Source organism: Atractosteus spatula, chromosome 2 (genome assembly GCF_055471065.1).
Source record: "Atractosteus spatula isolate fAtrSpa1 chromosome 2, fAtrSpa1.hap1, whole genome shotgun sequence".
NCBI classification, from domain to species: domain Eukaryota; kingdom Metazoa; phylum Chordata; class Actinopteri; order Semionotiformes; family Lepisosteidae; genus Atractosteus; species Atractosteus spatula.
Genome location: NC_142707.1, coordinates 40,983,136 through 41,127,314, shown reverse-complemented (window position 1 = coordinate 41,127,314; position 144,179 = coordinate 40,983,136). Strand labels below are relative to the sequence as shown.

The following is a 144,179-nucleotide window of genomic DNA, read 5'->3' as shown; positions in this document are numbered from 1 at the left end:
TGAGGTACTCAAAGTTATTTAGACAGAAAAGAGCTTGTGTTTACACAGTGAAGCATTTAATGAATGAAAAAGGCCATATATTTTCCTAGCCTATGTGGACTTACTGATGAGCAATGTTGCTAATGTTCTAGGAGTAAGCATGCTGTTCAGGTAAAAGAAAAGCAATGCCATGCAAGAATGTATTTCAAATGAAAGTTTTGTATCTGACAAATCTATAGCAACTGTAGACATTTATTGTTTTGATTGTTGTTTTTTGTCCAAAGTTTTCTATGACATAAATCATAAGGTGACCTTACACACAGATATATTTGTCATTCTTTAAGTTGTAATCCACATTTATGCTCAGTGGTATTGAAATGCCCTACATTTTTTCCCTCTAACCCTGAAAGAACTAGTCATCAAATCACTAAACCCTTAGTTGAATCAGGTGTGCAAGAGCTGGGTTAGAGGAAAAATGTGCAGGACAGTGTGGCCCAATGAATGAATGAATGAATGAATTAAATATCACTGCTTTAAATTCCACAAATTGTTGTAGCAGTTGTAAGGCCAACTTATTAATGAAAGTGTAGAAATATAGTCATGGAAATTTGGTTAGAAGTTATGGAAAAGTCATGGAAAAGCCTAGGAATTTTGTTGGTAAAAATGAGTGGGAATCCTGCTACTACCTGCTTTCTATAGAGGTCCTCTAGTTAGGTTATAATAATTGTTTCCATAAAGTAAGATGAGGCACTTAGTGATTTATGACAATTTGGTTCAGTATTGTCACCCTTTTTATGAATGGTCTAATTTTTCCATAGGTGCAATGCCTGTCGTTGCTGAATACCATCTTGTTTCCTTCAAAAGGTTACAAATGATTGAAGGCTATTCAGCTCACCTGGATACCACTGGGTCCCAGAGATCTACTCATCTTGAGTGCTTCTAATACGCAAAACACTTCTGCCTCTTCTATGATAACACTTTTTGATACAAAACATTGTCCTTCTACTGCCTGAGACATCTTGTAGATTTTTTTTATTTCGTAAACTCCTGCATGAAATACTTGTTTAAGTAATTTCTATTTCCAATTCCTAATTTCCAATTTCCACTTAAACTTTTTAAAGTAATTTCCAAATATTAGTCATTTCCTATTTCATTGCTTACAAACTTTACATTTTACTTTATCCTTTGCTGTTGTCATGCTGAAAGAATCTTTCATTAATTTTAGCTATTACAATATTCCTTTTTGTCTCTCTTGGCATTCCAAATATCCCCCTTTACCTGTCCTTACAATTCATCATTTTAGTTTTTACTGCATCTTGTTTGTGAAATCATTTTCTGAAGTTGTTTCTTTATTTTTTTTCTGAACTTGTTTTTTATACTGTATGGCTCACAGCTTTTTAGCCTGTGATTTACTTACTCATGGGACATATGTTCTGTCCTTCAAGTAGAATATCTTTCCACTGTCCATCCATCTGTACCAATTCCATGTCTATCCTCTTCCATTCGACTTACGGATAGCACTGTACACTGTACACTGTACTGTGCAGTGTATAATATGGTTCTTTATATTAACAGACACCTTTCTTTAATTTCAATTTATTCTGTCTTAGTATTCTTTCCACCTCTCAATTTGAATGTGTGTTTTTTCATTTCTAGTTCATCTCAATTTTTCCGAACAATGTGTGTGTGTGTGTTAATTAGAATGAAATATAAAGTGGCTTCATTAACAATTTCTGTCATTTCTTTGAATTATTGATAGCAAACAAAATGGTTTTAAGGGTAAATGCCAAAAAAAAAACAGGGTCTTTAAACAGCCGCTACTCATCATACATTAATGTTTAATGTTCGGAAATAACTAATAAATGATAATTGTTCAACACATAAAAATGAATTCAAGTAGGTACAGTAGTTGCGTCAGCATGCATAGGCTGCAAAGGAACAAGTAAAAGTTTATTCCATGCTGAAAGAGAGAAGAAAAGTAACACAACATTTCGGCTGTGGAGCCTTCTTCGGGTGTGAAGACTCCAGAAGAAGGCTCCATAGCCGTAGTCCATAGTTTCTTTTATTCACATTAGAATTAATTTGAACAAAGCAGGACCTTGCCTAGGTACCTCTTTCTCATCCATAGGCCCACAGTAATCTCTCTTCTCTTATGGACATTCAGGCCAAAGGACATCCTCAGGGAGCTTCTGGAGCAAAGACAGCAGCTCTTTTGTCCAATGAGCGACAACCTCCCTTGTGGACCCATGTTTCTTCAAAAAGGGCTTGTCCTCCTCTGTTTTATTAAAGTTTAACAAGCTCATGATTTGTCTTGACAATTTTCCTCTCCTGGACCAACTGCTGTTGGGAAGCTTCAGGTCTACTACCATCTAATATAAAACCTTAACTGGCTGAGCTGCTTCTCTGTCACCAAGCCTCAGCAATCTATCATATAGAGATCTATCAAGTCAGCTCTTCTCTCTGCTGCCTTGCTTGGCCACTTCTAGCTGGATCTGAAAGTCGTTCATTTCAACATTCCACACATGCTTCTCTTAGGAGTCTTCTTGAAGGTCTTTCAGGAAACAGTGAAATGTATTTCCAGCCATAAGTCTTTTGTACTGTTCGCACTCTGCTTTTAAGGTTTTCTGAGTCTCTTCTGCCTCTTTTAGCTTCTCTATCAGGTCCAAGGTCTGTGTGGCTGAGGATATTCTTGGCTTTCTGTTTGGATTCACAGACTGGGCAGAAAATACTTCCCTTCACATATTTCTTTAGCAGACCCCATTGCTTTGATCATCACACTAAAATCAAGGGGTCTTATCTTTTCTTGTTCAATTTAATCTTTCAACTGGAGAATCCCATATGGTTCCCCCTTTCTTTTTTCTTCCCTCAGGGTGTCCTTTAGCACAATCTCTATGGAGATAATCCTCAAACTGTTTCTTCTCAGCCATAGTCAATCTGAGCTGGGACTGAAGACTCTTCACCTGTGTCTTCTGTCCTTCATTTCCTCCTCTGAATTGGACACTGTGGACTAGAAGTTTGTGAGAAAAGTCTTCTCCTGCCTGGCCTTTTCCAGCTTTGTGCAGAGGTTGTCATCATTGCTCTGGGATTTCTTCAACTCTTCACCCATTTTGTTTAGATACCTCTGCAGTGTGTGTAAATTGACTGTTCTTTGTCTTATAGACAGCTGTTTAATTTCTAGACTTTGCATCTGCTTCTCTTCTGGCCACAAGGCCTTACTATTCTTTTTTTTTAGCAAATTAGTCCATTTTGATGCACTTTCTTGAAATTAGCCTTTTGCCGGCTCTCAGTCTGGCTGGTGGCCCTATCAATGGCCTTTGAATCTTTGTCTCTTTCCTCCTCTCTTTCCTCTGCACTTTTTCAAACACAGTGACTCATTTCCATTTGTCTTTTCCTCTGGTAGCTCTGGGAATATCATTTCCCCTGTCCTCATCTTGGATGAAAGAACTTTTTCTCCTCTTCCTCATTCTCTAAACTGGAGGCTAAATTAATCTCCTCAGTAACCTCAGATTGATTTTGCTCTTTGTACTTCCTCTTAACTTTTTTTTAGTAACTCGGGAGTTGACATTCCTGTTTTACAGGTCTCCTGTTCCAGACTGCATCTCCTCTGTGCTCTCTTCCTCATAAGGCCAGGCTTGTGCTTTGTGGCCATACACCATAAAGAACAAACTTAATCTTTTCTGGACCACATCTGCCACGGGCTCTCATCTGACAGGGGAGACGGTTACTTTAAAACTTCCACCTGAAGCTCTGCATCCACTTTCATGAGATCCAGCATAATTTTTACTGAGCCTCAGGAAAGATGTTTCCTGCTTTTTCTCTTCAGCCATAATGAAGTTCTAGGACCACCAATCCATTTCCAAGGCCATCATTTTATTCTATTTGTTTTTTTGTCTAAAAAAATCCTGTGTGCTTTTATCAAACCATCATGAGAGTACATTATTCCCCAGACCTGTGTCAAATCCTCCACCATATGTGACACCCTGGGGTCAGGCATGCCATAATGGGATTTTTAAAATAGACGAGCCCCGGAAAACAGACGCACAAACACAGCCACAAAGTACAAACTACTACAGCTTTATCTATTATATGGGAAAATACAAGAAAAACAAACAAATTTTGAGCTGCTATATAGAAGTTTTGAAATCCCAAACGAACATACTGAGCAGGTAAACAGAGACTTCACAAAACTCAGTTTCTTGGCTCCTTGGTTCCTTGGTCAGTAATTTTCTTCTCACTTTGACTACAGCACACAGCGAATCTGCCCTATGTCCCCAGACAGCAGATAGACTGACCCTAGAAGTCTTTCCTTCTTGATTTTTACACTGTCACCTCACTGTCTTTTACTACCTTATAAGGTGGCCCTCTTTACTTTTCGTTGCTTTTATGAACCTGATGTACTACATCCTCACATTGTACTATCTGTAAGATCAGTTAAGTACTCTGAAGAGTTTGTTAGTTTTTAGCTTTTGAATGCTTTATTTCTTGTCTTATAGGGGAAACAGAAACGTATCACAGAAACACATTACTTATTCCTTGCATGAAGACAGTGTGTTTTTGATAAATCTGTCAGTTGGTGACCATAAAGTAATCTTGCATCTGTAGTTTATAAATTTAGCGTTTTAAATTATGTATCATTATGTATGACTGTTGTTATGCAATGTACTTAATCATGTGATACTAATATTTACAAAGGTCTCTTGGAAAGTACTTATGTGCAGCCCCTGAAAAAATAATTCTAAATGAAAACTTAATGATGGGTCACTCTTGGCTTGTTTTGATTTAATCAAAACCCAGACTTAAACATAAGTTAAAGGTAAAAAATAATTCAAGAGACACTTTTGGTGTTGACTCAGATGTAGTGTAGTTGCTAATGAGTAAAAGCCTATAGAATCACAAACCAGACTGAAAGGTGTGTAATACATTGACATTTTTTTAAAAAGTCATCAGATCTTGTAGTTTCTGTTTTAATATCCTTATATGTGTTTTGCAAAAAACATGAGAAAACAGTCAAAGCACAAACAACAAAAAATGTAGAAAGAATGGGGGAATTTCTGTGGATATGTGACTCTTGTATATCCATGGAGTGGTATGAGGGCTTCTAAGAACTACCACTGAAGAGGTGAAAGCAGCCAGTTACTATGTTAGTTATTTGCATCTAAGAGACATCTTAGTCTATTTAGTTTACTAGGCTTGTCAATATACAAAATAGAATGTTGTGTTTTGTATTGTAACAGTATTTTTTTAGTCAAATTCAATGAGAAATGGAATAAGTCCATAAACATACTACCAGACAATTTATGTGTGGTGTATTTTTCTTCATATAATAAAGAAAACATGCATACATAATAAATTAAAAATTAAAAAATAAAACATGCATACCTTTATATAACTAATTCAATTATTTATGCTGGAAGAGGCTTACAGGATAAACAGCATGTTAAGGTTATTGTAACGCAACAAAACACATGCCAAATGACTGCCATTGGAAAGTTGTGAATTCATTTTATGACTCATAACTGTAGGAGATTCAGCACCCTGTTGTGTGGGATAATTGAATTCTCTTTAAAACTGAGTGTAAACACTATAGTTTGATGGTTAAGGATGAGATAATGCAGGTGAAAGAATGTTCGTTTCTAGTTACCCACGCACATTTTAAAGAAAAGGCAACCTGAATAATCATCCAACAGTAATCTGAATTAAGCATATTTAATTTGTTTGTGTAGCAGGGTTCAAATGTATTTCATGGCTGAGAGACAGAATGCTTTAGGAGCAATCATAAACAGTACATACCCTGCTGCAGATGCTACTGCAAAACATTTATTATAAATTACAAAACCATTGTTACAATTTTCTGGTTGTTGGACTATTTATCCACCCATTTCCTCTTCATTAACAGATGACCAAGAGAATATATGAAAGTCACTTGTTTCCACAGTATGATGTAATGTTGGTACATAGGCTTTAATTTTTTAAAGATCAGTTATCTTTATTGCCTGGTATTTCCCATTAACTGGAAGCCCTGGATTACAGTACATGCTGTTGGTTCTCTCCCCATGGGGTGTTAATTCAGGTTTGTCAGTTCTCCCATGACATTATATACAGTTTACAGAGGGTGTATACAGCTTTTAGGACAGAAAGCCAGCTTCCTGCAAATAACACAGATAGGGATTGCGCCTTGCCTGGAAAAAATAGCAGCCTGTTTTGCAAAAAATAGTGAGCAAAAGTAGAACTGTTGTAGATTTATTTTAAAATGTTCCACATGATCTTCCACTTTGTTCATTCCTTGGTGTTCATGTAATATTTATTATTTTGTTTAATTTTTTGTATGCTTTTGTTGTGGTATTTAATTGTGATGTCAGTTTTCTAATTGCATCCTCAAAATGAGTTACCTTTAATGATAGGACAAAAGAAATATCGAGGTTATTTTACTGACCTTAAAATAGGTTGTTTGAAAAGACATACAGGGGTATGTATTATTTAATGTACTTGGTGTTCATTGTGAAATAACTGCAAGATAAACTGTGATATTCTGAAAGAAAGTCTTCAGTATTTCTTCCATGGGACAGGATTTGGCAGGCAGCCAATAAACTGAGTTTACTGCATTGCACTATTCCTCTGCAGTCAGTTCATCAACATCGCTATAAAACCAGCATACTGCAGAGTGCTCCGAGGTAGGAGATGTCATGCAGTCCTGGAAAGTCTTACAAACACATGATGCAATCCATATCCAATAGATAGTTTTTATTTATTGTGCTGCATTGAAATGGTCAAAATAATAATTATAAGGTTCTTTTACTTACCTTTCAGTAGGTTTGCTGAAACGTTATATGTAATAACTGATGTACTTAGTGCTTGGACACAGTTTGGTCATAAAGTACATTCTCAAGCAACAGTGAAAGTTCTTTGGTCCAGTGTTAAAAAACAATATACAAGATGTCTTGTTTCACTAGAACTAGAGTAAACTGGGTAAATTGCACTTTGTACAACCACCTTAGGAAGAGGCGATGTTTGGTGATCCCTGATATAAGGTAGTATGAGTAAGAAGTTCACATAAATAGTTGCATCAGCATGCGTAGACTGCATTTAAACATTTAATTGCCCACCAAGACACCACAATATGTAGAGTTCAAATGTATAATACTACCTTATGAGGAACAAGGAAAGGTTTATTCCATTCTGAAAAGAGACACGACATTTTGACTGTGGAGTCTTCTACATGTATGTGAAGAAGGTTCTTGAGGAAGAAGAAGGTCTGAAAGACTCGAAGAAGGCTCCACAGCCAAAACATGTCTATTTTCTTTTTAGCATGGAATAAACCTTTAGTTGTTCCTCATAAGGTAGTATTATACATTTGAAGTCTATATATTGTGGTGTCTTTGTGGGTAATTAAATGTTTAAATCTGCCATTTGAAAAAGATTGTGCATTGAAGAGTGTTTGTGTAAACTGTTCCCTTATCAGATCATTGTGGAAGTTACAATGGCCAATGATTCAGGTAACCAAAACGTAATAACAATTTGAACTCCGGCTAAACCAGTTCTTAATTAAATTATTAAGTCTGCTCTCTGGCAGTACATTGAAAGAAAATAGAGGAAAATAGAGGATAAAAAACACACATTGGAGAAGAGTGGAAATGTATAAAAGTTGTTTAATCAGGCCCACAAATCGTTCATTAATTGCTGCAAGTGCTATTATCCATTATAATGTTTCAATGTAATTAATGTCTGTACTGTGCAATGACAATGCTTGTCCATTAGATGACATTCTGAGACATGTAGGCCACTGTTAATTTATCAGTATTAATATGGAATGCAGTGATCTCACAGAGTGTTTGAAACCATGACACAAGTGCAAAAAAATGGATTATTAACATAGCTAATGTAGAAGAGACAGACATTTTATTGTAAATAGGAAAATAACAGCAGTAAATGATCCTAGTTGACAGTGAATCTGACCAATTCCAAAATAAGTGGGCCCTTGATTATTTTTTCATGAGCTAAAGTAAATTGCCACATTTGATCTACAAAGTTGCCGTTTTTAAAGCTCACAGTACTAAACAGTAATAGACAACAAAACATGCAGAACAATATGATAAGTCTCAAAATCGAAAAACAAATCAAGCTGCAATAGCTGTCTCAGAAAGTAAAACATGAATCAGTGTCAGAAGTTTTTTTTAGTTATGTCGATAGCTATTTACCTAGAGAGGCTTTATTAAACAATACATGTAGTAGGTTGCAAAGTTCATACTGTATGTCCCAATAAGAAAGATGTTTTAAGTAATATCAGTCTATCTCTCAATACAATTGCAGACTATTCCTGTCCTCTCTGTAGTTATCGATGACAGTACCTATTTGACAGGGAATGTGTAATATACTACAATATGTACTATATATAGTATACTAAAGTTGATTAAAAAATAGCTTGGTGGCACTTGAACAATAAAAGATTAATAAAATGCTGGTCAACGAGTACCTTTACAATACGTTATACATCAGTACACATTGTACAGTAAATCTCTAAAAACTGACAATCATGTCAGTTGTTGTGACATGTGTAAATCAAATTTACATGAGAGGGCAATGTTGATGTTAATAAGATATTACAGTTCCCGGTTGTCTGCACTGGAGTATAAATATTGCCATTCTAAAAGTAAAGCTAGAAAGATTCTTGTTTATCATACAGAGAACATTAAGTGCTTCTTCGAACAACAGGATCAGATGTAGGTGCTCCAGTTCAAACATGTTAGTGTGTAGAATCCATTGTATGAAGTAAATTTCACAAGTTTATTAAGATTTTCATGATATTCTTTTCTCAGAAGGCTTATCATTTATCACACATTTACGTCATGAGAGTATTATCACAGTGTGTTCTTTAGACCTTATGTAGATGTGGTTGCCAGTTATTTTAATGACATCTGGTCACAAGGACTATATTAACAATGCTAGATCAGTGCATTTCATTTTTACAGGAGGTGGATTGCTGTCATGTACTATCTGCCTTTTATCCATTTTCTGTTTCCATTTCCATCTCCATTGTCTGTACTGTGCAATGAAAATACTTGTCCATTAGATGACATTCTGAGACATGTAGGCCACTGTTAATTTATCCGTATTAATATGGAATGCAGTGGTGCACCTTCAAACATATCAAATGATCTCACAGAGTGTTTGAAACCATGACACAAGTGCCAAAAAAGGGATTATTAACATAGCTAATGTAGAAGAGACTGACATTTGATTGTAAATAGGAAAATAACAGCAGTAAATGATCCTAGTTGACAGTGAATCTGACCAATTCCAAAATAAGTGGGCCCTTGATTATTTTTTCATTAACTAAAGTAAATTGCCACATTTGATCTACAAAGTTGCCATTTTAAAAGCTTACAGTACTAAACAGTAATAGACAACAAAACATGCAGAGCAATATGATAAGTCTCACAATTGAAAATCAAATCAAGCTGCAATAGCTGTCTCAGAAAGTAAAACATGAATCAGTGTCAGAAGTTTTTTTTAGTTATGTCAACAGCTATTTACCTAGAGAGGCTTTATTAAACAATACATGTAGAAGGTTGCAAAGTTCATACTGTATGTCCCAATAAGAAAGGTGTTTTAAGTAATATCAGTCAATCTCTCAATACAATTGCAGACTATTCCTGTCCTCTCTTTAGTTATCGATGACAGTACCTATTTGACAGGCAGTGTGTAATATACTTCAAATGTACTATATATAATATACTAAAGTTGATTAAAAAATAGCTTGGTGGCACTTGAACAATAAAAGATTAATAAAATGCTGGTCAACAAGTACCTTTACAATATGTTATACATACAATCATGTCAGTTGTTGTGACATGTGTAAATCAAATTTACATGAGAGGGCAATGTTGATGTTAATAAGATATTACAGTTCCCGGTTGTCTGCACTGGAGTATAAATATTGCCATTCTAAAAGTAAAGCTAGAAAGATTCTTGTTTATCATACAGAGAACATTAAGTGCTTCTTCGAACAACAGGATCAGATACAGGAGCTCCAGTTCAAACATGTTAGTGTGTACAATCCATTGTATGAAGTAAATTTCACAAGTTTATTAAGATTTTCATGATATTCTTTTCTCAGAAGGCTTATCATTTATCACACATTTACGTCATGAGAGTATTATCACAGTGTGTTCTTTAGACCTTATGTAGATGTGGTTGCCAGTTATTTTAATGACATCTGGTCACAAGGACTATATTAACAATGCTAGATCAGTGCATTTCATTTTTACAGGAGGTGGATTGCTGTCATGTGCTATCTGCCTTTTATCCATTTTCTGTTTCCCTATTTACTTCTATTACATATCCTGTTTTACATTTGGTTAGTCTTGTAAAGTTTTCCCTTGAATTAAATCCCACAATGCTTTGCTCAAATAATTGAAAAGGCAGGGAAAACGTTTCAAATGTAAAAGACAAACTGATTTTATTTGTTTATTAGACTAAGATTGTCTTTGGCTCATCTAACCTGACATTTAGGAAATGGAATAGTTATTCTTCTGTGTCGCTAAAAGTATGTTCGAAAGATGAAGGTCAACAGCTGCTGCTAGCAGCAGGTGGCAGTGACTTTGGCTTATGAATCAAAGCTGCTGTGCTGCTCCCTCACAATTAATAACAATATCTTTAAACTTTGCTTGAGTGTGAGCACTTTTTGCAAATATATATTTCTAAAATTTTTTTTAGTGTTTTGCAGATTTCAAGGTCATTCAAAGGTTATTGCTACAAATTTAGACTTTGATGCTAAGATGTAAATTCACAATTTTACGTTAAAGCAGTGTTTTTTATTTATTTTTCACAGAGTATTCAAAAGCCTTGAGAATTTAACAGAACAATTCCAAATGAGTAAATAATCTGAAGAGTTTCATTGATTACCTTGATAATATCTTGATTAATAGACTGGAAAGATACAAGAAAATGCCAAAGTAGGTGTAATCACACACAGATGAATGGCTTTCACATTAGATTTTAATATTTCTGTTAGAATTATGCCTTTGTCTTTTGTGTTCAGAAATCAAGATCAACATTTTATAATAACAGTAAGAAGCTTAAAGTTGTTGTTTCATAGTGCCATTTTCATTTTCCTTTGTAATTTAATCTGAGTTAATGTTTGGAAGAAAATTATTACTGTATATAATAACAAAACAAGTTGAATATTTAATTGCAGGACCAAACAAAATGTAAAGAAATTCAACTTGTTCCATGTTATTTGATCACAGTATTGAAACCCTTTACTATCTTGGTATATTTTGTTTTATTGTATTGCTATTCACGGCAATCACATTGATTCTTTTTTATATTAAATCTGTAATTGAAGAACATATGCACTTCTGACAAAGTTAAATATGACATTTCCAGGATTGGTATGTCCTTGGAAATACTGTATGAGCACTTCTAGTCATTTATTACTTTTGCTAGAGAGTGAGGTATTTGGATTTTATATACTTTTATAATATTATGATTTCACGTGCTGCATGTGTGGATCTGCAAAATAAAATATTTAGGTCAACATCATATCTGGAGGTTCTGTGAAGAGAATAAACCTCTAGTGATAAAACATCCAAAAACTGAAATGTTTTTCTATGATCTTCTATGTTTCTATAATTCTATAATGTTTTTCTTAATTTTTTCTATATTTTTTCTTGTCTAGAAAATAAACTAGACTAATGAGTCTAGAATGTTTTTCTAAATTGATCTATTCTAGTTGAGTTCCTTTAAATGAAGCCCACAGACCAAGATAGATGCGTTACATGAGGTCTCTGTCTGGGGAAAGCGTTTCTTTTCCATCCTGTGTTTCATACTTTCACTTTGGTAAATCAGAGTTTACAGTTAGATGTCTGGATGGGTTTGATGTGTATATGGTTGTTACGATCCCTGCCTCCCGGCAACGGAAGAGGCAGAAGAAGGCGTAGCCTTACTCCATCAGTTTACCTATCAGTTTTCTTATTCACCACCACACCCCCGTCTCATCCTGTACTTAACCACCTGTCTTTTCCTACCTCCTCGCTCAGTATTGGTTTTCCTTTCGAGCTTCCTAGTTGCGCTACTCCTTCTTCTGCTTTGTGTCATTCTTGGTTTTCGGATTACGGTTTTTCCCCCTTTGACAACGGTTTTTCGGGTCACGGCTTGGCTTCGGTACTCACACTCTGTTTTGGATCTCTGGCTTCCCCTGGACTCTCGGATTGCTCTATTGTCTATCGTTTCGGATTACGCTTTGGCTTCGGTAACTCGTTCCCTATTTGGATCTCTGGCTTCCCCTGGACTCTCGGCTCGTTTCTTCGACTACGGCTTTCTTTGGATCACGGCTAGGCTTTATCAGCTCCTGCAAGTGGGTTTATTCACTGGTTTCAGTTTCTCTTACCGAATCCTTAACAGAATACTGAGCCACTTAACATGGACCCAGCGGAGCAAGAGGAGATTCGCTCGGTTTTGGATCAGCACTGGCAAGCCTTACTCCAGTTGCAGGCTTCCGTCCAACAGATTTCCACGCACCTGTCGGCAATGCCGCCCATTGGCAATCGAGAAAGCAACGCTGGAGCTGCTGCTTCGGCTCCGCCCCCACCAGCTCCTACACCTGCCCCTCGACCTCTTCCACTTACTCCACCTGATAGGTTTGAAGGCAACCCTACAAAATGTTGGGGCTTCTTAGCACAGTGTGCGCTGGTTTTCAGGCTCCATCCGGAAACCTTTTTTTCTCCTCAGGACAAGATTGCCTTCATAGTATCACTATTAACCGGCCGTGCTTTGGAATGGGCTACTGCCCTGCTAGATCGTGGAGCCCCCGGAGTTCAGGATTATGATCTCTTTTTAGGAAAATTTAAGGGGTTTTTTTGTCGTCCCTTAGTTGGTCAAGACTCCGCCTTCCGCCTCTCCTCCATCCACCAGGGCCACAGGTCTGCACAAGATTATGCCATAGATTTTCGAGTAGCAGCAGCGGAGACTCACTGGGATGATGAGGTCCTTATTTTTCTTTTTTGTCAAGGATTTAGTGAAGAAATAAAGGACCACCTGGTAAATATGCCGCAATTGGGCAGAACCTTGGAGGAAGTAATTTCCCAGGTGTTGGAATTAGAGCTTAGAATTCGTCAGAGGAGTACAGAAAGATCTCGGACACCAATACTAGAGGCTCCTCGGCCATCACCTACCAGAACTTTAGACTCAGAACAACCTTTGGAAATAGCCCGCACCCGGTTAACCCCTGAAGAAAGAGAGAGACGCCAACGAGAGGGTCGCTGCATGTACTGTGGAAAATTAGGACACTTTAAAGCTGACTGCCCTGCTTCATACTCATCCTTGAGGCGCCACCCAGCTTCTCAAGATCCTAAGGTGAGTGAGATAACTCAATCCCCTCAGTTTTCCTCAGGATTTTCTATTCTATCTACACTATTCTGGGGTAATAAACGGATGCCTCTTCTTGCTTTTATTGACTCAGGGGCGGCAGGAAACTTTATAGACACCTCCATCGCTCGAACTTGGAACTTACCCTTGACCCTGGTGACTCCACCTCTTCGTGTTCAATCTATTGATGGTTCCCCAGTATCTCCAGGACTTATTAGGTGGCAAACTGAAATTATAAACGTGCAGATTGGCGCAACCCATGTGGAAGACATCTGGTTTTATCTCCTTGAGACCCCAACACATCCCCTTGTACTAGGCTTTCCTTGGCTACAACAGCATGACCCTAACATTTCATGGTCCCGTAAAGAAATTTTAACTTGGGGACCCAGATGTATTAGGAATTGCTGTCATCTACCCGTAAGAATTGCACTCACGGCGACGTCCCCTTCTGGTGTTCTTACCATACCCCCTCAATATTCTGATCTACAGGAAGCATTTAATGAGCAGGAGGCCTTGGCCCTCCCACCTCATCGACCATATGATTGTGCCATTGACCTTTTGCCAGGTACTATCCCTCCTAAAGGTCGTATATTTCCGCTCTCCAATTCTGAATCTGAGGCCCTGAAAGTTTACATACAAGATTCTCTGAAGGCTGGACTTATACGTCCATCCACTTCACCTGCATGTGCCAGTTTTTTTTGTGGAAAAGAAGGATGGAGGGCTCCGTCCCTGGATTGATTATCATGGCCTCAACGAGATCACAATCAAGAATCGGTACCCTTTGCCTCTGATTCCAGCAGCACTTGAGTGCCAAGATCTTCACCAAACTGGATTTACGAGGGGCCTATAATCTAATCCGCGTTTGGGAAGGGGATGAGTGGAAGACGGCATTCATGACAACCCATGGACATTACGAATATTTGGTGTAATGTTTCATAGCCGTTCAGGGACGCCAAATATGTAATCATAGCCATAGCCAAAATGTAATGTAGTGGCTCTCTGAAGGCACCAGTTCTGTAGGGTTTGGGCATTTACTGTGACAATTATTAATTGTAGCAGTAAATCACAAAGTTGATTCTTTTGATGGCTTTAGAATCCAACCATGCGACATAACTCAAACAACGCACACACACAGGTACTAATACACGAGGATACATTTATTAATGCATAGAATATGCATATAAACCTAACAGATCTTATCGAGAGGGTTATCAGAATACAAAAGATATATATTCATTCAGTTACGAAGAGTTACACATATCAAGAGGACATACATTCAGTATATCATTCATTTAGACCGTTTCATAAATGAACTTGGTTATAACTTCTACATTAGATACTCAAAACAAGTACATAACTCTTAGGAATTAAATTGATATCAACTGGTTGGGATAACGATTGAATTCTCGAGCTGTAATGCATTGAAGTTGAATACTCATCCAATTTCTGGGGATTCATATCTCCTGCGGGCACAAAGAAACAGTTGCAGGCTGTTGCTGTCCAATCCGCGCTCTCTGGCTGTGTGCCAGGCTGTGCTGTGCGGCTTGCGACGGTGCGCTGCAGATGCTCACTGACCGGCTAGTTAGTGTTGGCTTTAACTAGCAAAGTTTGTGCACAGGAGAAAAGATGACTGTGGATCCCAGCAAGTCAGGAAGAGGACCGGTTCGTTCCTGATGAAGAGCTAGTTCTGAATAGTGATTCAGCTGTCCACAGTTCTGACCTGTTCACGAGGCCTGCTGCTGGTGCTAACCTCGGGTGGATCCTCTGGTTATTCTCTGGCAACCTCCGCTCTAGACTCTTAGAACAAAGGAAAGTTCTGGCACTCGGACACACTGGCCGTTCCGTGGTTGTCCGGGCTGAGTCTCAGGATGGTCAGGAGGCGCGCTGCGAGAATGTCCTGCCCTTGGGAGCCTTCTGCTCCTGGGCCGTCCTGCCCTGGAATTCTCCTTTAGAATTCCCTTTAGAATTGTCTCAGAAGTCCACTGAATCTCCTGAATCTCTGTGTTGCCTGTTTTTACCTGGAGGAACTTCAGCTCGTTGATTGGCTGAAAGTTCCATGGGCATCAGAGTCCCACGTGGGTTACTCAGCCCTACCAGTCCCTGATTGGTTGATCAAGGTGAGATATGAGTCACTTACTCCTGACACCTAGGAATGCAGTCCAGATGTCCATCTGGCACTCCCTAGACAGATAGGCGCCAATGGATGACCATTGATCATGATAGCCAGGCTTAGCTAAGTGCATCCCCCTTTGGGAGCTGTCCTAGGAAACCTTATCAGCTTGCATGAATAGTTTCTCTGTGGCTGCACCACAGAGATGAACAGAGAAATGGGGCCTCATTTGGGAAGGCTCAGAACACTTAATTCTTTCTTATTATTAAGCCTCGCCGCTACATTGGTCATGCCTTTTGGTTTGGTTAATGCCCCAGCAGTGTTTCAGTCTTTTATTAATGACATTTTTCGTGATCTGCTACAAAGATTTGTCTTGGTTTATTTGGATGACATTCTAATTTTTTCTAATTCCTTCCAGGATCATGTTCTCCATGTCAGAGAAGTACTCTCCCGGCTCATTAGGAATAAACTTTATGTCAAACTGGAGAAGTGCACCTTCCATGCTTCTAAGATTCATTTTTTAGGTTACATCATCTCTCCAGAGGGGGTGGAAATAGATTCGAATAAAGTCTCCGCCATCACTGATTGGCCCACACCCAAGAATCTCAAACACATACAACGATTTCTCGGCTTTGCTAACTTTTACAGGAGGTTTATTCGAAACTTCAGCTCGGTGGTCGCTCCAATAACCTCTTTAACTCGGAAAGGACCAAGACAAGGTAAATGGACCCCTCAAGCAGAAGAGGCATTTTAGCACCTGAAACACCTATTCACAACACCCAAAGCCACCCTTCTTCGCACCGCAGCTCAGCAGAAGAAGGTGACTGATCGGCGCCGTCGAATCCCACCCAGATTTTGACATGGTCAATTTGTTTGGTTGTCTACCCGTAACCTTCCTCTAAAGCAACCTTCTGGCAAGCTTGCTCCCAGGTACATTGGTCCTTTTCGTGTCCTCACCCAGATTACCCCAGTAACTTATCGGCTGGCCTTGCCTCCTACCCTTCGGATCCACCCTACTTTCCATGTTTCCCTCCTTAAGCCCTTTCACAGATCCACCCTTGTCTAAACCACAACAAAAACCCCCACCGCCTCGAGTAATTAATGGACTCCCTGCTTACACTGTCAATAAGATCCTGGATTCCCAATGGTCTCGTGGGTCCCTGCAATATCTAGTTGATTGGGAAGGCTACGGTCCAGAGGAGCGTTCGTGGGTTCCGGAGAAGGATATTCTGGATCCCAACCTCATCCAGGACTTCCACCTCAACTTCCCTGATTGTCCCGCTAGGGCGTCAGGAGCCGCCCGTAGGGGGGGGGTAATGTTACGATCCCTGCCTCCCGGCAACGGAAGAGGCAGAAGAAGGCGTAGCCTTACTCCATCAGTTTACCTATCAGTTTTCTTATTCACCACCACACCCCTGTCTCATCCTGTACTTAAACACCTGTCTTTTCCTACCTCCTCGCTCAGTATTGGTTTTCCTTTCGAGCTTCGTAGTTGCGCTACTTCTTCTGCTTTGTGTCATTCTTGGTTTTCGGATTACGGTTTTTCCCCCTTTGACGACAGTTTTTCGGATCACGGCTTGGCTTCGGTACTCACGCTCTGTTTTGGATCTCTGGCTTCCCCTGGACTCTCGGATTGCTCTATAGTCTACGGTTTCGGATCACGCTTTGGCTTCGGTAACTCATTCCCTATTTGGATCTCTGGCTTCCCCTGGACTCTCGGCTCGTTTCTTCGACTACGGCTTTCTTTGGATCACGGCTAGGCTTTATCAGCTCCTGCAAGTGGGTTCATTCACTGGTTTGGGTTTCTCTTACCGAATCCGTAACAATGGTGAGCATTACATGCGTGCAGCCCAGTGTCTCCATAGTAAGACTTTCACTTTTTCAGTGTTGTTTATACTTTCTATTGCGAAATTTTTACCTCTATGTAGCAGAGCTACAGTAGTTTGGACACAGTGACGTCATCGCCCTCCCTGCGCAGAATCGCGACGGTCACATTTAGCAATTGATGTCTAACGTTTTCCTCATTCATGATTCAGAGCTCTCCACTGGTAGTTTTGGTTTGCAAACAGTATTGCACAGAACCAATCCACTGAGACTTCTGGACTAAGTAAGGAACATAGCCAGTAAGGCTAATCTGGTATGTCTCAAATTCAAGAAGCTTAAGAAGTGGGGAGCACCCACTTACACATCTCTCTTTGTACCCCATGATGACCTTTGCCGCAGCTCCCTGGCTCATTCCAAAATGAGCAGGTTCTGCCAGCCTCATCCTTATGGCTAGGTTGAGGTTCGCTCAGATGGGAGAATTATACCAAACAACAAATCAGTACTGTATTCTGACTATAACACTAATGAAACATATAAATGACCAGATTTCATTAATTAAACTTCCATTTATGAAACTGCAAATTGTAAGATCTATACAATTCCTTGGTACAAACAATGCATCAGTAACTTACATATTGCTCATGTGAACAGAAATGTCTGTATTTAAAAAAAACTGCCTATATTGTGCCCAGTCCACACTTGTTGAACAGCTCCAAAGTGTGCTTCACTGTACACTACAGTGCTCCTATGCACAGTCAGAAGAACTCTCTGTGGAGAAGAGTTCTTGAGGCAAGTAGCCCTGCAAGACAAAATCAATACTGTACTTGTAAAAGACACATGGAATTTTAGTTTCACAGCCATTGAAGATAACATAAAAGAACAGACATGTTTGTGGGTCATAATTAATTTAAAAATTATATATTTTTTATTTGATTGCCAATATAATATCTATTCCCCCATTGCACCTGAGCTCGTAACTACATAATCTTTATTCTTTATTAAAGACAATGTTCTAATAGTGTTAATAAGCAAAATACCTAGGTTTATGATTCATACTTAAACAGGAAAGGCTATTAACATTTACATTCATTATTTTCACAACAGGAGTTTACTTTTTTTTGCTTGCACACTATAAGATATGCAGAACTGGAGAGTTTCAATTGACATAATGCTTAAGCTGATAGAAAGACAGGGACTTTGTCAGCTTATTTTTATCACTCCCCAGACTACATGGTATATTCTGTTTCTCAAACAATATTTTGGGCATATTCATTTGTTGGTTAGGAACGATATATGCATTTGAGCAATGAAGTAAGAAGCAGACAGGCTGTGATATTGAACAATTTGTTTAGCTACTTTGTTCTTGCAACATACAGTACTTGTAGAGAATACAAATGCCAGAAATTCATTGCATGTCTTATTTTTAATAACTCTATTCAGTCTTCAGTCAACAGTTATAAATTCTATTATCAATTAGGTTTAAATATATGTCATGAAATGATATATTAAATGTTCCTAAGTAATTTAAACATATACGGATTTGTTATTGTAATGCATATGACTCATCATTCCCATTATAATAAGAATAAATGCATTGTACTGTATGTCCCAAAAAGCATATATTTAATGTGTTAAAGTGTCAAGTCAGAGAGCGAATACTGCCTAAGTTAGCTGTTGAACTGCATGCTGTTACTTCAATATGTTTGATGAGATGAAAACCCAGGCAGAACTGAAGATCAAGTTCTTCTGTTTGTGAATATGCCATATATGAAAGAGTAATTTGTTTAATTTCTTTCTGTAAACTCCCACTGGAGACTATATTAAGGGACGGTACACGTATATTCACCTGCTGTATCCAGGAAATCGGTTTCCTGGTAAACCTCAGCTTACCCTGGAGATTTTTTTCCGTTATATTCTTATATCCCTTTTTATATCCTTAGATTTTGGGGTCACTCTCTGTGCTTCCTCGGCTGGTTGCAGATCTCTGATATTTCGTCCGCAGGTGACCACATTGTCAGTGGTCCTCAAAACTGAAAGATCTTTTTCTCTCATGCACAAGTCCATTCTTTTTTCATTATTGGTCTGTTCAGGACCTCCTCTTTCTTCTTCCCCAGATGTTTGCATCAGAGCTAAATATGTTCATTATTCCATTAATGGCTACAAAACATTACATTTTTTCTTTACTCTTTATCAAGAGTACTTGAATAAATTGCGATAGCATTTTTTGATGTTCTTAATGTTTATCGGTGTGCTCTGCCATTAAAACTCTGTCTCCTTTAGACACCTGACTGTTAAAAAGCTCCCTAGAGTGTACAACTGGTGAAGTGAACCATCCAGAAGAAATGAAATCCGTGATTTGAGTGGAAGCAGGAAGCATAAATAATGATTAGAAGCAAATAAAATTTTGATTGAAGAGAAAAAAACATCAAATCTAAATTTAGTGTTGGAGATTATGCAACTAGGGAAGACATAATAAGTGGTCCACTGAAACTAAATTTGAAATTAGCATGTACAAAAAAGCAGGAAAAGGCCTTTAATGGTATATTAGTGAGGCAGTGCACAATTCACAAAAGCAGCTTCGTGAATCTGTAGTAGCTCGCTATTCTTTTGGCCACACCTAGTTTGTTAAATAGTGTCGAATAAGTCTAGATATCACAATTTAAATAATTTACACAGCAGTAGCCAGCACCATATAATGCAATGTATACAATTATGAACTTGGCAACACCAGACTGATTTCAGTTCCTGAAAAAGATGGATTTTTGTTTTAATTAAAAACAGGTAAACCTCACTAAGGTCATCCCACTGCTTGGTCCTTATGTTTTTTTTTCTGCAGGTTCAGGATTTCACTCTTAATATTAATTATAGTTGGTTCTTTTTTCCTTCACTTTGCCTGCAGCTTGCTGTAGATTTTTGGGCCCACTGTGTTATTTGTAGCCATTGGCTGACAGAATTTGACCTTGTTTCTGAGCTCTGACATGCACTGCAGTGATGGGGAAAAATGAACTATACTGTATTTCATGACGCCTCATGAGTCAAGCGAAGCGAAATGATCAGAGGCAGTGAGGTAGAATTATCTTGAGTTCTTTAAGTCACATGACCAGTCTACTTTAAAGTCAGTGAACTAGAGTAAGTAGCTATATTTAAAGTGAAGTCTACACACTCATATACAAAAGAATACAACCCTTTCATTCTGTATCTGGACAGCAACTCAAGATTCTGATAAACATGGATCAAACTGTAAAGAAGGAGATTAGAAATAATTGAAAAATGTTTAAACTTCACCTCAACCAGTGTCTGTCTCTCATAGCATTGTTCATTGCATGCCTGAGGACATTATTTTTAACTCTGTAAGTGGATGCAAATGTTTTCTTTGATGACAGTTTTCCTTAAACATTATGTGAGAAGTGTAATCTGTTTTATTCTTAAGGTTCATATAGATTTAAGTGACCTATTGCATAAAAAACAGTAAATTATGTTTTTAAAATTGTATAGTTTTCACAGTATTCCCTGACGAGTGTGACGTGCACCAAAAAAGCAAATATAAACATAAAGCATATGTTTATCTTAAACATGACATAAGGTTTTGGTATAAGGTTCTATATGTGTACTTCAAATACAGATTAGTCTGTAATCTCCTTCTCTAATCTGCTATGTCTCATCCCTGTGCCATTTTGTTTTGGGTTTGGGGGTTGTGGTGTACTGTACCACCACTAAACACACACCGCATCTTTCGCTTGTTTATCCCACATCATAGTCTGTTTGCATTGACAAATTCACTGCAGGTAACTTTAGAATGCCATGATTAATCTACACTAATGGCATAAATAAATCAGAAGTTGTTTCAAACATTGCTTTTTCAAGAAGTAACATACTGTATATTGTTGTTTTGAGGTGTTGAAAGGTCTGGAACTGAGTAGGGAGGGACAGGTTTTGCATCTCATTTAGAGGTCAGGCTTGGTTTAGGTTAGGAAAATAGCTGAAAGCAAGAACTTGTCAATTACTTGTCTATTTGCATAATCTGAGTCAGAGTCATAATCATAGTATTATTTTAATTGTTCTACGGGTCTGCATTTGACTGGCAAAGCTGCAAGAGCAGAATGATATGGATTAAGATATTGGCTTTTCAAATTGTTTTAAATGGCTTAAGACTGTCTATACTGTACGGTATGGAGCATGAAAACATCAAACTTCTGAATAGGTATTTAAGACCAAATCTGTATTTTACAGTAAAATGCCATGTATTTCAAATATGATGTCCTTTCAGGTTAAAAAAGTGGTTAATAATAAAATTCTTAACAAAATACAAAACTATATATTTATATGTGCATATAGAAATATATATATATTACAATTCTTAAACTTTTAAATGTTTACCTCATGGGAAACAGTGTTCAAGTGTATTTTGTGCTAAAACAATGTACAAAAAGATGTTACAGTATAATTTTAAAACTGAGTGACATTTTACAAGTTGCATTTTAAATTTGTTAATATATTAATAAACCAATAAGTAAATATCAAGATTGTTGTAAAATTTGTAGTGTCTTACTTCTTTTAATTGCATTAGTACTAATTTCTACCTGTACAGAATACACATTTGAAATTGGGTATTTTAGATAAAATACAAAATTATATAATAGAATCCATTAATTCGATTATCATTTGATAGGTAATAATTGTGAAACCATTTCAAAAGTTCATAGAAACTAAATTTATATTTAGGCAACAAGTAGTAGTAGTTTTTAGTTCATTTGTTGTGCAATATGTTATGTATATGTAATATGAAACAACAAAAAGTTTTTAAAACTTGAGATTTTAAAGGTTTTCTTTTCACAGCATCTAGCCCCCGAATTAAAACATAATAGTGTGATTATTCTATTTTAGAGCTGAGGAAGATTGTTTTTCTATATTAAATTTAATTCCATTACCATGCAACTGCTCTATGTCAAGCTGAAAATCTGTTAATTCATCAGAGGCTGGTCAAACGCAGTGCCAGTACGTCACTTTAGAGCGGTTTTTTATTTAATCTTTATTAAGTGAAACTAAATTTTAAATATTTAGTGCCATTACCTGTGGTTATAATTCTCTGAACTAACTCTTTGCGTTTTGTACTCTGTGAGCATGTCTGCTACACATTCGAAAGCTAATTTAAAATCAGCAAATAAATAAAATGAAAGGCCTCATAATTTGCTGACCTTATGTCCACTACTTCAACCAATATCCTTTTTACTTCAAGGAACAAAGAAAGATGCATGAGATGTTTAAAATCTGACAACATATTTTAGCTGCTTATTCAGATATTGAGATATGTCACTAATGCCAATGTTGAAACAGGGCCTGAATTCTCTCCTTCTTTGTCATTTCCCCCACCCTGGTAATAATGAGCTTTGATATGGACAGCTTCAGCTCTCTTAACAGTGACTTTCTGCATGTAATAAATTAAGACCTAAGAGAAATCTCTCACTCTGTTTGTTTCTCATTGCTTCTTTAGTGCTTTGTGAATCAAATGCCTGAGGGTCCGTCCCATTCTGGGAATGGCAACACTTGACATAGACTGAATGTGATGAAGTGGAAGTGCCAGGATACTACAGGCTGCATCTCAGAAACCTGCACCTCCACAACATGTGCGCGCGCACGCACACACAAGTGCATAGTATCAGATTGCTAGTTCCACAGTCATTTTCCAGAATAGCCTTCTGTCTTAGAGAGCTCTTGCGGAAGAGTGTTGAATGCCATACAGTCCAGCTTTCTTTGACTTCAGAAAAATGTAGCACTTGCAAACTGTTTGGTATGCTGTGAGTCTTAGGTCAAGTAACTTACTGAAGGAATGCTTAAAATTATTATAACTTTTATGTTATAAATATATTGGACATTTGATTTTGGTAATTGACTTTGAATGGTTGTTTTTTATTCTGTATTTTCCACCTTGGACAATTTTCTACAGACATTTTGTTGTCTGCATTGTGTTACTGATATGGACTGTATATACAGTAATATACATCAATAAAAATAATTTTTACTGTTGACTTACAGGACCTGACTACCTGGAATGGAATATGAAATTTTATCTTGTTTTCCACCTTCAATCAATCCAGTTGTATTCACATTGTAATCATGTTTCACCTGGTGGCTAAGAGGGAAATACTGAGTTAGGTCTCAGACTTTTAATAGTATAATCGAATATATGTGGGAAGATATACAGTAGCTTTACCTGGAAAGCCTCAGATATGTTCCTGGAATTTGTATAAGATGCAAAACGAACATAAAGGGAAAATCTCTCAGTAGGATTATGCCTTGGTAACACAGGAAAGTAAATTGTCATGGCTATACATACCAATTTTAGTCCATAGTTTTGTGAAGACATGGGACGTAAAATAATCCATAACCACTTTCAAACTATGTCTAAAGATGGTGTATAGCTTTTAAAATAAAAAACTGAAATGCAGTCTTTGTGGTTTCTTAGGCAATGTAACAGTCGCTTATTTTTATTTGTTTCTCTTTGCTACATTAAAAAAAAAACATGATTGTTATTTTAGGACTTTTTGTACTATTACATGCATCCTATGATATGCTACAAACTATATAAATGTAATTTTAACTATGAGATAAGGCATATTCTATATTACAAGGAACATGCAGTGTACATTCTCTAACATTAGGGCTTTTATGACTTAAAATAGGTTTTCAATTTAGAAAGTTTTTCAATTATGAGGATCTCTTACATATCCTTCACACTTTCATTTTATACTGTATGTCAGGATGTTCTTGCAGTTCAATAAAAAATCAGAGCTTCAGAAAACAGCCCATAGATGTTTTATTTTAAACCACAACACAAAGAATAGTGCAGCCATGTCATTTAGGGGCACAACACATGCTACAAAAATCTTTACATTTTAAATAGTTCTTGCTTGTTTGAATTTGGTATTTGATGATAATACACTTTAATATTCAATACAAACACTTATTGGGCAAATATATTATTGTAAAGTTTGAGTTAAACCAATAGGGATTCATTTCTCTTCAAAGCAAGGAAGCTAATGATTTTGTTTGTCTTAATTATGCAGTATCCCGAAACAAAGACTAACAAATGTCTCAATGATTATTCTCATCAGTATACATCTTGCCACATGAAAAAAGCTTAATGCTGTTTCATTACAGAAATGTAGTTTCTTAATTATAGGAGTGTGGTAATAACTTTATTATTGCAGTTTCATTAACAATTCTTCTTTACAATTATTTGCAGTTTACATCTCAGTTGCACAGCCTCGGTCTTGTCCTGTATGCAGAATACTGCAACATTAAAAACATTGGGATTATATACAGTTTGCATGTTGAAGGGAGGAACAGGGGAATAAAAAAGTCCTACAAAAAGTTAATAACAATGCAGTACACTGGTATACCAAACACATGACTAAAAGGGTTTCTTCTCATGGTAGCTGACTAAAGAACTGCATTTGTAAAGTTGTTTTGCTTGTTGTACTTTACACTCATTTGAAACTGAAAGAGACAGAGAGAGAGAAAACATTTTGCACCTTACAGAATGTTGCATTGCTCAGCCCCAAGGGATTTTATGTCAATATGCTCCCTATTCGTAGGCAGGTGGAATGACTTTCTTTAAAAAAAATGCAATGCCAAGCTTTTCACTATAAATATTCTTTTTTGCACAAAATAAAATCTCATTGTTGATTTTTTAATTGTTTGTCTTGGAGGGCTTCACATTTAGCTGGGAATTCAATACAAATTTTGATGCACTTTTTGGGTATTTTTTAAAAGTATGCTTGGCCACAGACTGCTGGCGTTACAATGTTAAATATACTCAAATAGTGATTATTTCTTCCTCTTCAAGGTCTTCAAGGCTTGCAAGTAAGCAGATCTAAATAGATAGGTGCTATAAGAATTTCAGCAACACAGATACTATTACTTATAAGGAAACATGCTCCCACAGTTACTCAAATAATGGCTCAACGAATCACAAATATACATCCCATACACAATACTGTACGTTATTGAAGGATCTATGGCAATAGGATATTTGTTCCTATGTGCTTTTACTGCATTTATTCCATAAGGCTTTGACTTGTTTTGATTCATAGGATGCAAATGAGGACTTATTTTAAGGCAGAACCTAAAGGCATGCACATAAACTACATTTATATTCACCAACAGTACAAGCACATGTGAGAGAAGCAGCCTGATGAATACTAGAATCCATCTCTTTGTCCGTCCAGTTTCTGATTTATAGATGGATACATAATTTATTAGGAACAGTTACATTACCATGGGAATTTGGTTTTATTAATTTGATATATGAAACACACAGCTAGCATCAGTAAACATGTACAATAAATAGTAGCTTAATTCAACGCATCACATTACTGATGCACAAGCTCCAGTGGGATGAGACTGTATGGAAATTGCACACTTCACATTTGGCAGTTTAGTTTTTAAATAATATATTTTTATATTTCATATATTATATATACTGTATATATATTTAAAATTGTTTTAGCAAATGACATTCTCATGCACACAAGTGTTTCAAACACAAGAAGCGAGTCCATTGAAAGGTAGTCCAAGCATTTTTTTTTCGGTGGAAATAGCTGCAAACTGAATGGAACATTTAACTTTTGTGCAGTCCATAATGCTTTGACACCACCTCATTTCTGAATGTCACATTGAAGGAGTAATACAATGGATGGATCACTCTTTGCAGCTTCTTTGAACTCATCCAGTGTGATCTGATCATCGTTGTTCTTATCCATCTTGCTGAAAATCTTGTCTACTCGCTGTTCAGGTGTGAGCCCATCCTCATTCATTTTCATCATAATGACGGTGCCTACCATTTTGTAAATAGCCTTTTTTGAAACAAAAAAGAGAACACATCAGATATAATTTCCATGTTATCACAGATTTGGAAAATGCAGTGGTTCTGAGCAGTGCATTACTCCCCCTCCAAGGACAAATCTGTAAATTTCTCTCTGGTATTATCATTTTGGTTCAAGGTTATTATACTTTCCTGCTGCTGCTTGAGAAATGCATTTTTCTTTTATTGTGCCTGAGCTCTTAAATTCGTAATCAGAGCCTTAATCAAACTAATTATATATTCAAACAGCACTTTTTAAGTGTTTTCAAGAGAAATATATAGGAATTGTCAAAAACTCTGATTTACCAAATAATGGCTTAAATTCTGTAAGTGACACAAGAGTCATAAATGTCCTCTATGACCAGTGTTTGAACCTTCTGATTTCAGCTCTGGTCATAAAACCTGATATGCTCTGTCTCGTGAACAGAATGTTTGTCTAAAAATCTAATATAAGAAACTGTGGAAAAGAATATCCCATTAATAACCCCTGATTGTCATTGCTGGAAATGTGCAACTTTAATTATAAAAGGAAAAAATCTGAATTGAAAAAGTTTATCGAACGTTATAAATACAGAATAATTTCCTCTATCCATTAGAAAGCTTTTTTGTAAGTCAGTGCTAATGTCTGATGCAATATTTTTTCTCACAAATATTTTAAAAATCTTATTACATCGCATTTAGTTGCTTGGGGAAAAGGCAAAAATTGTTAAAGAATCAAGGCTGACATGCCAACAGAATGCTATATTCATTTTTCCATAATAAATAATAAGTGAAATAGCCATCTTAAATATAAGTTCAGGTGGGTAGCTGCGTCAGCATGCGTAGGCTGCAATGGAACAAGTAATAGGTTTATTCCATGCTGAAAAAAAGAAGAAAGAGAACACAACGTTTCGGCCATGGAGCCTTCTTCAGGTGTGACACCTGAAGAAGGCTCCACGGCCAAAACGTTGTGTTCTCTTTCTTCTTTTTTTCAGCATGGAATAAACCTATTACTTGTTCCTTTCCATCTTAAATATAAGATTATTATGCATAATGCTTCATCAAGCAGTGTACAACTATTCTGCCATTGTGAATCACAAGAAGATGAGCACAGTTATCCATGATGATTTCTTCCTGTAGCCTTATGCCACTATCAGGAAGTTCAGAGACCTACAGTCATGTGAAAAATAAAGTACACTCTCTTTCAATTCAATGGTTTTACATATCAGGGCATAAATAACAATCGTCTGGTCCACACTAACTTCTATAATTAGACAAATGTAGCCTCAGATGACAGACAACAGATAACACATTTTACTGTGTCATTATTTATTGAACAAAAAGTAATCCAAAATACAGAAACCATGTGGGAGAAATTAAGTACACCCTTACTGGTATAAGGGTAAGGTAAGCCAGGTGCTGCTAACCAAATGCACTTGATTAGTTGATCATCAGGAAGTGTGACCACCTCTATAAAAGCAGAACGTTTGGCAGTTTGGTGGTCTGGAGCATTCAGGTGTGTGTTAACACCATGTCAAGGAGAAAAGACATCAGCAATGAACTCAGAGAAGCAATTGTTGCTGCTCATCAATCTGGAAAGGGTTATAAGGCCATTTCCAAACAATTTGAAATGCATCATTCTACAGTAAGAAGGATTATTTACAAATGGAGAACATTCAAGACAGTTGCCAATCTTCCCAGGAGTGGGTGTCCCAGCAAATAAATCCCAAGGTCAGAACGTATAATGCTCAGAGAAATCGCAAAGAACCCAAGAGCTACATCTAGGGATCTACAGGCCTCGGTTAAAGTTCATGACAGTATGATCAGAAAAAGACTGAACAAGTATGGCTTTCATGGAAGGTTAGACAGGAGAATGCTCCTTCTCTCCAAAAAGAACATGACAGCATGGCTTAGGTTTGCAAAGTTGCATCTGAACAAACCACAAGATTTCTGGAACATACTTGGACTTTGGATAGATGAGACCAAAGTGGAGATGTTTGGTCATTATGCACAACGCCATGTTTGGCAAAAAACAAACACAGTGTATCACCACAAACACCTCATACCAACCGTCAAGCACGATGGTGGAGGGGTGATGATTTGGGCTTGTTTTGCAGCCACAGGACCTGGGCACCTTGCAGTCATCGGGTCCAACATTAACTCTTCTTTTATACAAAACTATTCTAGAGACAAATGGGAGGCCATCTGTCTGACAGCTAAAGCTTGGCCGAAATTGGGTCATGCAACAGGACAATGATCCCAAGCACACCAGCAAATCTAAAAACTGAATGGCAAAAAAAGAAAAGAATCAAGGTGTTGGAATGGCCAAGTCAAAGTCCAGACCTCAACCCCATTGAGATGCTGTGGCAGGACCTTAACAGAGCTGTGCATAAATGAAAGCCCTCAAACATCAATGAACTGAAGCAATGTTGTAAAGAAGAGTGGGCCAAAATTCCTCCAAAACGATGTGAAAGACTGATAAACTCATACAGAAAGCGATTACATCAAGTTATTGCTGCTAAAGGTGGTTCTACAAGCTACTGAATCATGGGGTGTACTTAGTTTTTCACACATGGCTTCTGCATGTTGGCTTATTTTCTGTTAAATAATGACATAGTGGACATAGTTGTGTGTTGTTTGTCACCTGAGGTTAGATTTACCTAATTTTAGGATCTGGTAAGGACCAGATGATTTTTTGTTATGTCCTGATATATAAAACGATAGAATTGAAAGAGGGTGTACTTTCTTTTTCACATGACTGTAACTACTACTCTATAATGTGTTTGTAGGCTTGGCTTTCCATAAGCTATATTATAAACAGTATTAAGGCTTGTTTGCAAACCTGGTTATAATTGTTAAATTAAGACAACAACATCCCACTGATAAAGAGCAAAAGGTGCATAGTACTCACTATACAGTACCATTCCTAAAATATTCTCTGATGTTGATGAATCATGGAATCAATATATATCAAGGTTTAAGCATAGTTGTACATTTGGCCCTAGGCATCTACCAACATCTCCAGTCTTGTGGAAGGGCTTCTGCAGTCATAGGCTGCACATATCAACTCATGTTTAAAAAAAGGCATGTCTTCAACGTATCAATTTCTTTGTAGCACACAGACATCCTATTTCTGACATGATGATCGCAATTTGATTTTAAAAATCTTTCTTCTGTAGCAGTGAGACTGTACACTTCCCTCGCACTGCACATTTATTCAAAATGACAAAATGGAGAAATGTTACCGTGGTCACATACAGTACTACACACTAAAAATTGTTTGCTGCAAAACCTGTTAAGGTGCTTGTTATATAAAAATGTAATATGCTTCCAAAATAGATGTCTAAAGCTTTGAGCTACATTTACTACAGCAATAGGATGATGGAAAATATTTGGTCCTAACTATACACCATTATAAATAATCACATTAAGGGTTCAGTCATTTTAATTCACACAATAAATCAGGCAGATTCCACCTTGAATCCATGAGACCATATTTCAATTTTGCTAGATTCCGCTGTTAATCCTCTAATACACAGACCTAGTGAGGCAACCATATATGGGTATATACAAACCCATAAAACAATTATGGGACACAGGTTGATTAATACCCCAATGTGGCATTGTTTTCTAATGAAAGTGTGATGTTTACCAGGTGTAACAACAGAGCATGTAATGTTAACACCTGTATTTTATTTCTTTACCTCACAACCTTTTTCAACATGCTGTAAAATGGTAACTTAAACCTGGGATGTAGCATCATTTGATAAGTAACAATCATCTATAACATACCAATGCACTCTGCAACTTCAGTGTCATGTGAACACAACAGGAAGAGCTAAAGTCTTATTCCTTCAAATTAACTCCCATTTTTTTCTCAGTTTCTTACCTCTATAATCTCCAACATCTCCACTCGTGTGATTTTGCCATCGCCATCCAAATCATACATGTTGAACGCCCAGTTCAACTTCTGCTCAAAGCTTCCCCGCGATGTGATAGACAGTGCACAGATGAACTCTCTGAAGTCGATGGTCCCATCACCATTCTTATCAAAGGTTCTAAAGGCATGCTGGGCAAACTTTGAGGCATCGCCATATGGGAAAAACTGAAAAAATCAAGAGTAATATTTGATTAACAAATTTACTAGTAGGCCTTTCAATTTTAATTATTTCATTTAAAAATAGAACAATGACATTCATCATCCTTATCATAGAAATCCATTTTGTTGGGCTTTTCACAGAACCCAATGAAACAGTAGTAAAACTACATTAAATGCTAAACTTTTGACAGAAAATAAAAGTTTTAAGTGAGTTTAAAAAATGTTGATAGTTGGAGCCTCTCCATTGATTTTAGCCTATGAGGCTAAAGGTCCTTTTACTGCAGAAGAGAAATCTGTCAGCCATTATGTGAAGCATGGTTTTCAGTAGAGTAAGAAGGCCTGAATGAGCAGATCTCAGATTAACGGTTCTACTATATGCATGCAACATATACACTATATCATATGTCCTATGTGTATCTAATACTGCTGTTGCTTGTTCAAAGAACCCTAACACGTTGGTTAGACAAGAAGTACCTTTTATAAATTTATGTTGAGTATTTCCTAGAATATTATTTCCATATATTGGGTCCTCTAGTTTAGTCCTAATAGTTGTTTCTATAAGTCAGACATATTTGTCCATAATTACGTGGCTCAGTTTTCTCACCCTTTTTATATATGAACAGGAGTTCCTCAAGGTCCACTCTAAATTTCAGAGGGTGCAAGGATCTTAACTGACCAATGCCAAGTAGATAGAAAAATTCACCCTTTGTGATGTTTTTAACATGAGCTTCCAATGACAACCCAAGGTTAAAGGTAAAATCAAGGTTTCCAACTGGAGTCAAGGGCTTAATTGTCACAGACTCTGAAGTCACTAACTATGCAAAGCTAATGTTGTAATCCTATGAGCTTAACCTCAGTCTTTGCACAGTTTTACATAAGAATGTTTTGTCACTATCTAAATATTAAACAGGCACCATAGAAAGGCTGAAATCACAGAGATCAAGTTTGGCCTGCAAACTAACATAAGTGAATATTATGTTATCATAGCCAAGTCCACTGTGGTAAAAAATATGACCAAGAAACAAGAAGTAAATACCCAACAGTAAAGGTCCCAGCACAAAGCCCTGTGGAACAGTCTATGTAAGCAGGACAACATCAGATTTAAAACAGTGAACTTGAACTTGAACTTTATTGCCATATGTAACCGGTACTGGTACAATGGAATTCTTACTTACAGAAAGTCTCTCGATTGTAAAACAAGTGTAAAAAACAAAACAAAGTGCAAACAGTGCATCGAGACAATATACAAACAAACAGTAGACAATGTGCAAGTAAACATGTAGACAGTTTGAATGTAAACAATACAGACGGGTAAACAATGACTGGAGATGTGCAATAGATAAGAAATCATAAAGAGGTAGATGGTGATGGTGTAGGTGTGGGTGTGGTCCGAGGGGGATGGCTAAATGTGTTCGCCAATCTCACTGCTTGTGGATAGAAGCTATTGAAGAATCTAGTGGTAAGTGTCCGTATGCTCTTATATCTCTTGCCTGAGGGCAGTGGGGTGAAGAGCTCATGCCCGGGGTGGTGACTGTCCTCTGTGATGGCCAGAATTCTACCACGGCAGCGGTCCTCATAGAGCTGTTTAATCTCGGTGAGACCACAGCCGATGATCTTCTGGGCCATATTGACCATTCTCTGCAGTGCCTTTCTTCCTCGCGAAGAGGTGTTGCCATACCACACGGTGATCCCGTTGTGAGGATGCTCTCGATGGTGCAGCGGTAGAAGTTCACCAACACATGTACTGGCATCCCCCATCGCTTGAGGCACCTCAAGAAATAAAGGCGCTGCCGAGCCTTCTTCATGATAGAGTCAGTGTTCACAGTCCAGGTTAGATCTTTAGAGATGTGAATTCCCAAAAACCTAAAGCTGGTGACTGTTTCCACTTCTGTTCCATCAATAGTGTGTGGCCTGTGTCTCCGAAAGTCCACTATTAGCTCTTTTGTTTTCTTTACGTTCAAGTCCAGGTTATTGCTATGACACCACCTAAGCAGCTGTACGACTTCATCCCTGTAAGTGGACTCGTCATCATCACTGATCAGTCCTATTATAGTGGTGTCATCTGCAAACTTAATGATGCGGTTGTTGCTGTGTCTTGCTGTGCAGTCGTGAGTGAACAGGGAGTACAACCTTGGACTACTGGTATAGTGTATAGTGTATAGTGTATACGTTACACTAGTGTATAGTGTAACAGTGTATATTAACCTAACCACGAAGGGAAGTGCCAGTTTTCGTTTAAATAATTTTGTGCTCCATGTGCTCCAGTAGGACATTGTGTTTGACAATATTAAATGCATTTAAGACCAGAAGGAGGAGAATATTAATTTGCCCGGAAGCAGACGTAATTTGCAACATTAACTTAAATCACTTTTTTATTTTCTTTGTTCAAACCCCAACTAGAAAGGGTTATCAATCTCATTGAACTGCCACTGCCCATTCCCGAATTTCTGCTACAAAAGGTAAATTGGTTGCAGGACTTTAGTTGTAAAGCAATTGAGAGTTCAGGCCAGTTATTTTTAACACAGGATTGATAGCAATAAAGATCATTGACGGAAAATATGAAACGTGTGTCTCAATCATTGGTTAAGAAATTACACATAACATGCCATAAAATAACAACAAAAATAAAGTTATACCTGTACATAGCAAAAAGGTGCATCTATGGTACCGGGAACACATCTGATGCTCAAAAAAATTTTTCTCCAGCCTTCAGCCTCGGCAAGCAAAATCCATTATTGAGTGGTCTGCATTGCGGATTTGTATTTTGTCTGACTGAATGCAGCTGAAATGATCCTTGCAGAGGAAATCTCATTGACTTTAACTTGTTCTGGCTCTAAACGCAGGCTTTACTGCAGACCTTTTTTTCCCATTTGCAAAAAACAATGCTTTTTACAGGCAGAAACTGCTTCCAATTTCACACACATTTAAATGTGTAAAAAATACAACATACCAACCTCTTTTAGGCAAACTTTGAACTTCATTAACAGCCATCTGAAGTAAAATACTGAACCCTGCTGCTTGCCTGCAGTGCTGGCTGTTTCATATATTGGTGGCAAGCTGCATTTACTTTAGTTTTGGATATTCTAGGAAAATGCAAGAATTCAAGCCAAAAATGACCACACAACCTTCAAACTAAAGCTCCCATTCCTTTGTTTCATTTTTGGTCACTTGTGTCAGCATTTAACTTTGCATTTAAAATGTTTATTAGTTCAAAACTGGTATGTACAAGCACCTAAGAAATATAGAAATAATTCATGTACATTTGTCAACTCAATAATAATTGTTCATACCTGTCATACTATACGTTTGTATCCACTATGCATTAAAGTATACAGATGATATAAAAAAGTATTTTGAATCATGTGAACATTTTAAATTATGATTTATTTAATACAAAAAGTCTTTATTTTCTGTGCTAAACTGTCTGAAGAGCAATGATATTATGTTTGGAAATGACAGAAGTGCTCAAATAAATCCTTACTTAACAAATAAATTATTTGACTCTTTAATTAATGAGACCTAATTAACATGTTAAATATATAAAAACATCAACCAAACAAATAACTAGTTATAAGAGTCCCACCCAAAAAAAGAGCCTTCTATGTCAAGTGTTGTCAATATTGTTTCTGGAGAACAATTTTGTCTCTTCGTTTCTAGGTCAGGTTTTAATGATCTGCATCAGCTCGTTATTATCTTAATTAGACCAGGACCATGTCTTCAGGAGGTGGGGCTTTAAGAAGCCTAGAAAATCGGAATCACACTTCAGGACCAGAATAAAAGATTACAGCTTTAAAGCATTACATGAAACTGAGGTTCTAATACACAAAAAATAGTTGGTAAGAAAGACTGTAAGATTCCTGTGCAATAGCATGGAAAGCAGACCGATGTGGATGACAGTAATTAATGTTAACAGTGCTCTGACAACACCAAAGCCAGAGGAGGCCCAAATCCCTGAAACCAACCACAATGACTCCAAGGTCAATGCCATTTTGGAATATAAGTATTCCTATTGAAGGAGCACTCACATGGCAGTTTCGGACAAGCTACAGCAGATGCAGAATCAGCCGTGCAATAAGAGACCATATGCCTCCTAATCTCTAGCTTGTGTCAGAGTGACACAATAACCCCAGCAACATTCTGAACATTGCTTGATGCTTCAACATTGCAACGCATTTTACATCAGACAACTTGAAAAATCCCTAAGAAGTCAAGAAACACATTAATGAGGTGCTATGCTTTCAATACAGCAGCTTTTGTAGTTTGTACTGAAGAGAACTCAGACCTTTGATCAACAGGATTAAAGTTTAATTTTAATTATCCTTGAAGCTCTAGGAGTTTTTTTTCTACCAGCTACCTTCACATCAAAGTCTTCTAGCATTCTGAACAATCTTTAGGATTACTGTATGAAACCATCTTACATCTTGATGAAGACATCAGCTAGTATAACTTTCAGAGTGAAAAACTTTTCCCTAATTTGTTATATCAGTAAAAACAGTATAAAGATGCATTGACAAGTAATTATGTGCCAAAAAGCAATTGATGTTTGATGCTGAACTAATTAGAGTGATTATATGCTTCAAAACAGCTGGTGTGTCAAGAGGGTATGTAGGGCAATGATTGTGGACCTGCAGCCTAAAAAATATGAAAACATATTTTTCTTATTTTTTTTTATTCAAGTGATTTTTACATATCAATGTGTGAAATAAAAAAACAAGTTTTGTTTGAAGAGCTTACAAAATAATTATTTTCCCAATGTACATGTAGGAGGTATTTATTTGAGTTTTCTTAATAAAATATTCTTGACTTGGAGTGGGCACCCTGCCTATTTTTCCCAGAGGAAAAAAAAGGATATGAAATTAACCAGTTAACCAATCAGTAACTGATATGCAAATATTGTCCATCACAACTTCCTCCATGATGAGGACATAATATATCATTCCATTATATACAGGGAATATATTATTCCCTGTAAGACAGGGTGTTTTATTAGCCCTAATGAATCATGAAAGAAATGTAAACAATTAAAAGTCAGGTGAACTTCCACTTTGAATTCCCTTTTCAGTGAAGCAGAAGAGCCAAGTTATTTTAGCTCCATGTGCTCATTTCTCCATTCAGGATTAATGGACAAACCAGATGGGCTGTTTTCTCATCTGGAAAACAAGGCTGTTTCAAAACTGATTACTGCAACCATCCTAGCTGAAAAACAGTGTTGACAGGTTTACTGCAAAGAGTTCCTTACTTAGGTTTAATAGTTTTTCTTAGCTTTTCATGTATACTCCCTTACAAAACAAACACACACAGTATAACAAAAGTAAGAAGAAAGGTGAATCCAGTAACATGAACATGACACAATTAGGAACTAGGGAACATGGCACCTTTTAGAATAAAGTGCTCAGGCCCTTTTTTAATCTTCCAACATTCCTTTCCCTTTAAGATGCAGATGATAAAGAGAGAAATGAAGCAATAGTTTGTTTTGTTGGCCGTCATATCCTGAGTCTGAAAGGTTTACTTCAAAAATGAATATTTTTTATCCATTAACATGGGACCTTTGATAATCTTAAAGCTGTGAGGAGAAGGCTGTAGCCTACTGAAGTAATCCAAAGGGTCAAAGCATCACAATATGAACAATTCCAAGGAGTCTGTCATGAAAAAAGGTTTGCATATAAGATAGCACATTGCTCAGTCATCTTATAATTACTGGAGTGCATTATGAGGAAATTACATGGAAGATACTGCACAAGAAGAAACACCAGAGTGAAGACTTGAAATAAAGAACAAAATGTACATGCAATTCAATGTGTAAAGTCAGGTCAGAGACAGGACATCACCTTAAGAAGAGACAGTGGGGGGACGCACAGGAAACATGCTGGAAAGATGTGAACATGGAGGAACCCTGGGATGCTATTATAGCAGTGCAAAATTGAATTTTAGTCAAAGTTTGGAGTTGGTCTAAATGTAGTGATTAAGAACACCGAAGCAAGAAAGAAAAGCATGCACCAAAATGACAGTCTTACTTGTCACTGCTCCACTGGGACATGAAAACAAATGTGAAGCCGCAAAAACACACTGGGTGACTCTTAATTAAAAAAAAAACATGATTGTCCCAGCCAAACAGCAAAGTGTTCCCTTGATTTACCCAACAGCACAGCAGGACAAACGTGCTCACTCTTGCATCAGATACTCAGAATTCAAAATGCACTGGTAGCCAAAACCAAAGAAAACTGAAACTGGAGAATGCATGCTGGTTTCAGAACATAAAAGGAGAGTAATCAACTGGTAATTGGGTACAGGACCTTTAAAACTACAGCTGCCAATGTCAAACTGATGTATTAGCAGTGAAGGGAGAGTATACAAGCTCTTCATTTTTGAAGAGGCCAAATTATCATGCTTAACAGACATTAAATGCGATCAAATAGGAACTGCCTGTGTGTAAATGCTTTTAAATACACAAATGAAAACTGACTTTCTTAAGGAAGTAGCCATATGCCCCATATGGTCATACAGACCAATTTATTTGAGGCAAAGGAAGTATAATTAATCAAGTAGTACTGCTGTTGAGAGTTAGGCTCCAAATGTTTCTCAGGGTACATCTGTGCTCTTATAAAACACTTCACATAAAATAAAAAATCTAGGTCAACATCACTTTTAAAGATTGAAGAATAAGATATTCTGAAGTTCTTCTGCAATTGTGCATTTCATTAAAATATTTGATATTTGATAGTACACTCATAAAATTAACCTTTATGTTTGTGTCGTAAATAGTATTTTTGGTACATCAGGTAAAATCTCAGATTTTACTGAGCTATTGCCAATCTAGAATTTTTTTTTTAAGATTTGGAAATCAACTTAATCTATGCTTATTAACATTACATGCTAAATACTGTAAATTACAAAGTTCAAACAGGATAGAAAATGCAGACTTCAATCAAATGTGGAGGCATCATGGTTTTCAAATAACTGAATTTCTTTCAGAAAATGTTACTTTTCAGTTCAGTTAAACAGTCTAACTTTCTGTAAAGTAGCGAAGAATTGGATTGAGATGGATTTATTGGTACCGATATATCACTGAGTTCATTTATTTTGTTTTTCTTGTCTCTCCTACACTGCCAGCCAGCCAGCTTTGCTGTTTTGAGCCCCTTTGGAACCTTATATGGTTCCCTTTCTGGGAAAGAGTGCACTCCTTCCACTTCAAGTCTTACCTGTTATCTCCTCTCATATATTACTCTTGATACTGAATTGATACTTAGATTACAAAATATGTATATTAGTATTTATTACCTAACTTATTTTTCTAATAAAAGAAAAATAAACAAGAACATAATGGATAAACTGTAGGGCAATCAGACATAGGCCCTAGTAAAAAGTTTAAGTTTAAATTTGAGTTTTGAGATTAAATTTGAATAGTATCAAAGAGTTTGTCTCTCGAAGAGATGGAGAAAGGGCATCCCATAACAATGGAGCAGCGACAGAAAAAGTATGGCATATTCACAATGACTCTGCTATCTTTCATCTTATATTCTTTCTCTTCATTAATCACCAAATCTTGCTCCTCACTCTCACTTCTCTTAATCTTAAACTGTTCCTCATTTTCTCGCTTCTCTAACTCTCTCAGCTTATCCTGTTTGGCCAGGGTGTTTCTCCATAATAAACTCTAGTTTTCCTTGACACCGCAGACATGTGTTATTATTCTTTCCTTCTCTTTCAGAGATCATCCATCCGTTCATCCATATCCAACTCTTAAGACATGGGGTGTACTTGTTAATCAACCCGTGCTATCTAGATTTCTACTCTCTTGTTTATAGTAAGAAGATGCCGCCTTGTCAGATATGGACATCTCTTTATGTGCCATTGGAGAACAAGAAAGATTGTGAACTAATAAATTGCAAAAAAATGATCTTTCATCTTTACAATACTGTAAAGAACTTCATGCTGCCTTATACAGTGCCACAACTAAACTCATATTGAGCAATTTCAGGGTGCAGAACATAGGAGCTGCACTTTGTATATCTTAATGAGACACATGCTAAACTATCTTTCTGTAGCTACAGCACTCTTATCAATACATATGGCATTACCATAGTTTTCACTTTTTGTTACTTAAAAGCTTGCAGTCATGACACTTTGAAGTAGCAATTAACATCTGTGATAAACACCACCTACTCTAGACAAAGTAAGAAAAATAGATAATGAATATGAAAGAACAACAGAAAAGTCATGTTTGCATAACTATGCCAACCCTTTGCTGTGGTAAACCTAAATTAATTTATGTACCTCGTGTATTGAATCTGTGTGGGTGCATTGCTGATCGATTGATTTTCCAATAACCATAATGAATCACCTAGTGATTACTGCTACAATTAATAAATTGTCCCAGTAAATTCACAAAACTCCTACACTATGTAATTGTTAGACAAAATACAATACACAATTTATTTAACACCGGCAATTTATGGGTAAATAGTAAAACTGGGCTTTGCTGCAATGATCTACAATAAAAAAAATCATCCGACCAGGCTTGAGAATGTACTCAGTACAGATGGGAAAAACTAATCAGTGGCTGTAAGGTGGTGAGTGATGCATGAAGCACATCCAAGGACCCTCCAGTCACAACTAAATTCACCTTATTTTAAGTGGAGCATGAAAGCCTTCACAATCAGTGCACAAGCTGCCACTTCACCCCTTCCTTCACTTGAGACTGAGACATTTTTGCTGTGTGCACATTTTCTACAGTCACAGTTTTAATGGAAGTCATTTAACATAGTCAGTGCCATAATGACAGAAAAGTCCAGACGTTTTACCAGATTTTCTGTAGTACCACACAGCAGGTAGAAAAAGATATAACTAAATAACAAATTTGCTAAAGTAACTGTATTTTGTCTTCACTGATTGGCTCTTTATATGGAATTAAAAAAAAATAATAATTTGCTTATGCCGCTGAAAACAATCCTATCGGTCAAAATTTGATGGTCCGCTGTAGCTGAAATGTTGATTTGGCAAGTGTTTCAGGAGAGACAAAAGATATGAAGATCAATGCATTTAATTTAGTTTTATACATTAGTTATCTGAGACTTTATGTATTTAGACAGGGTACACCGTGGTGCATTGGTTAGCATTGCTGCCTAGCAGTGCCGTGGTCCTGGATTTAATTCCTGAGGTATTTTCTGCATGGTGTTTGTATGTTCTCCCAGTGTTTGCATGGGTTTCCTCTGGGTGGTCCGGTTTCCTCCCACAGTTCAAAGACATACTGGTGGGTTAATTGGCTTCTGGGAAAATTGGCCCTGGTGTGAGTACATGCATGTGTCTGCATCCCTGCCATGGACTGGCATCACATCTAGGGTGTATCCTGCCTTGCACACATTGTTAGCTGGGATATGCACCATCTTCCCTGCAACACTGAATTACATTAAGTGGTTAGAAAATATATACTGTATATGGATGAAGTAGTGCAGGTGGGTAGCTGCGTCAGCATGCGTAGGCTGCAAAGGAACAAGTAATAGGTTTATTCCATGCTGAAAATAGAAGGAAGAAAGGAAACACAACATTTCGACTGTGGAGCCTTCTTCGGGTGTAAGCTTACACAGCCGAAAAGTTGTGTTTTCTTTCTTCCTTCTCTTTTCAGTATGGAATAAATCTATTACTTGTTCCTTTACATATATGGATGTGTATTATTTATAAATATTATAGTAATAGTTACAAGTTTAAATATTATCAATAAATAATTTTATAATATGAAAACATAAATACAATAAGGGTATAGAGATCCAGGGTGCATCCTGTTTTGCACCCGTTGCTTTCTGGGATAGCTTTCCCATGAACCTGTATTGAATAAAGCAGTAAGAAAATGGATGTATCTATTTAGACACCTCAAAAAAATGGTAGAATAATTAGCTGCTAATTATTATGTGACTGGGTCTTGTTGCACTTTAAACTTGCTATTTCCTGGGATACATATTGAAGATATCACAAACAGAATAAGTTTGTGATCAAAATATTTTCAGAAGTGATTTGAAACTGTTCACTAACATACACAATTTTCTTGGAAAAAGGATTTATGCAGTCAGCAGCATAGCAACTGAATTTAGCAAACTCAGTACCTTTCACAGTTGAGCCCTGGGCTCTATCTGTAACCCTTGATCACAGGAGTGCTGGAAACAGGAAGTAATATAAGGTAACTGTAAATGGACAATGGTAAATGAGCATACAAGGCTTTATAGCTTAAAGCAATTTATGCCACTTAAACTACTGTATATATAAAATATGAATTACAAAATCTGAATAATTATTGCAAAAAATAAAAGTTAATTTTCCTCAGTTTCAATTTGGATAAGTGGCACTTTAAATAAAAGAAGGGAGTGGACTCATTACTCAGGTGGAACACAAAGTAACACTTCATTTGAATTTTGCTGCATAATGGCTTAAGAAGTTATCCTAGTTATGAAGTGATTATGAAGCCATTATACAGCACCATTCAAGTAAAGCATTACCAAATTGAATGGCACACAATGCTTGACATAGGATAACCAACGGAGAAGAGTATTTGGTATTCAAAAGGTAATGTAGCACCCATCTGTTAATTACAAATTATAAAGTATTTCATATTTAATTATTTTTTTATTCCTGAATTTCCAGCAAAGTCTGGTTCTGTTAAGTGTGATCCGCATGTCCAGTGAAGCTTTCATTTAATATAATTTCTGTTATATGTGGATCTCTGAACTTTCATTTTTAAAAAGATTTCTCAGACTGAAATTTAGCTGAAGCGATTTTTAAGATTAGAGCTAGATTAGATATTAAATGATGTAATATCACATCCTGGTAACTGCCTAATATCAATGGTAAGACAACAAAAGTGAAATCAAAAGTAACGTTTCTTTTTCATCACATTCTATAATCAAATTGATACACATGCACCTCCATGATTCAAAACTTCAAAGCCAGTGGCTACAGAAGCCAAATGCATGATCGAAATGCATAACGATTCATTTTAGTAACATGTCAAATGGGAAAAATGGCATTCTTTATTGTCAACATTAGATTGAAATACTAGAAGTATTTTCCATTTTGTGGACAGTGACAATTACAGTACTTATAGTGAAACATACATTTAAAAAAAATTGAAAAAAAATGCACTATTTTATAACCAAAAAGAAAGCTCATCAGAGCAAATTATGTATGTCTGACAATCTCCAATCCTTAACTTTTAATATTTGTCACAGGAAGCTTACAAATATGAATTCTAACAATTTTTCCTTGTTGGTATTGTTATCATGGAAACTTCCTTATGTGACTGTGTACATGAATATTGTTACTGTCACGCCTAGAGCTTTGTGAATTAACAACAGGACTCAAATGGAAAGAACTCTCACAACAATGCCAAGCCCTTCAGCTACAATGTTTATAGAACTAGAACATAATGCCTTTGCTGGACAGTTGCCACACCCGATTCATCTTATGCAATGTTTTTTTTTTCTCACATCTCTTCACATAGTCCTACAAATATTGCAGCCTGTACTTAACAGGGCAAAACAAGCTGTTAATCCTAAAGTTAACATCTTCTGAACAAGTGCCTTATTTTTTCACAAACTGCCTGTCAAGCCCACTTAACAAATCGTTAAGTAAACAAACACAAAGTTTTCTTGTTGTTTCATGGCCATTGTGATTTTTAAATCATAGGGGTTTGGGCCTTACACAGAAATAATAAATCATATTGTAAATGCACATGAATAAACCTCATTCTATGTTTACATAATGTATCAATTTCATATAATTATAGCACAAACATATGACGAGAAGAGGAAAAAACACATGAATGTGTTAAGCTAAATCAAATTTAATCAGTGAAAATCAAAATACAGAACTATAAGTAAAATAAAACTCCATTTTAATTGATGTATTTAAATATGGTATATTTTCAAGTACCAGTATTTAATGTTGTAACTTCCCATGCATACAGACACATTCCATATTGCATGTTATTACAATATGCTATATGGAATTCCAGTAAGCCTTTTATGTATGTTACTTTTGCCAGAAACATTACATTAAATGTACAAATACTTTGTAATTGCAAGAACAGAGATATCAGTTAAAAATGTAACATTGCAAACAATTAAATACAAAAGTAACTTATGTGTTACAACTGCAACAAACACACAAAGCTATAATCAGAAAAAATATTTAAATCTTTTTAGTAGAATATACACATAAATACCATTGAACAGATATGATCAAGCTAATTAAATTATGCTAATTAATATTTACTATCAAAAGGGCTAAAAAATCGATATACTGTGAAAACGATACAAGCTATAAATCTGCACTAAATGCAACAAGTTGCAGATTCTGTTGTCTTAGACTCTGTCCCATTCATCTAGAATCTGGACAAGTACAGTATGTGCCTGTTCACAGATCTCTGAATTCTAAATGCCACACCTATTCAATTGGGTTCATGTCTGATAAGTAGGATAACAGCCATTTTTATATAAGAAGCACAAGGACATACAGTACAATGTCCTGCTGGAATGTTGTCACATTAGGACAAGTCCATAGGAAAGGCAACAAGTGAAGTCCCAGGATGGCTGTGCAGTCAGGTTGCCATCAGTCACGATAAGTTCGGTAATGACTGGATGCTCCTGTCCAGACCATCGCACTTGGACCTTCCTTTCTGTCAATTAACATCTTTCTACACTCACTTGCATCCATCAGTGTGGTCTAAACAAAACCTGATTGATGCTAACTTGAGTCTACTGTTGACATCCAACTGTGGAGAAAATATCATTGGCATGAAAGCATTGTCTTCTTGATACGCAGGGAATATTTGCTTGATATTCTACAGGCCATTCACTTAGTGTTTGTGCAACCATCAAAGTCTCCGACAGTCAAGAACAATCAATTAGTCCAAAATATGTCAAAAACATTAATCAATGTCTTAAATATCTTTATACTTTATTTATCTAAAAAACATACATGCCTAGAAAGATATGTTTCTGTTTATACCCATTATATATCTCAATTGTTCTAAAGTAAACTACTGTAGAATCTAATTTCTTTATTAACTTGGTAATATTTTATACTTAACATCTAAGGCTTAATTTTTTTATTCTTTGCAAAATGCACTTCTGCTTTTTCAGTCTAGACAAAAAAAGCACTAAGAACAACAAATCTAAATCAAGGAAAATATTTTATCCATTGACTTTAATTTTATAACACACATAGCTGTTTATTCTGCAACAGAAAACAGATAACATTACCCTCTTGAGGAAATACACTTTGTGTAATAATCTTGTTTGTTTTTTCAATACAAACAACATTTAGTATTACAATTCTAGGAATGTAAACAAGATAACAGGATCTACTGTGTAGCTCTTGGACTACAGAAACAATAGGTCATTATTCCTTTAATTAAAAAAGAGCCAAACTAGCATGAGGGACAGAATTCAAATTATAGCTGTAGCAGGCAAGCCAAGAGTGGTTTACCTGTTAGTAGCAAATAGTACAAGCAAATTCAACTAATGTTTAATTTGAACTGCACCTGATGTTTTGGTCTCAGAAATTCATTAGCCAGTTTTAGAAGTTTGTTCCACTTAAACCCCTTAAACCACTTAAAATATAAATATATTTTTAATTGCAGCAAAATAATTGCTTTTATGTGTTTTGTAGAGGAAAGTGGAAGTAAAATTTGCATACAATATTGATAATTAATTTTAATTTTAGAATATTTTAATCTGTCAGATGTGTTGGAAAACGTTATTTTAAAACAGACAGAAAGATGGTTGTAAACTGGCAGAACTACAATATCGGGTATTCAAGGGAAATAGATGTTAGATCTGAAGCACAGTGGAGTTAACTGAATAGTCTGGAAGAGATTTGAAGCAATTAATTTTGATCAGGATTCACATATCTTCTTTTTCTTTCATAAAATGAGCATCTTAAGTTTTTTTTCTACAAATTGCCTCAAAATGCGGCAAACATTTCAGAAGAACTACATTGCTCCAGTATTATGAACATTAACATACAATACATATACTTCTTCATAATCAGAAGAGGGTTAATTTTAGATTGTCTAAATAGAGAGTAAGATTTTTCCTAAAGTGAATGGATTGGGAATGAAGTGAACAACATGTTGATTCAACTCTAAAATGAACATCATACTGATTTAAAGTATCAACAGTCTTAATTAATTAAACATTTCTACTTCCACAATATTGTGTCGCCACCAACTAATTAAAATACAAATGGTATTCAGTAAATTTGATATTCCTCCAAAATCATCTATAACGTTACACTCACACTTAACTAAAAATCAGGTTGCTTTCAAGTTTTATTTTACATTATGCTAATTGGTGAATACTCACAAGGTTTCAAGAAAAACAATCCTTTGGCTTAATTTAAATACTTTTCAATACTTTCTACACAAGTCAAACCCTTCAATAACACATTCTATTTTACATTTAGTTTTCCAGCCTTCTATGACTAAAAAATGTTTTGAACTGAACAACAGCAATAATGACAGTGAATGCAATGCCACAAAAATGTCTTGAACATAAACAACAAAACACATTTTCTGTCTGTTGCATAAATAATTCATGTTTAGTGAAAAAAACCTAAAAAAAGTAATTTGTTGCAAGCTGAAAACTGAACCTGCAGCTCAGATTACAAATAAAAGCAAGAAGTCCAGCATTTCACTGCATAAATTCTGAGAATACAGTACTTTATTACAGAGCTATGTATCTATGAAACAGATACACTCATCGGTATATTACATAACCCTTCGTGCACAAAAATAAACAGATAAATAGAAGAAAATATTATTACATTATACTGTATGACTGCATGATTATGTAAACCATTAGTACAGGATTATTCAGTTCATTAGAACTTTTTTGGCATGAACTGTCATCGTGTCAAGTAGCAGAGTAATGTATACTGTGAAGCATCAAAAACACAATGATCTTGGTTTTTAGGGAAATCACTCAATAAATCCTGGGGCCACTTTTACATAAATATAAAATAATAAATAATTAGTGAATGTTGAGTTAAAGGATTTTGTCAGTGTTGTTTGTAAATCAGTGACAGCCATGCAACATGCACAATACTGTACTATTTCATGAAATATCATTCAGTGTTAGAATGACTTACTGCACATGTCCTGTACATATCCCAGCCCTATAAAAACAATGGATTATGTAGGTCTATAATAATTATTATAATAATAATTGCTTACACTTCTGGACACTCCACTCAAAGCACTTTACAGGTAATGGGGACTCCCTTCCACCACCACCAATGTGCAGCATCCACCTGGATGATGCAACGGCAGCCATAGTGTGCCAGAATGCTCCTCACACATCAGCTATCAGTGAGGAGGAGAGCAGAGTAATTAAGCCAATTCATAGATGGGGATAATTAGGAGGCCACGTTTAGTAAAGGTCAATGGGAAATTTGGCCAGGATGCCAGGGTAACACCCCTACTCTTTTTGAGAAAGGAAACTGGGATTTTTAATGACCACAGAGAGTAGGGACCTCAGTTTTACACCTCATCTGAAGGATGGCGCCTTTTTACAGTATAGTGTCCCCTCACTACATTGGGGCATTAGGATCCACACAGATCGCAAGGTGAGCGCCCCCTACTGGCCCCACTAACACCTCTTCCAGCAGCAACCTTAGATTTTCCCAGGAGGTCTGCCAGTCATCTGGCAACAACATCAACAAGATCCAGGCACGTAGGATGGTTTTAATGTCCATCCAGCAAATACTGGATCATCTGCTATACCATACAATATATGTTACACTGCACCACCTGCCTGGAAGGTGGGGGCCAGCCAGGAGCTGTTATGGACCCAAGTATAAGAGTGTTTCAGTTCAAGGGGAGTGGCTGATACACTGCAGTGTGGACTCCGCTTCACACGGGAAAGATTCAAGCAGGAAAGGTAGAAGCAGAGTGCAGGGGTTATACCCTGGCAGTAGGCAGGCTGGTACACTACAGCGCTAACAGTCTGGGACTGCTTCGTTCCCAGCAGCCGGGCTCGTAGGAGTGAGGCTGCCCAGGATATCAAGCAGACAGACAGGCTGGCCGAGATACAGGCAGATGAGCTGGAGATGTAATGAAGGGATAACAGGTGCAGGAGTGTAGAATGGGAAGGAGGGTCTGCATCTGAAGCTGTACTGGTCAGGGAGCACGTCACCGGGGCGGTCAATCCAGACGTGTGAAAGATAGCAGGCTTAGCAAAGTGCAAGCTCTTCAGGTGGGGTCTCATCCAGAGACTGAACTGTGTTATCAGGGCAGACTAGGTAGGCACACCAAGGACTGGGCTAAGCAGTAGATGGAAACCAGCACAGTCTTTTAGGTGAGAAAGGAGTGAACCACCTGTGCTTTTCTTTCAAAATGCTCTGCAGGGCTGAGGGGACCAACACTGTGGCCAGACAAGGCAAATGTCGTCAGGGCAGGAAGCCTGAAGTGTGCCAGGAATCGGGCTGAGCAGCAAGCCCACTGAGCGACTGAATTGGTGAAGGGCCCTGGACACACTGCCACACTCAGCAGTCTGGAGTGGCTCTGGAAGGTACAGAGACAGTCAGCGTCTCTAGAAGGAGTCCGGGCATGTAGGGATACGGGAAAACAGGAACCGAAAGGAATCTGCTGGGAAACACCGGGTGGTGGTTTAGAGGTGAAATAATGCCAGATCACTGAGGAGAACCTGAACAGGGTTTAAATGTCCTGCAGCAAACTAAGCTGTAAGCTTTCTCATTACAGCCAGGCGTAAGTATCTTTTCTCTTTGACAATCAGTGCAGGGTAAGCAGGAGGGTGGAGATATGGCCCACAGCCAGTATAGCTGCAACATGCCCTAGAATGACTTGGAGTGTTGGTGACCCTCCTCATCCTGGTGTCCCACTTACCAGAACGGAAAGACAGCACCTTTGCAATTGGTTTCAATTTACCAGAGCTACTGTACAGAAAATGCCATAATATGAACTCAAAACATGCCTATAATCCAACAGATCAAAGATGTCTAGTAAGCTATAGTTTCTGGATCTGTTCAGTCTAGTCAGAGTGATGGTGTGCTCCAAAACTATGAGGATAACATCTTGTGACGAAACCTCCCAGCAAGTGAAGCTGGAGGACATTTTTCAACATGAAAATGTGCATTTTTATTTTCTCCCTCACAGCCAAAATTACACAGGCATTTATTTATGTACACAACGTTCAAGTTCTGAATTGACCTCTGTGATTGCCTGATATGAACCTAATTGAACACTTGTGGGACAGGTTGTGTTAACAACATCCCCAATCACAGGATTGATCACACTCACTGCAAAGCTGTTGCAGAGCTTACTGCATCATTGGACATTTTTGTCAGTCAATGCCTTGTAGACTATAGGCATGTATCAGAGCACAAAATGGTTATACCTGTTATTAGGCATCACTGACCCCTAAATCTATTCATGATATCTCTCATGTCACAGTCAATCAATATCACTGTGGGCTGTGGTTGTTCCCTTTGCTTATTAAATATAAATGACAACAATAACTTTTTATTAAGCATTTATAGAATATGAAGCATTTATAGAGTATGATTTACAACCCCTGTGTTTTATGGTTCTTATATCATAATTTTTTACACCTGTGTTGCTCCTGCAAATTTCCTCCCCCCTTCCATGAGTTCCGCCTGTCGATCTAATCTCTTCTTTTGGGATCCGGTTCGGAATTTTCTTTACTCCACACTTATCTATTTTTCTGGCTTGAAATGTCTACACGTTTATTTAGATTATTTATGTTTACTCATTTGCTCTTTTATATACTAATTTCTATGTCTGGTCCATGCTGTTGTTGTAAAACATTTCCACATTGCCTGTAGTTTTTGAAATATTCTTGCAGTCAGCATTAAGGTTTGTGAGGAAAGGGAGAACACACTAATCAATAAAGGACTTTCTTCTTGATACATAAAGGTAGTTGTTTTCTTTTTCATGTTTGCATCTTAGTCTTCTAGAATTTCTTTTACCCCATTTAAACTGCTGTTTTTTTCCCCACAATGAAATATATAATTAATTCATTATGTGTAAAGCAGAATCTTAAAAGAGATGTTATAGGAAATGTAGACTTTCTGTTCACTTATCATGCTTTGAATTTATATATAAAAGTATGAGAATACAATACCTCATTCCCAGAAGCCCAAAGACCTTCTGTAATATAAGTATTTGACGTTTATCCTGCAATTCCATGCTTGCAGAAAAAAAAGTAAACACATTAAATCTTTCCAGTATTTCCTTCACCTTAAATATGTTTCTGTTTATCTTGGATGATTATAATAAATCCATCAGTATCTGTCCTTTTTCCTCTTTAAAATAGATGTCAAACACAACTGGACAGCTTTTGAAGTTGAAGCCAGATCTTATGTTTGAGTCATCGTCTTCATAAACAAGTGCAAACTTCTCACTACTAATGAAGGAGAAAAAAAAAACTACATACAACAGAAATAATGCAATCTTCTCATACTCTCAGGTTATGACTCTGTAGGGATATTGACTACATTATTGCCACTGAATGCATGTAATATGTAGTCAATGTTATGGATAAAACTATTTTAAAATATTTTTATATACAGTATAATCTTTTGATTTCATAACATCCTGCACAAACTGAACACTTGTAATGGTGCTATTGATTGTTACTGTTGGTGCAATCATAAAGCCTAAAAATGAAGCAGACATCTGTGACATACTGGGGCTGATAGCTGCAGCTAATAGACACATAAAGAACAATATATGGATAAGATTTTTTAAAAGAAACAGGGGTTTTTAGCTTTCTGCGGATTATATAATGTATGATCAGCACTACATAATTTGTCATTTGAGATTAGTTCAACCAATCAATGGCACAAAATAATAATACATTCAGATTTTGTCATTTATATTCATCATTTCATATGCTACAGTATATGGACAGCGGGCACGTGTTCTAAATTTATCACTTTCCTTTGATATTGTTTTATGCCTGCAGCTATAAGGTCACTGTACTATACAACAAATAAGTCAACCATGTTTATGGTTTCCATTTCTGTTTGTGTTTTTAGTCACCTATATAAAAAATTCAAATACATTTGATCTTTTTACACTTTTACACTTGTCAAGTTATTGTTATTATACTCATATACAGGTATATGGTATAACGAAATGCTATTTAGCTAGCTCTCAGATGGTAAGTAGTACAAAAAAACAACAATACAACTGTATAATAAAAGAAAGACAGAGGCAATGTGCAAAACAACAACAGGTAACAGGTACTGTGGAAAACAACATCAGTTGTGCAAACATATGTCAACAGAATGAAATAAAGGATACAAAATTATGTTGAGTGAACATCTTGACATGTGAGGTAGAAGTTGATTTCAATGTGTGTTTGAGTTTTGATGAAGAGAGGAGGCACTGTACGGGTTCAGATCATAGGTGAGAGAGGCTGGGAGTTTAATAGTTTGATAGTGTGGGGGTAAAAACTGTCTCTGAATCTAGAAGTCCAGGCCCGAATGCTCCAGTACCATTTTCCGATGGTAGAGGGTCATACAGTCTGTAGCTGGGGCGTGTGGGATGTTTGATGATGATTAGAGCTTTCCTCAAGCACCATCTGTCATAAAAGTCCTGGATGGTTGGGAGAGCAACCCCAGTGATGGACTGGGCAGTTTTCACCACCCGCTGTAGGACTTTGCAGTCAGCAATACTGCAGCTGCCATACCACACTGTGATGCAACCTGTCAGTATGCTTTCTGTAGTGCATCTGTAAAAGTTAGTGAGAATCTGAGAAGATATCTTATATCTTATCTTCAACCATCTTAGGAAATACAGGCGCTGTTGCGCTTTCTTAATCAGACAAGTGGCGTTGAGAGACCATTTGAGGTCCTCGGTGATATGGGTGCCAAGGAATTTGAAGTTACTGACCCTTTCCGCTTCGGTCCCATTCATGTGGATAGGTGCATGACCGTTTTGCAGTTTTCTGAAATCAGCTCCTTGGTTTTGCTGACGTTGAGGGTGAGGTTGTTGTCTTCACACTACATTGTAAGGAGATTGACCTCCTCCCTGTAGGCCCTCTCATCATTGTCTGTGTTCAGACCAACTACTGTGGTGTCATCAGCAAATGTGATGATGGAGTTGGTGTTGTGTTTAGCCTTACAGTCGTGGGTGTAGAGGAAGTAAAGCATTGGACTAAGCACACAACCCTGAGGGACCCCAGTGTTCAGAGTTAGTGTGGTGGAGGTGTGGTTTCCAAGCCTGACAGCCTGGAGTCTGCCTGTCAGGAAGTCCAGAATCCAGTTGCAGAGGATGATGTCTTGATTAGTTTCTCTGGAATGATGGTGTTAAAAGCTGAGCTGAAGTCGAAGAATAATAGTCTTGCATACTGTATGTGTTCTTTATATCCAGATGGGATAGGGCAGTGTGTATGGCAATTGAGATTGCATCATCTATGGATTTGTTAGGCCGGTAGGCAAATTGGTACGGGTCCAGTGTGTTTGGAATGGTGTCCTTAATGTGCCCCATGACCAGTCTCTCGAAGCAAATCATGATAACAGGGGTTAGTTCCACCAGGCGGTAATCATTAAGGCATGTCACTGTGGTTTTCTTCGGTATTGGGATGATGATGGTTGTCTTGAAGCAGGTGGGGACTACATCTTGGGTCAGGGACATGTTGAAAATGTCTGTGAATACACTTGCCAGTTGATTGGCGCAGGCTCTGAGGTGACTGGGTATGCTGTCAGGTCCTGCAGCCTTGCGTGTGTTCACTTTTAGCAGAGATCTCCTCACCTCATCTGCAGACAGTGAGAGCACCTGGTCAGCTGTGGAGGGTGCAGCTCTGTTGACTGGTTCTATGTTGCTGGCTTCAAACCGATAATAAAAGGTGTTGAGCTCGTTAGGCAGGGAGGCATCATGGGTAGATACACAGACGTTCTTCCTCTTGTAGTCTGTGAGGGCCTGTATACCTTGCCACATGCGCCGTGGGTCATTAGTGATGAAGTGTTCCTCTAATCCCTGTTTGAGTTTGTTTTTTGCATGTTTAATACCATTCTTTAGGTTGATCCCTGCTGACTTTAGCTCTGATTTACTGCCTGATTTGAATGCTGCGTAAATGGGGAGCAGAATTTCTAGGGGGCAATTACTGCAACAGAGTGATAACCTGTCCAGAGGGGCAGTCATGTGTTCTTTCATCCGCTTAACGCCATGGAAACAAAGACAAGCTCTGGCCTGATGTGGCTCAGATACGGAATCACCTTTATATTCCTTTTAGCAACAAATGTATCAAACAAATAAGACAGTGTAATGTATAAATGTATAAACAAATAAGACTTCATTGTAAGAAGATAACACTGAATTCTTCATTTTACTGTTGATTACAAATCATACAAGAATGCCATTTCATGAAATGCTCTTTTAACATTCACCATCAATTAATTACCTACTCATGTTATTCGAGATTTTGTTTAAGTTCAAGCTTCCAGAAATGGTTTATTTAAATATGTAGTATTTCACCAATTCGTATAATGTGGGAAGGTAATATTATCATTCCTATGTGTGTCATTATCCAGTTTAAAATCTATTTAATGTCTGAAATAAAAATGTTTGAAACCAAAAAATGTTAACACAAGCATATTAAGGGGAAATTTCACGTATAAATAGAATGTCAAAAATATCATATTAAATGATTCTTCCTTATAATTAATTGCATTGTTAACTTTAAGAAGACGTTTGTTATTAAAATAATTTAGTGTTCCCTTCACTGTTCACCACTTTGCACTTATATAGTATAATTTGCACCCTCTGAATTATTTCCAAAAATACAGCAATTGTTGTTATCATACTGTATATCTTTTTAGACAAATATTTAAAACAATAATCATTCATATACCTTTATAATTTTGCATTCTTATCATAGCATGAAACATTTTAATGTTGTTACTGGTTAATGTTCCATTTTTATGATTAAAACACAAAAATATTTTTATGATTTTAAAAATCAGAAGGTGCATTGATACAATATCTTCCAGCAGATGGCGATACTCTAGTCCAGGGGTCCTCCTGTCTGATGCAAACATTTCTACAGCTAGCTAGAATCTGACTCGGCACCTCATGGTCTGACAAAATTGACTGGACCTGTCTGTAGATTCTGCTGCTCTCAATATTAATGTAATAAATTTTATCTCTATCTATATAATTAATTTTATGATGATACATAAAACAATAATAGATAAATATATTGCCTCTGCACAAAATGTTATTTTTAAACTGATTTTGTTATGCTTTACATAACAACATTTCTGGGTTTGTTTCCATGTTAATGCAGTTGTGTCAGGCAGTTTGTATTCCTTTTTTATTCCTATTTTATTATTATTTTTAGTTAAGGTCCGTATTACTGCTCTAACTCCCATTTCCCTAGATATATTACGTGACTAGTACTTTTTTTTAAAAACTGCACAAAGCAGACTTTTCACGAATAATTTCTAACTTTCTCCAAACATAACGATTCCTCATATTATCTAAAACATTGTCATTGCCATCACCATAATACCTAATAAGACCATAAATGACAGAATTTCAGTATATGTCATAATATTGTCCCTCGATACATTCGTTTTTCTTCATAAGTTTATGAGTCACTATATTCTGACACATTATTGTTCCTCATAAGATTATTAGTCACTATATTCTGCTGCATATTAAAAATATATATTTGATTCTTGAAACATATAAATTTGATCTTTTTTTAAACATTAACTTTCTCTACCTGCCCCATTCCCTCAAGAATGGCATTTTTGCATTAGAATACAAGAAAGGTTTGAAATAACAGGAGGACATTCAGCCCACCCACTTCGTGTTGTTGCTAAAAGCTACTGTAGATCTGGAGCTGATCTGGAGATTTTGTCAACCTTTTTCATTAGACAGAAGTCAGGATCGTATTCCAACCATGCTCATAGGCAACTTGTTCTACACTCCCATAATATACTAATTTTCACTTGTGTCCTCTGGTTCATGTTTCACTGTTTATTCAATGTCTTGAAGAGGACTGGCGAGAGCACAAGATGCAAGAAGAATCTAAAGGCCAGCTACAGAATCCTGGGATTGTCTTACAGTATTATTATACAGTATGTTATCCTGGAAGGAAAAATAATTGTATAAAAATTTGTCTCTCCAAGTTGAAATCTTAGCTTATAAGTAAATTTTGCTCACATTTTTTTTAAAAGGGTGTATCTTCTCAAACATGACTGAAATAAAGTTATGTAACGCTCCGGGGTTCACATGGGTATGCGCCCTTGCCGCGGCCACCTCAGGTCAGCCCCCCACCGTCGGGGACTCAAACCTGGGCCTCTGGCGTCACTCAACAGGGATCCAGCCTCTTGAGCTAAAGGGAAATCTCCCGTCAGCCCGGCGGCTGCGGTCCCTGCTATTCACAGGGAAGGACGGTGACGTCACCGTGCTGGTAAGCCGGCTCTCACAACCAATGGTGGCTGTATGCGTTACAGTTACATCTATTACTAATTATACAGTTTCTGTTATTTAAACAGAATCTGTTTATTGCTCTGAAAACTGACAGAACGCTCACTACACAGACAAGGACTTTGCTTTTCTTTAATGATACCGGCATTCGCATACAGCTTAAAAATTATTTTAGTTAAGAGGTGGTTTTTCCTTTTTTAAACTTACATCTTGTATAACTGGTTACATTACTTGACTGTAAAAATAATGACATATCTACAGCAGGTAGCTGGCCCGCAGGTGAATTACAAATTACAATTACAGAGAAACATCTAAAGTGCAGTCATTCTCCCTTTATAAATGCTGCTCCCTCGTTTATCAAATGTGATTCTGGAAACATTGGCAAATGAACTTCATTAGGAAAATACAATGTAAAACCAAGGTGTATTTTTTTCTGTCAAGTCTTCAACAGAATCTAATTTGCCAGCTTTCAGGAACCTGTTCCTTCATGACCTTTCTGAGTCAGCAAGAGATCACAGCTCCTTGGTACAGCAGCAGGAGGCCTTGAAGTGATATTGAATGGTACACAAAAGGGCTTGTGTTGTCTGCAGGATAATCATAAAGATGATCAAGGCGTCTTCAACAGCCTCAGCCCAAGGGAAAGGGTACACTTCAAAGGCCATCACCTCAACACACATGGTCTGTGTGTGGTCTTTATGGTGTATTTGATAATAAAGGCAGTGCTGGTATATAAATAACATAGTAAACTATGTTTCTCTGTATTTTTATTAACATTAACTGTCTACAAGTTAATTATATTTTGTTATGATGTTGTTAAAATAACCAAGTGCTATTGGAAATATACCTTTGCTAAGGAATTTGAAATCTGATGTAATATTTAAGATATATCTATTTTCTAACTGCTTTATCCAATACAGTGTGACAGGGGAGCCAAAGCCTAACTGTCACGCCCTGTACACCTAGAGGGTGCTATACTTCTGTCCTGTTCCTAGTTCCCTGTGATTTTCCAGTGTTTCTTGTTGTGTAGCCTATTTACTTCCTGTGTCTGCTCTGCTCCTGGCTCAGCATTGAGGGTACGGATGTCGTCAGACTCGCCTAGCACCAGATCACCCCACGTCTGTGGCCTAAGGGCTTAGGTTTCTATACCGACATCGTCCGACCCCCTGAGCCTGGGCTAACCTCTGTGTTGCCCCTTTTGCCATTAAGCATAGGGTCTTTATTGCTCTCCTGGCCATTCCACGGCTTGCCCTTCCGACATCCGTGACACTAACCTGGCAAGCAACAGGCACAAGGCAGGATACACGCTGGACAGGATGCCAGTCCATCACAGGGCACACACAGACACAAACGCAAGATGCAGGAAGAATCTAAAGCCTAGCTACAGAAACCTGGGATTGTCTTACAGTATTACTATATGTTATCTTCCCAAGCCCAATTTTTCCAGAAGCCAAATAACATACCAGTATGTATTTTAATTGTGGGAGGAAACCAGAGCCTTAGGAAGAAACCCACGCAAATACACAAACTCCACACAGATACACCCCAGGTCCAGAATTGAACCCAGGGCCCCACTACTGCAAGGCTGCAATACTAACCGCTGCACCACTGTGCCACCCTGCAATAGGATCATATAACCATTAACCAGCAGAGACCCCGAGATCCCAACTCCCATTCTTCCTACCTCCAGCAAAATGGAAGCTCACCCTATAATCAGATGTACACTAAACCGAAAGCATGAAAACAGAGGTTCAGATCTGGTCAAACCAAACCTCCATTAGAATGACTTGTATGTGTTCTATAATGTAACACTTTATATGCAGTGAACTGAATGTTAGCAGCATCAGGGCTTACTTAAAAAGCTACTTAAAAGTTTATTTAATCAGTTCTTTCAAATACTTTTTGGGATATTCTGATACTGTTTTTACCATTTAGTATGCTCTTGTAAAATACTCGCTTCTCATTAAAAAATCACAGTTCATTCAATATGTGACTGTAACCATTTCTAAATTGTTCAGAAGCCAAATAGACACCCAGTATGTCTTTGGTCTGCAGGTGGAAACTGAAGCACCTAGAGGAAAGCCACTTGAACACTGGGAGAACATACAAAAACTCAATGCAGATATCACCCCAGGAATTTTACCCAGGCCCCCCAACAGTGTAAAACAGCAATGTTAACCACTGTGCCATATTGCCACCCTATTAAAGATACACATGTGAATTAATTTGGGAAACAAAGACTGATATGGATGCCTTTTCAAAAAGTGCAATTTATTTCCTCAGGGATGGTAAATGGACTACAAGTCTATGTTTTATTATATTTCTTAGTGAAACTAGCCAGTCTTCTAGAAGGACTCTCAAAAAACACTTAATTGCAGTTGTCCCAAGAGAGTTAAATAATCAACTACTGCTAGATAAGAATTATTTGGGCTCCTAGTGATTGTAGTACAGCTATTTATTTCATTCAGAAAGACAATTTTGTATGACATTGGTTTGTTCTTTTGTAGTCAAACATACTGCAATCATTTAACAAAAAAGTACTTAAATTAACTTGGGATATTGGGGCACTAATATCTGTGCACACTTGAACAGTCAAGGCGCTCTGCAATTTGCTTCACCAAAGTGTTTTTTCTTATGTACAGTACTTCTAAGGTATGACTTTTAATCAGTTTCACTCAATCTCCACTACATCTTTCTCTTTCTGTCTCACATATTCTACAGAAAAAAGAAGGCAACCAATTATAAGCTTTTGTGGATACAAAACATGCATTCCTTTCTTGTTTAACGTTGAATTTCCTCTCTTATACCTCAGTGGATTGTATGATTATTATCACTCAAGTGAGTTTCAATTTTTTTTTTCTTTTGTAGATAAAAGGAATTTTTACTGCAAATTGCTTTTAGAAATGTTCCTGTTCTGAATATTTGCCAGTTTGGAAATAATTTTCATAATCAGCTTGGTCTTGCATAACTCCATTACACCACAACAATGTTCAAATCTGAAGTTTCGATTAACTATAAAATATGAAGAAGTTCAAGTAGGTAGGTGATAGGTGACACCTGAAGTAGACTCCACAGACGAAACATTGTTTTTTTTCTTTTCCTTTCAGCATATAATAAATCGTTACCTGTTCCTTATAAAATACTGTATGTATACCACACACATTTTCAAGTAACTTCAGCACTTACTATATTCAAAAGACAAATTTAAGAAGTAAAACAAATACTGTACGTGTATTTTACAGTCAACTAAGTGGTACAGATATTTTTAAATAAAACATACATTTTTAGGGTAGGTCTAGATTGTATTGGGTCATGTTACAGAATGAGTGCAACAAAACAACTCAAGCAGAGAAGACATCAAATTGCAAATATTAAGTGGGATGTTGAATTGACTTTGGCTTTGTATTTATGCCTTGCCATACACTAAGGGCATGCAGAAATGTAAAAGACTGAACATTCTGTTGCTTGCCGTTGCTTAAATACTGTATGTAATGCCCATTCTCCTCTTATTTTTTCCTAGAGACAGATGAGTCTTTCCTTCATTCAGGGAGGGCATTTCGAGCTTAGGAAGCCTTAGCTAAAGTCAAAGGCTAGATGTTCCTATTCCCTTGCTCATATTATCAGTGTTCCACTGCAGTCTCTTTGCAGTTCCAGATGTCAAACATGTTACCTTCAGGGAGAGACTCTTTTAGTTGTATTGCTCCATGGCCGCAGAATGGTCTTCCCCTTGACAAGGGGCAATGTCACTCTGCAATTGTTTTGAGTGGAGGTTGAAGAGTTGATGCCTTGGTAACGTGGCTTTTCTATGCATCACGATTCCATTTGTGGAAGTGTTGTTTAATGTAATTTACCTCTATTTAAAGTGGGGAATATTGAATTGCTTTTACTTGAAAGGCACTAAATAAAAAACTATAGTATTATGACTCTCATCATTGTTACTGTTCTTTTTTTAATTGTTTCAAATGGAACAGTGCACTACCCTTAATATTTTTTTAAATATTTTAATATTACACTACCCTCAACATACCAAATGATTAATTAATTTTACTTATTATGCAGACTTCTTGCAATACAGTATTACGTTGGGGTTGAATTTGTTGTTGGATTGACTTTGTAGTGTGCTGGTGCAGTGACTGGGAAAGCACAAAAGACCTGCAGCACAACAAGATGACTTTGGTCTTTTCTGTTACGAAGGAATGGCATACACTGTGCATGGTGCACATATTGTTCAGTTTTCCAAGTCATTTTTAAAATTATAATATGCTTCTGTAAATGTGCACCAGCCAAAGCACATGGTTCACTTCAAGCTGTCATACCTTTTTTATTAAAAATCAAACTTTGTCTTGGATATACAGTACACAGTGCAAGATGAGAGTACAAAGAGTGAACATGCCAGCACCATTCAAAAGGCACCCCAGCTCAGAATTGGTTCTATTTGGTTAACAATCGGCTAACTAAAATAGTGAAGAACACCTGAAGAAGGCTTCACAGCCGAAAATGTTGTGTTTTCTCTCTTCTCTTTTCAGCATGGAATAAACCTATTACTTGTTCCTTTGCAGACTACACATGCTGACGCAGCTATCCACCTGAACTAACTAAAACAATGCCTCATTTTCACTTGCTGGCCATTTCTGTTATGAGTCAATGAGTTAGATGAATATATTGAAGGCAATATGCGATTTGCTCAAATGTATATGCATGAGGCAGATTTCTATTATCTTCCCTGGCCAGAGCAAATTCCACATTTCAATTTTCTATTTTAAAATTGTCTGAACTTGCAAAATATGCAATTTAATCCCACACAATATCACCTCACTTCATCACAGCCTAAACAGAAGGTGATACTGCAGAGAAAGCAGAATGTGATGGGGCTGGCAATATTTATAAACCTCATTGAAACCATGTCCTGTACAAACTCTGTTTGAAGCTTATAGAGGCATGACACATTTTTCAGTAGGGATTCTTTATATCTTGACCAATGAATGAATTTACACAACAATTGTTTCTGTGATGTGTTCCCCTAGATTTGTTTTTGGAATTAAGTCGTTTCTCATCGCATTCTTTATTATACAACTTTTAGCAAGTGTAGAAACATTTCCCTGAGACAGTGTATTAGAAATGGTAAAGCACTGAATGATACTTAATCCAGGATCCTAGAGGATTATATCACCAGAACATAGTCAAACAAGAACTGTTATACAGTGTTTGGGTTTTGGCTAATGTGCAAACTTAATGACAGTTAAATACATTTTGGGAAGATATTAACAGCACTGTGACTGTTCAAAATGAGATCTATCTTATAATAACATCAAAGAATTCAATCAGATGCATCTGGATTCAGTGCAACTTTGTAGCTTCTATCAGAGCTAACACATTGGAATCCAAATTTCATTAAGAGTTTTGAGGTTCTTCAAAGTCAGCTTTGGACTAAAGAGAAAATAAAATAACCAGAGGTGCAAGGTTTGTGGTCAATTATATTGGATGGAAATTCGTTCTATCACAAAAGTACCATGAACTCCAAATACATTGAGGTGATGACTCCTGGGCAGGTGAGCTTTCTCTTTGGTAATTCCCCAGGTGTGCGGGCTAAAAAGCCTTCAGTAATATTTCCTTCAGAAGTTCCCATGGGCACCAAGAATGCTCCACAGACATTTTCATTTTAAAACTCTTAAATTTATAATTTGCTGCCTTAAGTCACAGCAATGCAATTCCTTGAACTGGGTTTAAGAGGTTTGAAATATTGGCCCAAAAAATATATTGGTCTACAGTGCTTTATAATAATTAATTGCATCTCTCCTACAGAATCACATAGACCTTTACACATATCTGAAAAGAATCCAATTCATCTTCTACCTGGGTGATGTGTGGCAGCCATTGAGTACCAACTGTCACGATCGTCATCCCTCCTCTAGAGGGCGCTCCGACCCTTTTGTGTTTTAGTTTCATTATCACGTACACCTGTCCCTGGATTCACCGTTATTATTTAAGCCCGGTGCTCCGGAAGCTCAGGGCTCTGCACTGGAAGATGGACGCCCGGAAGCCCGCCTACAAGCGGGTCCAGGTGTGACCCGACGGCATAGGCTTCAGAACGGCCTCCTGACCATCTGGGTCCGGGGCTCGGAGCTCCTGGCCTCGTTATCCCTTTTAACCCCTGTGTTCCTGTTCGAGTTCCCCCTTCCCGGGGATTTTCATCGTCCTTGTCTTGGATGGACCTCCTGGTTTTAGATTATGGACTGCGCCCCGGTTTCCCTTTTTGGACTGTGTTGGACTTGTTCACCTGCACCATGCCTCCAGAGCACCGGATCCCAGCCGTCACGCCCCCCTGTCTGTCATCCTGTCCTCTTCCTGTTGTGTTTCCCCTGGTGTCCTACCCCAGTCACTTCCGGATTATACCGTCTGCATAGGGTCCTAAATACAGACTACAAGAGACTATCAACTGGCTCCTGTTACAACAACTGCCACAAAACACAGCAGATCAGGCAGAGAACTGAAAAATTTTCATCGTTTGTATTTATGTGCCTGTGTATTTTATGGAGAGGTGAATGAAAATGCTACGGAATGCCAAAAGTATCTCTATATACTGTGTTTTGTAATATTCTTTACAACTGAAGCAGTTTTATCCCTCATATATTTGCATGGGTTTGCATGTCCTCCCTGTGTTAATGTGGCTTTCCTCTGGGTGCTCTGATTTGCTCCCACAGTTCAAAGGCATACAGTATTTGTATATTAATTGGCTTTTTGAAAAATTGGCCCAGAGTGTGTGTGCCCCGCAATGGACTGGTATCCAGAATGTATCCTGCCTTGCGTCCATTGCTTGCTAGGGTAGGATCTACCTCCCTTGCAACACTGTAGTGGATAAAGTGGTTAGAAAATGGACAAATGGATATACTTGTCTCTAAATCATCATGAAACAAAGCTATGCTCCTTCCCTTGGTGAGTATTTGGAGAGGTGGTGCTTATACTTATACGGTGTGTAACAAAAGAGCAACCAGAAGCACAGTTTGCCTCTTATTATTGACAGGGAATATAAAGTCTGTTTTACTTGACCTCTCTGAGAATGCAAAGGTAAAAAATGTGATAAAGATTTACATTGTATACAGTAACTTGACACTAAATGCCTTATTAAGTTGCTTTGGTGTGTAAAACTAGTTTTTCTACAGAAGTAATTTTCAAATAACGTCTCTGTTAGTGGTTGCTGCTCTTTGTATTTGTGATACTCCAGACATTTGTTTCTGTGCATTTTACCTGAACAGTGCATTTCATTATTTTTGGACCACTTCTGGAAAAGTCTCAAAATTTGTTTACAGAAATGTCTCCTTATGCCAGAAACTTCACTTGGAAATATAATTTTATATATAAAAGACAAAATGAAGGCATTCTATTGCAGTTCACCTTAGGAAAATCCAGATACCTGGATTTTTTGTTATGTGTTATTATTTACCTTTACTTTTTTATTATTTGATTTGATTTATGTGAATATATTCAAACACACACATTAGAGGTTACATTTGAACATTTGAACACAAAACAGAAGTACTGGGAGTGGGTACTTTTTCTCTTTATTTAATTTTTTATCCTGAACACTCTATACTCAGTCTTCATACAAGCAATACAGGAATCAATCAGGAATGAATCTCACAAACATTGTATAATACCAAAACATAATTTTAATTAAATTATTATTTGAGAAGATCTTTGTGTATCCCACTCTATTTATGTTATGATTATTCTTGAGCATAGATAATTATGGGATTACTTAGTGTTCTTCTCCATACTTCAAACCCTGGGTTGTAATTGCAGTGTTATAATTATAAGTTTATCTCATCAGGGGAAGCAAAGTAGCTGTTAGACAAAATACTGTAGGTTTCTCATATGACCATGTGACAGAGAAGAACTTTTTATGACAAAAAATTGCACCTATCAGAGAATTCACCACTTCATCCTCTGCCTTTTAATGGCACATCTATGTCTACATTATCACCATTCATCTCTGCGGTACCATTTCTTAAACAAATGAGATGTCATTCTTACTCTTCGTAGAGACATTGTTTTAATAAAATTCTAGGACTTATTGTTGCTTAGCAACATAACACTTTTGAAGAAGGCTCCACGGCCGAAACGTTGTGTTCTCTTTCTTCTTTTTTTCAGCATGGAATAAACCTATTACTTGTTCCTTTGCAGCCTACGCATGCTGACGCAGCTACCCACCCTAACATAACACTTTGCCTCTATTGCAAGTCTGGGATATGAAACCCATTCTCACATTGTGATAGTTACTAATCTTAGCAGTGGCTTACAGATTTATTTTTTTTTACAAAAATCATGTTTTGTTTGCTGATGATAGATGATTTTGTGTACACATGTCTAAGGAGAAAAAAAAGATTATACTTTTCCATTATGCTCTACTTCACATGAATATCCATGCATCCATTTTCTAACCATTTCAGGGTTGTAGGGGAGCTGGAGCCTTTCCCAGCAAGCGATGGGCACAAAGCAGGATATACCCTGGACAGGGCACCAGTCCATCCATTGCTTTCAAAGCTGCATAAATAAGGGGTCTGAAATAAACTACATAACCTAAATAACTACAGTAGTATTTAACTACTACTAAATAACCTATATACTGTAACTACAAAATAACCTTGTATTTAGAGTGAATTCTGACTTTTCAAATGATTAAATGATTCTGTATTTAGAATATTTGTTAAGTCACATCCATCAGCTGTTTGGATTTTACCAATTTGACTTTCTACAGACAACGGAAATAAACAGAAGGCATTTAAATAATAACCATATTAAGAATTTGGGATTTTAACAGCAATAAAGATTTTACCATACTAGAGATGATGTGGTTCTGACTGTTGCAGTCTGAATGTGTTCTCAAATTTGCTGCCTATGTTTGGACTTATAGTATAGCAATTCAATTCTCATCTATTTAAGGAGGTGCACATTTTTTTTTATTGCCACTAACAATATGCAACAAGATCCATCCATCTATCCATGTCCAGTGCTGCGAGGCAGCAATGCTAACCACTGCATCTTCGTGCTGCCCTGCAACAAGATCATCTAAGCATTAACCTGGAGAAACTCTCCTTTCTGTGATTCGTTCCTACCCTCAGCAGGATGGCGGCACACCCCATAATCAGATGTACTTCTAACACAAAGTATGGATGCCGAAAATAGAGTTGAAGATTTTGTCAAACCAGACCACCATTAAATCTTGGAGGCTGCACAAGCATATTTTTTTTAATTAATGGGGCAAATGAATGGCTTGTACGTTGTTCTACAATGTAACACTTTATATGTAGTGAACTGCATGTGAGCAGCATCAGGACTTACCTAAAAAGCAACTTAAAAGCTAAAAAGTTTATTTCACATATAAAGTAGTTATTGGATATTCTGATGTTGTTTTTACCATATAATATACTCTTGTGAAACACTTGCTTCTAATTAAACAAATCACAGTACATTCAACATATGGCATTGGTGATTAATCTAACGAAATAATAACAATATGTAAATCATTTTCAAAGGAAAAAAAACATTTGCACTTTTAAAGTTTGTAGTTACAGAAATTAATCTGCTTTCTTTTTTAATATTCAATGTATGACTTGTTCATTTTGGAAAAAGTTCTTTGCTTATTAGTGACTATTAATCACTAATGCTGTTGCAGGCACTTGACGATTTTCACATATCGGGAGGATTGATTCTCCTTGCTACAATGACAAGCTACTGTACAATAACATCTACTCTGGCACAACTGCTAGAAGTGTAGCATACCTCTGTCAGCATATTACAGTACCTTACCAAGAGAACTGTTCTTCCAACAAAACCAATCATGATTTTGCAATTTACAGAAAATATCCAACCGTCTTCAAAAAGCTAGGCATCAAATAATGTAATGATTCACACCATGTTTATTACATGTGAGCTGATAATGGGTGGATGGATGTTACAAAAGGTCATTTTTCAAGATGATTGAATATTGATCAAACTCTTAGTTATAATAAATCACAATGATACAACTGCTGTGGTTATATTTCATCTTGAAACTCAGATTAAACCAGCTATTCACTTACCTGTAGGCTTATATTTCAGCCATTATATCATACCACAGTGATATACTGTAGTTGTGGTATCACACAATTCTTATATTATATACTTATATTATACATACTGTATACTGTACAGTGCCTTACAAAAGTATTCAGACCTTTCTTATAGTGTCCAGTTTTATGAAATTATAACATTTAAATTGAGTTTAAATTGAATATTTTATTCAAAACCTGACAATCTCAAACTGAAGACTTCAAAAGGTTATATTAGTTATAGTTAATGATAGGAAAAACTGAAATATGCAGATTGCATTAGGATTTTTGTCCAATTTAAGATATGAAGCAGGTTTTCGCCTACGATTTTCCAGTCCTTTGCTCCATCTACATTCTAATCAGTCTTGACAAGCTTCCCAAGTCCTGCTGATGAGAAGCAGAACTTTAACATAAAGCCACCATCACCATGCTTTGCAGTAGGTGTGGTGTTCACTGAATGATGCATTACATTGGGGTGTACATCAGGTGTAACACTTTGCATTTAAATGTGCATTTTGCATAAACTTCCAGTTTTGTCTTGAAAGACTACAAACCCTTTTGTCGCATGTTTGCAGTATCATCTGGACACCTGGATGCAAACCCAATGGAGGATTTGAGATTTTATTTCAGTTCCATACAAGCTCCCCTAATGAATCAAATGGGATATTGTTGACTCTTGCACATTTTCTCCCACCTCAGCCAATGAACCTTCTAACTCTTTCAAAGTCAATATGAGGTTCATGGTGCAATCCCTAACCAGTTTCCTCCTTGCCTGGCTACTCCTTTGGAGAGATAACATGAACTTTCTGTATGATTTCAGAAAAAAAATCTCCAATTAACATAGAAGACTGCATACATTTGTGAATCATTGTAACTAAACGGTAAGAGTTCTGGAATTTGCCATTGTGTTATAGCCAGAAATATAACAACCGGAAGTAGCAAAAGCAACTATTACTTTATGCCTAGCAAGCAATCTAGCACCTTTTACATTGCATTAAAGTCATCATTGATGCTGGTTGTGCTTCACCAACAGTAAACACTGGGCAGAGGATAATGAAACTGCATAATAATCTTTATATAAAACAAGACAAGTTTTTTAGGAGTATACAGATATGTTTTAAGCTGACATGCATCATGAATATGCCTTGAAGAGCTAGTGAATTGGTTGAGTGTGGGATATGAATGCATTCATAAGGATACATTTATGTATCCTTCCCACACCTAATGTGTAATGCATGAAGTAAAGTCAATGAAAAAAACATATTTATAGAGTTGCTCTCACACAAACTCCAAGTTCATCTTCAAGCTCAAGATCTATAATTTACCCCAGTGCTAGGTACTTCAAGATATGGAGTATTGAAAAGATGTGAATACAAAAGCATGCCAATCTGCAAATTATCTTTGAGAAATGTTGCAATTGATGTTAGTTAAGTAATTTCTAATTTTGATGGTACGAAAAATAAGGTTTTTTATATGTGGAGAGCCCAGCTGGCTGTTTCAATGGTAATGCACATTAAGACGATCAGAATGTACAAGCTTTCAAAGCTTTCTGTAACTTTTTATCACACTTTCTATTTACTATGTACAGGCTCAGTCTCATTTTTAATTATTTTTTAAATAACCTAAAAGATAAATGCATGAATGTGTAGTAGTGTTTTTAATCAGATCGATAATTGATTGGTTACTTTTCTTATTATCATTTTATTAAAAAATGTCACAAAGTACAAGGTTTCTAAATTCAAATTACAGTATGTCTAGGTCTGGTCCATCTAATGAAAGGAGTTTGCGCATTATTTTCTAAGCTTGGCTGGATGCATTTATCTAAAATACAGGTTGCAGGTTGCAGGGAATAATCCTTAATTGGACATAAAATAGATGCAATTAATATTTTAAAATATTTTAACTAATATTTTTTTAAACCTGAACAGAGTCAAAGACATAGTGAAATCATCACATCTTTGGTGCCATTAAATATTAAGCCAAACACAGCTGCAGACATACCTTGACATACAACTGCTGGAACTCATCCAGGTTGAGCCTGCCACTGGGACAGTCCTTCAGAAATCCTTTGTACCACTGTTTAAGTTCATGTTCATTAAACTCTGTGCTCTTCACCAGATCCTCCATAACTTCAGGGGCCAGTTTGCTGTTCTGTTTCCCCATTGTTTCTGAAAAATAACACAATGACATCTGTTTAATTGTGTTCAGCTTCTATATAAATTTCTCTGCTAAATGTCAAGAAGTGTTGTTTAAAATGCCAATGTTAAACCTAGTGAATCACATGCATTTTCTCAGAGTTTAAACAAGCATGACATGCACTACATTCTGGTGTGTTCAGCTACCAGTTAACTGAGAAAAGGTTAAGGCCAGACTGATATGTTTTCAATATATCTTTTATCACCATGATCTCTCTGGAGCCAGAGATCTGATGAGATTCTAAAACCTCTTCATGATCTTTGATATTTGCTCAAGGGGATTCTTCCAGATTACTAAATCTAAAGGTTCACAAACTTATTCACACAAGAATATTTACTTATGGATAATTTTGTTAATTATGTTTTCCAAATATGCCTTATGTGTTTGTGTTATACCTTCAATCAGGTTATCAAGTCACATCACGTTTAATAACTGCTTATCCAATTGGGGGTCATGGTGCCCTGGATCTTATTCCAGGAAGCACTGGGCGCAAGGTGGGATACACCCTGGACAAGGCGCCAGTTTACTGCAGTTTCCACCTAACAGCCTAAAGACATACTGGTAGGTTTATTGTCGTCTGGGAAAATATGGCCCTAGTACGAGTGTGTGTTTGTATGCCCTGTGATGGACTGGTATCCTGTCCAGAATGTACCCCTCCTTGTGGCTTTCCCTGCCAAGATAGATAGGCTCTGGCTCCACTGTGGCCATGAATCAGATGAAGCTGTTAGACAATGGATGGATGGATAGTTTTGATTAAACAAGGGTACCATAGTATGGAATTGGAATTGTAACTTTCATAATTATACTGGGGTTCACAAACATTTTATCATCACTGTATTGTATATCTACTGGCATTGTAAAAATATATTGTTAATCCTTTATTTTTTAATTTATACATGTATATATATTTAATATATTTAAATAAATATATTTTTAAATATTGTTTTTACAAAATACCATGTTCTTGATCTCTGATCAAATCCTAGATTTAAAAAAAGAGAAGACAGAAATACTAAACATATTACAAATAACAGGCCCGATGTTCAAAACACAGATGCATCACTGCTTCAGATGAGGAGTTGAGGAAGTGCCTAAGTTTTTTTTAATAGGGTTCATATTTTTATGATTACATAAATAACAAATTATATATTTTAAAAGGTTACAGAAACAGTAGTTGGGACATTTTAACTTAAACCAAGGCCACATAAGTAAAATAATAAAAATAAAATAAAAATGAAAAAATACTTGAATCCATGCAATTAATTTTGTACCTATGAATCAATTATTTCTTAAAATGTAATATTAGTTATAATACTTTTAAAAGTTGGTTGTTTAAATACTCCACCTCATTTTGATCTAAATTGTATTTGCTGTTTTCTAAAGGAACACACATTTATTACATTTTAGAATGTTAAAAAATCAGTTCTTTAAAAAAGTAGATCAAATTACTGGACACTAAACAGTTAAGAGTTACCCCTAAAAGTATCCTGAAGCAAGGTTAAATATAGCTTTGTATAATGTCCAGAAGAAGAGGGCAAAAAAACCTTTACAACAGTAAATATAAATACCTGATTCGTCACCTTAGAGAACAAATACATAAATAACCAGAGCAGACCCTAATGTTTACTGCAAATTGATTCTGTTAATATAGTATTTTTATATAAACAAACATACAATATATAAACATAAATGTTGACGTTTCTTGTCTAGACATTAGAAATTGCATATGTTCTTTGTTATTTATGGACCTATTTAATGTTCTTAAATTCTCCTGAAATATTTTACAATATAACACTGTTATTCTACAGATGGATCTTCTAAGATTGCAACAAGACTATCACAAGAAGTCATTTTAAGCAGAAGAGACAGGAAATGTATTATAAGTCATGTCTTCATTTACCATTAATGCTCATGACTGCACTGCTACAGTTTTGAAGGAATAAATCATCATTCTCATCATCTACACACAGAGATGATTTGTTCTGTCACCTAAAAGGGTTATTTGATGTTGCCAAAAATATCAGAACCTTGAAGCTAAAGATTAAGAGTCTGCATCTGCTCTTAATCTAGACTTCAGCAAATGAAAATGAAAACAAAGCACTCAAATTATGCTCTCACAAAAAGCCTTTAAGTGAAATTATATTCACAGATAATGCATACAACTTAAACAGTAGGAATATCTGAATTGCCTAATTTTGAAAATGTCATAACCATTTCAGGCTATCACACATGGATAGAGTTTCTTGCTGTTTGGTACTATGACAAATTTAGCGATGATTTGACTTTAAACCATGTATGATGGAAAAATAGTCTGTTAGTAAGAAAATAATTTTACATCTTTATCAACTAAAATACTGCAGTGATTAAGCTCTACTCTTAATGTGCATTAAGTTGAGTTACATTTTGTTGATTCCTTTAAATATATACAGTAGGACTTACTTGCTCAAGATTCATCCAGACAGACCAACTGTCATCAGACTGAATTTTCATGGAATAGTTTGACCATTCATTTTTAAAACCCCCATTTGCATCCAACAGAAGAGATGAAATCATTCAATTCATCATGTTTGACCCCATTCTGAAAAATCATGAAACTCAGTGGGATCTAAGATGTCTGCACACATTCAAAAAGGTGATTGTAATGATAAGGCAAAGATGGAGCTGATTCATTATTCTGCTAAAAATATGACATAACCATGTTCATTAAAATACCAGAAACAGACAGACAGACATGTACAGATATTCAATCATTTTTTTTCTGGATTGTTTTATTGCCCGTGTGTGATTACATTATTATTAATTAATAATTATTAATATTATTATGTATACATTATATATATATAGGTATTACATTTGTAGTGCTACAATTGAAAATTAAATATGCAGAAATCTTTAACACATGTGTTAAGTGTGAAGAACTGATCTTGCGAACATCATGTTCATAAAATGATTAGCTAAAAATAACAGGAAATTGATTTGCTATATTCAATTAAATATGATCAGAATAATTTCCTTTCTGATATTTTTTACTCTCTTTTCCGATACTGTTTCATTTCAGTCACCATGTTATAGAAAAAAAAATATTGCTCCTCTGGATTCAGACCAGCAACCAGGCGCATTCTTGGGCTTAAGGGAATACCCTATATACTGAAGTAACTCAACCTTTTTAGTTTTGAATAGAGAAGGTTAGGATGGGCCCTTATTCAAATGCTGCATTCAAAATCTTTAAAGCACTGACATTGTCAACCCAGAGGACTTCTTCATAATGTACAGTGAAATACAAACCAGATGACACAAGTGGAAACTATATACAGTACAAGTGTATTTAAAACCAAGTAGGAGTACAGAACAAGTTAAAAGCCATGTTTCTGAAGCTAATACCCTAAATTCCTAAAAGAAACAGCAGGATGAGAACCTTGAACCAATTAACTGCTATTAAACAAAACACTGTTAATGAGTTGGAAGGCCTCCTCACATTTGTCACTCTTCTTATTTCTGATATATATTTCTTTTATTTTGGGGATTTGAATGAAGTTCTCAAATAAAAGGTCACTGGGTTCAATTAGGAAAAAATCAAATTTTCCTTAGTATTACAAGCAAAAAAGAAATTATGATATATAAATTGTAAAAGTATATTATGAAATTTCATTCATTTTTATCACCTCGTCCTATTAAAAATGAATATTGATTTTCTCGGGACAGCGGTGTTGTGAGCACTCTTTTCATATATATTTGTTACTGTGTCCAGATGTGGTTAGCTTTTGAAAACATGTTTCACTGCTTGTCCTAACAAGATTATTCCTTCCACTTAATCTAGTATGTTTGCTAGATGATGAGTCTACTGTACACTCGGCCTCTTCCAGCAGCAGAAGTGGATCTGGCCAGCTGGTCTCACCACAGCTTAAACACACTGCACTGGGAGCTTCTGCCTTTCCTCCTCTGGCATCATGGAATCCAGGACTATCATGATATTAATAACACAGAACTTTTCACTGCTCAGGCCCAGCTGTCAAAAGTTCTGTGTCTGGGTGGCTGGATGTTAGAGGCTTGGTGCTGATGTTGTCATATACTTATTGCATGTTGCTTTCTATCATGGCTGTCACAATTTATCTGAGGGATTATTTGGTTAGAAACTTGAAGGGAGTTTAACTGATGGAGATGGGATGAAGTGTTGTACATATTAAAAAAAGTGTCTAAAAAATGTTTCACAACTAATGAATCATGTGACTACAGGATACAGGAAAAAGTATGTTCTTCAAATTCCACAGCCCTGAAAGAAACCAACATACAGGTAAGGGTTAATGCATTATAATGTGGCAGTGTCTGCCTGTGTGTGGATGTTCATCATACTTGAATCCCTAGTGTAAACTTTCAGCCATATTTCACAGTTCTCTGCTGATAACTGATAATAATGCTTTCCCAGCAGTCTCACAATTCTGTACTATTTCTGTGCCCTTAAGGTGTTTGGTGTATCGTACTTGGAAAGCTTTGAAATGTTATATATAAACTCATTCTACAACTAAAAGCAGAGTGGCATGGTCAAATATGCTATATTTCCACCTGCATCGTGAAGTCTGCTATCGCTGTTCATTCTCATCTTATTCCACATTAAATGAGAGTCTGCTCCATAGACAATCAGGTGTTCAAAAATGGAAATTGCTTCCTTGTACTGTAAATTACCATTCATAAATACATGTACAGTAACATCTGTCCAAAAAATCAGTGTTATTATGGCTGACAATTAAAATATAAAGAGAAGCAAAATATATGACAGGAATAGAGGGTTTTTTTTTCTGTCTTGCTGGATATGAAGAGCAAGTTAGAAAAAGAGCAGAAATAACTATTGGCAACTTGGAAATCAATAATAAAGCCTGAAGCTAAAACATTTCACATTAATGCCTAGAAAATCAAAACTGAGGCTAAAAACAGAGATCCCTTCCAGAAGACTTTAAATGTATTTTACCCCATTACTTCATCTAGGTCTCTCTATCCTTCTTCTTAAAAAAACATATGCATACCGAACACTATTTCACCTCCAAATCCGTAATTGATTAAATAAAAACAAGGATTTGATATCATAGTGTTGATCACACAGGCAAAAGACTGGCATTCACCTTTATTGCTTGCGATTGTTGTATTATTACAGCTTGTCTCAATATCAGACTGCTAAATGTATACTTCACATCTGACTAAAAGCATGTAGACTTCAGTGTTTCTTTGAATTTGTGTATTTAAATTACTTTGAATATTTATTGTAATATTTATTGTAATATAAATATTTTTCATCATGATTAACCTGTATTCATCCATTTTAATTTCTTGAAATAGCATGCGATCCATAACAGGTTTGATTTTGAAGCGATCCCTTTTGGGGGATAATGAGAACTGCAGTAATTACTTCTCTTTAAATTCTAAACTGTCTAATCAGATCTCTGTCGAACCTAGATGCCTGAAACTGATGAACTGAAAAAAAGATTAATTCTAAAATAAGAGAAAATAGTTACAGAAGTTACGATTTCCACCACATTTGAAGAATAATGTTTCATTGTGCAGTTGTGAAATACTTTCCATTAAAATCTCTTTATTATCATAATATTTTTCAAATTCATGGAATGAATTCCAAAATAAAAACTTATCAGGGAATACCGGGCTGTGGTCAAGAAGAGCTAGTGTGCCTTACAAAAGTGTTCAGACTGTTACAGTTTTTCATTCTGTTGTTTTAAAGCTTACAGTCATGACACTTTGAAATAATTAATATTTTTATATACACAATCAAATACAGCAGAAACCAAAAAGAAAGAAGCAAACAGATGATAAGACAGAAAAAAATGGAAAACTCATGAATTGCATAAGTACTCAAACCCTTTGCTGTGGCAAACCTAAATTGAATTAAGTAAAAATATCCCTTAACAAACCATACAACTAATCTGCTCACAATAATAGTGGTTCACATTATTTCAGAATAAATACACCACCTTTCTCTGTAAGGCCCCTCAGTCAATGCATCTGAAGCAAAGATTCAACCATGAAGACCAAATAACTTTCAGGGATAAAGGTGTATGTAAAGAAGTAACTATCCTTCTGCCATGGTGATATGCTCTCTGGGTGTGCAGCTGAGAGACTAGTCAGAGAGAAAAAGAGTACAGACATTCACATGAGGTGACGAGTAAGCAGCAGTGTTCTCTCTATTAAGAGATTCAGCATGCAGATACAGTAATGTCTAATTGGCTAGTCATAAGGTAAACTTGTTAAGGGTTATGGTTAAACCAGGAAAAAGCAAGAAGATAGCCACGCTCAACTGGGTTTGCATTAATCCCTAGAAAGACTACTAATTGTCACGATCGTAAATGTCACGATCGCTAACCCCTCCTCTTAAGGGCACACCAGCCCTTCCTTGTTTTCTCCCATTGTCTGCACCTGTTCCCTATTTCCGTTCCCCCTTAAAAGCCAAACGCAGACTTCACTCCTCGTTCCTCATTGAATTCCGCTTCATGAGAGCCCGGGGTCCTGCTGCATTTGGCTCCGTTATAGTTTTAACCTTCTGTTCCTGATTCCCCGCCCCGCCGGTCCCGACCCAGCTCATGCTTTTATTCCTTGAATGGATCTCCTGGCCTTGGACTCTACTCTTCTGTTTGGATTCCCCGTTTGGACCTTGTTTTTGTTTGATCGCCCCGGCCTCACTTCCCAGGACACCTGCTCACCTTGGACACGCCCCCCTGTCTCCAGACCCTCTCCTGCATGACTTTCTCCCCAGTGTATCTTCACAATTCCGGATTGTGTCTTCTGCATGGGGCCCGGAATGGATACAGCAAGTTGGGTGCAGAGACCCTGCTTTAAAGGGGGTTAATGTACATAGGTCCTTCATGCCAAACTACCAGGTTAGGAGGATCATCTATAGTGTATAAAGGCACATATTTGGGTGAGAGTTTAAAAACATTTCAAGGACCCTTAATATCTCTTTGAGCATGGTGAAGTTTAATATTAAAAAGTGTAAAAGACACCCAGACTCTGCCTAGATCGCCCTGTCCCTCTAAACTCATCAGCCAGGCAAAAAGCAAACTGGTTACGGATGCCAGCATGAAACCTTCTGGTCTAAAAACAAAGTACAAAGTGTTACATATGATGAAAACCCAACATAGTGCATCACCAAGTCAACACAACCCCTACTGTCAAGTATGGTGATGGCACCATTACATTATAGTTCTGCTTCTGAGCAGCAGGGAATGGGAAACTGAGATGGAGCAAAGCACTGGTAAATCTTACAGGAAAAACCAATTTCAGACCTAAAAATCATTGTTTAGCAGGACAATGATCAAAAGCACAAGGTCAAAGTATCTAGAGAAAGCTTGAGCAAATCTGTTCAAAGGAATGGGCAAGTAGAATGAGCTAATGAGAAAAGTTGGTACAGATTTACCCCAAATCATTTTTAAATCTATTAAATGGAATAAAATGTGTATACATCAAGTTATAATTTCACAAAATATGATGTCAAAAGAAGAGAATGAATATGCTTGCAAAGCACTGTACATTAAACAGTACAAAGCATACCTGTGTGCATCTGTTCATCTTTTCTGTTGATACTGGTGACAGAATTTATATTTTATAGATAGGCTGCAGTCAATATATTCATTTTGACCTATGAAATATACATATATTTTATGTATACGAAAATGATCAGATAATGTAATAAATCCATTTGTTGTGAATTATAATCAACTGAAAATTAACTGCACATTAGCATTTTAATTAGATTGTACAGTAAATCAAAAGACACTGGGGTAATGAGATAATCTCAATAAGAAAACAGATTGTAGAAAGTATTCCTTTAATTTTTCAGTGTTCGAGCATGATTCTTGAAAGGATCTACAGGTTTAACTCATAGACTGGTGATATTTGTTTAATCAACATCTACAGCTTGAAAGCATCTTATTCCTAGTAACTGCTGTGACAAGCCAGATCTCATCTCAGCAGCACAGGGCACAAAGCTTGACTACGATGCCTGTCCATCAATGGGCACACACGCAAGTATGCAGGGACAATTCTTACACATTAATTAACCTGGACTGCATATCTTTTGGAGAAAACCAGAGAACCTGGAAAAAACCCACAGTGGCACGTGTGACTAAGATATTCACAGGGCTGCGACCATATGTATGTTGCCAAATCTTGTAGTGTTGTTTTTTCCCTTTTCTTTTGTTTTCTTTCTGTCCCTTAGTTCCAAATCTATCCCCTCACTCCCCACCCTCACACCACAGCACCACTACACACCTTGCACATCACCCCTGACTGTGTGGTGAGTGACAGGTGTCTAGGCAAAGTGCACGATTCAATATGAAAAGATTGCTGCCCACTGTGCTGACTGTTAGGGTAGAGAGAGGACCTTAAAAAGAGAGAGGCAGACACAAAAACAGCATAAAGATTTTTTGTACAGACAGACCTACTTTTGTTAGACAGACAGTCAAGTAGTGCTGAGAGACCAAGAGAAATAGATATTTATGCTGACTGATTTGGGCAGTATTGTACGAAGCTCGTGTTAATGTTAGTCGTTCTCTGCTCTGCAGAATGCTTTTATATAAAGTGAGTAAGTCTGTCTTCTGTTTTAAAGTTGGGCTATTTTGTTCTATTCTTTGTCTATATCATGGCTTCATCAGTGTTTGTTTTTGGTGGACTGTCTACATATGTTGAATTATTTCTAATTTCAGTGATATATAAATATTTTTGTTAGTGAAGAAACACTAGACTGTTCACATCTTTTTTCATTTGTGAAATTCTCTGTAAGCACTTTCATGGCTTAAAATTAACCTTGAGTGTTTGAATGCTGTGTCCCCTGTTTGTTATTGTCACCATGACTGTTCATCCAATTAAAGAACTTTGTACTTCAGGAACCCCCAGATTATACAACTGAGAGGACCTTGTCCTCCGTGGTACTAGATGGTGTAGCTGGAATTAGTTTGGAGTTTGTTTTTATTTAAAGCTGTAGTTTACCTGCTACACATTCAGTATGCAAAAAATGTAATTTTATAATTAGGTGAATATTTACACATTAAAAATATTTTGAAGCTCATTATCTTATATATAATGTAGTATTTGCAGCTAGAGCTAACTACAAACCATCACGCACACATTCCATCTGTCTGAAATCACATGCCTCCTATTTAACGATATAATAAATACTGCTGTAAAAGTGAAATGCTATTCCTGAGCATAAATTACAGCTTGTCTTCATACTGTATGTTATATATGTCTTCATATACAGAAATAGCTCCTGGCCTTTTAATTCTAAAATTAATCCCTGATTTGTGTTACCTTTGCTTTGCAATTAAATGACTAATGACAAAGACAGATACAAACAATTGCAAGTATTGATACCAAAGGTTTTAAAACTATTAATACTTTAATACTTAGAGATGAACGCAAAATAAAGTTTGTACATTCATTACCATTCTAGTCAAACATATACCCTTTTTTCTATTTTTCCTAAAATCTGTTCAATAGCTTGTTAGGCTAATACACTATTTAAGAATAAAACTATAAAACCAAATGTGTTTTTTGAGGAGAAGATCACTATTTATAAAGAGCACAGTAATATAAAAGTATTTGCACAGAAATATACAGTACATTACTATACAGTACCATCAGCAAAATTAGTATTGTCATTTTCATTTTGTTGTTTTTTGTCAACTGTTCATTTTCAAAAAAGGCTTTGCATTCAATGAGATTTAGTGTTGTTTTCCACGGAAGTGCACTGGGGATTTAACACTATAAAATACTATCAGCAAATTTTACTTTTTAACAAAGCACTATTTGTATCGTATCAATTTATATCTGTTTACAAGTCATGAAAAACATTAGTCAGGTTAATGAAGAACACTGTATGAAATATATCCATATCTGAACACACGCTTAGTCAGATGCAATGTCTACAATGGTTATTCTGTCTTTTGCATTGCCACTTAAAATCCCTGTGTACAAAGTCCCAATATGTCAGTTTGACAAATTGGCCTTTTCCGTCCTGCTGGCCAGGAATCAGATCCTTGTAAGACAGAACCAGTTTTCCCTGCCTGCACTTAATGGATTAACAATGTTATAAAATTTTTGACATTAGAATAAAACACATTTCTAAATATTTCTTGCAAATAATAAATAGGTTTTATGTGTTATGGCATTCCTTCTGGTTCTCTTTTTTTGAAAAATGATTTTTATACATACCCTTTCACCTATTTTTTTTATTCCTGTGCTTATTTATGGGCTATTTCTTATTGAACAAAATATTTTCATACTTTTATCAAACAATTTCAGAGTATTATATATGCCTGTTAAAATCTGCTATATGGAATATAGGGATGATCCATCATATTGTTTGTCACTGACTATAGTTAAACTTTATAGATGGATTTCGTATTCTGAGTTTTAAGCCTTAGGCACTGAGAAACCTAAAGTTGTACTCATTTCACTAACTAAAATCTTCTATGGTTGCACTTCTATATTTAGATAAAAGAGCAAGACATAACTGCAGTAAGTTTTACAGGAAATGTCTTCAATGAATTTGGAGATGGCAACTCCATGTTCAATTAACATTTCATATTGGGTGTTCTATTAACATTTCTAAAAGGTACTTACTTAAGACTAAACATTGGTTCTTTATCCTTAAACACATTTTAATTCAAACTACATTCTTTATGGTAACACCTAGACATGTTTAAATGGTTGAATAAAAGCATTGCAAAAATGGTAAACATAAAGACTTATTTAAATGTAAGATTAAGATTAAGCTATTAAGATTTGATATATACACATCTAATCCACACATTAAAAACAACAAATAAAATGAAAGAAGTAAACAATTAATTGATATTAAAGAAGAATGGAAATGGCGTTATTGTGTAAGTACCCAACCCCTTTGCTGGGGTTTTAAGTGCAATTTAAGTGCACATAACTGCCTTAATAAGTCACAGAATTAGTTTAGTGGCCTCTCTCTGTGTCCAATAATAGGTGATTTCAGAATACATGCATGTGGCTCTGTGAGACCCTCAGTCAAGTAGTGAATTTCAAGCTAAGATTCAGCCATGGAGACTAAAGAGCTTTAAGAATAGTCATGGATAAAGTTGTAGAAAGGCACAGACCAAGAAAAGGGAAAAAAAATCACTGAATATCTCATCCAGCACAGTGAAGCTGATCATTAATAAGTAGAAGGTGCATCATACTACCAGACACTACCTAGATCATGCTGTACCTCCGAACTAAACAGCCAGGGAAGAATTAGAAACGCCACTGTAAGGCCAACAGAGACTTTTAAAAAACTTCAGAGCTGAATGGTTGAAACAGGAGAAAGTACAGTACTAACCTAACCTGGCCTGCATGGAAGAGTGGCAGGGACAAGAAAAATCATATCCCACATGAAGTTTGCAACAAAACATTACACCGCAACAATGTGCCGAATTTTGTTTGTGGTTAGACAAAAGAAAATTGGAACATTTTGGTCTAAATGCAAAAGCTAGGTCTAGTACCAACAACACCAATTACTCACTAATGAACAAAAAAAGAATATTGTGAGAAATACCTTAAATACTTAAACTGCCTAGGTTAGCAATAACAATATCCTTCTGAAAATGGGAGTTGTTTCTGGAGCAACTGCATAAAATCATATGAAGACAAAAGAAAATGAAATGTGAAGAAACAGTTAAATGAATAAATGATGATATTGCTTTTAGACAAATCTAACTACTGTATGTTACATATGGAGTGCAAAAACATGCATAAACAGTATGCATCTCAAAAACAAGTTGTGGAGTGTGGCATTATTTCATCAAAACATGTTTGGTCAAGAAAGTTCAGAAGTCATGTTTAGTATGAATCACATCTTGAATTCACATCATACTCCCCTAAACACAGTTACTTGATCACAAGCATGTAAAAGGCATAGCATAGACTGGAAGAGACATTATGTACAACCACAGTGATATTCCTCCATGTACTGTAAACAGCAGCTCCCACAACAGCAACATTTGCAGAAGTTGATGCTGATATCCATTATGCACCCATCTAATTTGTCCCACAGGATCTTGATTTTTTGTGTATAGTGCCATCTGTGACATTGATTTCAAATTGAGGCTAACATTTTGATGTACTATTGATCTTAGTGGATAACTATAATAATGTTAAAAAACAAAGCACAAACATTTGCTCTTCTGTATCAAGGGGTCTCTTGTGTGGTCAACATAGTGCTGTGCTGCACATTCAACATGTAGAACAATAGTTAAAATATTGTGTTTGTTAGCATCTCACACCGCTAAGCGACTAAGACCAAAACAATCTTGAACATGCACATGCAATACCACTGCCCAATGAGATACAAAACCAGCATTCATTAGAAAACCTCACAGTTTTCAAATATCCAAAGGACTGCTGTCCATGTTTGTGCACAGACCACAAACATGCCAGTATTTTGGGTTATGGAACTTCCATGATGCCAGTTGCTTCCTTACAGTTGATGATAGCCAGGAGCAGGCCCATGGAATCTGATGATCCTGTTGTTTGGTTGTATGGTGTAGTTGACTGGGTCTACGCTGATCACAGGTGCCTCCTGTCAGTTGCCAGTACTGCAGTAGTATAGTGACAGTAGATCGATGTGGCCCCGAGTGCTTTTTCGATTATTCTCTCTTTCACTAAGCCAAGGCATTTCTGCACTGTGATTACAGTCTGACAAGCATCATCAGAACTTAATATTCAGGAGATAATTAAGAGAGAAGGACATGAGGGGACATATTGAGGGGACACGAGGGGACATATTATTTACTATAACACATTTTCTATTCAATTTTGAACCTGCCATAATACCATGCTCCAAAAGGGTAAATGGTTTGCAAAATGACTAATTTGTGTTAACAATATGTTTCAATATGTACTAGCCACATTACATACACTTCACCTAGCTAAATAGTGTTAGGCGTAATAGTAATGAGTATGGATCTCTGCTCTTACCTAAATTAAGATCCTTCTTCTTGCTTTGCACTCCCTTTTCCTTCATCCTCTCTTATTCTAAATAACTCGGTTCTCCACACATCTCCGTCATCCTCTCTGTTCATCTTTTCCCGGTCCCTTTGTTTTTTTTTCCATGCATCATCATAGCTCTAGTGCTGCTCATACCTCTCCCAGGTACTGCAGTGATACGCTAGAACCACCCATCCATTTTCTAACTGCTTCTTCCAATTCAGGGTTGCAGGGGAGCTGGAGCCTATCCTGGCAAGCAACATAGGGGGGATGGGACACTAGTCCATCGCAGGGCAGACACACAAACACACAGGCATGCACACATTCACACCAGGGCCAATTTTCCCAGAAGCCAATTAACCGACCAGTATGTTATTGGATTGTGAGAGGAAACCAGAGCACCTGAAGTAAACACACACGAACATTGGGAGAACATACAAACTCCACACAGATAACACCTCAAGTCTGAAATTGAACACAGGACTCCAGTTCTGTAAGGCAGCAATGCTAAACACTGTACCACCTTGCCAACCATGTTTGAATCAGATAACTAGGAAAACAAAGTCACTTTTGGCATTTCAATTCACATTGCAACTTCCAAAACACACAGAAATTATCCTGAATTGCTTAATTAACCCAGATGCTGAAGATCATTTCCAATAATGACAGAAGAGCTGGAAGAACCCTGCTCAAGACCCACCTCTTCATGTACACTTACCTTTATTATTTTGTTTTTTTTGTCTTTTTGTGAACTACACTTTTGATTTTATGATTTATGATTTTATACTGTAAATAATTTTAGAACCTTACTGTTCAATTTCAAGGCTTTGAATGGCTTGTCCCCTCTGGTTGTTGTGGTAAAGGAATATTAATTATAACATAATTGTGCCACAATTGAGGTCAACACAAACTCTCACTTTTCATTTTCATAATTGAATTAAAGTTTTTTTTCTTTATTCATCTTTTGAATAGCTCCTTAATGGAGTTACAAGAACCTGTTGAATTTTAAAATTCAAATAACAAAATACTAATTAGAAGTAAGCACACAGTTTGTTTTTTAAACTACCTCTATCATTACATAAAAAATGCATTTTTACTCAAAACAAAATAAGTATAAATAACATATTCTTTACATTTATTTCCCACTAAGTTGCTATGGTTGTCACAGCAAAATGACTGCTATGCTAAACTAGATTAAGCCAAATTACAAAAAGAAAATATTCAGGTAAAATGTTCTCTAAAGTTATGCACAGCACATAAGAAAATACACAAATTAGACACCTGGTAATTTAACTAAAATGAAATTATCCATCCATTTTTTTATTCTCTTTATCAAATACATGGTTGTGGGAGTGACAGCGCCTATCCCAGCAAGCAATGGGGGAAAGGCAGGATACACCCTAGATATGACACCAATCCGTAACAGCGAAGACCCACAAACACTCATACCTAGGGCCAATTTTTCCAGAAGCCAATTAACGTACTGTCCTAGTATGTTTTTGGACTGTGGGAGGAAGCCCCCACCAACACAGGGAGAACATACAAACTCTATGCAAATAGCACCCCAGGTCCAGAATTAAAAACAGGTTCCTAGCACTACAAGAATGCTAATCACTGTGCTACCATGCCTCCCTTGAGCAGAATTCTTTTGACAAAATTACTTTATCTAGTTGGAAAAAAAATACCGTTTAATTAGTTGAATTCTATGTAATGTATTTATCAAGTGATGCACTAAGCTTAAATAGTAATGAGGTTTCCTCTCAAAATTTACTAGGCACAGCCAAAACATTGCAAAAGGTATCCACTTCCTTTAATTTGTGTTTTCTTCTTAGGATACATTTTAAAGATAGTAATTAAAACCTTTTACTTCAGCGAGTTGAAACATTAAAGAGACTGCTTAGCACACACATTACATACTGAATATCCACTTCGGTATTTTGTTCAAAAGTTGAAAACATTCGAAAAGAAAAGTAATATAACCGCTAATTTAATGGTGGAAAAGATTAATTAACTACTTTGTATATTTATTTGTCCACCAGGTGTAAGTATGAAATTCCTCGATAACGTGCTTTAATTTGTGCAACAAATTCATTTGATGAGTTTCATGGGAATTCACTACCCAGCCACAGACGCCATCACATAAAAAGTAAAATCAAACAGAAAAGAACAACTTTTGACTTTTAATTTTACCCTTAATCAACAGTCCATCCTAGAGCTGAATTGCCATTCTACTTAACCACATCAAATGGTGCAGCATGGATAATAGAAAACTATACATTGGCATTACAATACACTTATGTCACAGATTAATAGAGGTTAATCAAGAGTTTCCAATCAAGAATAATCAAGACTCAAGTTCAAACCACAACTGGAAGGCTGGAGGATCAAATCCCAGGTGGGAGCACAACTGCTGTACTGTTGAGCAGTGCATGACTTCTGGTGCGATCTCGGTAAACACACTCCTCAAGACAATGATGAGTCAATGTAGAAAAAGGCATTGAACAGGCTTCTGGCATATGTGTAATCCAATAAAAAAATGTATTTCCCTTTTTAATTTTCACATAGCTTCTCTAGATAGTGGTAACATCTACCATTTTGAGACTGAAAACAGCACACCGCCGTTGTCTTTCCCATAAGAAGTTTAAATTATATTTTCTTTCCATTCTTGCTTAATGCTTCAGTATGCATACTGTAAATGTTTTAGAGCTTTGATCAACTCTACCAGAGGCTTCAAGACAAATCATTATTCTTGTATTAGTTGAAATAAAAGGTACCAGTTATTACTAATTTCCTGTTACTGTGTAATAGTATAAGAGATGGCAAAAGCCAGCAACCTATGTCATATTTTTTTTTAAAATGCTTACATTTTCCAAGTTTGGTCTTTTGTATTTCTCACATTTTTACCAGAGCTAAAAACAGTATTACAAGTGATATCTACCCAGTTCGAATTTATTTCTATGAGGTGATATTCTGAATCCATGTAACGGAAACCATATTTAATGCAAAATCAAAATATAATGACATTTCCCAGTTTTTGCACTCTTATTAACAGACCAATATGTGAACAGGCATTAGATTTTTCTCCATCTAAATATGACATTATGGGATGTTGCAGAATGAGCTCTAATTCAGATATGAGTGCACAGACTGCCCACACATGGTTTCTCATGCATAGAACCAGATTAGAAGCTTATCTCCAAAAATGTTTATAGTGTGTTTAACATATTTTGGTAAATATACAGCATACACTGCTATTGCATTATATATATTTAAAGCTTAATCGTATACTGCTCCCTTTTTCTTCCTAGATTAACTGTAACGTGTAGAATCAGATTTGAAGCCTGTCTGTTTTATTGTCTGTACTGCCAGATAATTTGTGTGCTTTTCTCTGTGTTGCTAGAATTCAATAACATAATTCTAATACTGAAAATATACAGATGTTAAACACGTATACTTGAATCCTCTTATTTTTAGTGACAACGCATCTGTAATTCCACAATTTAAGATTTACTAACATTCCAAAACATCACCTCCTCAAACTACAACCTAAAGGAACCTTACAACACAAGCGTCAGTCTGCAGACTTGGAACATCTCAAATTTTGTCTGCAATTCAACTTTTTATTCCCTCCATTTCCTTATAAGAATATTTTACCACCTTTTTTTAAGCTCTCAAGTCCCTTATTCCTGTGGGCTGCTTTCATGGCTGTCACAACTCCTGGGACAAACAGCCTTTGTCATCATCTCTTAAAATAATTTAATACATGAAAATAAATGTGTAAATAGACAGAAATTCAGAATCCCGGAGAAAATAACAAGCATCTTTCACTACTTAATCATGCTCGTCTATTTAGCAAAGAAGTTGTATACATTTGATAGAATCCAGTATATTTTAAAACATGAAGAAGGCGCCACTGATTATTGGCGCGTTATGTAACCGAATGTCCTTTTTCATATTTTTCCTGCAGGGAACGACCTTGAGAGAGAAGACAGTAGCAAAGTGAAATTATAGGTTCGGGTAATTAAAATCTGAAAATGAGGGTGGGGGTCTGTGTGCGTGGGGGATGGGGCGCATTCTTTGGCACAACCACGGTGGTTCTGTAGAAAAATGACTTTTGGTGCATTCGTCAGGCTGCTAGCAGTAAAATACAAAGGGAGATGTGCTTCATGGTACCGATTATCTGTGCACAAAAAACATTCAATAATTAAACACGTGGTCTCTTTGTTATCGAAACTGACCCTTACTTGTGTGGTTATGTATCCTAATAATTTCACTTAAAGCATCTTTGCCATAAGCCTTTCTTGAGCAGCCTCCTCACCGGTATGTGCATACGTACCTACAGTACAGTATGTGACAGCATGGCAGTACCCAAAAATAGTGCAATACTGTGTTCAGGGAATAGCTACATTTGTTTGTACAATATTTTTTTTGGTTTGTACGTCATTTGCCTGCTTGACTAAAATATATGTTTATCCCACGGAATAGTGGAAGAGTACCGTGCAAAACTTCCTATATCCACAGGTATACTGTATAATGTCAGCTCTGCTTAGATGTTGTATAATATACACTCACGTTACATTAGAGCTAGCTGTGTTAGACACTTTCGCATGCGTAAAAGATTTACATCCACATTCTTCCTTAACAAGCTCCTTTACAATGATCTTTCCTGGCGTGTAATTACACAAGCCTTTGCTTGTCGTTTTGTTTCAGTAGGTAGACAAACTCAGCAATAGATATCAGGCAACTTCTGCTTGCAGATTTCACAACAAAATAAATGAAACTATATTTTCAAAGAGTATGTAATTACACATGCATCACACCATGAACTTAAACATCTCTAATTTATTTATATAAACGTTCTCACTGGCTATATGCAAAATAACAAAATTGCAATAACTGTAATTGTACAATATTAAAAAAACTAACGATATGTTGTTATTTTTATTAAAAACCTAATGTTTTTAAGATACATATTGCATAACCATTGTCTTTGTTACAGTGGTAACCGCATAACACAGTTTTTATAAGATCATTTTAATGTTGTGTACTGCGGTAAATACCACTTGGATCGATATTTTTAGTAATTTGTTACATATGTGTCCAGTGAATACTTCGAAACAGACTGTCATCAAGACAACAGACTACAATCAGCCAACCATGCATGCAAGACATTCCATAGCCTAATACCAGTTGTGCGTTTGCTTTCCTATTCCCCATATTAACCCCCAGTATACTAGCAGTACAGTACATATCTACACATCGTCGGGTACTAATTGTCCCTTTCTATGTAAAATAGGAAATAAACTAAATTAACCCACTCCCTGGAATATGTGTAAGTTAAAAAAATAACGAAAAGCACCTACCGAAATAAAAAGACATGCCGCATATATACACATCAATTTATCTTTTTACAGCAAAAAAATACGTACAACAACATCTTACCTTCACAAGCAAGAAAGCGAAGCTAATGGAGGTCTGATCTGTAAACGACTCTTAGGTGTCAAAAGCGTTGTGCTTCAAGTATGCCCCAATCTGATGATCCCTGTCTTGCAGTTTGCGAAACGTAAAAGCCGAAATCAGGAAAGAAATGCAGATGCTGTTCCAACAGAGATGCAGCAGGGACCGATCCTACTCAGATATTGGAGCTGAGTGACGCTAGCGGTACAATAGAAGTGCGGCGTCAGACTTCGTGCATCACGAATTTATTTTATCTAGTTGGTTGTCTTTTTGCAGAGAAATGCTGTTACTCGTTGTCGTGTACATTTGAGTTTGCGCAGGCTATAGAATTACGCCTTATTCTCTGCACCTTGCTTAAAAAAAAACATTACATCAGAGTTTTAGACGTATCAGTGGTTTACAATGCATGGTGCAGGGTATGAGGCAGCGATGGTAACATGCTTGGGGGAAACCCACTGCAGGAAATACTGCCACTGGGCAATCTTCCAGTACAGTATATGGAAAGCACTAAAGAATCTCCATTCTTTGAAAGCTAAATGATCACTCACAAATACGATGCGCAAAGCTTTTATGCTGTTGAATATTATTGTATGGCAGGAGTACAAAAACACAGGCGCATACAATAGAATATCGTCACAATACATTCTCCACACTATTATCTAGATTATCCAAAGCGTTTATTTTTCCACATTTTATAGATCATCGCCCAAAATACGTTGACTTGTGAAAACTTTATATTCTGCCTTATTTATTCTATTATAATGGTCTCTCTTTGCTTTAAATATATCATCATCTATAATAAATTACAACCTTTTCTGGGCTCCATATATTCTATTCACTTAGTTTTATATTTAAATGTTAATGTTTTATTTATATATTAGGTATAGATTACAGGGTTTTATTTCCTTAACTCTTATCACCTTTACTGGGTTCTACAGTTTTTCTTTTGACCTCTAAAAGTCCCCTTTCTGTAGCCTACAATGTCACTGTGAATGCTGAAAATTTATACTGATACCTGTAACTGTTAGTATACAGTATGATGAAGAAAACCACACATGAAGCAAGACTTTACAATGTGAAACTTAGATTCACACACTCCCTGCATCCTTGATGCGGAACAATTTGAAAAATACAAAACATACAGATTGTGTTTGTTCGATAATATTAATGTGGTTAATATGCTGTCTGTTAAACATGAATAAGCTTCTTAACTATGCTTTTAATATTGTTCAGCATCAGCTTTTTAGGTCATTTACCAGATATTAGACTATACTACAGCCAAAATTACTATTGTTTTCAATTAGGTATATTTAAATATATCTGTAATGGGATTCTTAGATCTATACTGCATCACCTGCAGTACGTTGCAGCTGCTAATAACAACTTTCCAGACTGAAATGCAGTAGTCTTTATTGCAGTAGTCGCTAGCATGAATACATTCGACTTTCTAACTTCTTTCTAACAGGTTTTGAGCAGATAGTTTCTTGATTAACCTATAGAGAACCTCTTAATTATAGTCATGTTCGATCATGTTGAGTATATTTACCACATATCAAACTGCTCTTTCTGTCTTATTCATTTTAATAACCTGCAATAGACTGGTGTCCTGTCCAAGGTGTACCCTGCCTTGCTCCTGTTGCTTGCTTGGATGGCTCTGGCTCCCCCGCAACCCTGAATTAAATGAAGCTGTGAGAAAATGGAAGGATGGATGATTTTTAATATTTATAATTGATTTTTTTTTTCAAATATATTATTAGAACCCTAAATATAATTAATTCTTACATAACAGGTGATATGAGGCTCATGACATACTTGGAAAGTCCCTTGGCAAAAGCTGCTGAAGCTATGACAGCATAAGGAGTCTGTGCCTTACAAAAAGTTATCACTAAAAGTCTCACTTATCTGCAAAAAGTTTTTCAGCGGTGTGTAAACCTGTCGATTGCAAGATCAGAATTGGAAGGCAATGTAAAAAAAAAATTCTGAGACAGTGTTGGATACTGAAGTTCAGGACGTTACTGGTGTTGGTGAATTAGGGCAGGGGTGATCAGGGATGAGTTGGAATTCTTAAGAACTCACTTAATTTCTATAAAGACTTAGTAAAATGTTATGAGTTAATGGTATCGAGTACCTATGTTTTATTTGTATTTACTAATTTAAAAAAGTAAGTAGGTGGTTTGGCAGGTAGCACTACTTTCTGGGTCTTGGGTTCATTTCCAGCCTGGGGTGCCTTCTCTGTGGAATTTGCACATTCTCTCATACAGTATGTTCACTTGGGTTTTCTCTGGCTGCTGCACTATCCTCCCACCTTCTAAAGATGTGCTGATAAATGTAGGATAATGAGCTTAGTTGTCAAGTAGCATGGTGACACAGTCGTTAGCATTGCTGGTTCACAGCACTGGCATTCAATCTGCGTAGAGTTTGTATGTTCTTCCCGTGTTTGTGTGGGTTTCGACCGGTTGCTTCGCTTTCCTCTTACAGTTCAAAGACATTCTGGTAGGTAAATTGGCCCTGGTGTGAGTACTGTATGTGTATCTGCGTTGGCCCTGCGACTCATCTCGTGTGTATCCCTCTCTGAAACACTGCTTGCCGAGATACAGTAGGCTTCGGCTTCCCTGTGACCCTGAATCAGATGAAATTGTTAGAAGATGGATGGCAAATCTAAATTTTCTCTTTGACCCTGTGATGGACTGGCATGCCATCTAGGGTAAGAAGAATTCCGTTCTCTCAGTCTTGTCTTGTGACCTACTGTATGTTATTAGGATTGGCTCTGGGATGCCACAAACCTCACCAGGACATGCAGCTTTCTAATAATGGAATAACAAGCCTAATTATCATAGATTTGAATTTGTACTTATTACTTTAATACGGAGAAAGATCGATTTATTTTATTTTAGCTCTGAAGTATTGGCTGTCAGTTTGGCAGGAAGGTTTACCTCCACTCATACCAAAATAGATTATTTTTGGATTGTAAAATTATGGTATTTTTATATAAATCACAGCTTTGGTAAATATTCTGTAACAAGAACACATGTAAATTTATATATAATTTATAATCGCTCATCGTGTAAGGTTTTGCCACATTCATTTTAAGTTGTAAGATGTCCATAATATGGATGGCCCCGTATACTGTATGTAAGTCTGTGACATACAACGGCTTCAAAATGGTGCGTCTAGCACACTGGCTAAAAAAAAAATGGTTACAGAAGTCAGTTTCTGAATCGTATTTTCAGCGTGTTCAATCAGATCAATAAAATTCATTAATCGAGAATAACTACATGTATTTCACGTTTCACAATAGGGTCACGTACCCTGCCTGCCCGCCTCTTTCTAGAGACGCTTCCTCGCGGACGAAAGACAGTGCTCGAGCCGCAGTGGAGACCCACCGCTGAGGGCGAAGATAAGTGACTGAGCTCACAGCGCGTATTTCACTAACCAACCTACAGTACATCCTAGGAGTCAATGGTAAATATAAAAAGTGTCCCACGAAAAAAACACCTCTCTGAATTAATACTGTACATGCGCCGCAGTTTTCTACGTAACGTCGCTTAAAGCTAATTACTAATATTTTTGGTGTTTTGGACCCGCACTTATATTAATTTTGTAATGTTGAAGAATTTGAATAATTTTCATGGATGTTAGCTAATTGCCAGCTCCAAAACGATAAATACTAAAGGTTAAACGACTATGTTCCGGAAATGAACGCGGCGGACCTGACGTTAACAGCGTGGTTTCAGAAGAAAGAGATCATTCGGGTGTTTGATGCTGAGCGAAAAAAAACTTCCTTGGTCTTCAACCTGCCTTTAATAGTGGAATCTGCTGTGTAGTAGAATTTGATGGAGGCATTTTAAAATACATAAAAATAGAGGAACGTTTGAGGAATTGCAATGAATTCAAATATAGGAAACCTGTTTACATGAATAGTTGTAATTATATTGTCCTTCTTTATGTTTTTCCAATGTACGCCTACCGCTTTTGGTAGCGTTTCATTACAATCAGCTGTAGGAGAAATAACCAAAACCTCGCAGCAGTGATTAGTGTTTTTTTTAAGTAATTAACATTATGTTTGCTTGTCTGTTGTACTAAAAATACAATACAGGAGCAAATTATGTCTAAAAGTAATAATTACTGCAACCCCTTGGCTCAGCCTCCCACCTCCGCTTCTTGTTTCTTTCTTTATTATTAATGTGTTTTTTTCAGCAGTGTAAAGTGCTTCTAAAAAGATCATCTGGTTTCTGTTTTGCCAGTTAAGGTCCTGCGCATAATTGCCTTTTATTCCAATCTCTATAAAGCATGGATAACCACATTAGTTACCTGCTTAGTTTTTTTTATTTACCTAGATTTTCAGTTTAACATGTTTTTTGGGGGTTGGGACTTTGTAACTAAAAATAGGAGCATGTTGGTGCAAGAAAACAGACTGGAGTAAAATATCGATGCTGTATGTCAGCAACCTAACTATTAAACTAGCATAAACTGAATCTGCTTAGAAATATATTTTATATATATATATAAACATTAACCTATAATATTTCCTGACTATTGTGCTGTTGTTCTGTCAAGGAGTTTTGGAAAAGATAATTTGCATGTTGAATTCATTATATCAGCGTTTTCCTGGTTGGAGATTATTTTTATTTTATATTCTTTTAAAATCTATTACATTTGCTCTTTATTTCTATTTTATGTATTGCTGTGTGTATAGTTGAGTTTTCTGTAGATCTATAAATATTGAAAATGTGTTAAACTAGCTTGTGGCTTTCTAATTCCACTCAGAAATCAGAAAATTCCCTTCTGCACAAGTAAGTTATTCTCAACATGTATTTTGGGATTTTACTTACTATTCCATAATCAACATTATCGCACATTATGTATGACTTATCTATCTGTTGGGCAATAATAGTGTAATATGGTATTTTCATGCTGAACACGTATAAACCAAATGCACATAAACAAACAGAGATACTGACAGACAGGATAAACAATTGTTTTTAATTCAGTCATCATTTTATTTTTCTTTACCTGTGTATAATATCAGTATTTTCATTGTAACAGTTCAATTTTCAGTTTGCCTTTTCCTTGAGAGTTCAAATTCTCATTCAGGTTTAGTTTATGAAGGGAAAACCTTTATTTTGTGTAATTGAAACAAATATAGAAATACACTGGTGACTAACGTTTATTATTTTGTCTCAAAAAAGAATAACACAACACTCCCCCACACTGTCAGTGGTATTCTCTCCAAGTGTCTGTCAAAGAACACCCCAAATAAAGTCAACAGTTACACCATAAGTATTTGGGGGTGTTATCATTATAATCCAACTTTGAAATAATTCTCTGTCCTGGTACCAAATTAAGTACAGACAGAATTCTACAAGATAAATAATAACACAGCTTACTTGACAGGTAAATATCAAGTGAGGTGAAATGGCTTCTCTAATCTTCTGTGAAACATTTTGAGGAATGACAAATATTCATTTAACGCTAAGATAGAAACACAAAGCACAGGAATAAAAAAGCTTTTTTACAACAGGATATTTCTCACAGTCCCATAGTGAACCTTCCCAGTCTCTTCCTCTACATTGTTATCCTTATACTGTACTAATGCACTGTGAAGTACACACAAATCTTCATCAGGGTAAATAGGGCTGCTTTCTTACACTTTATACTGTAATTCTCTATAGGTAAGCCTGCCCTAAAAAGGAGACAACCTTTGATCCCTAACAAAATTAAATCCAATCACATGAAGTGACAAACTATTTGGTGAATTCAGAAGAATAAATATAAAAGACTCCAAAAATATGAAGGTACAGCTCTTTTCCATAAATGTTGTAGGAGTCTTCAATACTCTATCTCACAGATCTCAGTTCATCACGGGGGAATTCAGTAATAAGGCTGGGTGATTTGCTGTAACTTGCAGTCTTTTCTTTAGTATCTCTTGCCCAAATTTCCTTTTTCTATTCATCTTCTCTTTAGATTACAGTCTGTCCCTAAATAAACTACTGTATGTTGTCACATTAACTGATGGCCATTTCTAGATCTTTTGGGAGTTTTCCAGTCTGAGTGTTCAGGTCAAACTAGGCTGTTATCTAGCTACTGTAGCTACCACTTGCAGCTGTGTCAGTACCTTAAAAATCATTTTATCTAGTGACCCCAGATTCACTGGATTGCAACAAATTAACTTTCTGTGACAGAAAGTAGTGTGCTTTTCATTTAGTAATAAAATACAGTAGGTTTGTACTCTTAAATGGTTTAATCCTTTATGAAAAAATGCGTGGAGTGTCTACACTTGATTGTGCTTTGTAGTTCAGTGAAGACCACCTTTGTACTTTCCTTTATCTACTGGACAATAGGGCAAGGGTAGATATAAAACTATAAAATGGTGGGTTGTGTACACCTATCTCTGATTATAATCTTTCATTGACTTCAAGAGTTCACTCTGAAAAATTGAGATTTTTGTGTAAACTGCCACATTTCATTGCAAAATCTAGTCCATAACCTAGATCTAGGTCAAATATAGTCATGATCTTGCTTTTTGATGTCCATTACATTACATGTGTAAAAAAAAAAAGACTAGTCATGTGGGCTTGTCCCATATTTGTACATTACAATCTTTCTTTCAGCTACTAAAACCGAAGACATTTAACTTTAGATTGCTTAATGTTTACATTAGTATTTAAAAAAATAATAATACTGTTGTCATTTGTTTTCTTTTTGCTTATAGGTATTTTGGCCTTCAAAATAAGTGATGGAAGTTTCTAATTCAGCACAAAATACTACTTTGTATTCTTGTGACAAAGATGTTATTTACCCATCTTCAAAACGAACAAAGACAGATACTGCTTCCAGTGGAACAGCTAATGAAATCTTTGAAACTGAGGAATGCTATGTAAGTAGCGGCCCCAAACAATATTTGTGGATTCATTTACAGTCACAACCGCAAAATAACAAGGGGTGCCTAGCACAGCATAGTACTTTGGAAAAAGATGAACAAAATAGAGCTATTGCCAAAGCTGCTAAACAACCTCTCCATGAAGTGACAATATTAAAGGATTCCGAGCCTTTCTTGAATCCAGTAAAACATGTAAAATTAGGAAACAAACAGAATGAACTTAGTAGTGATATGTTTAGCCAGAACCTGATATGCCGTATACAGTCTCCAGGGATTGCCAAAACATTTGATGGAAACATGCTATTCAATAATCAGAATCTAAAACCCAAAGATTCAGATACTGGATTGCTTACAGGGAATAAGGAGCATACAGAAGATCCCGTGAGTGAAAAAAGCATGTTTTACCTGTCTCTTCAAGGAAACCATGCCACAGACTCATCAATATGTTTAATGGATGAGATAAAACCAGAGGCCTGCTTGAAAGGAGAATTTAAAAAGGATTTGAGTTGTGAACAAGAAAATGAATCATTCGAGTCTGGTGTTGTGACTGATGTGCCTACAAGTGCAAAAGAGTTAGAAGGCAACATTTTATGTAAACACAAAACACATAATACCCACAGCAGTAATGTTATGATGGTTAATTGTGTTAATGCAAATGACCAAAATGAGTTCATACCTGGATTAGTCAGGAAGAATTCTGAAATTCAGAAGGATAATTTGGCTGCTGATGAAGGTGAAGAGGAAAAGTATGAATTGTATCCACATAACAGCATTGAAAATGATATCCATGGGTGTGATTCCCCTGCCGATGTCATAAATGTTCAGTCACTTCCTTCTGTTGATAAGATCAATCCCCTTACAATGTGTTTAAAGACTGAAAAAAATAAATTATCTCAAAAAGAAATGAGAGTGTTGGAAAATATTACCCAATCGAATACCAGTGAGCATGAAAAAGCAAGTGCCTGTTACAGGAAAACAAAAGCTCCAGCTGAAGGCTGTTGGAACAATACTAATGAGAATACTGAAACGGATGCAGCAAAATATGCATATGAATTGTTTTTAAGTAATGATGTCACTTTAAGCAAGAATTTAGCAAGTAATGAAGCATGGGGCAATGTGGAAATAAAACATTCTACTGTTAGTGGAACATTATTGACAGGTGCAATTCCTAAAGCTGAAACATCAGATGAATACAGTGAAAACATAACAGGAGGTTTTGGAGGCAATTTGCTGGAGCCTGCTGATATAATTGATGTGGCAAAAGTAATTGAAACTCGTGTATTCTGTGAAATGGAGAGAATGGAAAAAGTCAAAAGCATTTCTTCAGGTTGTGATTTAGTAATGGGAGAAGGTCAGTCTAATAATCCTCGAAAGGAAGCAAATTGTGAAGGCCATGCAGGATTTTTAGACATTGAAACAGAAAGAACAACAGGTTCCACTGGTTTACACAAAGCTGTAAGAACGAATCAGCATAAAGCTGTCACAGTGGGAGAGTTATCTAATGCACTTTACATAAGTGAAGAAAATGATACCAGAAATAATAAGAATCTGTCTGGAAACGACACAGAAGAGCTTCAGAAAGATGTTATGCATTCTTTTCTGAGTAACTGCAAAGAGCTGAACTCTTCTAAAGGCCAGTCATTGAATTTATCAGGTACAAATTGCACTGAAACTCAAAAAGAAGAGATACATAGTGATACAACTATTTTTGATCCAAATGCACTACAAGTAAAGAATCAAATAAACAGACAAACAACTGAATTTGTCAGTTCATTTTGTATAGTCCCTAAAAGCAAAGACCACACCTGTAGCATACTTGGTTTAAAGAAATCAGAAGCAGCTGTTTGCTTTAGAAAAACTGAGATTCTCAATGATCAGGAATTTTATTTTAAAAAGAGACATACCATCATAGAAGAGCCTTTTGATGTTCAGAATGAAGAGGCATCGCAGAAATACCCTGCATGTCTTTTTATGAACAAGTTTGTTGAATTAATGAGCAAGCCACATACAAAGCTGAACTCAATGACTCAGCTGTTGTCAGAGACAAGGAAAATGGAGCAGTTTCCATTAGAGAGAGCTGAAGTGAAATTAAACACAGCAGCCCCTTTGAGTTGGGAGTATGATCAATCTTGTTCCATGCTGACAATGTGCCAGTATCAGACGAGAATTCACTTTATTGAGGATGGAAAGGAAGCATCCCTCACAAGCCTGTCTCATATCCTTGACCAGCCTCAGAACACTATTTGTACCTCAGACCTTTCATCAAAAGCCACACCAGAGTGGTTTCAGGTAATGGATGTCACAGACTCTGTTAATTTCAATGTTTGTTTGGAAGTAATGGAACAGAAATCCAGTGATCTGAATATCTTGAATGGCTGCAATTTAGATTTGGATGCAGTGAAAACCTTGAATGGTTCAGAAGACACAGGAATTGTGAGTGACAGACTGAGTGAGGACAAGATGAAAAAGGACTGTTTTACTTCAGAAGTTGTGTTCCAGAATAAAGTAAAAGACAATATACCTATGAGTGCTCATTATAACAGTGCAGATGATACAATAGAAGCTGAATTTAACTGCATGTTAACAATGCAACCTGAAGAGGATGAAGAAGCGCAAATAGTTTCAGATATTGTAGCATCTGATGATGCTCTTGTACCCCTTTCTCCATGTTCAAGCATTAAAAAGAGCATCTCAGCAGAAAACAACTGGGACACAGCAATACGTACATCTCAAAGCCCTGGAGATTGTTCTTCTTTTTGTGTGCCTTTTGCCTATGACACCTTTGAAGAAGTGGCCCTGCCTCTTGGTACTGCAGAATTTGAAAACCTTGCATTCATCAAAGATTTTCCAAGTTACTGGGCTGCAAAACATTTCATCTTAAATCCACAACTAAATTCTGACAGAGCTGGGTATTTAGAAGAAATAAAACCAGGGCAAATATTAAATGAGTCTAATCTGATTTTGAGTTACAACAGTGAGCTGTATTTAGAAGAAGAATACAAAGAACAGCCCTCTATTTTATTAACACAAAGTGAACAGAAGTGCTGCAATGAAGATATTCAATCTAGTCAAATTATGCAAAATGCAAACACACCAAATGTTAAACATCCACTGACTAGTAGTGGTTTTAGTTTGGATAGTCAAGAGACTGCAAACAGGTTATGCAACACACATGCACCCAAGGAAGATGAAAAAATTCTAAACCCATTGGACTCTTGTGATTTGAATACAGAATGTTCTCGTATTTGCTCTTCACCAGAAAGTAAGATCAATTCTGTAGTAGTCCAAGCTGCACAAGGATTATTTCTTCCGGTCTCACATGACCAGACAGTATTTGAAATGAAAAAACAATTTGATTTAGTTATAGAGGAACTGAAATTATTTTTCAAAATAGGCACATCTGGTAATGAGGAAATGTCTAGCCCACGTATGTGTGAAAAATACCCTTTTAAAAGTGAAGAGCTTGGAAGAAAGAATCAGTATGCTGACCATTATAGTCAGATGAGCCGCGATGAAAGCACAAATCAGAATCAAGACTTTGTGACAATTAAAACCAGTGGTGGAACTTCTCAAGCTACAAGTACAAGGATTGAAATGAACAGTGAACAGGAAGTCCCTTTGCCATGCAGCTCCCTATATGCTGAGAGAGAGGAGTCTCTCTATTCGGTCTTGAAACATAGAGGTTAGTACTATGTATTGAGTATGTATGAGCCATATACAATTGCGCATGGTCTGGTTGGAGAATCTCATCAGTTCCAGTTTGGAGCTGCTGCACTTCACCTCTGCATGGGAGGTGCCAATGGTGAAGTGTAGCAATGAAATCACAAAAAAGTATAAGTGTGAATGCAGAAATGGGGCAGCAGGTAGGACAAGAAAATGGCTGCAATGTTTTTTAAGGGTGAATGATTGATTGAAAGATAAAAAGCTGACTGTCCATGTTATGAGTACATTTTTAATATATTTGCTGTCATAAGATTTTTATAGTCTTTCGAATACCAGATCTTGGTGATTTTGACAAAGACCTTGGGTGCTATCTATTTGGGATGGAGTTTGTATGTTCTCATTTTTGCTCTGGTTTCCTCCCACAGTTCAAAGACATAATGGTAGGTTAATTGGCTTCTGGGAAATTTGGTGTAAGTATGTGTTTGTGTCTACAGTATGTGTGTCCTGTATGGACCGGGGATCCGTACTGGCTGTGGTTAGAAAATGAATTTGTGGATGTTTTGCTCCATCTTTCAACTTTCTCTACCCAATGTGAATAAGTGCTTATATATTTTGACAGAATGCATTTTATTATAGCTTAAAAGACTTTTGATGATTAAATGTATATTGTATTAATAAAAGAATATTAGTCTACAGGAGACTACATCTTAATAAACTGAATACAGTGCGATCTTGAGATCTGCAAATATTACATTCCTGAATTCCCTTATTTGCTATTTAATCTGGCCGATGGGGTCTTGGATAAAAGAAGAGCAGAGCACGATGAAACCAAGCCAAAGGTTATTAAGCACTATTTTCAAATTAGGCATGCAACAAACTGGAATAGTGAAAGGAATCCAGCTAATGAAAGGCCCTCTCTTCACCATTCCAAGAAACCACTTCCAAACATCAATAATGTTGTCTGTTTTAGTTGATCAATGTCATTTTACTTGACCTAAGGCCAATACAATAGTAATTTACTTTTGCCATTTAACTTTACATTATATATACAGTACTGCAGTACGTCATGGAGCAGATTTGGTTATATGCAGGATTGGATATTCGTGACTGTTCTCTGCACTGAACCCTTGAGAATGTTGAGACCCTATTGTAGTTTATGAGAGAAATATTAAATGTGTGGTAGCAAAAAATACATTTCACTGCCTTTGAAATTCTATTGTTTTCTTAATGGAAATTTAATAAATTACAGTATGTTGCTGTAATCCTTTTTAACCTCTTTTGCCTAAATTAATGTAATCTCTCAGCTTTCCTCTGCACTTCTGAATTAATCTATTTAATACTAATGTATTAAATTGGAAGTACTCTGGAAGTACATTATTTTGTTTTAGGCAAAACAAACACTATTGGGGTATAAACTAAATTAAACTAAAAACTTTAAAATTACATGATCAATAAATTGCATTTTAAGGAAATAGATCAATCTGAAATGGACTGTAGTCAGACAATCTGTCCAACATCAGTATATGCAATAGGTTAATGGCATATTATTTAAGAATATTGCCCTTTTAGTGTTGGGCAGTAAGCAGACAAGTTATCATAAATGATTTGTACTGTAAACATTATATGTGAAACACTGCAAGCCCAGGTTTTGCTAATTATTTTCAGATATTCATTTTAATTAATTTGCACAGATTGCTATTAAAACACTTGTTTAACGGTTACTTAGATTAATTTACATTTTTTGCTTCTGTTTTATTAAAGGCTTTATATTATTGCATTGTGAGAAATCAAGCAAAATAATGATTCAAAAGGGAAAGTTTTTTACATGTGACATTCTGTACGACATAATTTGAAGCTCATTAAAATATAAGATATACATCTTCACCATACCTGAGGAGTGACTTGCACTCACTTGAAGATTAAAAAAAAACTTAATTCTATGTACGTTAGAAGACACTTTCTTAACCATTGTGTGAACACACAGAGAGAAAGTATTCATGATATTGCAGTGATCCTCCCTTATTTTTAACTAGTTCTGTCTGCATCAGGGTTTATTTTTTTAGATTAATAGTAAGGAATTGTGTTTACCAAGATTACATTGCAAGTTTACAGACTTTGTCTCGTGACTGTAGTAAGATTTGCTTGTTCATTTATTTTTCAGTGATTTTGTATTCATATTTTGTAGAACAAGGAGAAACAAAAGACAAAAACTATAAATTGTGGTCTTCAGCTTTTATGTTTCCTTCCTGCCTGCATGAAGATAAAAGGGGTAAGTAATTTTGAGTAGGTTTAACAGTTGCAGGTAACAGACACGTTTGTTTTATTCATTTCAGTGCTTGCATTTCCTGTTTTGTCCTGTAAAAGTGAGTTTCATGTGCATATGCCTCAAAAGCCACCTATGTAAGAGTGAGGCCTGGCATGTTTGGAGACTGGTCTATGGGAGCTCTTTTTTCGGGACAAAAAAAACAAACAACTTACAGTATCCCTAGACTTTTTTTTCTCAGATTTTAGAAAAAAAATGTCTGCATGATGGAAAGGGCCTGGGACAGGCATCACATGCAGCTGTGACTCAGGTGAAGTCAAGTTAGAAATCTGAACATGCTTCAGGACCCAGGGAAGCTTCAGGGAGAAAGGAGAAATGATGGGACAGAATCACACAATCACAGCATCTAGCACACATAAAATGGCCTTGCTTCAGAAGGGATAGAAAGCTAAGCCCCACATTCTTACGTAGGGATAATTTAGATTTTGGGATTTAAAGGGAATCACAGTGGTAATTGGTTGTTGGGGTGTTCTAGAGCAGCAGAGTCTCTGCTGTGTAAAGAGGATTTGGCTGAATGAAGACTCCTTTGCACTATTTTGCAATCTATTGTGATTTTCTTTGGCACTTGAAACATTAATAAACGTACTGGCACAGAAACATGAAAAGGAAAGATTTCTAGCCTGCCAGAACAGAGGATTCTGTTCTGGAAAATATTTTATAATTTCTTTAGAAAAAAATTAAAACCTTGAAAAAATTAAAACTTTGCATTTAAGAAATGATGCCTGTAACACTTACTTTAGCCTAATGATCAATCAGGAGTTTGCAGCTGTGGATGTACAGTGTTTTCTTTGTGATGTATGCCAGTAGCCACTTCAGGAGAATTATTTTGGAGTAAAACAAACTATATACTCAAACAAACTGTATGTTTTGCAGTTCTAAGCGAAATTTCAGTCAAGCCAACCATTTCATCAGAAGACAGATTTGCAGATTTTTCTGAAAGGGCTTTTGGATTTTATTCCCTACAGAAATCATGAGCACCATGTATTTTGTCATGGCTGTCTCTGCAGTGGTGCTGCTTAATTTCCTATTTTCATTAAAGTAGAAGAAGCTGGTATAATTTATTTTATAATATCCCCATTTCCACAGTCTTTTCTTGAAAGGAATTTAACATTTGGATTTGTGAGTGTGAAATCGCTGAAATTGTCTTTGCAAAACTGTTAACTTGCCATATTTCATTGAAATAAGCTTGAACCTAAGTTTATGTCATACTTTCCCTGAATTAGAAAAACATTTGATTTTATAATAATAATAATAATAATAATAATAATAATAATAATATAAGGTTATAATATAAAACAGTTCAGTGTTAATAAGTGGTGTAAATTGATAAGATTGCTGAAATTTCAAGGGTACTCTTACCAAAGTTGTTTTAGTGTGTCTGGTTCCACATAATCTGTTTAAGAAATATTTATATGTAAATAGTAGACATGCAAGATTTAAATTCTTAAAACAAATAACTTTTTATCTTTAATCTGATCTACTGTAATTTTAGTCATTTACACCTGTATTCAACAATAACTTCTTTTTCTAGTTATTTGTACATTGTAATTCAACCAATAATATAGCCATGCTTTCTTAATGAAACTTTATTTTTGTCTGTTTTTAGGGCTGCAACAGGAACCTAAGACTGTGAGACTAGAACCTCTGAAGACATGCTCTCGTCCAATTAGAATTGGTCTGTCTAAAAGAGCTAAAACTAAACCACTTCACCCATATTTAAAATGAGACAACAAGGACGAACGCTGTGAAATACATTTTATAAAGTGGATATAGTTAAATAAAAATAACTAAAGTGAATAATTCAAAATCTTATCTTTTCTGGAAACTACTATGAAGTTACTTATAAAATATTAAAAGTATTAAGTATTAAGTATTAAAAGTATTAAGTTTGTTTTAGCTATGGTAAAACAAGTATATAAAAGCCTTCTGGTACCCTGCTGAGTGATGTTTATTAGAGACATCTGCTAAGCATGACAATGTTTCTGGTTAACAGTTTTCAGATGAAAGTTATTTTAATGGCAATATTTTTTAACAGCAATGATAAAGAGAAGTAAATTTGTTTTGCATAAAACCCCCACTACCCTGAATTGGAGGAAGTAATAAAAAGTAGATGAATAAAAGAAACTCAAACTTTGCTGTAATTACATTAAACTCGGTAGCTGCGGTATACTTTCAATTGTTTGGTGCTAATCATTTCAGTATTTCTGATTTAATAAAATAAATGTGTGTGTTGTTAGTTTATGTAGAATTTAGCAAATTATATTGCTTAGTATACAACAATTCAAAACAAATATGTTTTATATATATTTTAAAGTAAATCTGAAATTAATGTTTTATAATAGCTTAAAGAAAACATACTTAGGAGCTTGTTTTTAGTAGTTAATTTTCAAATGAGTTATTAAAGGATATTTTTAAAACTATATATGATATTTAATATATACTTATTAGATATGAGAATATACTGTATAAAGTTACTGTAAATAATTTGAAGACAATACTTTGCATTTTCTGTATTTAGAATCTGTAAATCAATCTCAGTTATTCAAGTTTGTTATGCCACTATTAAATTGTTCCAGAAACAAAAACAATATGTGACCACACTCACAATGCATTCTGCCTTCTTTATTAAATGTATTCACACCCCAAAAAGATTTCACAGTATTAATTGTGATGTGGGATGTAGTGCTTTATTATTATTTTCATTACACATTTTTTATTCCAATGACAATAATAATCAATCTTCTAACAATCTGAATAAAGTACTTCCATTTTCAGCTAGCTTATTTGATGTTCAAACCTGAAGCTTCATCTTCAGCTTTTCATCTTATTAAATGGTGTCCTTTGCTCTTTTGAAGTAATAATGCTAAATTTTGAAGCTATACTGGTGTCACATTTTGAAATGAAAACTTAAGATGTATACAGAAAAATGTTTTTATATTTGTCTCATTATGTTCAGTTTCATTGTAGTAAAGCTGAGTAATAATAATTGGTTCAAAAGATTCAACGTTTTTCCTTTCAGGAAAAAAAGATCCTCTTGAGATCCATTAGAATAACGTTTTTTCCCAACTATTTGTGAGCTATTTGTTGATATCAAAAGCAAGATTAGTCTGCTGTACCTGTATCTGCCTTTACAATAGACTCAAGCATTTGACTCTAGTTTTCCTGTTTCGGATGTTCAGTATGACAATACAATATCAACAATTTCATCGACCACAAACGTGTCATCCTTTGTTTTACAGTATATTCTTTGGCTTCATACTGAGCATTATTTTTAATGTTACTCTTCAGTATTGCATTATGTGGTCCAATTTTCTCTGTTTCAAAATTTTGAAAACATCTGAAAATTACATTTTAAGTTTTATTTTTATAAGATATGATATTTTATTATATAAGATAATGAAACTTATACTGAAATAATGTGTGACACACATCATATTAATTGTAATGTTATTTCAATTAAGACTTGACTCGACTCCTGCAGATCATTAAGTCCTGGAAAATCTAGATTTAGATTGGATTTAATTTAGATTGGATCTACCAGCTTGATATTCCTTCCACCTTCAGCTTTAAAGAAATTAAGCAGTTATTGATTAGACCTGATTCAGTATAATCCAGGAGGTTCACTTTCAGAGCTATTCTTTTAACAGCATGTAATACAAGATGTGAAAAGGGTCATGACTTGAATAAGAAGCCAAAAATAATGATGAGCTTATTGTCCTCTGTGGCCCATGATGGTCAAATGTATTCAGTTTACCATTAAATTAAATTTATATATGTAGTTCAAGTAGGTAGCTGAATCAGCATGTGTAGGTTGCAAAGGAACAAGTTAAAGGTTTATTCCATGCTGAAAAGAGAAGAAAGGAAACAACATTTCGGCTGTGGAGCCTTCTTTGGGCATGATATATCTACAGTATCTGATTTACCTGTCCCAGCTCAGACTCAACACAAACTGTACTAATAGTACATTTTAACTAGTTGCACATTTGTGTACTTTACAAGTTGATAGGAAGGAAGATAGGAAGACAAAAGGGAGTTTTATGAAAAACTTTCAAGCTACAGTATCTAGACCATGGGTGCCAATGGTATCTCAGAACTGTTTACAGCTAACTTAAATTTCAGTTATTTAAGACTTTGGCCTAGATTAAACTAAATCTTCAAACCCCACACCGTTTCCACAGAACTGGAAAACACATCTCCAGATTTTCATGGCAGCTCTGTTTGGCAAACACAGGATAAAAATAGATACTGTAAGGAAGGATTGAGAGACATACTCTCAATCCTTTAAGAATTTAAGGCAGGTGTCCTTAAATTCTTGTTCAATTTGAGTCTTGGAATCAGTAGTGATTTAGATGCATTAAGTTAATTTTTTTTTTCAATTAAGTCATTCAGGATCAAGAATGAAAAGCAAGAAGATCCTGTGGCTGCCTGGGGTAAAAAGAGGTACTCATCTAGCATCTGTTCATCACTAATGAACATTTTCAACAAAGAAGAACTACACGACAATTGACTAAGTCTTCTTACACAGGTATAGCTGTTGTCTAGAAGATGTTACCTTTTCTTTGACTTCCTCTTTTAAGAGCAGTAACACAAGGAAATGGTGATTGAGCTCATTTGTAGCTAGTGTTTTGAAAACACATACAGTAAATATTCAGTAGTAAAATACAATTCTCTTGATTAAGTATGTAAAGTTTATTATTTGTAAGAATAAAATACATATGCAAGAAGGGTTTAAACAATAAAAAGAACAGCCTTTATGCCACTTTTTAATGCAGATAAGGAAACATGCATATTCCTGAGTGGTTCCTATGATACAATCTTCTGTCTTAGTGCAAGATGAGTCCTGTATCCTTGTGACAGGATTGTATTCTGGCTGTTCCTAAGTCTTTTTGAAGCAAGTATCTTATCCTCATCATGAAACATATTGGGTTCCCCTGGGCTTCTCCCTTACAATCCTGGGTTTCTGTGCTGTGCATATAAATGTACAGTGCTGTACAGAAATGCTATTAAAACAATCAGAAGACAGACTGATCATAATCATGAAGTAGTAAAGGCTTCAGAACAGCTCAACATTTAAGCATATGAATATATCAATATATTACTTTTAGCATCTTTATTTTTAATGTTGTACTATATGCATTATACAGTATTATGTATATAAAATATTTATAGATATACATTTATAAAATATTATATATATTATTTTATACATATATTTAATAAAATATTTTTAAAATATAAATGTATATAAAATATCTATTTGCATTATTTTATTAACTATTTTATTTAATATTTTAATCTGTATTATCTTTAATACAGAAGAACAATTTATTGGGAAATAAGTTTAATTGTAATAATGATGAATAATCATACTATCAAATATATTGTAAGTTTGAATGTTTTTGGAAAGAAGAGTTTTAAAATGTAATTTACTTTACTATGTGATCATGAAGTCCTAAACTAGAAAAGGTTTATGAAAAGCTATAGAACAATATTTTGTATTGAAATTCTAATGTGGTTTATTTAGCATATTTGCTTAACATAGAGAACCATTCTCTACTGTATCTTCCTTTGTTTGTAATCAGCCCCTAATTCTGCCTTCAAGTGGGCTAATTTCTATATGGAGAGTAGTACAATTAAAGTACTGCTAGCATAATGCTTAATTTATATAACAAAAGTATGACAACTGGAGATGAATTAAAATGTCATACCAGGGGTAAGTTACCACTAAATAAAAAGACATAAAGACAATTTTAAACAAAATATTTAGAAAATGTGCTACTGAAGGTTGAATCTTCAGCAAACGCTTAGCTAAAGACATACACATAATCCGATCACTACAACATAAAGCATAATGCCATAATGCTTGCATTTTTAAGGTTTAAGGTTTAAAAATTATAAACTCATTTGCTGGAAACTATTAAATTTGAATTCTTAACAGGGAAATGATTGGAATGATTGGTTTTAGAATATTTTTAAATGTCATTTATAAATCAAAATGTGTTTATTAACATTTCACTTGCAATTGAATATGCATAGTTGGCAATGGTGCTTTAGGTGTAATACATTTTCAACAAGAGTTCTGTCATTGCACACCAAAGTTGAAGTTAAAACATTCACCAGACCTGCATTCAACATTTAAAGCCACAAGGAAGATATGAGTCTTAAGCAGAAACAAAATAATTGTGTTTTTGTTGCAAACTATATCTGGCAAAATGCAATATAAATGGTGGTAATTTGGAAAAGTTAATCAATCAAAATTACATATATGCTTGCAAAGTCTATGGAACAGTTTTCTTAATGTTTGCAAATATCTGAGTCAAATAACATCCCTTCTTTTTCTAATTTGTGTTCAAATCATATCTTTCCTTGCAGCTGCAGCTTTCATATACCTAATTTATTAATCTGTGTGGCAGCAAGGCTTATTATGTTACGAAATATTTTTTAATAATCTTTCTGTGGTCTTGCACTAACAACTTTGACAGCTTAGCTCCACTGATTCCAGCCTTTAGTAATGTGCCTGAAAAGAGGCCATCTGATAGCAGAATGTCCTGACTTATAAAAGAAACCACTGCACCAAAAACTGGATCCATTTTGACATGTCCATTATTCAAATGCCCAACATTGGGACCTCCGAATTGTCAAGAGGGACCTATCTGAATTGAAATGCTTGCTGCAGGTCACATGCCAATCATCCAAAGATGAGGAACTTGCTGGATGGGGAAGAACACTACACCTGATGATGTTACGCCAAATTACAAACTGTGATAACCACATTTTAAAACGTATTGCACAGCCATAAAATTTGCTAATTTCTCTTGTGCTCAGCTTTTCATTGAGTCTGGCAAAATAATCTACTACATGACTCTGACCAACTGTAAGAAACATATGCTGAGAGAGATTGAGCCAGTACATAAACAGTATTCTGCCCAAGATGTTCTCTTAATATTTCATCCAATAAAAGAAATTAATAGGTCCAGTTGCAACAAACTTGCTGATTTAGTATGGAGCTCTGTATTAGGCTGAGTACTAAGTGGTACAGCACTGTCTTGGGATCATCCCCTGCTGCATAGTCAATTGCAACAACCAAACCTGCAGAACAAAGCTGAAGATCAGCTAATCCTGTTATTATTATGGTACTAAGGATTAAGCTGTTGTTCTACCAAGCAGAAACTGAAGGTGGAGTTGATTCTGAATATTTGAATACCATATTATTTGTACCAATAACCCTAATATGTGGGCTGACATTAAATTATATACATTACTTTGTTGTACACGTAGCTGAATGCTCATGAAAATTTAATATTTGTTTTAAAAAAAAATAATGTATGTATGTTGAAATGCTACAGATGAAGGTGTAACCATGTCTTAAGAGGAGCCGGGTATTCAGTAAATAAATTGGTTACAATTGCTCACAGACTTAGCGTTGGGTTAAGGACCACAACTCCCATCAAACACACTGAGCAACATCCTTGTGGTATCTACATCGCAGTCCGTGTGCGACCTGGCTGTATTGATGCCTAGCAGGTCCCTCCGGTATTGGCAGCTTCTCTGCTGATGGTCACCAGAGCATGCAGGAGGAACTCACACAGGATTCTTTTTTAATAGATTATTTTCTAAAACAAATACAAACACAACCATGAGAGGTTTCCAGACATATTCACATGTCAGGAGTACTGCAAGCTGCTAGCAAGGACCTAACTACTGTACTGTATATGAGAGTGATAAAACCTACAAGTAGACCATTTATGTTCTAGTCTATATATTTAACTCTAATGTTATTAACTCTTATCTTTGTAATCCTTAAGTGAATGATCAAGTTTTTGTACAATAGAACAATCCCCAAATATATTATATTAGGCTTCTTACTGTAATTTGTTATGCATGTTTTCATGTTTTATCAATAGATTTTATATTTAGAATCTGTGAGACTGTTTTAATATGTCTGATTAATTACTAACAGTCCTCAAGGCACTTTTGCAATTTACCGTTCAAGTCTCTAATTGTTATTGTAAATTAAAAACCCTCACATTGCTACAGTATTATTTACATATACATAAATAGCTTAGGAATTGGAAATGAACCCATTTCCAAATGAAGTGTTTAACTCTTAATTCAGGAATTAAATACAAATCCAATCCTCCATCCTCAATGGAAGCCATCTTTAAACTTAATTTCTCAAAGACTTTGGAAACTTACAAGCTATAGCAGTAAATCAGAAGTCTGTATAGCAAGTGTTGATTTGTCTTTGTGCTCATGAGAATATCAAATACGATGTGTCATCTATTCAATCAGATGAGATTCTGGGTTTCCCTAAGTTCCCAGACATCTTAATTTGGTACATACAGAGAGAGTACAATTTGAGCATTCCAAATATGTTTTTCCTTCTTAATACCATCAGGCAGTTCTCTCACTTTCTAATGAAATTATTTGCCCAAAACCTACGTATAACATCAATCTTTTCCAATTGGTATTCACATGTTGTCTTATGCGTATCATTCACATTGAAATAAAAATTTACTTCATGCAGCAAGAGCATCTCTATAGCAAAACAAGCAAGAGAGACAAACACCAGAATTCTCTCATTAGCCAAAATATTTCTCATTAAAGACATTCTTTTCTTATGAAGTTCCATATTCTTTGCTTATGAAGTTCCAATAAGTTTAAATGAAAAGTGGTGAGCACACCCTGGTAGTCATCAAATGGTCAATTGGTTTTTCATGCTTTACGCAATGTGACGGGATGTTCCACTTCATGAAAAGCACGCTAAAGCTTGTCATTTAACAAAAAGATCAAAATGGAGAAAGAGCAGGCTTTGAGGTTTTGAAGACAGTTCTGTGCTAGGCTGATAAAGAAATTGTATTTGTCACTATAAAATACCAAGAAATCCTCTAAAAGAATGGGCATGTTACAGACACTGATGGAGGAGGGGTACATTCATACAATCAGAGGAAATAATTCATTTCCATTTAAAATATTGATCTCTAGGGAACTGTTGGTATGGTAACATGCAAAGCCAGTGACTTGCATGTTCTAAAAGATAATAGGCAAGGTCACCTTTTCAAGAAAAATCTATCTAATTGCTTTGGTTGAAAGAAGTAAAATACTACTAACTGGATGAATGGATAGGATGCAAGCATTTATATAAATTATAGAAATATAAGTTTTATGCTTGACTTCAATCAATATCTTTAAAAATTAAGTATAGGGTTAAAACAAATTAACATTGTAGATAAGCCTTTTGTTACCTTGTAGAAATTGGTTTGTTCTCAAAAACATTTGACTTATCTCCTTATATATTTTCAGTTATTGTAGTTCTTTAGGTTTACAATATTATATTACAAAGAATGTTTACACCTGAGTTTAATACACATTGTTTAAATATGTTTCACGAACCTCTAGTTTTGTGTTGTTGTTTTCTTCACTGATACAGTGGTGTGAAAAAGTGTTTGCCCCCTTCCTAATTTCTTATTTTTTTGCATGTTTGTCACACTGAAATGTTTCAGATCATCAAACAAATTGAAATTGAAATTGAAAAAAAAAATCCAAACCTACATGGCCCTGTGTGAAAAAGTGATTGCCACCCCTGTTAAAACATAAATCAACTGTGGTTTATCACATCTTTGGAAAGCTGAGTTATATTTCTCTAGCCACACCCAGGCCTGATTACTGCCACACCTGTTCTCAATCAAGAAATCACTTAAATAGGACCTGCCTGACAAAGTGAAGTAGACCAAAAGATCCTCAAAAGCTAGACATCATGCCGCGATCCAAAGAAATTCAGGAACAAATGAGAAACAGAGTAATTGAGATTTATCAGTCTGGAAAAGGTTATAAAGCCATTTCTAAAGCTTTGGGACTCCAGCGAACCACAGTGAGAGCCATTATCCACAAATGGCGAAAACATGGAACAGTGGTGAACCTTCCCAGGAGTGGCCGGCCGACCAAAATTACCCCAAGAGCGCAGCGACGACTTATCCAAGAGGTCACAAAAAACCCCACAACAACATCCAAAGAACTGCAGGCTTCACTTGCCTCAGTTAAGGTCAGTGTTCATGACTCCACCATAAGAAAGAGACTGGGCAAAAATGGCCTGCATGGCAGAGTTCCAAGACGAAAACCACTGCTGAGCAAAAAGAACATAAAGGCTCGTCTCAGTTTTGCCAGAAAACATCTTGATGATCCCCAAGACTTTTGGGAAAATACTCTTTGGACTGACGAGACAAAAGTTGAACTTTTTGGAAGGTGTGTGTCCCATTACATCTGGCGTAAAAGTAACACAGCATTTCAGAAAAGGAACATCATACCAACAGTAAAATATGGTGGTGGTAGTGTGATGGTCTGGGGCTGTTTTGCTGCTTCAGGACCTGGAAGACTTGCTGTGGTAAATGGAACCATGAATTCTGCTGTCTACTAAAAAATCCTGAAGGAGAATGTCTGGCCATCTGTTCGTGACCTCAAGCTGAAGCGCACTTGGGTTCTGCAGCAGGACAATGATCCAAAACACACCAGCAAGTCCACCTCTGAATGGCTTAAGAAAAACAAAATGAAGACTTTGGAGTGGCCTAGTCAAAGTCCTGACCTGAATCCAATTGAGATGTTGTGGCATGACCTTAAAAAAGCGGTTAAGGCTCAAAAACCCTCCAATGTGGCTGAATTACAACAATTCTGCAAAGATGAGTGGGCCAAAATTCCTCCAAAGCGCTGTAAAAGACTCATTGCCAGCTATCGCAAACGCTTGATTGCAGTTGTTGCTGCTAAGGGTGACCCAACCAGTTATTAGGTTTAGGGGGCAATCACTTTTTCACACAGGGCCATGTAGGTTTGGATTTTTTTTCCCTTAATAATAAAAACCTTCATTTAAAAACTGCATTTTGTGTTTACTTGTGTTATCTTTGTCTAATATTTCAATTTGTTTGATGATCTGAAACATTTCAGTGTGACAAACATGCAAAAAAATAAGAAATCAGGAAGGGGGCAAACACTTTTTCACACCACTGTATTTTTCAAGTTTGTTACAGGTGAGCTGTATGATTTTCTTTATTGTTCCTGATTTAAAATTACTTTTGGTAGTTACAGTATGTTTTCAGTATATTGTCTATATTCTTAAATTGGTGCTTATTCAAGACCAGTTCCAAAAGGTTAACAGAGCTGAGCAGCCTAGTGTTCATAATGCTGTTGATGTTCATGTAAAAGTGCTATTTTGGACATTTTTAATAGAAAGGGATGTTTATTTGGATTATACACATTTTAAATGAAGTAACCACAGTGAGTACTGTGAAGTGAAGTGATGCAGTATTTAGTTCTGTTGCAGGAACATTTACTGTTAACTAAACCACTGTTAGGGATGTGCTGGAATATAGGCAATGCAAGATGTGGAAAAGGAATTTTGTAATTTGATAACTCAGCACAAGTGTGTCTTAATGTTAAGTTTTTTACTTTGACATTACTGTTACAACACTAGAAATACCCCCTTTGACAAGGACTGGTATCATTGTGTGCGCGTCTCTCACAGTTCTCCTCCTACCTTTATCCTCTGTTTCGATGATAATGTAGAGGTTAATGTAAAGTAGTGTAAACTGTTTAAATATAGTACATCTCTAAGCTTGCATATACATTTTTAAACAAAGTATGTACATCTGTAATAAGTACATAGGGTGTACCTCTACATTTACACTGGTGTGTCATTTTAAATTAGACAAAAATCATTTATATTTTATATTTGTCTCCTGTATTGTCTGCATTCTAAATGTTGTGTAACAAGCACCCAGGTTTTAATGACTTCCATAAAACAGGCTAGGTGAATATACAGACAATGGATGGGGAAAAGCAAATCCAAATTATTTGAGAATGCCAACATTTTTGTGCCTGAGGCTTAGTACTACCACTGCCTACTTAGGATTCAGAGCCATGGATCAGACTGAAGCCTGGGATACCCATTTATGCCAGTAGGTGACTGCCACCCTGTCTGTCATAAACGGACCTCTATGACAGGAACAAAATGTTTTATATCAAACTTGCCCCTAGCGGTATAGTGAAGTGTACATTCTGGAACAAAGGCTGTTTATGAGGTTCAATGACTTTAAAAAAATGAACACTGAAAAAAGGTAAAGAATAACCATCATAAAAACTGCAAAAGAGAGAAATGCAGCAGATATTGACTTGACAGTAAGCATAACAGTTGAGCTAAAAGTGATGCTCAGACATTGTGTAGAAGGCAATATTAAAACTCACATAAGAATACATTGAAAGTGCATTACATAAAAAATATGAGAATTTAATTTATGAAAACAATCACAGAACGTACATTGGAGTCGACAACATATTGCAATTCAGTCTTTCAGATGCAACAGAATTTTTTGCCTCTAGTTACAAATATATAATCATACCCATATTGATGCACACGGTGACAAACTGACATATCGAATTTTAAGAGACCTCAAGGGTTGATTATGTATTCTGTACTGCCTTGGAGAATTCTGAAAGGTTTAACCAGCATCTGCTTGTATAATTCTGTTCATAGCTATTTGATGCAATGTGCAGGAGTGTAAGTGCACTCCACTTCCCCTTCAAGTCTGCTCTCATGGCAATGTTTTAAAGTTTGTAATTAAAACTAATAGTAGCCTTGCACTGTTAATGAATTGCCTTGTTTACATTTCCAAAAAACAAGTTCACAACTGGGTCTTCAAATCACTGTCTTGGAAAATTGCACATTTACCCTTTTACCATTTATTTTTAAAGAGAACATTGTCTAAGTTCTTAAACATACATTTAATACTCTGTTTACCATTGAATTGTGCAGTATCTCATTTTTCAATTTTTAAATCATTAATATTTTGAAAACACTTCAGTAGAAACCATGTTGTTAAAGACAAGTGATCGTCAATACAAACATTACCGTAATTATTATTACATATCCTTTACACAGAAATGTGTCCAATCAAAGGTCAATTCAAAGAAAAACTATGAATTACTTTGTGGGCACAAAAGATTATTTTCAGTATTGCTGAAAGGCTGATATACCTTTTTTACTGAAGGTTAGTGATGTTTGGCTCAATTCTGCTTCACAGGGGTCAGACAATTTTAAAGTTTGGGGAAGTATTAACAAAATAATTAGATCTATATTGGTAGTGATTTAGTACCATTGACATTTTCCAATTGATTTATGCTAACATTTTTTTCCAATTGATTTTTGCTAAAGAAAAACATCTCTTTGAATATGTATGACTATGGAAAGACTCTGGAGATCAGAATATGTATGCCGTAAACAAAGAGTGTGTCTAATGTGTGTGCAATGATATTTCAAAATAGTTTTTCATATAACAGAGAAACAGAAAATAAGTTTTTTTAAGAAGTGGATTTTTTATATCTTCTCTCAGTTCTACCTGTCTGACTACCATAAATATGTGAGCAGGGTAATTATTAATGCTAGGTAGTAATAATACCTAAAGCATTTAGAAATGATTCATGCTGTGATTATACACTAGAACTTTAATGATTCAGTCTAAGAAACTACAGTAATGACTAACTTTGTAAAAGGGGCCTATGAGACATGGACAAGCAAATATGCAAGGAAAAATCTCTTGGTGTCTATTTACCCTCTCACTATTTCTGTAATCAGTCTTTTTAAATGTCATATGTTCAAATGATCAATATCATAGATTGAGCCACCTTGACATCCATCATAAAGAACTAAAAGTTAAAAGATTTTCCATAAAGGAGAAAGATTTGATGTACTGCATCTCATTGATCATATTGCTGCAGGGCACTTAAAATCATCAAAGCAATAAATTCTCTGTAAAATAAATTTTAAGACCTCTGGCATGTTGTTTGCAAAAAAAAACAACAAGTCAACTAGTTGTGTAAAAAAATGCTACACTGCAGTTTTGTTAGAACTGTGATAAATAGATATTTCCTGTTTGGAAAAACACATTAACATCCATCGATTTTCTAACTGCCTTACCCAATAGATGGTGGTGGGGGAGCCGAAGCCTCACCCAACAAGCAACAGACATGAGGCAGGATACACCCTGGGTGGGACAACAGTCCATCTGAGATGCATTAACATGCACCAGTGTCTGAATGTATTATTATACAGAATGTATTATTATTAGCTCCTCAACTAGTTCACTTACACATATCCATAGCAGACAATTTAATGGAAAATAATCTAGTACTTGTAGATAACTGCAAATCAGAAAGTGAAAAGAACTGTGTTGTATTGAGCTACATAAAAGTCACTGTTATTGCTGCAATATTTTAAGGTCAGAGCCATGGCATCTGACATTGAAAAATACTGTTGATTATTGAGCTAATAATCCATCTTTAACATTTTAAGAATTAAATTAAGGGAAGAGGTTGTACTTACTGTATACCATTTCAAATCAGTCATTTCTAGAGTGGTGCATTAATTTCTTCTCTTCACGCAAACAAACTACACACTGGTGCACTAATCATGGAGAACCACAGCCCAGCAGGTTTAATAGGGAACTTAAACTCCTCAATGAATAAAGACATGGAAACAGTTGTAATTAGGATAATAATTGATTAAATTAAGTCATTAAGAGACCAGGTGGTGTCATGCTGTATGATAATTGCAGTTGTCAAGTGCTTTGTCCTTTCAGTGCACCTTAAATATCCAGTCTACACTGAGACAGTGAATTTGTTATACTGAAAACATTAGTAATGGGGTCTTTTATTTATTTTAATTTTATTAACAGATTGAAATGTGGATTTCACTTAAATATTGTATCTTTGTTTTTGATTTAATTAATTTTGAAAGGTGTTGGATCTTGTTAAGATTCTCTCATGCACAGGTGATGTTAATTACAGTTAATTGGTGTCAATTATTTAAATTTCCTTAAATTGTTTAAGGCAAGCACTGAATGTTCCTTGTTGTACTTATGGCCACCCAGTGTTTATATTGTCCAGAAGAGGAGGAAAATTAGAATTATAAATAACTGAAAAATTAGAGCAGCATAGTGTTGTATATAAATGTGCTGTTTAAATACCAAAAAAAGAAGCAAGTACATTTGAAGTCTATGTGTCATCTCTGTAGCACATTCCTCTCATTCTTAGCGTTTTGTGTTTGATTTGTTAATAATTTTGTATTTTAATATTTTCTTTTTTCTGTATAAATGTAACTAGACAACTCTGAGTGCTTCAGTTTCAATAAATGAATGAAATAAATGTAAATAAAGCAAAAAAATACCTTTGTGAACCTTTTTTGTCTCCTTTTATATTTAGTATTGCTCTCTTTCTCTCCAGTGTCCCAAGAATAAAAACACATCTTTAGAGGTATTACATATTGATACAAAGATCAGAAATTACCAGCATTTCTGAAAAGTAATTGCTGTTGTACCAACACAAAACAAAAACAAATTACTTTGTTGTAGCTAGTAGTATGTTTTACAAACATGACACAAAGTTTGGCTTTGAGTATTACACAAGGCTTACCCCAGAGTTGACATACATGCTTCATATACAGTATATGAGCGGTTCACATTCCAACATCCAACCAGCCATCTTATAGCCACTTTATCCAGTAAACTGTCATGAGAGTCAGAGCCTAACCTGGCAGGCAATGGGCACAAGGCAAGATACACCCTGGACAGGATGCCAGCCCATGACAGGATACACACAAGCATAAACATGTGAATACTTACACCATGGCCAGTTTTCCCTAGCCATTTAACCTAACAACATACTGTATCTTTAAACTGTGGGAGGAGAACAGAGCACCTTGAGAAAATCCACAAACATAGGGAGAATAAGCAAACTCCATACAGATAACACCCCAATTGAATCTAGGGCCCCAGTGCTGTGAGGCACAAAACACAAAAGGTTCCATAATTCTTTACCTGGGAAAATTGTTAAACAGATCCAATTAAGGTTTACCTGGACCAATTTACCACTTCTCCATAGCCTTAAGCTGTTGGCGATATAAAGAGAGAAATTAAGAGAGAAAATGGATCCAGTGTTTTCTAATAATCAGGAAACTATATTAAAACTGAAGTCAGGACAGTACTATACAAAGCTGAGTCTGAAATATACAGAAGTCAATACTCTATTATGATTCCAGAACATTAGAACATTAGAAATTGTTATAGGTGAGTGGAGCCTGTTCAACCAATCTAGTCCTTCTAATCTAAACGATAGTAGATTAATGATCCAGGAACCCTATCTAACTTTAAAAAAAAAAACAGTTACTCAGTACGCATACCAAGCAGTTAATTCCGCAAGCACACAACCCTTTTTGTAGGGAAGTACCTCTTCGGAGTCCTAAAATGTATGGCAATGACTTTCTTAGCTCTTAGTTTGATTTTGCAGCAAAGATAAAAATGAGATATCACATGTAACAGACTCAAATGAGCCCTATTACACATATTATATATACGTGATATACAGTACATATATAACACCTTCCAACAGTATAGGGACTATGTTGTACAGTCAATGTTTTGGTCAAATATGCATTTAGTTTTACTTCAATATAAAAAACAAAAAAAAAATATTTTGTGCTCAACCCAGTGATGTCAGGTAACCATAATTATTAGGACACATTCACTTTAATCTTTGGAGGTAGCACTGAGGCAATAACTGCATACCCCATTGAGCTTACCAAACTCTGTGCATAATCATTCATCTGCACGTATAATGCTCAATTATATTAAATCTGGAGACTGTCTTGGCCAGCCTAAGATTTTCCACTTTTTGTCTTCTGGTGAACAACATGGTTGCATTGATGACATGTTGTGGACTATTGCCATGCTGTATGGTGAAGCTTCACCCAATAAATTTGGAAGCACTTTCCTCTACATAGACAGACCAAATATTTCTGTAAACTTCAGAATTCATTCTGTTGCTGCCATCATTACTTACATAATTAGAAAGACAAGAGAGCCAGTTCCAGAGGCGGATCCCCAGGCCAGGCCAAGTTTCCAATGCAGTGCTCTTCTTGAGATCATCAGTTGCTGAATTCTTCCACATTTTAATTTTTCCCATCACTCTCATAATAGTTTATATTAGACTCTTGTCCATACAAATTGTTTTAAATTAAGTGATTCAGTTTAAACAGTTAGAAACTAGGACAGTAAATTCAGAGAGTAACTTATGGCGACTAGAAATCAATTAATCAGAACAAACAGCAAAGTACACACAGATTCAAAGAGTTCTATAGACTATTTTATTAATTCAATAATGAAATGTGCCAAAAAAAACCTATACAAGAGTATATACAGTATGAATCGATCTGCCATAATACACACAAATGATTGGTCAAACACTCATGGGTTATAAGAGCTTGTTACAGTGTTGGGTCTGTCTGTAGGCATAGTAACAGTGCCGTAGTGCCTTTTATGCTGTATGAAAAATAATATCATTTGTTGACAACATGAACGCAGAACAAAATGACTTTAAAAACAAGCTGCTCAGCAGCTTCCCTGGATGTCTTGTACTAGCCTTTTGACTTGTTGTCTAGTCATTCAAAAATTTGTTCTTCTGCTCTGTGTTTGTTTTCACAGGGGCTCCCCACAGCTCCCTGGTTTGCTGTAATCTACTCCTCCATGGCTATCGCACACAAACCTGCTACAAGGGAACACAAATTTAAATAAGGAGAAGCCCATCTGTCAGGTATCAGAATTGTAAGGACCAACAGCTGATTTCGCTCAAACTTGACTTAATTTGACTGACTGTCACAGAGGTGCTAATAATACAGGGTTCAAACATATTGAATATAATACTAGAGTTAGTGAAGTCAACCTCATAATTAAGTCTCATAACAAACATCAACATTCATAAACATTCAAAACACAAATACACATTCAATTATTTTTCTGATCTAATCTTTAAAAATATACTTAAAAAAAGCTTAATTCTCAAGTGTAAAATGTATGAATGTATACTAATTGGAATTGGGAATTCTTGGTTAGGGGCAGTTGGTTTAAAAAAATCACAGAAGAGGAACAACTGAATCTGTGTCAGAGCCTGTGCAGTCTTCCTCTGCTGCCGCTGTTCCGACAATGTCTTGCTAATGCAGGAAGAAAGAAGGGTTACGTGCTTAGCATTGTGGTGAGATCAGGTTCTCCACTGTAACATCCACACAATCACAGGACAAGGCACCCTGGCCACAGGTGAATGTAAGGTGGGGAGAAACGTAGGATGTTTTTTTGCCTGTATTTTGTAACTGCTACACTGAATATTTATTGATATGCAGTGTTATTGGCAAGTACCTATTGTATTATTTTGGTGATCAATGAAATTATAATTAGTCATAAATAAACAAACAATTCCTTACACTTATATAGCGCTTTTCTGGATGCTCCACTCAAAGCACATTATAGGTAATGCGGACTCCCCTACACCACCACCAATGTGCAGCATCCACCTGGATGATGTGACAGCAGCCATAGTGGGCCAGTACTCTCACTACACACCAGCTTTCAGAGGGGAGGAGAACACAGTGATGAAGTCAATTCAGAGATGGGGATTATTAGGAGGTCATGATTGGTAAAGTCCAATGGGAAATTTGGCCAGGACACCAGGGTGACACCCCTCCTCTTTTCAAGAAACAGCTCTGGATTTTTGATGACCACATGAGTCAGGACCTCAGTATTATGCCTCATCAGAAGGACAGCTCCTTTTTATAGTCTAGTGTCCCCCTCACTATACCGGGGCATTAGGACTCACACAGACAGAAGGGTGAGGTCTTCCAGCAGCAACCTTAGTTTTTCCTTAGGTCTCCCATCTAGGTACTGACCAAGCTCACACTTGCTTAGCTTCAGTGGGTTGCCAGTTGTGAATTGCAGGCTGATATGGTTGCTGGGATATGACTCCTGCCTCTTGAATTGGCAGCTAATCACAAAACGTGTTGCTGATGAAGTATTTGGGAGAATCCTTATTTATAGAACACTCTCAGCCACACAATTACTTTCAGCTTGTTTTCAATTACTGCTCAGACAGCAGAGATTTTGGTTGCACGATTAGCTGACTGTCAAGTGGCACATCACAGCTGACTTTTAAGTCATATCACAGGTGGCCATTGCTTATGTGGTCATCAAGTGTAGTGGGTATGCCTACAAAGCATGTTCTTCATTAATGGATCTCTCCTACCCCGTCCATCTCCTGACCACCTCAGGGGGAGTTTGAGTCAAAATATGCTTTCTTTTAGGAGCTGTAGGCTGAGAGGCATTGATTTAGGTAATTTAACACCAGTAGTGTCAGGATGGGGAATACACTATATATATACTCTGTATTATCCTCTCACGAGGCACCAGTAATGTAGGGGTTTGGGCATTTACTGGGACAATTATTAATTGTGGCAGTAAATCACAAAATGATTCTTTTGATGGTCTTAGAATCCAACCATGCGGTATAACCCAAACAACGCACACACACAGGTACTAATACACGAGAATACATTTATTAATACATAAAATGTGCATATAAACATAACAGATCTGATGAAGCTCTATTTCTGAATAGTGATTAAGCTGTCCACAGTTCCAACCTGTTCACGAGGCTTGCTGCTGATGCTAACCTCAGGTGGATCCTCTGGTTACGCGCTGGCAACCTTCGCTCTTGACTCCTAGAACAAAGGAAAGTTCTGGCACTCGGACACACTGGCCATTACGTGGTGGTCCGGGCTGAGTCTCAGGATGGTCAGGAGGTGCGCTGCGAGAATGTCCTGCCCTTAGGAACTGTTCTGCTCCTGGGCACCGTCCTGCCCTGGAATTGTTTCACAGGCTCTCTGTGTTGTCTGTTTTTACCTGGAGGAACTGCAGGTCCTTCATTGGTTGAAAGTTTCATGGGCATCAGAGACCCACATGGTATTACCATGCTCTGCCAGTCCCTGATTGGTTGATCACGGTGAGATATGAGTTTCCCCTGACACTTAGGAATGCAGTCCAGATGTCCATCTGGCACTCCCAGACAGATAGGCGCCAATGGATGACCATTGATCATGATAGCCAGGCTTAGCTAAGTGCATCCTCATTTGGGAGCTGTCCCTTATCAAAAGAAAACCTGAAATCAGCCTGCATGAATAGCTTCTCTGTGGCTGCACCACAGAGATGAAGAGAGAGATGGGGCCTCATTTGGGAAACCACAGCAACACTTAATTCTGTATTATTAACAAGCAATGCCACTACAACTGTATGGTGGTCTGGTTTGGTGTTTGAGAACCAAGACATCTTGCTTATCAGGCATATCGGCAACATTTCCAAGAAGCTCACTAAAAGGATTTTGAGCAATTTTATTTTCAGTTCAAGGTCAGAGAAAATCATCTATCTGAACACTTAATTCTTAGCCTTTTCATAGCCTTGCAGCTAAAATGTTCAACAATATAATTGTGTTATACTTGTGAGATTATTTATTATTTGACTGACACTTGTATCCAAACCAACTTATATTTGTACCTGTAAATACAGCTGGGTACAAAACTAGAACAATATACTGCATGTGAAGGACAACAAAAATCCTATCAACTACTGTGGAACAATCACAAGATACAGTACAGTACAGGATAGTCAAGATTAAACCAGACAATACTTATAAAGCAAAGGGGTAGTAATAAAACAAAGTTTTTTAGAGCAAGTTCCCCCGAAGATCTTTTATACTTAAGAATGGAGAATTTAATATGTGGTCGCTTCTCTTTCTATATTGATTCTAAGCTCTAATTTGCAATCCAACCCTTAGAAAAGGATAATAAAGACACATAGAACTAGAAAGAACTAAGCAAGGAAACACATTCATTTCCAATACCCGGCCATCTGAACTATTTGACCACTGACATAATTGAAGGCAAGTTATCCAAATTACATGACAGTAATGCAGAAATTGACTAGTTAATTTTAGATTCTAAAAGAGTTAGGTGACACAGATAAAAGCAAAATCAGAAGATATTGTGTACTTACAAGCGGCTATCAAAACTAGAATTTTGTTTTTGCTTTTTACATTATAGAGTGCTTTGTGTTGATCAAAGGAAAAAAAAACAACAATTAAACGTTGTGATGCCATAATGTTACACAATAAAATGTAAAAAAGTCCAGTTTATAATTTTAATATTATCACAAAACAGTTTATCATCTGCACAGAATAATATGTACCACTGAACATTGTTAACAGAAATAGGGATACAAATTTTAGATGACTGTAGTCTTTTTAAAGGCTTGTCATATTTTAATGCTCTATTTCATTTGTTTCCTAGAAAAGGATATTTAATATGTTTACGCTTTATGAGGTCTATATAATTAAGGTGCAAATGTGATAGCTATTGAAAGAAACAAATTGCATAGTTTTTATAATTGTCTGTTAACATTTGAAACAGAAATGAATCATATACAATTAGTCAATTAAAATCGAGTGTTTAAAGATTCCTATATGTTATTGAAAGTGAGCAACTTAGCTATTTTGCTGTACCTACTGTGGGATCCTAGGGATTTTATTAATTTTTAATTAATATGGAATGTTGGTTTACTTTTTTATTGTTTTTTTTTTACTTTGAATGAGTGTAGCAGCTTGTGTATATTACAAATGTTAATCACTACTTCAAAGTGTCATTACTGCAAGCTTTAACATAAAAGGATGTTAAAACTGCAAGGATTGGAATACTTTTGTACAGCTATCATAACTTCAATGTATAAGCAGTTTACTCCTAATAATTATATAGTCCACTAATTTAGTAGTACACTATTAGTATAGTAGTCTCTAATAATCTCACTGCAGTCAATTACAATGCAGTAATTAAAGATATTTGTAAAGATAGCCATTTTTATTACTGTTTGATTTTATTACTGGTACAGTACATTCATTCTCTTGAAAGCAGTCTCCTTTCTTCTTCTCATTTGTAAAGACAGCTGAACAAAAGTATATTACAGCATATTGAAACTGCTGTCCTGTATGCTGCTAAAGTGATAATAACAGTAAAGATGATCACATCAGAATAGATGAAAAATTATATACTATAATTACTGAATTATAAATAGAAGAGGTTAAAAAATGTCCAAACTTAATCTGTGTACACTTATGTTGCATCTAGGTTATTGCTGAATTTTACAAATACTATATATATTCTATGCAGTAGGTGTTCACTTTCATGCTTTAATTAATTTCTTAAAATAAGGTTTCAGATTTGTTCAAAAATGATTTAGTGCATCTGCAACATGAAAGTGATAATAATATTGTAGATGGAGCAAAAAGACATCAAAGGCTCATATGGAGCCAGAAGGTATCTGTGTGTTTTTGAAGCTCTGGAAAATGTTCCCTACTGTTCACACAGATGCTCTACCATGTAATTCATTTACCACAATGACTGTGTTCCAAATATTATGTAACATGTATCCGGTGTCTTAGTTACAAAAGGATGATGGACAGAGCTTACATTAAACAACAAATAACACAGTCATAATGAAAAAGAAGATGCCCTTGTTCAGCTCCTCCTGTATTCATGTGTAACTGTTTTTGAAACATTCAAAATGGGGATTAGAAAGCTAGTAACCTAAAAATATGCTGAATGTGTTCATGATTTATGAAAAAATGATCTAAACGGATTCAAGGGTACACTCTATACAGCTATAGTATGAAACTATTGATATCCAATATCCTTCTTTTGTATTATAAATTTATTTATCTACAGAAATTTGACTACAGAAATTTGACTGAAAATTTACAACAGGGTTTTAAAACAGGGTTTTAAAATGTTTTAATTTTGTTTTACAATTTACACAATGTAATAGCAACTAAAGAACAGAAAGGAAATGTCACAGAGTAATAAAGTGAGGAAGAGATTACCCCTTTCCCCTTATCAGTCAAGTTATCCTTGTTATCCAAAAAAGTAGTTGAATACTGTGTGTGCATTGGAAACACCAAATCAAAACATAAAATACAAAGTTTTAGAATTGGGATTTAAAGGTGGAAACTGTCAACTAAGTTCTCCTTAATTTGATGTAAAATTATGTAAAATTCAGAAGTAGAACAAAAACAAATACGATGGAATATTGAAAACCAGATGCTGAAATATTACATTTCCCAAGAGAAGACAAGTCGTCACCAAGGTTACAACAAATGCACACAAATTTCTCTAAGTAACTGCTATACTCTATTGATTTTCTTCAATATACTTCCAACTTAATAAATTTATATGGCTAGTTTTAAAACGAGTTACACTACTTTGTCTTGGAAATAGAACTCAATTAAATTATTTGAGGCTGCTTTACCTAGGAATTTAAAACATTGTACCCTCTAAATATATTCCAACCTGCCTCTCATGTCTTGTTCTCAGTAAACAAAATCTCTCTCTTTTTTAAATAAACAGATTACCTTGAATTATTATTCTGCTAAAAGAGGATATCTGAGCAGTTCCACAGACTTATTTTTTCATGATATTCATGCAAGAATTGTTAAAACTAACTTTAATGGCAGGGTTGCAACACCAAGTCATGTATATAAATCTGCACAGTTACTGAAAACTGTCATTTGTGGTTTAATTTCAGTACATAGGTTTTATTTTTTAATCATCCAATAGTTTTTTAACTATTTTAAAGTGTTTTTTAAGAAGAGCTGCAATAATGATATTTTTAACAAAAACATGTAACACCATATGTATACTCAGCAGGCACTTGAGGCAAGCACTCTCGCTGAGCTGCTCGAGAGCTTAACTACCACACATTTATAAAGGAATCTGCATTCCCATTTTAGATAGAAAGACTGCAAATCTGTAGACTGCATATAGAAGCTGAATTAAATGAAATAATTAAGGAAACCTAGAATAGGCCAGTATTGTACTCAAATCAGACTGTATGTCTGGTTTTACTTTCTTTGTTCTTTTTAAAAATACTTTTGAAATTGTCAGTTGTTTTTTTTTAATATTTGCAGTTGCTTAACTACTAGTATTGGAACAAAAACATTTTTAGTGTAAACTTTCCTCTGAAAATTTAGCCTGTAAAAGTCATCTGCTATTTGCAGATACCAAAATCTCCACTCTTCCACTCACTTCAAACGTACAGATATCCAGCAAGACACAAGAGTCATTGCTGCAGGGCACGTCCTCCTGTGGCAAATCCTCCTTAACCTACAGCTGTGAGAAAAGGTTTGTGAATGCTTTGGAATTATCTGTATTCTTGCACTTATAGCTCCTAAAGAGACCTGATCCTCATCTAAGTCATAACAGAAAACAATCCGATTAAAAAATAACAAACAATTGTAGTTTTTCTTGTCTATATACAAAAACATTTCTAAAGACTTAGACCTTTAGTATCATTGTGGCACTCCCTAGGAGATGTTGTCCAACAAAAATCACTGCAAGAGCGAGTCATACAATGCTCAAGGAGGTGACAAGAAATCCCAAAGTAACAGCTAAGGATCTGTAAGTGCTTCTTGCACTGGCTTATGTCTGTGTTCATGAGTCCACAATGAGAAAAACATTGAACAAGTGTGCTTTGGAAGATACCATAGAGGACATCACTGCTTTCCAAAAAGCACATTGCAATCTGTCTCAATTTTGCCAAAGGCCACCTGGATCTTTCACAATGCTACTGGAGCAATAGTCTGTGGACAGAAGAGACTGAAGTGGACCTTTCTGGCTTAAAATTTGAAAAGTTATGTCTGAAGGAAAAAAAAACACTGCATACCAACATAAAAACCTCATCCCGACTCTGAACTATGGAGGGAGCATCATGGTTTGGAGCTACGTTGGTTCTCCAAGGCCCGGAAGGCTTGCAATCATTGAGGGAATATATTATTTCAGCAAATTCTACAAGAGCATGGACAGATAGCCCAACATTATCTGAAGCTTAACAGAAGTTGGGTCATGCAACCTGACAATGATCCTAAACACAGGATGGCTTAAACAGAGGAAATTTCACATTTTGGAATAGCCAAGTCAGAGTCCTGACCATAACCCAGTTGAAATGCTGTGACATGACTGGAGCCAGCTGTTCATGCAAAACATTCCAAAAACATCAATGAACAGTTCTGTAAAGAGAAATAGGCCAAAATACCCCAACCTGATTTGCAAGACTGATCAGCGGGTACAGGAAACGTTTGGTTGAGGTCATTGCTGCTAAAGGAGGTTCCACCAGTTACTTAAATGTAAAGGTTCACATAGACAGTGAATGTTTAAACAATGTATTCAATATAGACACACCAAAGTACAATTGTTTGTGTGTTATTTGTTTAATCAGATGGCGTTTATCTAGTATGACTTAGATGAAGATCACATCTTAGGAGCAGTTACGGCAGGAATCCAGATAACTCCAAAGGGTTCACAAACTTTGTCTCAGCACTATATAGCCTGGCAGTGCAGGGCCTACATATTATCCACCCCATAGCTGAATCTTTATGTTGTTTGTACTATGAAGTGGAGTATACAGCAACATATGGATAACCCCAGGGCCTGGATGTGGCTGGAACCATCCCTGGTGTAATAAGATTCCCAACCTTATCTGGTTCATAACCCACTTTGCATATCTAGTTTCTTCTTTTGTCAAAACAGCAAGCTGCTCTGTCCACCTGAGAGCTCCTCTCTTCTTTCTCAAATCGAAAACTGGCTTCTTGAAGAATAAACTCACTAGTGGCTGTTGAACATATTTTTTAGAAAACTAAATATTCTTCAAACCTATAAAAAGCATGTTATACAAATAATGTTTTCTAACTATTAGTGAATACTATCACTATTTCAAGTTTTTACCAAACCTTAAGTCAATGGGCAAGCACCGAGGATACATTACTCATTTCAGTGCTGACCTTACTTGCCGGAGAGACCGATCTCACCCCAAGACTTCTTACTCCGAGTTATCTACCTACTTAATGTAAAACGTTGTGAATGCCTAAGCTTGTTTTCACTCTTAATTGGTCCTTAAGTTACCTTTCAGTGACATAAACCAAAAAGAACAGATCACAGAGACAGCTACTCAGTTACAGCTCTATTCCATGTGAATTCTTGTTCAGAAGCATCAAACTTTTTGGAGCCTCATGATCGTAGTCCCCAATCCGGCAAATTCTGGACTCAAGACGTTTTTCCATTTAAGACACTTTTATGGCAACTCCTGCATAACTCTTGTTAATGGAAAAGTATGGAAAGGGTTTCAGTGATTTTAGGGCATGATGTTTCAGAATAGGAGAAGAAATATCGTATACTTGAATATACACCTCAGGAAGGCTCAATAGTTGAAGTCTCATGTATTTTTCTTTCTACTTTGCAGTGTGGAATTAACTTTTACCTGTTCCTTGGAATAAATATTGTATACCTCCCATCCCCCTTAGATATATGTAAGGAGGTAATGGAGCATGGGATTACTAATTACCTTCTGAATGTTTATGATGGGCTGTATGTGATGATTTGGCAAAACCTGGCCAATGTGCAGTCTAGGGAACTGAATATATAAGTAGGAAGATTATTCCTAAAATTGCCCGGGTCAGTCAGAGGCTTCTAGAGTCTGGGCCCCTAGCAGCAAACCCCTTTAAAGTCATTCAGGGATGCTTTTCAGGAAATAGTTTATTCTTACTCAACACTTCTGATGTTATATGTCAGAAGTGCAGAAGGTGGTTGAATGATGAGATGTAATTGTGGGGAGCCATTCAAATTAAAATAGAGAAGCCGATGAACTCTCCAGGTCCAAGGTGAAACATTTTGTGAGAAACAAAAGGGGCAAGGTTGTCAGAATATTATGTAGTGCCTAAAAAGTGATGAGGCAGAGTTAAAAAATTAAAGGGAGTAAACAATGATAGTCTTGTATAATTTGTTTGTATTTTAGTAATTTGTGTTTTCTTGTCACTGTAATCTTGTCTTCTATTTTAAATGTATTTTGACAATTAAAGCATTATTTTATTCATGCATTTCCGATTTGTGCAAAACAAGAATAGCTAGAGAAAAGTGACAAGAATATGAGAACTGCATAAAAACTGTTTAGATGGCAAGAGCCCACTTCTTCAATGTTGTAAATTAAGTTTAGCTTAATATTTACTTATACAGTGTTTTAGCTGCAATTGGTCACCTGTCCTAAAGTAGAAATTGTTCATTCTGTATTGGTAATGTCTTCCCTAACACAGCACCTGGATGCTTAAGGCAATATGCTTAAGTGCTAAAGGCTGGCATTCTAGCACATCACCAAAAGGCTCAGACCACCCGGCAATGTGTTAATCACTTGGATACATGCTTCCTTGGAACAATGCCAGAGGGCTTGCAAGCTGTAGTATTAATTATCCCCAGACTTAAGACCTGTTTTAGAGATTAAAAAGCTCATATTTCTGAAAGTGAATATTATAATTAAGTGATTGTAAATGAAATATTCTAGACAATCATTTTGCTTGCATTCTTTTGAGTAATGCAATCCTTTTTCTAATTTATTATTTTTTGCAATAATTTATTTTTCATAGAAAGTTTGGTTGGGTAAAAAACAAATTACCTTACCATGGACACCATGCCACCAGCTTCCTAAACCTCAGTTCAAACAACAAGAACAAAAACAGGAAGGTCACCTCAAAATAAATCAGGGAACAGAATCTGTAAATTGGAGTTAAATTGTCATGCCTTGAGATGCCTTCCACACCACACCTCAAAAATAGAAAAAGGGATCCCCCCTCTTCCAAAAGCTAAAAGATTTTTGAATGCATGAAAAATCAAGAATATATCTTGTAACTAAATAAATATTTAAATAGTATAAGAGTAAATACAAACGGGTCAAGAGTCACTTTGGATAAAATAATAAACAGAAAATGGGCAGACAAAACATAAACAGAAAACTACAGAGAATTTTGAATACTGTGAGGAAAAACAGGTTAGACTGTGTCTCTCAGTGATGTTTTCACTCCTGTAAATGCATGGATCTACTGGCTATTGCTAGGCTAAAACACGAGTAAAAATGCAGCACAGAACGAGAAGTGGAGCAGATAGGATCAGTTTGCCTTTTTTCCTTGAACAGCAGTTGTCAACGTTCTGGAGAAATTTGTAAATAGTCACTCATCATGGCTCCTTTATGCAAGATCTCCACAACCCCAGTATTTACAAGCTGTTCCAGCAGAGCAGCCTTTTAGCTAACTCAGGAGAATCAGATTCCTAATTAGGGAAATAAATTGGGACAGGCAGAATCAGCCTTTTTCTGTCCCCCATATTTGATGGTTAAGTAAAACTAATCAAATAAAAATGAATGGGATAAAAACAAGAAGACAAGAGTAACAGACAACAGGAACATTAAGTCCAGTTAGTATCCCTATATACACAATACAGGTCCTTGATTTGCAGTACTTGTTCTTAAGGCTATGCTCTTGACTAATTTACATTATCACTCATTTGTGATGTGTTTTAAAAGAATAATTGAACCAAAGTCCTGCTCTTCCCAGAAATACTGTACTTGTATTGCTGTAAAGTATACTTGCAGTGTTGTGACAGTTTTGAATATATGCAAAATGGCAATCCTAAGTAACATTTATTAGGCTATTTACAAAATTCTCAATGACAAACGTTTGTCTATTGTTTTTTTATAACACAATAAATCAAATGAAATCCATTCACTCTAATAGATGGAAAAAGTTGTATGCTTCAGGACAGTTTCCAAAGCACCACAAAGCAACAGTCCTTTTTATTGCTTTGAAAAATCAATGACATTAGATACACTATTTCATATACATTCAGAGGTTAAAGCCTTTTACATCTGTTTTACACATTTCTATACTGATACACAAATATGCAACATTCAGTTTTCTGTCAGTACTTCATTTGATAACACATTATGTTATATTTTAAATAGTGAATACACAGGTCCTTGAGATAATAAAATACTCAGCTTAGATATGTGAGTCTATACAGATTTTCAGTATTTTCTATTTGAGTTTACAATCCATGCTATTCATTAAATGGGTAGTACAAGGACAGAAAACACTGTGACATACTTAACTAATAAAAATTGTATGGTTGCTATTAACAAGATTGAATGGAGCCTTACTGTGAGAGAAAAAATCCCAGAAAATGAAATGCTGTACTTGTGTAGGTAACCCATTTTAGGTAACCCCTAAAAATAAAAAAATAAAATCTTGTTTTGTGCATGACTACACAATCTAGTAATTATAATGGGTGCTAGGCCCCTTGTTATCTTGCCACAGGTTCTTTTCATCTCCCAGAATCAGCAGTGCATCCATAGACCAGGCAATTACCATAAAATATCCCATTTATTTTAGCCTGTCATTCTACCCACTACACATAATACAATCTATTCACCTGAGTTATTTGCTTAAAGAACAGCACAAAGAAACACCACTGAACCTGGTTACCAACATACAGATATGTCCCTAATGGGAAATCCAGCAGCATTGTTTTTTAAACCAGCTCCAATTAGCAACATGGTGTGTTACTTTCTATCACATGAAAGAACAGGAATGAAACTCTGTATAGTTTGTGACAAAGCGAATTGTCACTAATTTACCTGTTGCATCTTTCTTATAAGCAACCTTTAGATGGCAAACATTGTGGTTGCTTTGTTGTGTTTTTGCAGTTACTTACCAATGTTTTCTCAGTCAGTGGTTGCACACACAAGTTGGAGAGACAGGAAGGGTACAAATAATAAATTTAGATGAGTAACATAAGGCAGGTATAGAGGAAAGGCAGCAATACACCCCACTTTATTTTGCTTTGCAGTTGTTTTAGCAGGTATATGAATAAGGAATCTTTTTTCAGGCCTAGATCGTGATTTCTTCCTACAAGGTCCTAAGGAGGAAAAAGACCCACACATTTAGTAGGCCTCTTATGTGCCTGTGGAGAAGGCAATGGGAATTTACCAATGTGGATGGGGGTTGAAGTGACACATAAAATTTGTGTAGATTATGAAGGATTTGATCAATGCTTGTATTGTACTGTATTGTTGGTCTATTTTTAAGTATGTAATAAAATACACTGTTAATGTATGTTTGATGTTTGTCTATTTTATGATTCATAGCTGTGATCACTAATGAAGACATTAGTTGCTCTGTTGCTGACAAGTCTACCTGAGCTTTAGTAATTCTTATTCAATCATTTAATCATATTTGCACATGAGGATAAAGTCATTCTAAATGTTATAGCATACATAGTTATATATATATATGCATATAATGTTTCCTTAATGAAAATAATATTGTAAAATAATTCCTATTCACTACATTGGTCTAGTGCTTGGCGATTATCAGCATCAGCAGCAGTATGATGTAGTAGTTAGGGCTGACTGAAATGGAAATGTTGGGTGGGGTACTCTTATATCTTTTTTCACTCAGATTTCTTCAGTAAAATGCCAAGCTGTGTAAAATCACTTCAGACAGAAATGTCTGCCAAATAAATTAAAATTAATAACATGTTCTAACCTTGCTTAAAAAAAACAGGATTTAATAATACGATATAGCCAACTAATTTTTTAAGAGCCCATAACAATCAGATTTGCCATCTTTTTCTGTTAAGTGTTACTTTCAGTGTCCTTGAATCTAACCTTAGCTCTCTTACTGCAATATCTTTCTGTTCTTTTTCCTCCTCAAAGAATTCCATTATACCAGTTAATAGAAGGCAACAAGATTTATGGCCTTTCTCCTACAGCAGATAAAGAATGTTTTTCAACTGCTGTTTTATCAAACTGAATTAGCTTGGTATCTTTTAAATCATGAAATTAGGCAGTGGAAAAGTATATTTTCTTTTCATCTTATGAACACTACTGTACAAAAGTCCTATATATCCTGAACACAATCAGGGGTTATAGTAAATAAAAGTCATTAGCACCAATAATTTACTTTAAAACTAAACTAGTTGTTTCGTCCCCGTGTGTATCCGTATGTTTTGTTTTTTTCTCACTTCCTGTATTCAGCTACCCCCCCATTAGTTAATTACTACACCATCTTTGCCGTTGTGACATCATATTCAATCAACTCTTGACCAATCAGAACTCAACTTCTTCAGTATTTAACTTGGAGGTTTTCGGAATGAAGGTGCCTTTTGCTCAACTTCGGTTCTGTTTGAGTCAGCTTTCGCTTTGCATGTATTTTCGTATAGCTTCGGCTTTGTTGGTTTGTGTTTGTCTCCTCTTTGTACTTTCGTTTGTTTGTGTTTATCCTTTATTTCGCCATTACCTTAGCCAAATGTGTTATATCAACCTCTTTGCTCATTTGTACCCTATTCCTTGTGTCTACTCTTGTTTTCTCTTATTTGTATTCGTAGCATCATTTGTGTATTTGTGTGAACTTTTGTGTAAAGTTAGTTTAGGTTGTCGGGTACATTCTGCGCACGTTGTTGGTCTTTGTATTAGTAACACTAGTTTAAGATGGGTGAGTGCTTTTTGTCTTGTATGGTTTTGGGTAGCCAGTGAAGGTTAAGCTAGTGCGTTAGACGCCGAAGACTGAGTGTTTCAGGTTTTGTTTTGGTAGATAACTCAGTTTTCCCTCACTTTATTAGCCAGCTCCATTTTGTTTATTTTATTTCCTTTGGCACCACTCAAATTCCTTCTCCCTCTGTGTGTTATTGTGTCCTGTTTACGTACCAGTCACTTATTCACTTTTAAAATAAATCACTTTTGCACCAAACTTGTTGTCACGCTTTCTAAGTCCCTCACCAGAAACCCACCTGCATCCAAATCCATCCTAAATGTTACACCCCTTTACCCCTAGACACTTGGGGTCGTAACACTAGTGTTTTTACTATTATAATAACTTTGTTATTAATAGAGTTTAATTTGGATTATAGGAACACGAGGTAAACTATACATGAGATACTATACATGAGAAGGCAATATGAAAGTGAAATTGATGTAGTAACTAATCCATTAAATTTTTCAATCAAATAGTAGAGTAGAGTAGTTTATTGTCATTTGTACACATACATTGGAATTCTTAATTGCGCTGATTTCTCGGGATATACACAGTACAACAGACAACCACTCACAATGTAGACAACAGGAACAATAAATATATTGTGGAAAATAAATATGTAGTAGTGAGACAGAGAGAAAAAAAGGGTAGTCTATGTAAAGAGTGCTGGTGTGTATTGAGTCTGAGGCCCTGCAGGTAGCTGTTCTTGAGGATGTATACTGCAGTGGGATAGAAGCTGTTCTTGAGTCTAGTGGTTCTTGCTTTAACAGTGTGGTACTGCTTGCCAGAGGGTAGGGGGGAGAACGGTTTGTGGCTGGGATGGTTGGGATCCTGAATGATGGGCTTTATTGTGACAGCGGATGGTGTGGATCTCATCGATTGATGGTAAATCACAGCCTATAATCCTCTGTGCTGTTGCCACAACCCTTTGTAGTGTATCTCTGTCATGCATGGTAGAACTACTGTACCATACATTGATGCCACTAGTGAGGACACTTTCTATGGTGTTGCGGTAAACGTCCATGAGGAACTGGTTCCCCAAACTGTATTTCTTTAAACACCACAAAAAGTGCAAGCGCTGCTTTGCCTTATTCAGACTGACTTCAGTGTTGTGAGTCTAAGCCAGCTTGGTGGAAATCTGCAGGACAAGGAACCTGAAGCAGCTGACAGTTTCCACTGCTGTGCCATTGATGCTGATTGGGTTTCCCTCTGGGTTTCCTGAAGTCCACAATGAGTTATTTTGTCTTGTTGACATTCAGGACAAGATTCTTTTCAAGGCACCATCTTGTAAGATGGTCCACCTCACTCCTGTATGTGGACTCATCGTTGTTTTTGATCAGCCCAATAATGGTTGTCATGCCCTGTACACCTAGAGGTGTACAGCTCTACTTCTGTACTGTTCCTAGTTCCCTGTGATTATTCATGTCTTTCCGGTGTGTCTTGTTGTGTAGCCTATTAACTTCCTGTGTCTGCTCTGCTTCTTACTCAGCATTGAGGGTACGGATGTCGTGAGACCGGCCTATTACCAGGTCGCTCCATGTCCATGGCCTGAGGGCATAGGTTTCTATACGGACATCATCCAACCCCCTGAGCCTGGGCTAACCTCCGTGTTGCCCCTTTTACCGCTAAGCATAGGGTCTGCTCACCTAATCATTCCACGGCATGTCCTTTCCGAAATCTGTGATAGAATGCTGAGCCTACACTAGACCCCGTGAGCGGCTTTTTGCAAAAATTTTTGTTTCCTGGTTTTTGGATTTTTTAAAAATTTACTCCTGGTTCTGGGCTTCCATGCCCCCTCCTCTCCCTATCTGTTGTGAGTCATTTTTTACATGTTGTTTGTTCCCCTGTTCCGTCAGGGTTTATTTGTGTTTTGTGTGATTTTTTTTGCATATTTTGTCTATCCCGGGCTCCCACACCCATTGCTGTCTCTGTCCCGGGCTCCCACACCGTCTGTTCTCTGTATTGGGGCTTCTATGCCTTCTGGTCTCCCTGGCTCCAGGCTCCCATGCCCCCTGGTCTCCCTATCTGTTGTCAGTCATTTTTTTAATGTGTTGTTTGTTCCCCTGTTTCATCAGTTCATCAGGGTTTATTTTTTTGTTGTGTGTGATTTTTATGTGTTCGGTCTATTTTTTTGTCTCGCTCCTCCGGAGCCCAGTCTGGTCCCCCCTTCCTCTACTCAATAAAGGTTTTTTACCCCAGAGAAGAGGGTAGCTCTCAGCTGTGGACTCCTGGAGGTTTCCTTTCAGTTAAATGAGGTTTTTCCTCCCCCCAATGCTGTGCAGCTCTTCTTTTGGGTGTCAGTCGCCGCCCTTTCCGACATCCACGATAATAGTGGTGTCATCTATAAAACTTAATGATGTGGTTGCTGCTGTAGGTGGCAGTACAGTCGTAGGTAAACAAGGAGTACAGCCTAGGACTGAGACAGCAGCCTTGTGGGACTCCAGTGTGTTGAAGGCTGAACTGTAATTAATAAGCAGCATCCAGTACCCTGTCTGACTAAATGTTTAAGGGCAGTGTGAAGTGCTAGAAATATTCAACTCACATTATTTGGATGGTAAGCAAACTGAAGTAGGTCACGGGAGTCCGGGATAAAGCAATTTATGTAGGACAGTACCAGTCTTTCCAGACACTTCATTACCACTGAAGTGAGTGTCATTGGGCGGTAATCATTCAAGCAAGTTACCTTGGTCTTCCTGGGCAGTGGAACAATTGTGGTTTTCTTAAAACACTCTGGTACAATTGACAGGGACAGAGAGAGGTTAAAAATGTCTGTATGCACTGGAGAAAGCTGGTCTGCACAGGTTTTAAGGACACAAGGCGAGACACCATCTGGGCCAGCTGCTTTGCAGGTTTTCACTCTCTTAAAGGCTCTACCTACCTCATGTTTACAGAGCTGTAACACAAAGTCCCCTGGATCACAGGGAGCCTTGATAGCGGGCTCAGTGTTCTCAACCTCAAAACAGGAGTAGAAGGTGTTCTGCTCATCTGGTAGAGATGTTTCAGTGGAGGAAATACTGCTGCTGTTGCCTTTGTAGTTCATGAAAAACAGCTTGCCACATGTGCCTTGAGTCACCCCAAAGCTGTTTTTGTAATTTGTCCTTTTATCCCTGTTTTTCGAGTTTTATAGCTTTCTCCAGGTCATACCTTGATTTTTTATTCAGTTCTCTGTCACCTGATTGGAAGACAGCAGACCGTGCTTTAAGTTTGGAGCAAACGTCTGTTCATCCAAGGCTTCTGATTTGGATATATCCGGATCTTCTTGGTAGGAACACATCTATCCACACAGTAGTTGATATAGGATGTGACCACCTCTGTATACTCATTTGTATCAGTGGACAAATCTTTGAATATACACCAATCAGTCATTTCAACAATCTGGGAGTTCTTGCTCAGCAGCGTCTGACCAGCACTGCACGGTCTTTACTGCCAGTGGCACGTTCTTTAGCTTCTTTAGCTTTAGGAAGAAGGAGCACGGAGACATGGTCAGATTTTCCGAAATGCGGTCGTAAAATGGAGCGGTATGTTCCTTTAATGGTGGTATAGCAATAACCCAGTGTGTTAATACCTCTAGTGGGAACAGAGACTTGCTGAAAGTACTTTTGTAGTACATTTTTAAGGTTACAGTGGTTAAAGTCCCACTGTAGAAACCCACAATAGAAACAGCTTCCGGATGCGTGTTTTCATATTCATTGATGACGCTGTACAGCTTGCTGTTTGCCGATTCAGCATAAGCATGCGGGTGAATGTACACAATGGTCATAATAACAGCCGTAAATTCCCTCGGTCGGTAGAAAGGGTGATATTTAATAGTGAAGTATTCCAGATTAGATGAGCAAGATCTGTAGAGAATTTCTATGTCAGTGCACCAAAGATTATTAATCATGAAACACACTCCATCTCCTTTGTCCTTGCCGGTAGAATCAGCTGTGCAGTCCCTCTATACAGCGTGAATCCAGTGGGTTTTACAGCGACATCGGGAATGTTGGATTTCAGCCACAGAAAACACAGCAGTTTCTCGAGTCGCGCAGAGTGTTATAGCGATAGTGAAGTTCGTTGATCTTACTGTCCAGCGATGGCACACTTGCAAGCAGGATTCTGGGGAGTGGGGGCAGTTAGGCACTAACACGCCGCTTCTCTTACACCGCTTCCTTTTTCGTTCGTGTCCCTGTTTGCTCTGTGCTTGAGAAACAAAGCCGTGGACATTCAATTCCAATGAAGCTAGATCTGAAGCTCTGAATCCCAAGTCCAGGAGTGTTTGTCGATCGTATGTAATGGTCGCACACGCATTGTTTGCATGTAAAAAGAGACATAACACATAAATAAACAACATAAACAAGAGAACTACACGCGAGACATTGCCTTTGAATGGTGCCATCTTCAAATATAATTAATTTATTGTCTGGTGATCATCTTCATTTACATAATTTGTTCCTTTCTACACATTCACAAATCTAAATTGCAACTTTTGTAATACACAATACAGATCTATCACTATCAGCTGTTATCTTTAAACATAATGATTAAATAGAATTTCTATAGAAATTCCATTTCTATAATATCTGCTGAAATTTAATCTTACCTATCTGACTATCATCAGCATTCAAAACCTGTTAAGTCTGATGCAGGTTCCATCAAAACTGAAAACCTGGTTATATTATAAAGCTTAGGGTTAAGCAGATCTGATAGAGAATCAAACTTTGGTCACTGGCTTCAAAGTAAAGTAACTCTTTGCCAACAAGTCCAAACCTTTTGTTGAAGAGGTTATGTACTGCCTTTGAAGCTGGTGGTTCAATTCTCTGTGAGACCTGCCTAACCCCTGAGAATTGCAGTTATGTCAGAGTGTGAAGGTAACATCCACTCACAGTGATGACAGGTCATAGTGTATTGATTGTTTGGGTGAGCAGAGCAGAAGACATTGTTGTTGCTAAGCAGGGTGAAGATGAAGGTGTTTCATTCTAATGGAAATGCCCTTAAAGGTAACAGGGACTAAGGAACTGAGAATGTGCTTTTGACAGTAGGCTTGGATATTTTCCCAATAAGACCTGCCTACCTCCTGATCATCACAATAGAGTGTAAATAAAAAAGGTGATCATGAAAAAACAACAGGAAAGAGCTGACCATTCCTACAGAGCCAGATGTGTCTGTGCTGGCTCCCACATAAAACGCAGCACTGGGCTAGGCTCTGGCACCCCTGCGACCCTGTATTAGATAAAGCAGTTAGAAAATGGATTGATGGATTATCAGGAAAGGAATTCTACTGCTTTACTTTGTGCTTCCAAAAAGGGCTTGTCTTTGCTTCACACACTGGAGTAAGGAACGTTCTCATCACATATGGATGGGTACTATTCTGTTGTTAATTTCTGACTTTTGTAGAAAGTTTATAACACATTCCTATTTTCTTGCACAAAAACTTTTCAATGACATCCTATGAAATGTCCATATGTACAGTATCTACTTTAATAGCAATACTGTACATTATGTAAATCAACAAAGTCTTTGCAGAGTATTTTTATGGTTTCATGTAACTGTTGTGTATAGTTTCATGGTAATATGAGTTACTGGGGAAGTCACAGAGTCTCTGACTCCTTAATACTTCTGAAATTAGGACAAGTTCCTAACAGTAGTCTAACACAGACTTGAATATTATACTTTAGGAGACATACTAATTTCTAACACTTTCTGATACCAACTAATCATGGAAACCAGGTATTACCAATACATTATGCAGCTGATTTCAGTTGCTTTAGATTGTGATTTCAGCTACTTTAACTGCTGAAAACTCCAAGAATCATCAGTTAATAATGGGTGTGTCTTATGAGCTCCTCATCATTAATCTTCCTTTATTAGCAACAGAACATTATTTCTAATAAAGTGTAGCAGCAATGCTTATTAATAAACCATTGAATGAAGCGTTGCTGTAGATTTTCAGTGAGGTCTCAGCCACAGGATGACACACTGGTCTTTGCATGTGGAAATTTAAAGGAAATGAGTTCACAAACCTTTGCAAGTTGGGATTGACTAAATGGTGCTAGGATCTCATTTACTTCACTGCCCTTCCTGAAGGTCCACCCTAATGTGACAGCAGCTTGACAGAACAACATGTCATTGTGAAATAAAGGCATTCTTTCATGATGAGATTGTGATAGTTATGCCAAAGGATGTCCCACTCACCAGACCTGAGTTCCATTGAACATGTTGGGGCTGAGATGATGTGTGGTATTTTATGGGCTCAGAGACCAGTAAATAGATACATGCTTGTGCATGTTCTTAATAACAGATGCTACTTGCCTGTGATTATCACAATACATTACAATCAGCTCCATTGATGACCAGTGTTAGCCAGCACAATAAATTTGCCTATGTAACGTCTGCTCAATAATGTGCCAGTGCACCCTTTTCCATATTATATTTTCCATTTTTCTGATAATTACTTTGGGAATTTGTTAAAGTTACAGTTATAAGAGGGAATATCAAGTTTTGTTTGATACTTAGTATATGTGTATTGTAAGCATCAACAATTTACTTAAAGCTTCTACTAGTAAGATACTCCAGAAATTTGCCTTCTTGCTTACAAAGTAAAAAAGCTCACTTTTCTGCAAGCATGTGGACTGAATAATTGGTTAAAATGTTTTCCAAATTACATATGCATTTTGAGTATTATTTTGCATATTTGAATGCCTATTATTGTCAAATTTATACTTCTATATTTCAGATGAGGATAGGCAGCAGTGTAGAGGAAGCACCCTTTAACTGCAACATCAGGTATGGATAATTCATTTATCATTTTTTTTTACCCTGCGTACTACCATACTGAAATGGTCCTGTAATTATCTAATGGTATATTTGTTTTACAAAATAATATGTCAATAATTAAGGTACTAAAATATCTCCTAGATTAATACAGCATGAATTAAACGTATGGACTATAGATTAACACTGCATGCCAGATGCGAATGAATTAATTAAAACTATGGACTGCTTTAGGTCAGTGTGAAATAATGAATTATTCTGTCATTTTTTGAGAGATCCTCAATTGTGCTTATATGACACTTAGCTGCATTGCACTCAAGTTACAGAAGTTTTAATGTTTAAAAAATATTCTTCCTTTGGAAATTGTTTTTGAATGTTTTTTGCTTTTAGAGTGATTTAATTGTTTATTATAAATGATGAGAGACCAGATGTGCATATGAGTAATGAGAGACAGGTATTTTGAAGAATGGTTGGCTGAGCAAAATTGTTTATAGTACAGCAGTTCAGATACAGATGCAGCCATTCAAAATGCGCGGGCGATACCGCATTATTTTGCGGTACGCTGTACGCAGTCTACCGCAAGCTACCGGTAAATACCGCGAGTTACCGTAAATTCTCCTATAATACGACAAGCAAAATAATAGTATCCGGAATTTCCGCAAGGTGGAGCTAATAAAGCTCAACCTCTCATGTTTGAGCTGTGGCATCAAAGTCTTTAACGAAGATATTACTAATAGTATTAATAATGAATGACCTTGGACAAGCTGTAAGTGTAAACTCAAAGTATTGCCCTGGTCAACATTCTTTTTTTCATTGACCATCTTTGTAAAAGTAACACCACAGCATTTCGCAATCACGCATTTGTTTCCAATCATGCAAAGTACAGTGATTCACCATGCCTTTCACATGCTCATAAAAGAGATTGATTTAGGAACATAAACATATTACCGTATGCAAACTGTACTGTATACAGTATGTATATGTATATTTAATGTCTTAACTGTGCCCGTTTAAGTATTGACTATTCATATCTAATTTTACCACTGAAGGGAAATCTTAGTAGCTGAGCATAAAAAGAATAGGAGCATACTGCAACGCGTGTGAAGGCCATAAACGATATTAATTTTGGAACATAAACATAGAGTATATGGCTGGTCTCGGTACTTTAAAGAAAACATACACGAAACATGGTTTCATTATGACCAGAATCTGTCTTGAGATATTTTTAACTTGATTTACAGTATTTGAGAAGTATGTCTTAACACCGATACTACAGTGCTTAAGTACTGCTCACGTACAGATGCAGCCATTCAAAATGGGTGAGTTATTTTGCGGCATACCCCGGTGGGCGTGTCGCGATATAATGCGGTGTCACGCAGTGTCACGTGGTTAATCGCGCGTCATTTGACGCTCTGCCGGAAACTATCCGGCGTCACCTTGTAAAACCGCCAGGGGGAGCTTAACCTCTCATGTACAGGATTTGAGCCTTTAATTTTGAACAGTGTATTACAGCATGTTAATCTTCAGTCATTAAAATGTTGGTATATTTTATGAAAGCAAGATTGCTCAGTTGGACAAAAGTACACAACCTACCTTTATCAGAAATATTTATGCATCAAAGCCTTTACCGAAGATATTACTAATAGTATTAATAATGGATGACTTTGGACAAGCTGTATACTCAAAGTATAATTTCTTTAGCACATTTGTACAAGCACTTGGAATCTGTCCAAGCCATACTTTGTCAGGCATTTTGTTTTACTTCAACGGGCATAAAAACTTCCTTGCTTTTAACAGGGCGTTTCATAATTTCTAACTACGAAAATGATTTAAAATGCGACACCTATCATTCAAGTAGAGCTTAAAATATCACAAGGAAAAATACACACCGGTATTCCATTTCTCCCTAAACATTATAAGCTTCGAAGTCTTTAACTAACGTGATACCGGAGTCAACAAGCATACTTTTAGAATTTGATTAAAAGGGAATATAATATGGAATCGCGTATCTCAAGAATTTAATAACGGTATGATTATATCCGTGTACTGCGGCAGGGCTGTGTAGGGCTGTTTCGCCTGCCAGCTCATGTGAGCTGTCTTGTAGCCTACTGGTCTAGGTGCGTGACTTCCAACGGGCAGGTTGTGTGTTCAAATCCAGCTGGTGCTGGACCTTCCAGTTTTATTTATTTATTTTTTAATCGCGTAACATAAACATATTACCGTATGCAAACTGTACTGTATACAATATGTATATGTATATTTAATGTCTTAACTGTGCCCGTTTAAGTATTGAATATTCATATCTAATTTTACCACTGAAGGGAAATCTTAACATAAACATACAGTATATGGCTGGTCTCGGTACTTTAAAGAAAACATACACACCAGTATTCCATTTCTCCCTAAACATTGTAAGCTTCGAAGTCTTTAACTAACGTGATACCGGAGTCAACAAGCATACTTTTAGAATTTGATTAAAAGGGAATATAATATGGAATCGCGTATCTCAAGAAATTAATAACGATATAATTATATTCATGTTGCAAAAGAACTGCAACGGACATAAAAACTCCCTTGCTTTTAACAGAGCGTTCCATAATTTCTAACTACGAAAATGCCAGGTGAAAGGATTTGTAAACATATTTTGTTAAAGCGAGTCAGTTTTTTCCGCAACACATAAAAGACATTTTTCCAAGAAAGTTTAGCCTTTGTCACTTATGAAACCACTAAATAAAGACATAAATATAGAAATCTTAAGATTTGTTTTATTTAATGTTGGTAGCAGGATGAACTGTCAGAGTGTATATTTTGTTCGCAAAGTTGCTGCAAGATGTTAACAGTGAAAAAGGTATTTAGAAATGAGTTATTTCAAGATGAAAAAGAAAACATACACGAAACATGGTTTCATTACGACCAGAATCGGTCTTGAGATATTTTTAACTTGATTTACAGTATTTGAGAGGTATGTCTTAACACCGATACTACAGTGCTTAAGTACTGCTCACGTATATGTTTCTAGGTTTATATTATGCATTTCATACGGTCAAATTACTTTTGAGCAACTAATAAGAAGCGCGAAACGGTATGCATTTTACTTTCGTTTTGTGCTGGGACCCGTGGATTGATTAGAGATATCAAGTACATACAAGTCATTTTTTAAATGTTGTAGTTCGTCTTGAAAAAATGTTACGAGTACATCATCTATCAACAATCACACAGGTTCTGTTTCCATATTGCGGATTTTGGTTAGGTATTATCAAATCCAGTGGCGCTGTTAGTTTACTGAGTCCCATGTCACATGGTCTGTGATTGAAGCCTGTAAAACCGGTTTAATTCGTCACAGCCAGCACTCTTCAGGTGTGAGGGTCTTCTGCTCAGAATGAAACGCTAAAATGTTTGTGTATATTCTAATGGTAGTGGGGGCAGGGTGTGTGGGAACAGGTTTGGTTGAAATTGCATTAGAGATCTATGTTCTTCACACCTGAAACATTTTCTCTGAAAGCATTTTCTTCGCAGTTTAACCGATCTTGTTACAGCATGTTACAGTTTACTTTTATTAACCATATTAATTTTAAGTGCTTAATGTAAAATCTTGTAAAAATATATTTTCATTGTTCAAATATACATTAAGTCTGACTATCATATAATAAGTTAAATACAAAACTAAAGAAAAAATAGGGTTAAATATAATTCAAAATATTTTGCTAACAATGTTAACTGTTTATGAATAATAAAATGTATTAACTAAGGAGTAGGATGGCACAGTTGTTAGTATGTTTTTTGTTTTGTTTCTTTTTCATAAATACAACAGTAGTACCTGATGTCTCAGTGGCTTTCAAAATTAAATTATGCAATAAATAACCACATGTAAGACTCTGATGCTTAAAATGTTTAGGGAGAATGTGGAATACTGGTGTGTATTTTTTCTTTAAACTACCAATACCAGCCATATACAGTCTGTAACGTAGGGATTTCTATATGTCTTTATTTAGCGGTTACATTAGTGACAAAGGCTAAACTTTTAGCTTCAGTAACGTGTACATATATCCCCTTTTTATAAAACGACATGGTTGAAAACTGTTCCAGAGCCACTGTTGTTATAACAGTGAAAAGTACATCATGAAATGCCTCTCCCTGTTCAATCCACTGGAAAAAAGAAAAGGAGCATAAAGCTTCTGATGGTCATAAACGATATTCATTTAGGAGCAGCATCAGAGGTATGTTTTTAACTGCACTGCATTGGAGAGAATACCATAGTGTGTTTTTTTTTACTCCCTGGCGGAAACTGGCTTACAGAAGAATCAGTATGGCTCAGAGATTAAATAAAACTTCACTCGCACCAAACAAATGTATATTTCTAAATATCACAACATGATCGAATTTAAGTCATTTTAATAACAATGAATAGTCACCTATGCGTTACAATATAAACATTTATATTGATTTAAATCGCGTTTAAATCACCTTTATTTAAAACCCATAAATAAAGCTGATACTGTTTAGACTTTCAATTATTTAAAACTGTATTAAAGCAGCACGATACACAATGCAACGTAAATCGCTATCTTTGTCTTCTGTGTAATAATGTTCACCTCTCTGTCCAGCAAATTTACAGGTTAAAAACAATACTGTTAGGCTGGGAAAACGATTTTTTTTTTAGAAATACAAAATGAGATATAATGATATGTTCCGGCTTAGACATTAACGAAGAGCATAATGCGTATACTGCATACACTGCAAGTACAACCCCCCTCTCTGCAGGAGTGCTGGCTGTGACGAATTGAACCGGTTTCACGGGTATTTTCAAAGTAGGAGGCGAGATTTCCAGCGAAAGACACTCCCCCCACCCTCAAAAACCCAGTAAGTACAGTACTTACTAGTTAAAGACTAGGCTCCCGACTACGGCGAAAGGAACCCTTCTTTCATTAGAATACAATGAACATATTTTAGCCCTGAATGAATTAATAGCAAACATGGTTTACATAAAAGACATTTTTCCAAGAAAGTTTAGCCTTTGTCACTAATGAAACCACTAAATAAAGACATAAATATAAAAATCCTAAGATTTTTAAAATACATGACTTTGCTAAAATTTATTTGAAAATAAAAACAATTACAACCGCCAGGGGAGAGAGAGAACAGGGGAGGGATGTTGGTTTTGCATAAGGGGCGGGGCTATGGAAATTAGGTCTGTTTGGGAATGTGTAGTTACATGTTCTGGCTGTTTGTGAATTATCGTTGTTGAGTATGGAGTGTTGAGGTATTGATTTTGTGTAATGCTTTATGTTGAAAATTGAGGTGGATTTTGTTTATGATAAACAGGATAAACTGGGATGGGAGGAAGGTTTGGTTTTGCATAAGGGGCGGGATTATGATAATTGGAGGACTTTGCGAGAGTAAAATGGTTTGATATATTTGATTTTGTATTGTGGTTGTTATCTATGTTTTTGGTTGGTATTATGTTTATATGGTTGTTTTTGTTGGTTGGTTGTTATTATGGTTATTAATAATACGATCTATAGTTGAAATCTGAGCCTAAATAAAAAGAAAAAGCAAGTGATTAGGTTTATGAGCAATCTAATTACTTATTCGTTTAAAACGCTATCTAAAATAAAGTTTATTATTAATTTGCTGGACAGAGCGGTGAATATTATTATGCATAAGACAAAGATAACGATCCTGATCAGTTTAGAAATCTGTGTACGCTGTAAGGTTTTTACTTCTTAAACTTTTAAAATACACGTTTTGAATAGAAAGAAATCCTCTTCCTGGTACAGTATGTATAGCAAACCAGCACGTCTTTTTTCTCCAATCAGAGGGGTGTCAGATGGTGTCAGCCAATCACCATTCTGCGTTGGGTAGCAACGGGTGACTGTTCTCAGGCGGAAGATGTAAACAGCTTAATGTTCGTGTTAAATAATTTTTTAAAATTCAATTAAACGGGCACAGTTAAGACATTAAATATACATATACATACTGTATACAGTACAGTTTGCATACGGTAATATGTTTATGTTACGCGATTAAAAAATAAATAAATAAAACTGGAAGGTCCAGCACCAGCTGGATTTGAACACACAACCTGCCCGTTGGTAGTCACGCACCTAGACCAGTAGGCTACAAGACAGCTCGCATAAGCAGGCAGGCGAAACAGCCCTACACAGCCCTGCCGCAGTACACGGATATAATCATACCGTTATTAAATTCTTGAGATACGCGATTCCATAATATATTCCCTTTTAATCAAATTCTAAAAGTATGCTTGTTGACTCCGGTATCACGTTAAAGACTTCGAAGCTTACAATGTTTAGGGAGAAATGGAATACTGGTGTGTATTTTTTTCTTTAAAGTACCAAGACCAGCTATATACTGTATGTTTATGTTCCAAAATTAATATCGTTTATGGCTTTCACACGCGTTACAGTATGCTCCTATTCTTTTTATGCTCAGCTACTAAGATTTCCCTTCAGTGGTAAAATTCAATATCTACAACGGGCACAGCAAAGACGTTTACTGTAAGTCTTTCTACGACAGACCAACGGACCACGAGTGCCCCTGTCGGTCAACCAATCACGTACTGCGGTGCCGCGCGTCATCTTGCGTCATACTGAGCGACGTCACCTGCGGTACGTGTCTGTAACGCGCACTTTGAATGGCTGCATCTGTATATGTTTCTAGGTTTATATTATGCATTTCATAAGGTCAAATTACTTTTGAGCAACTAATAAGAAGCGCGAAACGGTATGCGTTTTAGTTTCGTTTCGTGCTGGGACCCGTGGATTGATTAGAGATATCAAGTACATACAAGTCATTTTTTAAATGTTGTAGTTCGTCTTGAAAAAATGTTACGAGTACATCATCTATCAACAATTACACAGGTTCTGTTTCCATATTGCGGATTTTGGTTACGTAATATTATTTTCTAGATTTCACGTTGTGAATATATGATTTGGGCAAACAGAGCCGCAAAGAAGTACATTATGGGTTGTTGTTTTTTTTATGCAGTTTTATCTAGAACAAGCGATGCTTAAACCTTTGTCTGATTCTTGTGAAACTATCCACACGACAGTTACAGTACCTAGGAGTTGACTTCAGTGATGTCACTGATGGGATGTTTCTAAAAATCCATCCTCTGTAAAACGTCTTCTCTAGTTGTCCTGCATATGTATTCGCTAATGAAGCTGTGTGTTCTGAGCCTGGATCTCTACATTTCTGTATGAACCAGCTTAGAGGGCTAAAGACAGCTTGTGTTTAAATTGAGTGTAAGGCAATTTATGCTTCTAAAGTCATGGTCAGCATTTATTATTGAACTGTGCTGTAAACTTGTTCTGTGCCAAGTCACATTATTTTATAGCGTTATCAAATCCGGTGGAGTTTCCTGACTCCCATGTCACATGGTCTGTGATTGAAACTTGTAAAACCGGTTTAATTCGTCACAGCCAGCACTCCGGTTGTAAAGTAGAAGCAGGCGAGATTTCCAGCGAAAAACACCTCCCCCTTCTTCAGGTGTGAGGGTCTTCTGCTCAGAATGAAACGCTAAAATGTAATGTAGGCTCTGAATGGGTTCAATTGTGATTTGGGCTTGATTAAGGTCGCTGCCTTTCATCTAAAACCCTACTTGAATCCTTCTAAACTAAAAATCAGTGTTTGTGAGTTCTAAATAAAGAGGTATCCAGGTAACAGTGAAACGGGCGGACAGTCTGGGGAGATCGCCCGTTTTCCATGTAAATAGTTCCCTGGTTCCGCACCCCTTGGTGTTTCTCTCGCTCTCTCTCGGGTCACCTGATCATTAGCTCGAAAGATTTGAGTGCTTTGTGTATATTCTAATGGTAGTGGGGGCAGGGTGTGTGGGAACAGGTTTGGTTGAAATTGCATTGGAGATCTATGTTCTTCACACCTGAAACATTTTCTCTGAAAGCATTTTCTTCGCAGTTTAACCGATCTTGTTACAGCATGTTACAGTTTACTATTATTAACCATATTAATTTTAAGTGCTTAATGTAAAATCTTGTAAAAATATATTTTCATTGTTCAAATATACATTAAGTCTGACTATCATATAATAAGTTAAATACAAAACTAAAGAAAAAATAGGGTTAAATATAATTCAAAATATTTTGCTAACAATGTTAACTGTTTATGAATAATAAAATGTATTAGCTAAGGAGTAGGATGGCACAGTTGTTAGTATGTTTTTTGTTTTGTTTCTTTTTCATAAATACAACAGTAGTACCTGATGTCTCAGTGGCTTTCAAAATTAAATTATGCATGCAAACCTGTGAACTAGAAAGATAACTAAGATATCCATCCATTTATAATGGTGGCAAAGTGGTTAGCATTGCTATCTTGCAGCACTGGGGTCCTAGGTTCAATTCCTGCCATCCTGTGTGTGTGGGGTTTACATGTTCTCTCTGGGTTACATGGTTTTTCTCCATATGTGTGATATGACTCCCTCTCGCACTCCAAAACATACTGGTAAGTTAATTGGTTTATGGGAAAACTGGCCCTGGTGTGTGTGTGTTTGTGTCTGTCTGTCCTGTGATGGACTGGCGCTATGTCCAGGGTGTATTCTGCCTTGTGTCCGTTGCTTCCTTAAAATCTAAAATATGAGCTCTACTTGCCACTTACAGTACCAACAGTACCAGCTAACTTTAGTAGTGACATTTTCATGGATCTTTTTAACAATAAAATTTACAACATCAGACTTCAGACACAATTAAACAGGCCTCAAAAAAGTCTGGTACAAACATTTTCAGCATGGAATAAACCGTTACTTTAATGGTATAAACCTTAAATGGATTCATATTCTCAATACGATTTGGTGCTCAGTAACATGAC

The 144,179-nt window shown here is 36.3% G+C and overlaps 1 protein-coding gene across 1 annotated transcript; it reads right to left on the bottom strand.

Annotated features, from left to right (window-relative positions):
- Positions 1-24,068: 24,068 nt before the first annotated feature.
- vsnl1a (visinin-like 1a) lies at positions 24,069-84,889 on the bottom strand. The gene is made up of 4 exons (XM_088904633.1): positions 84,403-84,889; positions 65,776-65,942; positions 30,010-30,225; positions 24,069-26,133 (listed from the first exon to the last, which is right to left on the bottom strand). The coding sequence occupies exons 2-4, from the start codon at positions 65,935-65,937 to the stop codon at positions 25,936-25,938; spliced, it is 576 nt and encodes a 191-aa protein (XP_088760759.1). The 5' UTR covers positions 65,938-65,942; positions 84,403-84,889; the 3' UTR covers positions 24,069-25,935.
- Between the last annotated feature and the right edge of the window lie 59,290 nt (positions 84,890-144,179).

Coding starts and splice junctions, on each gene's coding strand:
- vsnl1a (XM_088904633.1), bottom strand. CDS start 65,937: ATGGGGAAACAGAACAGCAAACTGGCCCCTGAAGTTATGGAGGATCTG. Junction 30,226..65,775: donor TCCAGCAGTTGTATGTCAAG/GTATGTCTGCAG, acceptor TGATTTTTTCAG/TTTTTCCCATATGGCGATGC. Junction 26,134..30,009: donor AGATGTTGGAGATTATAGAG/GTAAGAAACTGA, acceptor GTTTCAAAAAAG/GCTATTTACAAAATGGTAGG.